Source organism: Nuphar pumila, chromosome 3 (assembly GCF_984573655.1).
Source record: "Nuphar pumila chromosome 3, dmNupPumi1.hap1.1, whole genome shotgun sequence".
NCBI lineage: Eukaryota > Viridiplantae > Streptophyta > Magnoliopsida > Nymphaeales > Nymphaeaceae > Nuphar > Nuphar pumila.
The window spans coordinates 3,226,189-3,327,935 of record NC_143251.1 but is presented as its reverse complement, the minus strand read 5'-3'; the positions used below and the strand labels follow the sequence as shown (position 1 = coordinate 3,327,935).

General features: G+C 37.8%; 2 protein-coding genes across 3 annotated transcripts; both read right to left on the bottom strand.

Annotated features, from left to right (window-relative positions):
• Positions 1–3,565: 3,565 nt before the first annotated feature.
• On the bottom strand, positions 3,566–10,690 carry LOC149841663 (heat shock 70 kDa protein, mitochondrial). Its single transcript, XM_089998630.1, has 6 exons — positions 10,536–10,690; positions 6,439–6,494; positions 6,268–6,346; positions 5,630–6,196; positions 4,927–5,547; positions 3,566–4,535 (listed from the first exon to the last, which is right to left on the bottom strand). The coding sequence occupies exons 1-6, from the start codon at positions 10,620–10,622 to the stop codon at positions 3,909–3,911; spliced, it is 2,037 nt and encodes a 678-aa protein (XP_089854756.1). The 5' UTR covers positions 10,623–10,690; the 3' UTR covers positions 3,566–3,908.
• A 4,551-nt stretch (positions 10,691–15,241) lies between these two features.
• On the bottom strand, positions 15,242–96,631 carry LOC149841662 (CBL-interacting serine/threonine-protein kinase 8-like). 2 transcript variants are annotated; one of them, XM_089998628.1, is made up of 14 exons: positions 96,359–96,631; positions 95,559–95,621; positions 95,399–95,470; positions 92,130–92,237; positions 91,974–92,048; positions 91,829–91,882; positions 59,060–59,185; positions 58,442–58,531; positions 31,856–31,978; positions 19,717–19,836; positions 17,633–17,749; positions 16,251–16,307; positions 16,102–16,176; positions 15,242–15,568 (listed from the first exon to the last, which is right to left on the bottom strand). In XM_089998628.1, exons 1-14 carry the CDS (start codon positions 96,515–96,517, stop codon positions 15,488–15,490), a joined length of 1,320 nt encoding a protein of 439 aa, XP_089854754.1. In that variant the 5' UTR covers positions 96,518–96,631; the 3' UTR covers positions 15,242–15,487. The 2 variants fall into 2 exon arrangements, with proteins under 2 accessions (XP_089854754.1, XP_089854755.1); XM_089998629.1 differs by having other exon boundaries at positions 17,633–17,713.
• Between the last annotated feature and the right edge of the window lie 5,116 nt (positions 96,632–101,747).

Here is a 101,747-nt window from a genome sequence, read left to right as displayed (position 1 = left end):
TTGCATTAAAAGTATTTCGTATGGCATTTATTCTTGGTTGAAATGCAATAGCAAAGTATTCCGTAGTTAAACCCGCCCGTAACTTATAGGTTTAAAAGAAATGCTATAGCAAAGTATTTCGAGAGACAAATACTTGACATCCTTGGTTTTAAAGAAATTAATCGCAAAGTTGCAATAATATCCATGCAAATTTCCATGCAAATCTGCCATATCCCACGTCCCTGCTATTCAGCCTTATCTCAGCTAAATACAACAAAAAGCTAATATACTTTATATCAGCAATTACCTAACCCCACGTTAAATCAGGATATATGCCGTATCTACCTGACTCACGTAAAAAAAAGTACCTCTTTTGAGAATAAATAAAACATCTGGTATAGTGAAAAGGCTATTTAACTTTGTTGGTTGTAAACACAAGCTCCCATGTCTTTTCTTGGTTGGTCTAAGTCAACTGGTGGTTTTATTCTTAAAGTTTTGAGGGCGCTGAAAATGCACTCAATAAGGAATTTAATTCTTATCGCGAGGACAAGGTTAACGCTGAAAACGCACTCATTGGTTAACCTTGCCCTCCCGATAAGAATTAAATTTCTTATTGAGTGCATTTTCAGCACCCTCAAAACTTTCAGAATAAAACCACCGGTTGACTTAGACCAATCAAGAAAAGACATGGGAGTTTGTGTTTACAACCAGCAAAGTTAAATAGCCTTTTCACTATACCAGATGTTTTATTTATCCTCAATAGAGGTACTTTTTTTTTACGTGGGTCAGGTAGATTAGCAATTTTATGGCATATATCCTGATTTAACGTGGGGTTAGGTAATTGCTGATATAAAGTATATTAGCCTTTTGTTGTATTTAGCTGGGATAAGGCTGAATAGCAGGAACGTGGGATATGGCAGATTTGCATGGATATTATTGCAACTTTGCTATTAATTTCTTTAAAACCAAGGATGTCAAGTATTTGTCTCTCGGAATACTTTGCTATAGCATTTCTTTTAAACCTATAAGTTAACGGCGGGTTTAACTACGGAATACTTTGCTACCGCATTTCAACCCAGAATAAATGCCATTTTTCCATACGGAATACTTTTAATGCAAAATTGCTGTCTTTTGCCTGAGGTAACACTATACTATATTAATATTAGTCAATATCATAATAGTATCGGACAATTTTGAAATCGATTTAGGGAATTCTGATGCTGAACCGAATTGGGTTGAATTGGTTAATTTTTAAACATCGTGTGACATGTGTTAGGAAAAAATCAAAATGATATTAAAAATGATTTTGAACGCTTTTTAAAATTCATTTAAAAATAAGCTGAAACAGCTCAATTTTCTAGATTTTCTACTGATACGAATCAACTGATTCAAGCCTATTCGCAATGATGCTTTTTTTTTATTACTTGAGGAACCAGCATCTGGGATCGAAGGCCTGACAACATTGGTTAGAAGGCATTATCATAACTTAAGGGTCTGGGGTTCTAATTTCATAGGGGTTATCCCCTCAGCTTGCCTATTAAAAAAATAAAATAAATTCTTTCTGTTCTGCGGTCGAGGGTGGATGACATATTTCTTTAAAGGGTCGGCCTGGCCTGACTTGTCCCCGATAGACCCGATCCAAATCCCAAACTGCCAAAAGTGCAGACCGCCCTTGTCAAGTGCAGACTTTGGGCGGGGACTTATCAGGCTGGGACCAGGTTCAGGCCAGGCCTTTTAAGCCCGATCAGTAAAATGGGTTTGGCCAGGTTGGGTCGAACTCCATTGCAATGATGTTTTGGCCCTTGGAATCTGGCCCATTACCAATTGTGCCACATTAGGCCCGGGATCCATCAGACTACATGGGAAGTGCAAAACCATCCCATCTCGGGTTGAGCCCATCCCTATTCTTCGGAAAAAAAAAAAATGGGTCCAAGAATGACTTGAGACGAACCTTGGTATTTTTTAATACAAATTTGATTCACCTTGATGGTAAGAAATTGACAAGACGCCCACAAGGGCTCTGCTCATCTGGTAGGGGAAACTTATGAATGTCAGTAAGTTGACCAGACGCCACAAATTTGAAAACCATGGGTGGTATCTCTTCCCACAAGGTCAAAGCTGGGTGTACTCCCCGGTGGGCAGGGGGTCATCAATGGGTTCCATTGGACTATAAAAAATAAAATGACGAGACTTGACAATGTTGATGCTGATGAGCATTAAGCAATCAAATGCACCACGGCCAAGCCTAGAGTCGAATTAGGTAGCTCGATCGTTGGTGGCACTGTATCATAACCCGGGATCTCGGGTTTGAACCCTACGGGGATTATTCCAGTTTGACCATCAGGGCATGTTTGACTGTGAAGATAAAGTTATCACCGGAAATAATTTTAACCCGTGAAAAAAGAAGTTACAGCCAGTGTCTTTCTCTTCAAAAAATTAGAAGAAAAACCTCCCATCAACGCAGAATGCATGAAGGTTTTTCTTCCCTGTTTGATAGAACGCGCGAGCCTCACAAAAACCGAAAGTTAGGGGAAACTTTGGGTGCCATCAAACGTCCCCTCGAAGAAAACAAACCGAAACCAAGCCTATTTACAAGGGTTCTGAAGCAGGTGATTCAACAGACTTGCACCCAATGCCAAATCCACCAAAATGTTTGGAATTGAACAAATGAATTGCGCTTGTTACACCTAAACATGTACCCGTCGGTATAATGGCAGGAATCCTCGTAAAATTTACCAACGGGAGCTCTGCATGTATGGTAGGAGCAGTTAGTGCACGTCACCATGTGTTGGGGACATTACAAGTTCAAACCCAATGGTACAATTGTATAACTGAGGGGATCTGACTAACCCCAGCTGGACTATCAAAAAAATCCTCGTAAAATTTGGTCATTTTTTACATGATGCCAAATTTAAACATAACCCTGACGAGAAAATTATGAGAAAACAAAACACAATAACGAAGTTATAGGGTTGGCATGATTGAATTTCCTGTGCAGAAAGTATTACACGAAACTGTACGAAAAGGAGGACGATTCACAACTCATCAGAACAGAAAGGAAGAGGGTCATTGCCCAGCCTTAGATGAGCACACCAATCTTAGAAGCTGATGATCCAAGTTTTGGATGGACACGTGCAAAACCGAAGCATGTACAAAGAAGATCAGAGATCAATACCAAACCCACCTCAACCATCAACAGTTATGTCATGGCCGTTCGCCCTATTCATCACTAAATAGTAGCAAGCCATTTCAAACTGAAATAGACCACATTCTCACCAAAACATAGCCAAAGAAAAGAAAGAAGTAATAGATAAATATCGTTCAATTTCCAGGATCAGATGGTCGACAACATAGGTTCAGTTACATTTGTAACTGGGCTGGGTACCTGAAGCACATCAGGTTAACCCAGCACTGTCTGCACCCATCTACACATGCAAAAAACACACACACAGAGGGGTGGGGCTTAATATTTAAAATGAGCAAAGCATACAGCCAACACATGAAATAATGAATGGAGGTGATCGTCGACATGAGATCCTTGGCACAAATCTTTTCCCAACTCAAAGCAGCAGTAAACACATTTGTATGAACTTTAAAACTTCAAATCAATTTGATTATTACTTTTTAAGTTCACAAGTTCCTAGAATTTCCAGCAAAGGGTATTCTCTTTGCTGAGAACCTGGTCAGCTTTCATTATTTCCATCGAGCATTAGCCTTGTCAAAAAGGATCACTATTTTTCTAATTCTCAAGAGGGTGTATGATCCCTACCAAACAGATGTTTCAGGCCTACGGCTCATAACCCGACCTTCCGTACAGAATACATACAAAATTGTACTGCAAGTCTAGAAATAAGCACATCCATTCAAACAGAAGAAACATCAACTCAGCATCATAAACTTGAAGCAATATGGACAAAAATCACATCAACTTACTTCTTAACCTCCTCATACTCGGCCTCTGGTGACTGATCTCTGCCTTGAGAGCCAGCGGCACTGCCACCAGTAGACCCTCCAGATGAGTTCATGTGCTGGCCAATCTTTGAAACTGCCTTGTTTGCAGCATCAAGCTTTGCCTTTATCTCATCAACATTCTCGCCAGCCATAGATGTCCTTAGATCAGCTACTGCAGACTCTATCTCAGATGCAACTTCTGCAGGAATCTTGTCCTTGTACTCATTCAAGCTCTTCTCCATACTGTAGATTGCAGTGTCGGCACTGTTCCTTACATCGATCAAAGTTTTCCTCTCCTGGTCCTTCTGTGCATGCAACTCTGCTTCTTTGACCATTTTCTCAATCTCGTCTTCAGAGAGACCTCCTGATGACCTGATGGTTATTTGCTGCTCCTTCGCAGTAGCCTTATCCTTTGCAGAAACAGTAACAATTCCATTGGCATCAATGTCGAACGTCACCTCAATTTGGGGCATGCCTCTGGGAGCTGGAGGAATTCCTACAAGCTCAAACTCACCCAAAAGTTTATTGTCTGCAGCCATCTCACGCTCTCCTTGCAATACCCGGACTCCTACCTGAGTCTGGTTGTCTGCTGCAGTGGAGAAGACCTTGCAACAAAAGAACACATTCATCAGAAACTGACTCTCGATGCAGACAGAGATATGTAATGCAGTTAGAAAAGTCTTTAATTCTGAACATCAAGCAGCATTTACAAATCTTAGAACTGGAGTAGGATAGATCATCAAGTCTGGCTAGGTTTAAACATCAAAGGTACAATGTAGTCGGTATTACTCAGGCAACGCGGAGAACACCTGCAACCGGTGAGCCATCACTGACTCCATTTAGCCAACTCAAGGCCTACAAATCTTCAACAGAAATTTGAGCCGAGTTGGTGGGAACCTTTAGTACACAAAATGAATGCAAAATCCATCTTGTTTCTGTTTCTACCATATAGACATGGATGTTTGAACTAAGTCTGTTAGTTTATGTACTCTATACCTGACTCTTCTTCGTTGGAATGGTGGTGTTCCTGTTGATCAACCTGGTGAAAATACCACCCAGAGTCTCAATACCAAGTGATAGAGGCGTAACATCCAAGAGAAGCAGCTCCTTCACGTCACCACGAAGAATGCCTCCCTGAATTGCAGCCCCCATTGCCACTGCCTCATCTGGATTAACTCCTTTGCTTGGGTTCTTGCCAAAGATCTCAGAAACTACTTCTTGAACTTTTGGAACTCGAGTCATTCCACCAACCAGAAGAACTTCATCAACATCTTTAATGGATATGCCAGCATCCTTCAGACAGCTCTTGCATGGGTTCCTTGTCCGCTCAATCAGGTGATTAACCAAGCTCTCAAACTTGGACCTTGTCAGCGTGATGTTCAAGTGTTTTGCACCAGAAGCATCTGCTGTAATGAATGGCAGGTTGATCTCTGTCTGGGCTGTCGATGACAGCTCTATCTTTGCTTTCTCTGCTGCCTCTCGAAGCCTTTGCAAGGCCAACCTGTCTTTTGAAAGATCTATTGCCTCGGTTCTCTTGAACTCACTCACCAGAAACTCTAGTAGAGCATTGTCAAAATCCTCCCCACCCAGAAAGGTGTCGCCATTGGTTGCTTTAACCTGCACAAAACAGATAACCATTACCAACAGCTCCAGAGAGCCCATGCTGGTTGTTATCATTAATTTTAAAAAAATAGGATACCTCAAAAACACCATTAGAAATCTCCAGAATCGAGACATCAAATGTCCCACCCCCTAGATCGAAGACAGCAATTAGGCCCTCCTTATTGTTTAACCCATAAGAAAGTGCAGCAGCTGTTGGCTCATTAATGATCCTCTGCACATCAAGTCCTGAAATCCTTCCTGCATCCTTTGTGGCCTGCCTTTGAGCATCATTGAAATAAGCTGGAACAGTAATCACAGCTTTGCTAACAGATTTCCCAAGGTATGACTCCGCAGTTTCTTTCATCTTAGTAAGAACAAAGGCACCAATTTGACTTGGAGAGTACTGCTGTCCATTAGATTCAACCCATGCATCACCATTGGGTGCCTTTACAATCTTGAAAGGAACCATCTTCATCTCTTTCTGAGTCTGTGGGTCATCAAAGCGTCTTCCTATAAGTCGCTTGGTTCCAAAAAGTGTATTTCCTGGATTAGTTACAGCCTGACGCTTGGCTGGAGTTCCCACAAGCAATTCCCCCTTTTGGTTAAGAGCAACAACCGAGGGAGTAGTCCGGGCACCTTCAGAGTTCTCTATCACTTTTGCATTCTATATGGTATATAAGAAGTTAGCAATTGCACAAATCAGATAAAATTAAGAACAGAAGAAAAAAAGACAACCTTGCCCTCCATAACTGATACACAAGAATTAGTGGTACCCAAATCAATTCCAATGACATCATTTCCAGCAGGTTTGGAGCTGCATAGGACAATGTTTCTCATAGTTAGGAGAAAGCAAAAGTTACATATGTCAAAGATGGAGAAAGGAATGTCTAGTAACCAAACCAATACCTGAAGGCTCTCATCCATCTGTGGCTCGTTCCATATGGACTGTTTGAGCTGTTAACCTAAACCCATAAGCAAGCAACAGAGAAAAGCAGGAAGTGAGCAACTTAATCCATAATAACCAATGGTTTCCACTGGACATGATCCACCAATACCTCAAATGGGACAGAAGCAAAAACTCCACAACAGTTTGATTCCAATGGAAGTCAGAGGATTCATTAGAAAGTTCACAACTTGGATGTGGAAAAGTAATAGGAAAAGTGTAGGTTGGAAAGAAAAAATTACAATTTTTCCATCCGTCTCAAAGAGAAATTTTGAAAGGAATTTTTTTATAAAAATATGATTTTTTGATAAGAAAAATTCCTCCACCTAGGGGGTGTAGGAATTTTTCATATAAAAAACTTTTGGGGTTAGAGCAAAGCCCTCAATTCTCTTCCTACTGTTTGATGCCACCCGCCACCTTCGGCTTCCACATTCATTTCCAGGTCTCTCTCCCTCGGGTGGGTCTGGTCTATCCACTATCCTTCACCTTCGTTTCCAGGTCTCTCTCTCTCTCTCTCTCTCTCTCTCTCTCTCTCTCTCTCTCTCTCTCTCTCTCTGATGGGTCTGGTTGATCCACCTCTCTTTCTTGTTTCTCTGGAAAATAGAGTGAAAAAGAGGGGGGAAATCTTTGCTGGGTATCAATATGCATCCTTGCTCTCCTCTGCTGTTGCTGTTGGGTTCTGTTCTACCTATAAACTGAGTCATATTTTGTTGGGTTTTGTTCTCATATTTTGTTCTACAATTGTTGGGTTTTGATACAGATAAAACTTGTCCAACATTAGATGGATCGGGTGTAAATAAATTTAGAGCCTTGTAAAGGTATAAATTATTTTCTGTAGATGGCCACATAGCGACTAGCATTTATCTCTGATTTTTATTATAAACAAAGAGCATGTTTGTGCAAAAGAAAGCAAACAACTAACCATATAAATGAACAGAAAAAATTAATTACTATCAGATGCAAATCATGCAATGCCATTTGCAATAATTTCCATGTATAAGCTCACAGCGTATTAAAAAAAAGATAGAACCCACTAATACAAGATAATTTGATGCATAAAATTGATGTTTGATGCATCAATTTGAACATTTTCATGTTGCTCTATTTGTAAGGGAAGTAGAGACATCCTGGAAAAAAACGAACATGCAGGTAGTTGGGAAAATTTTCCAACCTTATTTTATTATTACACACAAACAAGAGAAAAAAATTCTGATACTTTTCCGGCCCGTTTTTCTCATGCTATGCAAACAAGAGAAATTTTTTCATTTGGAAAACTTATCATATTAACAATTCTCATACGCAAAATTTTCTTTTCTTATGAGATTTTTTCTTGCTTCCAAGCGTGCCCAAAGTGACTGCTTTGTTGTCCACATCACTAAGATGCCCCACACATTAAGTTGTAAATAGTTAGCACTGCAAAGTCAAGGACAGTGTGTTCTTACGCATTAGCTAGGCTAGAAGCCAATGGCAATAATGCAGAAGACGCAAGAGAAATTCTTTTTTTATTTCAATGGGTAAGATGCAAGAGAAATTCTTAACAAAAAATTCAAAGAAACAAACATGAAAATTTATAAATAAACTCCGTGAAACGAATAAGTTCCTAGTATTCAGAAAAGGTATGAAAGGCAACAAGGTATGCATGGCACATTTAGTGAAAATACACAAAAAGCAACTAAGTGTGCAGCCTCTAAGAGGATAGATATGCTTTTTACTTCTAATGTCTTCCTTATTTCCATGTCTATGTATTGTCTTCTCAAAAAAGGATGAGATGCAGCGTCTCTTTAAGGGAACAAAAAAAGGAGGATTGAGAATTGCATGTGATATGATTGAAAAGGACAAAGGACACACATGATGATTTATATATCTGGAGTTACTGGGTAAGATGATCAAGGAACTTAGACGTGCTATGTCACAGTAAATGGTTTAATCATCAATCATCATGTGGTGCACATAAGACTGAGATAAGCACAAGAACCTTGAGGAGGTAGGAAGACAAATATTCATTGTCAAGAGGATGATGGCAGAGACAGCATCCATTTCATCCATGGCCCCAGGGATCATTCATCCTTGGAGCTGAACCTCAATTTTTAACAGAGTTTTTTTCATAATCGCCCCTCCCTTATAAGGCAACTCAAATCCATTGTTGCCAACCATGACGAAACCATCTTAGTGTGACTGGACATCACATGTGAATTTATCCCAACATTATGAAATGTAAAGAATTTTGGGAAATCAAATATGAAAAGTTCATGCAATATAGCTCATATATAACCATTTATTCTCTTATAAAGGGTTAAAATGGTTTATGGGGCTTTATGTAAAATGTCCTCAATAGAGGATAATGAAAACATAGAAGAATGTAAGTGAACTTGATGTCAGATAATCAAATATAATGCATCTAATGTCAAGCAAATGGCAATATTATTGACTGTGATACATCAAAAGAAGATGATGAAAGATCACGAAATGCTGACTAGAGGAAGATGTACTAAAAGGCCATTGAATGAAGTACACTAGCATAAAGAACAAGGTTGGTGCTGCATCAGGTTCCTTTGCAAGCCAAAGTACGTTTACAGTTTTCATGTTAGTATGGTTATGCAAATCCAGCACCAGGTAGTGAACAAGACAAGAAAACAAGTCACCACCTATGAAATCAGCATCTATTTTTAACCAATGCATCAAAGATTTGGCAGTCGTGAAACTAAAACTACAGAATGTTTATATCATCTTCTTTTTCAGCTGGCGATGGTATCATATCAACCAAGTCCAAACAGGACGTGGGAAACTTCAGAGAAATAAGAACTATAACTAGGGGCAGCTTCAAAGGCTGGAAGCTTGAAAACAAGCCAGGCACGAGCTTATTGGTAGGATTAATTAGGAAAACGAGCTGTAGCCCAGCACAGGCTCATTTATAGCTCGACAAGCCCATAAAATATATATATATATATATAGGATGCTCTCTAACAAAAATAAAATTGCTGCAGTAACAGTTGTTATACCATGTCAGGTAATGAATTCAAACTCCATCCTTATATATATATCGGCTCAGTTCATGTGCAGTCCTATCTGTTCAAGGATGTTGCATTCACCATAAAACATCTAATCCATTTAAATGGCCTTCAAAGCAATTTTGTGGCTCCAATGATGCCAAAGTAGGGGAAACCGTACGACCTTAGCCAAGCTTCACCAAGCAAATTGTGAGCCTGGTACCTAACGTACCAAACAGAGCTTGGACAGCGCAATCTTGGGCTTGGCTCAGTTCATGTGCAGCCCTATCCATAACAACAGGGATGTTGCATTCATCGTAAACATCTAATCCATTTAAATGGCCTCCGAAACAATTTTGTTGCTCCAATAATGCCAAAACTACTGTAAATCAATACCCATAACCATGTCCTTGTTCATCCAGAAAAAAGGTATCCACCATCGTCACGTTTGCACCAACGACTAAAGTGCCAGGCACCCAATACCCACTTTGGACTTCGCATATAAGCTGAGCCTTTTTCTCGCCCTTCTAGTTGCACTTCAAGGCCAATCATTGATCCAGTCGATAAAAAAGAAAAAAAAGATGCCCTTTTCAAGACGTTAAAACAATTTTGAAAGAAGCAAGAAAGTATATCCTTCTATCCTCCCCATCGATCGATCGAAAAATAGTAATTACGTAAGGCAGGGGAGATAAAATGAAACTACTTTTATAAAATAAATAAACGGAGATTGCCGCATCCAGAAATTAATATTCCAAGCTCCAAAAACGGTATTAACAGTAGGAATGCCCAAATTACGGCTTCTCGGTCATCACACTATCACAGAAAAATTAAAAAAGAGAGATGATGCAGTGAAGTTGAGATTTAGCACTAGTAAAACTCAAACTAGCAAAACCAATAATACTCTAAACCGAGCCCAAGCAAAGAGCTAACTCAATCAACGCTCGGATTAGAGAATATAGTTCCCAGAGGAGCAGAACAAGCAAAACTCTAACAGAGAAACAGGAAAAGATCCCAACGAAAGGAATGGAATAAGAGGTCATCAAAAGCGATCGGAGAAAAGAAGGAACGCTTACGGAACGATAGAGGCAGCCGAAAGAGGAAGAAGAGTGGAGTGGGGGACTCCGTCTCCTTAGGGCCCTGAGCATCACGGAGGCTGCCATCTTCTTCTGCGTCGCACACGAGAGGGTCGGGTGGGCTTCGTTTAGAGGTTTTGCCCTAGAAAATGACGTCGGTGGTTTCCTGAGCTCGCAGTGAGGGCTTTTATAGGCAGGCCCGAAGGCCGAGAGCCCGATCGGGTCCGGGTCGATTGATCAAGGCCTAGTGGGGATTCGAGGTTCAAGTGGATCGGTTCGGGTCAAGTTTCATCACGTTAGACCCAAACCCTAGACCCATATGAATCTGTCCATAGAAACAGTACCATATTATCAAGCAGACATTCACTCAAGTGTAAGCCATTCGCCCCAAGGGGACTGGCGTAGTGGGATGGGGCCTTGGGTGCTAGACGGCCTGTCAAGGTTCGACATGAGTGCCGCCTCTTTGTGCAAGTAAATGTGTAGCATAGATTCTGAGGGTGGGGGTTCAAGCCTCAGAGTTTTACACTGTGTTGGCATGACGACAGTAGGTATGGCAGGCTGAGCTAGTGCGACCGGGTCTTCATGCCGGGTGTGGTTTCTTTAGGTTATAAATTTCAAAAAAAAAAATTATAAGCCATTTTGATACTTTCACTTATCATACCATATATAAAAGCAGAAGCAGGGGAATTCGATGCCAAAGGTTTTGTTCTTCATAAATATTTTTTAAAATGGCATTCATGCCATGGTTTTTCATAATGTAATTATGAAATTTGTCAAAACATTTGTATTTTTTCAAAAAAAACAATTGTTACTTACATGATCTCTCTCTCTCTCTTAACTTGGACTTGGACGACCCAAACTGGTGTTGATCAGGTTGGCTTTTGAGTTCTGGTACATAATTTCTGTTTAGTTAGTTCACATGAAAATTTCAATGGAAAACAATTTAGAATCGTCATATCGAAATGATAACTTTGAACGGTTGTGCCATTGTTTTGAAATATAAACGGTTCAGAGAGTTTTATTTGTCAGAAGCTAATCCATTAGCTATTGGTATGTCCCATGCAATACGTACTACATTATGGAACCATAAGAAACAATGAGAATATTAATCTCTAAATATTGATAAATAGTATTTAATGCCGATTTTGTGTATTTATTTCAGTTTTCTTGTGGGGCCCGAACATATGGACTAGTTAGTAATCGTGGTTCGGTGAGTCCTTTCTTTTATGATAAACGGTTGGCACCAGTTCTACATTTTGTCTCTATAAAATAAGGAGAAAGGAGGGATCATCGGAAAGAAGATTGTAACATGAGAAATACTAGAGTCTATGGATAAAAGATCTAATTGATAGAAGAAGCAATGTAAAGATCAATTATTGAGGTTTTTGGCCATTACAATGTCATAAATGAGATAAAAGTTAGGAATCAACTTATGTAAAAGAGTTGATCCACTAAGGTATTGAGCAGATATCTCAAGGAGGGTAAGTCTTTTTAGAAAAGATCATTTCACATTTTCATTTCTTAATTTTCAATTTTTTTCCCCTTCCCACATTTTTTTTGCTTTCTGAGGCTCATCTAGATGATGTGTGCAGTACATAGTTAATGATGTATCCTCGAATCATCCTATTGGCTCCGCTCATCTCCCATACTCTAGTTACTTTTCTTTTACTCGAAAAAACCTTTCCAGGCATAGAGACCTAGCCACACTGGCTCAGCCTATTGTACTTACGGTCTCTGTCCATGTCAGCATAAAACTTTGAGGGCTTACCCCTCAACTTCAGGGAGTTGCCAAGCTTTGGCTTACGCAGGAGGGTGCTCATGGGATTTGAACCAAGGTTGCCCACCAACCAAACAGTCTAGGCCCCATCCCACTAAGCCAAATCCCTTGGTTATTATAAGAGCACTTTAGATCAACTGGTAATTTTCAAAAAAACACTTAAAAGTTTTGACAATAATAAAAAACGCATTTTAGTTTTCAATATCATTAAAAACGCACATTGTTGCTCGAGCCTCGAGGACCCAACTGTGGCTTTCAGCGTCTGTGATATGTATACGATACACAACCACATGGGAACGTGGGAAATCTTAAGAAAATGAAAAAAACTGTTTCGAGGGTTAAGGATAAGTAAAATTGACCGAAATATGTTTTTAATTAATAGAGGATAAACTTAGGTGAATTTTTAACAATACCGAAACCTTATGTGTGTTTTTAATTATTGTGAAAACTTTAGGTGTGTTTTTTTAAAATTGTCACACATTTATCTAAATCATGAAATTTTAGCATATTGTAGGATGTTGAATTTGAGGCTCTTGAACCATCTGCTCATGTGATAGAATCATATGGTCCAGGTGTGGATTCCTCCTAAATTGACCATGCCCAGCACATTTATGCTGTCAGAACTGTAAAAAAAATACCAGAAGTGCAGAAAAACCCATTTAGCATGTATCATTCAGCACCTACCCATTACTATATATATATATATATATATAAGGAAATAAAAACCTCCCCAATGGACAACCCTCTCTAATGAACATTGGATTTTTTGTTTTTTTTTTCAAAATTTTGACCATTACATATGTGATCTCTCTCTCTCTCTCTCTCTCTCTCTCTCTCTCTATATATATATATATATATATATATATATATATATATATATATATATATATATAGGGAAATGAAAACCTCCCCAATGGATAACCCTCTCAAACCTCTCCAATGGACATTTTATTGGATTTTTGGTATTTTTTTCAAAATTTTGAACATTACAAATGTGATCTATATGCATGTTCTTATAGGAGTAAATTCTTGAAGCATTTGATTCCGATGCATGGATAAGTTTTTATAAGTTTCAAAATCAATGGCGTACAATCTTCATAAAATTTTGATACTCCAAGACTGTTTTTTCTATCTAAAATTCATGATCCAAATGTTGATTTATAGTAAATCAATAATGTTGAACACATCTGTATGGTCAAAAAAAATATTGAACACATCGGTAACACACACACATAATTATCAATATTGTGTTTATTCTTTAATGATTTTCTGTTGTTCATGCCCACAAGTAGGGGTGGCAAAACCTGACATGACCCGCCAACCCGCCTCTTAGGCGGGCTCGGGTTGGGCAAAAATGAACCCGTTTAATAAACGGGTCGACCCGCCTAACCCATTTATTAAACGGGTCGGGTTCGTGTTAGGGGTATGCCAACCTGGCTGACCCGTTTAATAAACGGGTTAGGCGGGCAGGCCAACCCATCCGCCGACCCGCCAACCCGTTCGCTGACCCGACCCGATTGCCACCCCTACCCACAAGGGCTCTGCTCATCCAGTAGGCGACTTGTAAATGTTACCAGGTCGACAGAAGTCACTAGTTAGAAACACACGGGGAGCATCTCCTACCAAAAGATCAAAGCTGGGTGTAGTCCCCGGTGGGCAGACTGTCCTCAAGGGTTTTGCCAACTGGAGGGCAGCCAATGTATGGTTGGTGATGGGAGGGGTTTTCCCTTGGTGGCATCAGCAAACCTGGGTGCAAATTATGTTCAAGTTTGGGTCAGCTCTGATGCATATTACATGTACCAAACGATGAAGTATATGTACACATCAGTTTTCTCTTCTGGTAGGAGCTACTTGTGAATGTCACTGAGTTGACAGGATGCCACAAGTTCAAAACCGACAGGCAGCATCCCTTGCCCAAGGTCGAAGTTAGGTGTACTCCCCGGTGGGCATAAGGACCTCAAGGGTTTTACCAACCAAGGGGATTTCCCTCCAATTATCCAAAAAAAGAACCAACCTGTTTTTACAATGGGTCTAAGTTTTCATTTTTGTGTCGTGCATGAATCAATTAAAATCATGTAGGGTTGGGTCTAATTGCTTTGATTTTTTAGATCAAGTCAAGTGATCTGCTAAATTGATGTTTTAAGATCATCACTAGAGTTCAACAGATTCTAGTGGATCCATTGATGATGGTGATGCTACGTGAGTTGGCCCCGCTTTTTTTTTTTAATTGAGAAAAATCCGCCTTGCTAATGGAGTTCATTGGCATAAAACCCACCCAGAAAAGAGGAAGAGGAACAGTAGGTGTCATGTTCTTGGGCAATCTTGGGAAACCTCTTTTGACCATGACTGGTGGTTCTACAACTTCAGATCAAGTTGCACCATGTCCTGCTATCAGTTTTACAAAATCAAGTACAAATCTGGTTATCAGAATTTCTTCTTCTTTTCAACAAAAAAGTCCCCCTAATTTATCACAAGAAACAAAACGCCTACCAGAGAACAAAAAAGGAGAACAATAGGAAGAAAGCATGTTAGCTTGAGAGGTAATGGTAAAACAGATATGGCGTAGTTTTTACAGTGGCGTATTATCAATGTCTAACTCACATCAGCGTTACCATGCTCTCGAAAAGTTCCTCTGAGACGCAGGTTTTGAGACAGAAACCATGGTCAAACCCGCATGGTACATAGCCAGTTAGATAGATTGGCAATGGAGAGGCCGCAGAATCAGCAAAAAGGCGGCCATCAGCTAGCCTTGGTTACCTGACCTGACTTAAACCCCCCAAAAGGTTTCATTCCTCTGTTTATCAAGGCAATCAAGACATGGTTGGAAAGTCAATCTCATATTTTCCAGAGAACAGTTGACCATCCCGGAAAGGTCCAGATTGGTAAGCATATTTATGTTCGTGCAGTTGCACTGATATTTTGCCTTGAAGAAGAAATAATATAGTTTTTTTTTTGCTAATTGAATACAGAATTAATTCAAAAGAAGATTGTTTTCTGTGGAACAATAAATTTGCAATACAAAAATGTACATAGGAATTACATAATCCATGAATACCATTGAGATAGGAATTGCAATTCTATGTTACCTTTCCTAATAATTCACAAGCCGTGGCTGTCAAAGAACAGAGGCATTCTTGCTATTATTGAGGATGCATGATCTTCCACCTTGAACTCTTCACTGCCACCAAAATCCTTGATTATCCTCTGGTGGTTTCCATATAATATCTTCCAAGTTGCTACAGAAATTCTTATAGAACTGCATCCAAGTGGCAATTAAGTCACAAATATAGGTGTTTAAAGACTAGAGAAAAAAAATTCACATTTGGTCAGAACAAATTATGGCAATATTGAACAGAGTAGAGATGACAAAAGAGATGGTCCAAATCCATGTAGCATGTTTTAAATTATTTTATTTTAGAATAACACTACTGTCCCATTGTTCTCGGTTGAATGCATGGAAGTCATTGTTGAAACGACCAGCTCTGTTTCATAAATTACAGAAACAGAACTAAAATCTTTCTCAGTCGATATTTGGAAACTCAAGTCCCCATATGAGTGCTTCAAGAACATCAATGCTCACAGCAGGAAAATTTGTTCCATTTCATTGATAATGTTTAGAACTTGGATGTAGAATGCATATTATTGCTCTGAAAATGCCAAATTTCTATATAGTTGTGCTGACAATCAGAATGAAATAACCAACGCTAAAGTGATGTCTAAATGATCAACAGTCAATTAATTAAACTGAAAAGCGTGTTAAGCCAATATTGGTGAAAGAGTCAACAGAACCTTGTGGTATTCAATGGTATCTCCTGCAACTTTCTGAACGTCTACCATGAAAAATGTTGAAGCAACTTCAAATACCTGACAAATTTCAGTTGACTGAATATGGAAACTACATAGATCATTCGAAAATTCAAAAACGTGAAGTAAATTACCTCCAAAATAACAGAGAAGCATGACACCTTATTAGCAGAAAGTCCTTCAATCCTCATCTGCAAAATAAAAAATGCATAAATGGGTCATAAGGACAAAAATGTAAAAGAACAATATCAAGACAGGTAAAATGGAAAAGCTGAGCTATCCAGAATAGCAGAATTTGGAGTATCATACTCCCACATTACTAATAGTCATGTTAGCATTCTAAAATAGCACTTGTATTATTGCAAATTTAGTTGAGCAAGTCATCTCTTTCTTTGAAGGAAATCTGGATCCAACACTAAGAAATAATTAAACACACTCAAAAGTTTCGAGCAGGAAAGAAGGGTTATTTTTTTCTACTGCACATGGGTGGGGGGGATCAAGGAAAGAGTACAAAATACACACCAAAAAACAGACTACCAAAATTACAGAAAAAAAGAAGGCAATCAGCTAAAGAATTAGAAACAGTTACTTGAAGCATCAATCAAGTCTAGGGGTGGCAATTTCTGACACGACCCGCCAACCCGCCTCTTAGGCGGGTTCGGGTTGGGCTTAAGCCAACCCGTTTAATAAACGGCTCGACCCGTGTAACCCGTTTATTAAACAGGTCGGGTTCGGGTTGGGGGTATGCCAACCCGGCTGACCCGTTTAATAAACGGGTTAGGCGGGTGGGTCAACCCGCCAACCCGTCTGCCCGACCCGTCAACCCGCCAACCCGACCCGTCAACCCGACCCGCCAACCTGTCTACCTGCCAACCCGATCCGTCAACCCGCCAACCCGACCCGCCAACCTGAAAACCCGTTTACCCGACCCAACCCATTTATTAAATGGGTTGGCGGGTCGTGTCGGGTTACCCGTTTATTAAACGGGTCGGGTTCGTGTTTGCCACAGCCGACCCGTTTAATAAACGGGTCGGGTTCGGGTTGAGGTATGCTGACCCGCCAACCCGACCCGATTGCCACCCCTAATCAAGTCTATCGATCAATGTAGCAGAACATGTCATTATCTTTGAAAACATGTTCTTAACATGTTATTGGCAAGTACTGGTCATAACCTATAAATAACAAATACAATGGTTTAGCTATGACTGGGTAGCCAAGATTATGGAAAAGGTGGAAACCATAATACGTAACTCAAGTAGCCAGATTTGGTTAAGTAGAGACCATCTTGGCTTGATGTGGGTGGGATCTAGATCAGGACAACAGGCTGCTGGGATTTAACTTTAGGATCCATGGGTAAGATTAGGATACAAAATCAATTTGCACCCCAGCAGGAATGCCACAAATCCAGGTTAGGTAATTTGCAAGGAACAGGTTCAGCTCCAATCCAGACCAGTTAATGCAATAAAAGACAAGGTGTTTAAAGAAGAAAAACATCTAGCCCAAGCTCAAGATTCACCTTGAAATTACGGATATGAGTCTTGAAACCCATTGACTGTGCTACAATTTCCATACTTGAAAGAACAACTTGTGCAGGTTTCTGTGTCACAAAACGAGTTTGATGCATCACATTGTCCTTTTACAAAAGCAAGAAGAACTCATTAGCAAATGACCAACTGATTAAAATACAACCATAAGCAATCCACATGTTGAATACCATAGCGACTAGACATGCTAAGGGGGTTGGGAAGTGAACATGTCTGATTTAAAACACATCAGTACATCACTTAAAATAATGCATCCAACAGTAATACACTGGGAATAGTGCTACAGAGTTCCTCATTGAATATCACAATCACTTGTTTATTATCTTATCAGTCACTCATGAATAATTCAAGTGAACAACTAGCCTTTTCAAAAGAATATGTTGAAATATGTGATGATGTAACAGGTACATACAGCCTTGCTGCAAATGCATGAGGCTAAAGCATTACCGTCAAACCAACCCCAAGCCACATTCTACTGATTGAGTAGACTTGGAGGAAGCCAGGAAGGTACAAAACATGCACTGGAGAGACCATGTGAAATCAAGAACTTGTAGTTACTAGGAAAAAAAATACAAACACGTTGCACATTTACATTTCAGATGTGAATCACAGACTTCTCAGACCAGCGGATTAGAACAAAGCAACTACACATTGTCAGCTACATCCCTCTTGCATGTTCTCCATCCAGCTCAAGTCAGTGATGGATGGTTGGAAGGAGACGAGACAGCACCCTTGGAAGCACTATGATAAACAGGAATTCAATGCAATGAAACCAGTTCAAATAAGGCTGGCAGGGGCAGGAAATGAATCTATTGGACCGAGACAGGGCTCTCTGGAGATCTATTTTGTGAATGATGGGTTGAGAAATCAATATCAATTGCTTCCATCACATGGCTTCAGAAAGTAGCCAAAAAACTAATATGTTATGGTTAGGCTGGTTACTATGTATGTCACCTGGTGCCAGTTAATATCGTTACCGAATGAAAGTTTCAAAAGATAGAGAACATTAAAATCCTTCCTCTGCCTGTCAAATATAGTATGCTATACAGTATACTTGACTACAGGGAGACCAGTGAAACCTAGAAGCTAGAACTTTGCTTTGAATTCTTCATAGGTGACAAATTTTGGAATAAGTTTTCATCACAGATACCAATCCAAAGCTCATCATTTCATATTTGGCACATTTGCTTAATCCCCATGGGAGTCATCCTCTCAAGTTTTGGAGAGAATGATTCTAATAGAATGTTCTCCCATTATTGCAAACGTGAACAAATGATTCTCATTAGCTATATATACATTTTAGAATAGGAGTTTCATGACCTGTGAGAAAGGAAGTCACATGGTCGACCATGTTACTCCGATTCTCATGGGAATCCAACTCACAATTTCAATGTGCTTGCAAATGTGCCCATTATGAGAGAAAACATCCCAAGAAGGATGACTTCCACTAGTTATTAGGGTGAAGTCACACGCACACAAAAGCAGGCAAGCAAGCAAAATACCTCCTAATAGACGATCCAAATCAAAATAAGGTGATAATTCCACCTGACATTTTGGAAAAATAAAGTTTTACTATGTGTGTGTGTGTGAGTGCATGTGTGTGTATGTGTGTGAATTCAGCACTAGAATGAACCACGTTTCAAGAAACACCACACTTAGAAGGTTTAATTCATCTTATTCTTATCCATGCCATTTCAATCATCACTATATAAAGTGGAAGCTAACCACAAGCATTCTTCATATCCATAAGACATAACACTATCACCAAACCAATACTTTACCATCACTATGCTGCATCAGATTCCTAACAGTTAGTTTTATAGATTATAAAACCAAATCACTAATACCTTCATTTCTGACTGATCATCAATGTGTACGGTATAGCATCAAGTGAAACATTTAAAGCAGAGACAAAGAAAACAGCCTATGACATACCAAATGTAAGTAGACAATTTTACCATCCAGAGTAGCATGCTACTGTAATAAGCATATGTTAAGTGAGTTTAAAACTTTATATTTTCAAGATAAGTTCCAGTCTGTCAGGAGAAGTATGCACCTGGCTCTTATCAAATAATGCTGAAAGATTTAGCCCTTGGGAGAGAATAATCAAGTCAAATGCATTCAAAGCTAGAGGACCTGCATCTTTATTCCTCAGTTGCTCAGGAAAATCTTCAACCTGTAAATTTTAAAAGAAGTGATTAGCTTCATCAATCTAAACTCGGATGAAAATACAACTCAGAGTGGACAAAAAGCAGATATCTGAAATCTATACTCATTTGAATAAATAAACACTACAGATATTAAACTATAAGGAAATTTCCCAGAAATTTGGTTGACATAACTTATAAGCTACAATTATACTTTAATATTTACAGAAATCAAGCTTATAAGTGATGCCATGTGGATGAAAAAGACTAATATCCTGAAAAAGAATGAGACCCAAAAGCAACTTGTAACTGAAAAAAACGTTTGGAACTGCCCTCAAGTAGACAACCGAAAGTAAGGATAACTCCAAACAGAAGCGCTTTTTTCCAATTATTTACCAGAAGAAATGAACTCCACAAGCAAGGAAAACAAGGATGTGACAGAAACTCAAAGAATGTTTGCTTCATAGATTTGAAAGTCCAACTGAAGAAATCAAGTATACTTATTATGGGAATTTGACAAAATAGAGATTCCATAATCCTTGGAATTAAATTCATCTAGCATTCTTTCATTTTTGTGGAATGTAGATGCTGCCATAATCCTTGAAATTAAATTGATATAGCATTCTTGAAAAAGGTGCAAAAGGATCCAACCCGGGATCCGACCCGATCCATGTAAAAAAAATGTGTACAATATAGGTTATATTTTAATCGGGTCTGGATACACCAGACCCGGATCCATACCTCTGTAAAATTAAGTTATAAATGAATAGTTTAGGTCACGATTTCATACAAAAATCGTGACAGCCGCTCACCTCTTGCTTTCATCTCTTCGTCTCTCTCTCTCTCTCTTTCTCAACGCAGGTACGGGTGGATTTCTAACATGGTATCAGAACGAAGATCTGTCTAAGGGCAAAAAAAAAGGAAGGAGGTTTCCGGCAGGTGCGACCATCGGAGTTTTGAGTTTTTTCCCTTTTTTCTACTCTTCTTTGTTTCCTTCTTCTCTCGTTCTTTCCTCGTTCTTTTCCCTTTTCTGAAATTTTTTTCTATGTACCCACATCGCACGTGGGCTTGCTTCTCTCTTGGATCTGAGATTCACGTGAATCCTGTTCACGTGAACCCAGATCGTAAACAAAAAAAAAAAACGAGTGGCTGAAACCCAGACCTATCGAGTGCCCATTTCAGTTTTTTTTGTTGGATATTGCCTGCGTGACTTCTTTTTATTGCTATCGTTTGTCCAATCCCCTCCACGCATATATTTCTACATATTCAAATATATTTGCTGTGAAGTTCCCTTTCCTGTTTCTCTTTGGCTACTTGTTTGAAAATATATTTAACGTGGGAAAGTTTCAACATCAATTTTCTCGAGTGCAAACAAAGGGGTTCAGTCTCTCTATTCTCTGAATCTAACAGCCTCTCTCTATTCTCTGAACCTGACAGCCGTAAAAAAAAAAAAAGGAGAAAGAGGGGCTGAGCATTTCGTGAGCACTCTTGTTGAATTTCATTCTCTATGGATCCTTATTCCTCCCAATCACATATTTCTTCAAGTTTTCTCAATCAACTCGTTTCTGAAAAGTTGAATACCTCAAACTTCTTGATTTGGAAGGGGCAAATCATTTCTTTTATAAGGAGTCAAGGTCTCTTAGGTCACCTGAATGGAACCACCCCAGTCCCACCAGAATTTGCTTCGAGAGAAGAGAAAGATGATCAAGGGGCGAGTTCGATCGTGTATGTCAAAAATATAGAATTTCTCAATTGGGAAAAGAAAGATCAATTAGTTGTTGCATACATCACCTCAACCCTGTCTCAAGAGGTCCTTGCTGTCATTCCCGACAATTGTACAACACTACAACTTTGGGAACGACTGGTTCAGACGTATTCGCAGGTTTCTCAAGCAAGGGTGGTTTTTCTAAAAAGAGAATTTCAGTTGTTAAGAAAAGACTTCATGACCATCATGGAATATTTGAACAAGATAAAGATCATTACAGATCAACTTACAGTTATAGGATGTACCGTAAGTGACAATGACATGGTGCAACAAACTCTGAGTGGATTGGGATCTGACTACAATATGATAGTCACTTCACTATTGTGCCTTCCTGTTCTTCCTAACTTTAACGAGCTACGAGCCAAATTGATCCAGTATGAAATGACTCTGAAGGGATTCTCTGAAGAAACACACATTCACCCAAATTCTCAAGAAGTTTTTGCCACAGGCGTGATTTATGATAAAGGACGGGGACGAGGAGGACAAGAGCGAAGTGGATACGGAGGGCGTGGTTGTAACGAGATATTGCGTAAATATAAAGAGTGCATACAAGCACATACAACAATGAAAAAGAGACAATATCACAAGTCCACGAAGGGACAATACAAGCACAAGCCTTTAAGAAGGCAACAATATACAAAGCCTCTTATTGAAAAGAGAGAGAAGCTCTCAAGAATGAAAAATATACAAGGGGATCACCCCTATTTATACAAAAGGAAGAGGAGAGAGGAGGAGGCAAAATGCCTCAAAAGGGGAGCCAAAAAGGGGGCTCCCATGGAGTCGTTGGGAGCCCCCAACGGTCACATTTGTGACCGTTGGGGGCTCCAACGACTCTATGTTGGAGCCCCTTTTTGTTATTTAAAAAATACAAAAAATAAAAGGAAAAAATAAAAAAAGAAAAATACATTTAATGAAAACTGAAAATAGTTGTTTTCTAAAACAACTATTGTGAAATTACAAAACTACCCCTATCGGGTATTTTGTAATATACAGAATATATATATATATATTAGATACATTTTAACACCCTCCCTCAAACTTTGCGGGGAGATGACGGAAAGTTTGCCAAGAAGAAACGTGAAGCGAGGAGCCGGAAGAGCTTTAGTGAAGAAGTCCGCCAACTGATATTCTGAAGTGACATACGGAAGAGAAATAGTTCCTCGCAAGAATTCGTCACGGACATAGTGGCAATCCATTTCGATATGTTTTGTACGCTCATGAAAAGTATGATTGCTCGCAATATAGATGGCACTCTTGTTGTCGCAACAAAGCTTTGAGGCTTCGGTGATATCAACTCCCATGTCTTTAAGCAAACTGTGAAGCCATACAAGTTCCATTGTCGTGGTTGCCATAGCCCGGTACTCAGCTTCAGTGGATGATAGTGAAACTTTCTGCTGCTTCTTACATCGCCAGGCAATCAAAGAGTCTCCTAGAAAAACACAAAAACCAGTAGTTGAGACTCGATCATTGAGATTACCTCTCCAATCTGCATCAGTATAAGCAAGAAGATTCAAGGAAGAAGAGGAGGATAGAAATAACCCTTTATTGATGGTATTCCGAATGTAGCCGATGATTCAGAGAACAGCACTCATATGCACAGTCGTAGGAGCATGCTGAAATTGGCTAACAGAGTGAACCGCATGAGTGATATCTGGTCTGGTGATGGTTAAATAAGTAAGAGACCCAATGAGTTGTCTGTAAGGTGTAGGATCTTCCAGAAGAACTCCATCCTCCAACCGCAATTTGGCATTAATAACCTCGGGAGTCTCTACTTTCTTATCATCGGAAATCCCAGACTTAGAACATATATCTGCAGCAAGCTTCATCTGTGACAAAATATATCCTCTAGGAGAATATGCAACTTCAATTCCAAGAAAATATCTGAGAAAACCTAAGTCAGACATATCAAAATTATTTTTTAACATATTTTTAACATTAATAATACTATTTTGATCATTCCCAGTGATAATCATATCATCAACATAAAGCAACAAAATTACGATACTAGAACCTGCATGTTTAACAAAAAGAGTCGTGTCAGTATAACAAGAGTGAAATCCTAACTTTATCATGATATCACTGAAACGATCATACCAAGCCTTAGGAGCTTGTTTAAGGCCATATAATGTCTTTAAAAGCCGAAGAGTTTGACCTTGTTTAAGATTTATTCCGGGTGGCGGATCCATATAAACTTCTTCACTTAAACTTCCATTTAAAAAAGCATTTTTTACATCAAGTTGATAAATAGGCTATTTTTTGGTTGATGCAACAACTATTAAAGTCCTAACACTGGTCATTCGAGCTACAGGAGCGAATGTTTCTTCGTAATCAATGTCATATTCTTGGGAGTATCCCTTAGCAACTAATCTAGCTTTATATCGTTCTAAAGAGCCATCGCTTTTAGTTTTAACTTTGAAGACCCAGCGACAACCAATAGGTTTTTTGTGTGAGGGTAGATTAACTATTTCCCAAGTATTGGCCTTTTTTAGCGCATTAAGTTCAACTTGCATTGCTTCAACCCAATGAGGTATAGATTTAGCTTGATTATAGTGTGCCGGTTCAAAATAAGAGTGTAAGGTTATTAAACATGCCCGATAGTTGGGAGTTAAGAAATCATAGGATACAAACCTATTTGGAGGTATTGATATTCTAGAAGAATGCCTAACTTGTGGTTCCTCAGTGGATTCAGAAATTTGAGAGTATTTTTCGAGGGCACTAATAGGATTTTCTTGATTTCTTCTTGAGTAAACATTTATATTGGTATCGCTATCATGAACATTTATATTAGAATCACTATCATTTGAGGGTGTTATGTCAAGAGGGGATACCTCACGAGAATCATCAATGTTTTCAAGAAAATCTTCTTGTATGTCATCAATAAGATCATATAAGAATATATAGTCAATTTCATTTGTTTCTTCTAGTTTATCAAAACCGTTTTCTTCTTCTAGAAATGTTACATCTTTTGAAATATATAATTTATCATTCTTAAAATCATAACATCTATACCCTTTTTTATTTTCACCATATCCTAGAAATACACATTCAATTGCTTTTGGAGATAACTTATCCCTTTTGTGTGATAGGACAAAACATTTGCAACCAAAAATACGAAGACGATTGAAATCGGGTGAAAATTTAAAGAGTTTTTTCATATGGAGAAGCATTTTTTAACTTAGAAGAGGGCATTCTATTTATTAGATAGATTGAGGTTAAGACGGCTTCGGCCCAAAACTTCTTTGGAATATTCTTAGAAATAAGTAATGTTCTAGCGGTTTCAATAATGTGCCTATGTTTCCTTTCCGCTAGGCCATTTTGTTGGGGAGTCCTAGGACATGACTTTTGATGGTAAATGCCATTTTGGGTTAAATAGTTTTGGAATTCGTGAGATAAGTATTCGCCACCGGAATCGGATCTTAAAATAGATATGTTACTTTGAAATTGATTTTGAACCTTTTTATGAAAATCTTTAAAGAAAGTAAATACTTCCGATTTATGACTAAGGAAATAAATCCAAACATACAGAGTAAAATCATCAATAAACGTGACATAATATGAATAACCCCCTTTAGACATAACCGGAGAAGGCCCCCAAACATCCGAATGCACCAATTCAAAAGGCCTTGATGAAAGAAAAGTTCTAGTTGGAAATGGAATGGACTTCATTTTTCCAAAAATGCAATCTTTGCAATTAATTTCTTTTTCCTTACAAAATTTGTTTCCAAAAGGAAAGAGATACATTTTGGAATAACTTGGATGACCAAGTCTTTTATGCCAAGTTGCCATGTTTTTTTCTTGGACATAAGAACAAAAAAAGTTTGTAGGGAGATCAAGATGGTCCATATAATATAGGTCTCCCTTTCTATGGCCTTGCCCAATCCGCTTCCCGGACCGGAGATCCTGCACAAAGCAACCATTAGATGAGAAAGATATTTCACATCCATGGTCGGCAATTTGAGAAACCGAAAATAGGTTTAAATTTAGTTTAGGAACAACTCTTACTTTTGGAACACAAAAATTTTGTGAATCTTTAAAAGAACCAATACTTGAAATTTTTAAAAAAGTTCCATCGGCCGTAGAGACACAAGAGTCCTTTGAATTGGTGCAAACATCAACAAGTGCATTTTCATGAGGGGTCATATGAAAAGAAGCTCCGGAGTCAAGGATCCAAGAATACGTACCGGGTGAAGATGATGAAGCAATAGCCGCACCCGATGTGGAGGAAGAAACTCTTAGCATTTGTTGGAGAGCCATAGATATTTGTCCAAGAGTTTCTTTGATGTCATTGTTCTTGCCTTCATCTTCTTTGGTGGTGGTTTCCTCAAGAGAAGCTACTTTAGGCTTGAAGGTTCCAATAAGCTTAGGACAAGCGGGTCTAATGTGACCCGGCTCATTGCAATAATGACAAACAATCATTTTTCTTCCTCCATTGTAGTTTCCTTGTTTCCCAAAATGAGGAGGCTTATAGGTTCTAACATTATTACCCGGTTTGGATACGGCAAGGACTTCATCAACATGCTTACTCATGTCAAGCCTTGTCTCCTCTTGAGTGATTTCGACAATAGCATCCTCAATAGGAGGAAAAATAGATCTATGGAGAAGTGAAGATCTCACTTGCTCAAATTCGGGACGTAGCCCAAAAAGAAATTGAAACAATCGCTCTTGTTCCATTTGTTTTTGCCTTAAATCAATGTCTTCCATAGAAACCCATTTTGGCTCCAAGAGAGCCAATTCATCCCATAGTGGGTTTAAAGCACTATAATAGTCTTGAATGCTAGAATCACCTTGCTTGGTGGTTCTAATCTTTTCTTGCAAGAAGTATGCTCTTGCAAGATCCTTTTGGGTATACATACCCTTAATAAAGGACCAAGTCTCATTGGCTCTACGGAATTTAGCTATATTAGCACATACCTTAAGCTCCACATTATTCATAAACCACGCAAGGATTTTTGGGTGATTGCTTTCCCAATCTTCCACTTCCTTTTGATGACTTTCAATGGCCTTGAGGCGAGCATCTCCTTCAAGAGCCTTTTCTTGACCTTCTTCAATCTTCGTGAGCATAAGCTTAGGTTCCGGAACGGAACCCATGACAAAACCCCAAAGCTTCTTCCCTTTGAGATTATTTTCCATTGCCGATGCCCACATCATATAATTCTTTCCATTGAGCTTGAAAGAAAGGTTAATTTTTGTCTCCATGATGTTGCCAAGAAGTGAGAAGATATCTATTAGATATGAAAAAACACGAACCACGCCTTTCCTTCAAGAATCGAGTGGCTCTGATACCATGTAACGAGATATTGCGGAAATATAAAGAGTGCATACAAGCACATACAACAATGAAAAAGAGACAATATCACAAGTCCACGAAGGGACAATACAAGCACAAGCCTTTAAGAAGGCAACAATATACAAAGCCTCTTATTGAAAAGAGAGAGAAGCTCTCAAGAATGAAAAATATACAAGGGGATCACCCCTATTTATACAAAAGGAAGAGGAGAGAGGAGGAGGCAAAATGCCTCAAAAGGGGAGCCAAAAAGGGGGCTCCCATGGAGTCGTTGGGAGCCCCCAACGGTCACATTTGTGACCGTTGGGGGCTCCAACGACTCTATGTTGGAGCCCCTTTTTGTTATTTAAAAAATACAAAAAATAAAAGGAAAAAAGAAAAAAAGAAAAATACATTTAAATGAAAACTGAAAATAGTTGTTTTCTAAAACAACTATTGTGAAATTACAAAACTACCCCTATCGGGTATTTTGTAATATACATAATATATATAAGATACATTTTAACAGTGGTCTGCTTCCCACTCCAAACATGTTAGCTCATGTGCAAGGACCAAGATCCATCCTTACTTGCTTCCTTTGTAACAAAAAGGGGCATATCAAATAATCCAGAAAATAAAAGAAAGGGTCCACAGACAGAAACCAAAAGAAGATTCACAAATACCAGAGACAGTGGAGAGATTAAAGATCTGCTGATATCTGTCTTGTCAGAGTTGAAATTGAAGCAGAATGACGAAGGCACTTGGTTTGTCGACTCAAGGGCAGCGACTCATGTGACAGGCGATGCAGGTAAAATTTCTAACCCTATTCCTTATTTTGGAAAAAGTAAGATTGTCACTGGAGATGGATCCCACCATCCTGTTTCTCATGTTGGAAAAACTGCCATGCCCATGTCATATTTTACTTACTCTTTCTGACGTTCTCCATGCTCCTGACATCAAGAAAAATATTGTCTCTGTTTCCAAACTTATTGATGATAATAATGCTTCAGTTGAATTTACCCCCTCTTCTGTGCAGGTCAAAGACCTACGCACGAGGGAAACATTCGCTGAAGGAAAGAGACGAGGCAATATGTATGTATTTGAAGAAGCTCCATGTCATGTTGTCCGCCCTGTTCATCTGAATTCGAAGCCTTCATTAGAGTCATGTTCACCCTTTTATGCTAATGTTTTTAGTATTTCTGAATGTAATAAGTCATTCTTATGGCATAGTCGATTAGGACATTGTGGGGGTCATTTTATTGAAAAACTTGTCTCTAATAATCTCATTCCAAAAGAAAGTCTCAATGGGAATGAGAGCAGTCATAAGTGTTCCAGTTGTCTTTCATGCAAGAGTCATGTATTGCCTTTTCATTCAATTAATAAGAGAGCTTCAAAACCTTTTGAGATTATTTGTTCTGATGTATGGGGACTCGCCCCAATTGTCTCTGGATCTGGAAGCAGATACTACATAATCTTTGTTGCTAGTTATTCTCAATACACTTGGATATATTTCATAAAAAATAAGTCAGAAGTCTTCTCTTTGTTTCAAAATTTTCTTTCCTTGGTCAAAAATCAATTCTCTGAGTCCATTCAATTTTTTCAATGTGATGGAGGTGGGGAATTCTCATCCTGTGATTTTATTTCTTTTCTTCGAAATAACGGAATAGGAAGAAGGGTGTCTTGCCCTCACATTCCTCAACAAAATGAAATTGCTGAACGAAAACATAGACATATCGTTGAAAGTGTCATGAGTATGTTTCATGACAGTAATCTTCCTATCAACCTCTAGACAGAAGCTTTTCATTCTGCCGTGCATGTGATAAATAGACTACCCATGGTTGTTCTGGAAAATAAGCCTCCTTATCACTGTCTTTTTGGAGCTCATCCTAGTTATCATGATCTGCGTGTTTTTAGATGTGTTTGATATGTGCATATTTATCAGTCTCTGAGAAACAAGTTTCAGGACAAGGCCCAGAAGTGTAGGTTTGTGAGACATGCAGATGACTACAAAGGATATACGTGTTATGATCCCACCAACAAACGTATCAGAATCTCAAGAAATGTTGTCTTTGATGAACAAAACTTTGATGACAGAGCTGACGCAACGAACATGCCAACTGAAGTTTACTATCCTTAGCTGAGTTCAAAACTTTTTGCTGGCTCCAATGAAGCATGTTCCTCAGATTGTGTACAACAAGAAGAAGAGATGTTTGAGAACATTGGGACGTCGGGATCACAGAATGCAGAGGAAGTATCGGGCAGATACAAAGGCATTGTCTATTCTAAACAGAGACCGACAACGTCAAGTCATTTAGATCATGTCTCAGTCGCCAATCCAACTCCTTCTCATACTCTTGAGGTCAGAAAATCAAACCGCATACGACATCCCATTGACAGGTGGGTTAGCTATAACAACTTCTCCTTGGATCTTCAACTCTTTTTAACTGCACTCAATAAGGAAGATGAACCCATTATGTACTATCAAGCAGTCACTTCTACCAAATGGGTAGAAGCCATGAATGATGAAATGCAAGCCTTACATGAATGTGGAACCTAAGAATTTGTTCCCAGACCACCTGACAAAAATGTTATCGGATGTAAATGGGTCTACAAAATAAAGTACAAGCCAGATGGAACCATTGAACGATATAAGGCAAGGCTTATGGCAAAAGGATTCACTCAAGAAGCAAGGCAAGACTATGATGAGACCTTTAGTCCGGTTGTAAGAATGGGAACAATTCGAATTATTATTTCTCTGGCTGTTAAACATGGATGGAAGCTGAGTCAGCTCGATGTGAAAAATGCATTATTGCATGGAGATTTGAAGGAGGAAGTATACATAGAGCACCCCCCTGGATATCAAGAACAAAATTGTAAAACCCATGTGTGCAGGTTAAACATAGCTATCTATGGTCTGAAGCAAGCATCTCGCTCTTGGTTTGATAGCTTCTCGCTAGAAATTCAGAAACATGGATTTTCACGTTCCATGCTGGACCACTCATTATTTATTTATAAAAGTCAGACTGTAACCACTCTATTATTAATTTATGTCGATGATATTATCATCACAAGAAACTCTACTGCTCACACTCAAGAAGTAAAAGGCTTGCTAGGTCAAAGGTTCAAAATGAAAGATCTTGGAGTTCTACGTTATTTTCTTGGTGTAGAAGTTGATAACCAGACTCATGGTTTGACACTCACTCAGCATAAGTACACCGTAGACGTTCTCAACAAGGTAGGTATGAAAGACTGCAAACCTCTAGGAACTCCGAGTGTGCTTCATCAAAAACTTAGCGTTGATGATGGAAATCTGTGTGATAACCCCACCAAGTATCGAAGCATAATAGGAATGTTACAGTACCTCACATTCACTAGACCTAACATCGTTTATTCAGTCAATCAAGTGTCTCAATTTATGCATGCGCCACGTACTGGACATATGAAAGTGGTCAAGAGAATCTTTAGATATCTGAAAGGGATTATTGGGGATGGATTGATATATTCACCACAGTCATATGGCAAAGATGAGCACGAACTTACTGTATACTGTGATGCAGACTGGGCGGGAGATCCTGACGAACGAAGATCTACATCAGGATATTGTGTCTACATTGGAAGAAATTTAGTCTCTTGGAGCAGTAGAAAACAAAAGGCTATCGCTAGATCAAGCACTGAGGCTGAGTATAGATCAATGGCTGCTGCTAATGCCGAAGTCACATGGATCAGGCATCTACTAACTGAAGTAGGAAAAAAGATCTCTCACACTACCTTGCTATGTGACAACCAAAGTGCTATCAACATGTCATTCAATCCAGTACATCACAGTCGTGCTAAGCACATTGAGATTGACCAACACTTTGTGAGACAGAAGGTTGAAGAAAAAGAGATTGAACCTGAATTCATCAGTACTGAAAAACATGTTGCAGACACAAGGTTGCCAAACTAGGAAGCGAAAGCAGGAAACGATACGGGAAGCGGAAGCGAGAAGCGAGGCATTTTAAAATTTATACGAAGCGGGAAGCGAAGTTTCAATTTAAAAGCAAAATATGAATAAAAAATGAAGCAATATGGAAACAAACAAGAAACAAATAAAAACTAAAATAAAATTGACCATTCTTATATTTCACGATTTTTCTGTAAAAGAGTTAAATTTTTTGTTAAAATCTAACAATGATGGTTACCAATTTAAAGAAAGTACATGGAAAGTGAGTGAAAGCGTGAGAGAAAATACATGAAAAAGATGAAAAGAAACGTGAAAAAAGTATATAATATGCATAGACCATGTGTATGAAAAGCAAAGAAGAAGCGCGGGGGGAATCAAGCTTCCCATGAAGTTTCGAAAGCGAGGAGTATCGCGCTTCCGAAGCGAGTTTCCGGGAAGCGAGCTTCCCACCTACCTAAGAAGCTTCCGGTAACTCTGTGCAGACATATTAACAAAAGGGTTAACAAAGGATCGTTTTTGGATGCTTAAAGGCAAGTTGTTCATGGTCCAAAACCATGATCAACTTGAGGGGGGTGAAAAAGGTGCAAAAGGATCCAACCTGGGATCCGACCCGATCCATGTAAAAAAAAATATGTACAATATACGTTATATTTTAATCGGGTCTAGATACACTAAAATTAAGTTATAAATGAATAGTTTAGGTCACGATTTCAAAACAAAAATCGTAACAGCCGCTCACCTCTTGGTTTCATCTCTTCGTCTCTCTCTCTCTCTCTTTCTCAACGCAGGTACGGGTGGATTTCTAACAATTCTTTCATTTTTGTGGAATGTGGATCCAGTGGCTGAAAATAATTTTTCTATGACATGGAAATGTCTTTCAATTTCACAAGCCAAACATGCTATAATGAAGTAATGAATTATAAGAACACATCTTCAGATAACTCGTGTACCTCTTACAATTTTAAGCTCTCAGATTAAATATTTTGAAGCTCAAAGATAATATCTTGCTAGCCACCATAATTATACAAATACTGTTACCAAATTGTGAATATGAACAGCGATCAAAGGATTGCAAACCTCATCATCATTGAAGGCAGCATAAATGTCATCTAGATTAACATCCTCGCATTCAAATTTTCTAACTGGTATATAATTTCTTGCAAACCATTCATCATTTCTGATATCTTGTATCCTAATACGCTGCAAAGGTAGGAAAATCAAATTGTTCAAACACTGATCCATCAAACTGAACAGAGAAAAAGTAGCCATAAATAATAACAATAAAACTGTTAAGAATTCAGAACAAATAAGAATAATTTCTTCTAGAAAAATAGTAATTCTTGCTGCAACGCCAAACTCTGCCTTTTGTGGTCTGTTTTAGCTAATGTTACAGAAAAACAGTCTAATCAGTAGCTATGTAGTCAAAAGAGCCATCTGCGTGCCTAGGCATGACCTACCGCCTAGGCCCGGGACATAATCGGTGGGCTTCTTTTTTCCCCCCTCGTTTTTCATTTTTTCTTCTTTTTTATTTTTTTTCCTACTTAATTTTTTTCCTTCCTCTATGGTCTATGATTTATATATATTCATGTTTTATTTTATGTTTGATCTATGTCACAGAGACTCGGCAAAGTGGGTGCCGCACCCGCATCAACGCAACGCGATGCGGGTGCACGTGCGGCACCCGGTGTGGTCAACCTGACCCTGGGTGCGTTGACTGCACCCAGGGTCATTTATGTCCAACTTTTGGACTTTAAATATATATATTATTTATTTTTTTGCCTCACCCCCGCACCCGCACCCATGTGACATAGTGTTTGATCAATTTACTTTATTTTGTATGTATACTTGTTATAGGTTATGTATTTATAAAGTATGCTAATACATACATACATGCATACATACATATATATTGACATTTATATTTGATTCTTTGACTCTTTGATTTTTTTTAGTTCTCATATTCATGTTTTATTTTGTTGATTTGCTTATTATTGATTCTTTTTAAGTTATATATATCTTTGTTTTAATTTTTAGCAATTCATTGTAAATTTTGTGGTTTTTTTTTTAAATTTTGGTACCATCTAGTCCCGCCTAGTCCTTTTAGGGGTCTACGAACTAGGGGCTGACTAGCACTTTTGACTAGATAGAGATCAATAGAGACATTGGCATACCACAATTTAAGCTTGAATAAACACCAGAGTAAGTTCAACCAACAAGGCAAAAAATTGTTACAAGTTGCTATGTGCAATTGTGCATTAACAAAGAAATAAGTACAAAACGTATCATGCCTTGCATCAAATTTCCATTCTCCAAGATCATCAGAGATACCATTGTACAGAAATCTCATGACTTTAGACTCATCTCACTTGTTCTGCAATCAATCATCCAATTTGTTGAAACCCTGCTCTTTATTTTTATTTTTATTTTCATCAGAAAACAGATGAAAATAAAGGTTTTAATTCACATAGAATTGGGAACATTTCTGTGGGAACAATTAATGTCAGAGAAATCAACAGTGAGCAATGAATTCCAGCCAGTGCTGTGCAGGGTTATATCATAAATATTGGAAAAAGAAAAGCAGAGTAAATCAACATATAGCTGCTAATTCCAATCAATATTATTAGCTAATATTTAAGAGTGTGATTTTTCAAATTGTTCTTATTGCATCTGCATGTACCACATGCTTATGCCCGTTATTTGTCCAGATTCATAACACATGCATGCATGTGCCTGTAACTTGTTTACATACTCCATAGATATGGGGACTACATGCATAAAAGAGGCACATGGTCATGACCTGATTCAATAAGACTCATGCAAGTTATGATCTGTGACACCATGAAAGTTGTCGCCACATTCCCAAACTCCCATTCTCATTACAATGATATCAGGTGAAACATCAGATGTATGTCCAGTGTCTGAGAAAAAATTCACAATAGTCCTTTAAGAAAATGTATCACAAAATATACAACCATGATTTTGATAATCATCCAACAGGAGCTTGCCCAGTAAAATAGAAATAATAAGTTCTAAAGGGCATCTTTGCTTTCTCTAACACAAGGTTATGGATCACTTTCCAAGTTGACAACAATAATATACCAAATTATTGTCATTGAACATAAGAATGACAAAAAAACAACTTTTTCTAGGGCTCTTTAATGGTCTGGATCCTGGTGCCCAATGAACTATTCGGCACCTTCTACTATTTCGGATAGTATTTATGGTTCTACCTTTTCCTTAGCAGCTGGCTTTCATGGTTTTCATGTTCTTATAGGTACTCTTTTCTTGATCGTATGTGGAATTCTCTATCTTATTTTTTAGAGCTTCCGTTATTTGAAGTCTATTATCTGTTAGTATAGCGGATTTCTCTTATCCCTTGACTCTATTCCAAACAACATGGAATTCTCTCCCAGAGCTCGGGAACTCACTACTCTATTAGAAAGAAGAATGACCAACTTTTACACAAATTTTCAAGTGGATGAGATTGGTCGAGTGGTCTCCGTTGGAGATGAATTCAAGCCGGGGAAATGGTTGAATTTGCCAGCGGTGTGAAAGGGATAGTGTAACATCGTGTATTTTGGTACTTAGTCATTTTGTAATTTTATCAAAAATTTGGCTAAGCCTGAGAGAAAAATCGTTTGAGGCTCGATTTTTAGGCCGATGCCTTTGAGTCTGAGCTTAACCCAGGTCTCATCAACAAGGTCGAGGCGGGCCAATCGAAGCGTGAGAAAGAGTTTCAATTTCGACCTTTAAATTCAAGCAAAATTCGGGTGATTTTCATGTGGAATTCGGAATCTTATATGCATGTAATATATCATTGGATGCGTCTCGGAATTTGGACCGCAACGATATTTTGTTTTCCTGAATTTGAGTTCTGGTTTGTCCGAAAATCGTGTTTTTTTTTAATTGAGCAGTTTGTCGAAATAGATCCGGAGTTGGATCGAACTGGATCCAAGGCCTAGGATCCGAATTTTTATGGATTTGGGTTCTATTTAGGTCCCACTTAAATCTGGATTTGATCCAGGTCTTGTTCCAATTTTTGTTCTCGGAATTTGGAGCGCAACGGTATTTTTTTTTCCTGAATTCGAGTTCTGCTTTGTCCGAAAATCGTGTTCTTTTTAAATTAAGCAGTTTGTCGAAATAGATCCGGAGTTGGATCGGACTGGATCCAAGGCCTAGGATCCGAATTTTTATGGATTTGGGTTCTATTTAGGTCCCACTTAAATCTGGATTTGATCAAGGTCTTGCTCCAATTTTTTATTTGGGTATGGGTTTGGATCTTGGATCTAGATCCGGATCTAAATCCAAGCCTCACGTTTTTCAGCTTTAAATTGAATATAAAGCTTTATTTTAGGGTTAAATAAGGTTAGGGAGCCTTCTGGGTCAATTTGGTTATTTTGGGGTACCTTTAGATAATTTTTAATTAATTAATACTTAATTAATTAATACTTAATTAATTAATGTTAATTTCAGATTTTTATTTTAGGCCTGAGTGAGACTCCTTAAAAGAGACCTTACACTTACTTAAAGAGAGTTTTAAAAGGGTTGGGAGAGTTAAAAAAAATACAAATGTGGAAAAGTCAACATTTGGAAAAGTTTCAAAAAATTAGGAAACAAAGATGGAGAGTTTCCATCTTTTCGGAAACTCTCTTAGAGAGAGCTGGAGAAAAGGGGGGGGGGGGGGGGGCACCCCCTCTCCCATTTAATATACACAAAAGAAAAAAAAAGGAGAGAGAGAGAGAGAGAGAAAAGGAGAAAGAGAAGAAAGAGGAGAGAGAAAAGAAGGAAGAAGAACAACAAAATCTTCTTCTCCAGCCATCCAACCCTTGATCCACCATTACTTTTTTTCTTTTCCTTCGATTTACACAAAGGCACGAGTTTTCTCTTTTGATTTGAGTGAGAAAAGGAATATAGATTCGATTTTCATGCGGTATTTTAGTGTAAAACCATGTGAATCAGTAAATTTAAACGTTTACTCTAAGATCCATGGATGGAATCCATGTATTTTCATTTTCATGAAAGTTATGATGAAATAACATACTCGTAGAAGTAATGTATATGGTAAACAGAATTTTAATCCATGGAAAACATAGTGGATTTTGTGTGTGCATTCTAGTATTTCTGATTTTTATAAAAGACCCATGGTATGGGCTGTTAGTGCATGAGAAGTCTGAACTTAACCAAGTAAAAATGTGGCTTCATGTCTATGTATGATAATAAATGATGTTTATTGCATAACTAGGTGGTGTACCTTATGAATTTGAGTATAATTGATTTATGCATGTATGCCTTTTGCAAAAAGCTTCATGCACAGGTATACTGGATTTTCTTTTCATGCATTAAGCATGCCTACTGTTTTGAAGTTCCTTTTGGTTGTGTTTTTGTGGGCTTGCTGTCAACAATATCAAACAAAAAAAAATCTATGCATATGCGTTGCAGCGACAACCTGGCAGCCCAATCGAGCTGGGCTCGGTTGGGGTAGGACTCAGCCCTGCCAGGCCAGCCTGTTGGCAGGTCTGGTGCAGGCCTGGCAGACATGCTAGACCAGCCATTCGGCTGGCAGTTCTGGCAGTCACTGCCAGACCAGCCACTCAGCATGGGGCAGTCTTAAAAGAAGAAAAAAATTTATATGTATTCTTTTTTTTTGGCTGGCTGTCAGACCAGCCGAACCTAGTTCGGCTGGCATGACAGAACGAGCCTTGTGGGCAGCTGAGCCCAGTTGAGTAATCAGTTGGGCATGTTTGAAGAAGAAAAAAAGTCTAAAATTCTTGTGGTGTGTTTGGGCCCAGCTGACTGCCCTGGGGCAGTCAGCCCCAGCCGACTGAGTCGGCTGGGCTGAGTACCTGACCCAGCCGACTGGGTCGGCTGGGTGGGTCTGGCCGTGTGCTAGACCCAGGTTTGGCTGGGTCACTTGTTCTCAAAAAAAAATATGATATATATATATATATGTGTGTGTGTGTCTCAGATTTCATGTTAGGCGGGGGTGTTTAAAGACATGCTAATGAATGGAATGATATGATTAATCAAGGTAACATTGACGTGTGCATTCCAAAGTATGTGGCTTTCATATGTGACTGGACTTTCAACATATGCACAAGTGATGGTTGTGATACAACAACAACTACTACGCCTTCATCCCAAAACAATTGAGGTCGGCGATATGAACCAAAAAAGAAAATCATTCTGGGTCTTCCACATGAATCCTTCTCCTCCAATTATTTTTATTCAATGCCATGTCCTCGGTGAGGTTCAAAGCATTCATATCCTTTCCTATAACCTCCATCCATGTCTTCCTAGGCCTACCCCGACCTTTTTAACTAATATGGTTGTGATAGCATATAAAAAATTCAGTTATCCTTGTGAATTTCCAGATTTTCTTTTTATATGACATTCAGTCCAATGCATGTAAAAGAATAATAAGCTTCATTTTCTTGTGCTTACATATCATGTTTAATCAAAGCAATATTTCCAAGGTTGCATCTTATGTGTACACACACTAAATCGATGTATTTGGCATGTGCATCATTACTTGAATGCTCAATGCTCGCATGATTGATTAAAGTGTGTGTGGCACGAAAGCATTGCATGTGAAATGAATACATGAATTTGAGCATGTATTTGACAGGAACATGCGAACGAAATCAACTGTGATATTATTGTTTGTATTGCACTGTTCCATAATGCCACGGGTTGTGGTCCCGTGAAGAGCTTGGCATGTTGATTTGCAAGCTTATATTATTGATTCGGCATGCTGATTTGCAAATGTAAAAGAGATGAATTAATAACAAGATAAAAGAAAGTAAAGAACAGTGTAATTTATGTTTCCTTGATGTTCCTTCTTTAGTATGAGAATCTTGGATATTGCGGTCTTGGGAAACCATAAGGATACTAAAACTCTGTATGTGTTGTTGTTGTCCCTTAACCTGATATTGAGGTTCTTCTCCTAACCACAGTTTTAGAGAGAGTCTGCCACTTTGCCTGGGTGGTGTGTAGACACAGATGTTATTTTGGTATACCAAGAAAGTGGTGCCAGTGGATGATGATTTTTATGGTGTGTACAAAAACTACGCCTTCATCCCAAAACAATTGGGGTCGGCGATATGAACCAACAAAGAAAATCATTCTGGGTCTTCCACATGAATCCTTCTCCTCCAATCATTTCTATCCAATGCCATGTCCTCGGTGAGGTTCAAAGCATTCATATCCTTTCCTATCATCTCCATCCAAGTCTTCCTAGGCCTACCCCGACCTCTTTTAACTTATATATTTTCCCATTTCTCCATCCTTCTAACTGGAACATCATTAGACCTTCGTCGAATATGTCTAAACCACCGTAAACGATTCTCTCTCATCTTATTTTCAATGGGTGCAACGCCTACCTTCTTATGTATCTCCTCGTTCTGAATCTTATCTTTTATTGTATTTCCACACATCCATCTAAGCATACGCATCTCAGCTACACTCATTTTTTGAATATGATGTCTCTTGGCAGTCCAACATTCCGTACCATATAGTAAAGCGGTCCTAATAGTCGTCCTATAAAACTTTCCCTTCAACCGCAATGGCATTCTACGATCGCACAACACTCCAGTTGCACTTTTCCATTTCATCCGCCCAACCTTTATCCTATGATTTACGTCTTCATCATTTTCTCTGTACTTTTGAATGATAGATCCCAAATATTTGAAACAATCATCCACCGGTATTTCTTGCTCACCAAGCTTCACTACACTCTCATCACTACTTCGTTGCTTACTAAACCGACATTCCATGTATTTTGTCTTACTCTTACTCAACTTAAAACCTCTTGCTTCCAATGTTTGTCCCCATAATTCTAACTTAGCATTAACCCCAGCTCTAGACTCATCAATCAAAACAATATCATCAGCAAACAACATACACCACGGCACATTTTCTTGAATTGATCTCGTAAGCTCATCCATCACTATAGCAAATAGGAAAGGGCTTAAAGCAGATCCTTGATGTAACCCAACCGTTATAGGAAAATTGGTTGTCACCCCTCCACAAGTGCGAACATTGGTTACTACTCCTTTATACATATCTTTAATTATACTAATGTACTTGAGAGAAACACCTTTCTTCATCATTGTCCACCAGAGAACGTCCCTAGGTACTCTATCGTATGCCTTCTCCAAATCAATAAAAACCATATGCAAATCATTGTTCCTCTCTCTATTTCTCTCAATAAGTTGTCTAAGAAGATGTATAGCTTCCATAGTTGATCTTCCAGGCATAAAACCAAATTGATTCTCCAATATCATGACAACCTCCCTCAACCTAGACTCAATCACCCTCTCCCAAAGTTTCATAGTATGACTCATGAGTTTTATACCACGATAGTTTGTGCAATCTTGTATATCACCCTTATTCTTATATAGAGGCACCAAAGTACTCTTCCTCCACTCATTAGGCATCTTATTTGTCCGCCAAATCTTGTTAAAAAGATTTGTCAATCATTCTAAACCTTTCTCTCCCAAGCATTTTCAAGCCTCGATAGGTATACTATCTGGGCCAACTGCCCTTCTTGATTTCATTTTCTTCAAAGCCTCTGCAATTTCTTTCTTTTGAATCTTGCGCATGAAGTCATGATTCATCTCATGAAAAGGAATGGAGAAGTCTCCAAGATCCTGAGCATGACTTTCATTAAATAGCTTATCAAAATAATCTTTCCATCTCTTCTTAATCTCCTCATCTTTGACTAAAACCCTTTGCGTTTCATCTTTGATACATCTAACCATACCCAAATCCCTCGATTTCCTATCTATCATCTTTGCAAGCCTATAAATATTCTTATCGCCCTCTTTGGTATCCAACTTGTCATAAACCTCCTTATATACCTTATCCCTCGCGTTCCAAACTACTTTTTTAGCTTCCTTCTTTGCTATCATATACTTCTCTAAATTCTCATTATCACGACTCTTACTTAAATTTCTATAACACTCTCTTTTAACCTTAATAGCAAATTTGACATCCTCATTCCACCACGATGTATCCTTACCTAGCGGTGCACCGCCTTTAGACTCACCCAATACCTCCTTAGCCACCTTTCTCATGCCACCCGCTATCTTATTCCACATTGAATCTGAATCCTCCTCGAGACACCAATCAGCTTCCTTAACTACCTGCTCTACAAGCATTCCTTGTTTAGCTCCTTTCAGTGCCCACCACTTAATTCTAGGATTTATCCTATGTCTATCCCTTTTGCGGCATTGTCTAATTCTAAGATCTAAAATTAAGACTCTATGTTGTGTAGCTACACTTTCTCCCGGTATAACCTTACAATCGATACAACAACCCTTATCTCTCTTTCTAAGTAGGAAAAAATTTATCTGACTCGTATTAACCCCACTTTTAAATGTTACTAGGTGGGACTCCCTCTTCCTAAACCAAGTGTTTGCTAAGATCATATCATAGGACAAACCAAAATCTAAAATTCTTTCTACACTTTCATTTCTTTCTCCTATACCATAGTCTTCATGGATACTCTCAAATTCATCCTTACTAATGCCTACATGCCCATTAAGGTCACCGCCGATGAAAAGCCTTTCTCCATAAAATATCGCTTGTACTACTCCATCTAAATCTTTCCAAAAATGATGCTTAATGGAATCATCTAAACCTACTTGAGGTGCATAAACACTAATAATATTAATAATATTCATACCTAATACTAATTTAATAAGTAAAATCCTATCACCTTTCGTACGGACCTCAACTACATTATCTATAAATTCACGACTCATAACAATCCCTACTCCATTCTTATTCCTATTTATTCCTGTATACCAAATCTTATATCCCCAAGGTTCTATCACTTTTGCTTTCTCACCTACCCATTTGGTCTCTTGTATACATAAAATATCAATCTTTCTCCTACACATAACATCTACTAACTCTACCAACTTATCAGTTAAAGACCCTATGTTCCAAGTGGCTAACCTAATTTTATGGTCTTGGACTAGCTTCTTTACCCCCACCCGTCCAACAAAGTGAGGGAACCCTTGCCTATTTGACACCACACCCGGGCACCGGTGTGACGCATCGCTTCCGGACGACGACCTAGCAACCCTTGCCCATTTATCACTGCCTCCGGGCCTATAGAGTACAGCGCGTCGCTTAGTAGGGAACGCCCCAACGAAATTCTCATATTGGTTCATATTCATAGGGTATGACTAAGTTTTTATGTTGGCTGTCACAGGCCTACCGCAACCCTCCTCCTTTATCCGGGCTTGGGACCGGAAGTGTATAACTAAACAGTTATACACAGGCGGAGTTTGATTTTTTTTATGGTGTGTAACGCCCCCAAAATCCTAGACTTAACCTTTTATGAAAAAGGTTGAAAGCTTTGAAGTAGATCATTTATCAGAGTTTGAAACAAAAGTTCAGCGAAAAATCATGTTTGAAATAGCAAGTCCTTGGACCTTGGGCGCATTACAACGCAAACTTTCCTTTTAATTATTGAAATAAATATAAGAAACAGAGTTTTGGTAATATAATTTTAATAATTCGGAGTTTAATCAAAGAGAGGCTTTCAAAGAAAACTTTATACAATATTTTACCAAAATGTCCTCAGGAGCGAAACGTCAGAGAATGAGGGGTCTCATCCTGATCTCATCACGTCATCGTGTCATCGCAAGTTGTATAACCTGTACACCACCTGCCCATGAAATAGGTCAGTTTCACGAGAAACTAGTAGGGGTGCCAAAGACAAGAAAGAACAAAGACTACAATAAGCAAGATAATTGTTAAACTAAACAAGAGAAGCAAAGCTAGGAGAATTATCCATATATGTTGTCGAGTAAGCAAAACTCCAGTAAAGCAAACAGTTAAATACAAGAGCAGTAAGGACCATAGTGTTAAACAAGCAACTATAGCAATCTAGCTGATTCAACAGGTGAAGAGTAACTAACTCTATCCAACAGTCAGACAAAGCAACTGAATAAGACAAGCATTCATAACAATGCTCGCAATACATACAATTACCATTAAATAGAGTCAGTCCATCGGCAAGTAACTACATTAATCGTAAGGTACAAGTCATTGAGTCACAAGCAATTTATAAGCTACACATGATAAACAATCATACAGCAGCAGTTATATCATAATATGTAAGCAGCTTATAAGACAAACGGCTACATCAGTCCTAATTGCAACCAGTTCGTAGATTACGAGTTGTATGCAATCACATCAATCATAAGAGACGCAAACCAACAAGTGCTATATTATAATAAGCACCAAGCAGTTTCACCAAGGGGTAAAGCAAGTCACATGCTAATATGTAGCAACTAGCATAATGTTATTATTATAAGCATTTAACTAATATGAGAAGCTAGTTATTACTTAGCAAAGAACTGCGTAAGCAGTTTAACCAACTAGAGTAACGCCTCGACAGACGTGCATAACTCAACGAGTAGCATATTGAACTACCGAGTCAGCAAGCAAGCAATTCACGTCACAGCATGCATATCTCATAATCATGTTGTAGGTTATATTTTGTTCTCATTATTAGCTAGTCATTGTGGGTACGCACAAGGCACAAAACATAGAAACAGCCGAGATCGATTTGAAAGTCCATTATGCTATGTATTTTATGCTACCCCGAATGACTGATTGGGTCCGCTACTAAGGGGACGGCCAGTGACCAAGAGAGTAAGTCCCCAAAGGCATTCAAAGGCTTATGGATGCATCCGAACTCCTGCAGAAGTGGCTATCTTTGTAGCACTTCCCCTAACCTCCGATGATTGGGGAAGTCGGTTCTTTTGCCCGTGACTGTCATTAATGGCATGTCCATCGGAGTTTTGTATCATCCATCCTCTCTCTTGATGAACCATGTCGAACGGGCACGGTGGGGGTTTCTTAACCGTCGTCCCATTCTACATGCTCTGGTCTTTCGACCCACTTGGGCATCTTGCCTATGAAGGCGCATAATTATCATTATGTGAATTACATGTGCCATTGCACGTTCGAGGCAACCACACACCTCTCATCCTACTCACCGCAGTACGCAACGTACCTGTTCAAAAGTACAACCACGATGAGAGGGATAAGGATTTCTCACAGGAAATCCCCCAACACATCTGCTTTACAGAACTCCACAGTGAACTCATTCGAGTTCCAACTTATCATGCTCGGGTCCTTTAGACAGTCACGAGCATCTTGCTTATTAGGCGAATATCAACATTACAAGATTACCTTGAAGTGTCAATACATGTTTCGAGGTTACTACAAACCTCTCATCCTGCTCTTCGTAGTCCAAACACATCGTACATGACTAAGAGTACGACTACAAGGCGAGGAGCATGGATTTCTCAAAAGAAATTCATCAACAATAATCTCGTGAAAGAAGGAAGTGCGCCCACTATCTTAGTTTGACCAGAAAGCCTAGAAACTAAGTCTCACATCAGAGGTGATGTAGAGCCGATCTAGCGATGGCACAGGTTCCTCAATAGAACTCTCGCCCAACTCATGCACATGCTCCTAAACAGGGTTATCTGAGTCGTATCGAATACGCGAACTGAAGTTGTAACACACTTCTCCCAAATACATCGATTTGGGAGATTCAACCGCTACCTTGCAAAAAGGCTTTCCAAATCTGTTTTACAAGCTATACATCTTGAAAATAGGTTTATACCTAAACCACCGTTTGAAGAATCGAAGTGCAAAGTGAGCATCGTGACTTTTAAAACAAATAAGCGAAATGGTATACACTATACACTCGAAGCTACACTCAGGGAGTGCAAGCTGACAAGGGGCAAACATGTGCACATTATAGTGTAATGGCAAAACAAGGAGCAAGACTCTATGTGCAAAGCTGTGTAATGAAAAAGAGGCGGAAGCACCAATAGAGCAAAAGTCACTCTTTAAGAGTGACCACTAGAACCACGAACACAAACACCAAATGTGCACACACAAAACTCTCAAATATAGAAAATGACTTAAAGTCAATAGTTGGATATTATTGAAAAAAGGAAGAGAAGGGTGAAAAACCCATGCATACAAGAGGAGAACACCTCCTCTATTTATAGAGGAGGGAGGCTCAAAGAAGGGACCACAAGGGGGCTCCCTTGTAGTCGTTGGGAGCCCCAACGGTCAGAAATCTGACCGTTGGGGCCCCAACGACTACAAGAGTGGGGCCCCTTGTGGTCTTACAAAAAGAAAAAAAGAAAAAAGAAAAAAGGAAAAAAGGAAAAAGAAAAAACAAAAAAAGTAAAAAACAAAAAATACATTTGCAGTTTTACAAGAATACCCCTATCGAGTATTTCACTAAAAGAGAAACAGTATATATATACATATATATATATACTTATATATATATATACAGATGTATATATATATATAAGTATATGTATATATATACATATTTTAACACGCCCCCTCAAACTTTACGGGGAGAAGACCGAAAGTTTGCTAAGAAGAAACATAAATCGTGGAGTTGGGAGCGCCTTGGTGAAGAAGTCAGCTAGTTGATACTCTGAAGTAACATATGGTAATGAGATAGTCCCTCTGAGGTATTCGTCTCGAACATAATGGCAATTCATTTCGATATGCTTGGTCCGCTCATGAAATGTGTGATTGCTGGCAATGTATATCGCGCTTTTGTTATCACAACAGAGCTTGGTGGGAGTGGACATGGGGACGCCTGTAATCAAATATGCGGAAAAGAAAAGTATGTCCTACAATGGACATTCACACATAGAAATCAAAGAACAAGTCCAAAAGAGGACATACACAAAAGCCAATAATGGCTAGAAAGCATAAAATCTTATAAATGCACAAAAGGGCTTGAAGAAACCACACCTTACAAAGGGGGAGACCCCACTTATTTATAGGCAAGAGAGGAGTGAGGGAGAGTTAGAGAAAAGCAAAAGAGAGGGACCATTGGGAGTCCCAACAAGGAGTCGTTGGGCTCCCAACGGTCACAATTGTGACCGTTGGGGGCCCAACGACTCTTTGTTGGGGCCCCCAATGGCTGTGCATTAAATGCACAAAAAGGACAATAAAAAAACAGAAAAAAGAAATAAGGAAAAAAGGAAAAGAAAAAAAGGAAAAATAGAAGAAAAAGAAAAGGACTAAAATGCCCCTATTGGGCGAGTTTACAGAACTACCCCTTATCGGGTAGTGTATGATAAATATATTTATATATATATAGATATATATATATAGATATATATATATATATATAAATATATATATTACATATATTTTAACACCCTCCCTCAAACTTTACGGGGATACAACGGAAAGCTTGTTGAGAAGAAACATGAAGCGAGGAGCAGCAAGAGCTTTGGTGAAGAAATCCGCCAACTGGTACTCGGATGTGACGTAGGGTAGTGCTATGGTTCCTTTTAGGTACTCATCTCGAACATAGTGGCAATCCATCTCAATGTGTTTAGTACGCTCATGGAAGGTGTGGTTGCTTGCAATATAGATAGCACTCTTGTTATCGCAACACATCTTCGAAGGATTTGAGATGACAATGCCCATATCACAAAGGAGACTTCTAAGCCACACAAGCTCCATGGTTGTAGTGGCCATTGCACGATATTCCGCTTCAGTTGAGGATAATGATACTTTATGTTGCTTCTTGCATCTCCAAGAAATCATAGTCACCTAAGAAAACACAAAAACCAGTAGTTGAGACTCTATCATTGGGATTTCCTCCCCAATCAGCATATGTATAAGCAATTAAATCAAGGGATGATGAAGAGGAAAGAAAAACTCCCTTAGTTATGGTGTTTTTAATATATCTGACAATCCTTAAGACTGCACTCATGTGCACAGTTGTAGGTGCATGTTGAAACTGACTGACGGAGTGAACTGCATGAGCTATGTCTGGCCGAGCGAGTGATGGATAAGTATGTCAGAGACCCAACGAGTTGACGGTAGGGAGTAGGGTTCTCGAGAAGTGTCCCATCTTCCAGCCTTAGCTTTGCATTGATAACCTCAGGAGTTTCAGTCTTCTTATCATCCGAAATTCCAGACTTGGAGCAAATGTCAGCAGCAAGTTTCATCTGAGAGAGAATATATCCTCGGGGAGAATATGCAACTTCAATACCTAGAAAATATCTTAAGAAACCAAGGTCAGACATGTCAAAATTTTCTTTTAAAATTTTCTTAATATCATGAATTCCTTGCTCATCATTTCCAGTGATGATCATATCATCAACATATAGTAGTAGAATAACTACAGAAGACCCTGCACTTTTCACAAATAACGCAGTGTCAATATAACATGAACGAAAATTTAAGCTAGTCATTACATTGCTAAATCTGTCATGCCAAGCCTTTGGAGCTTGTTTTAACCCATATAGAGCCTTTTTTAGTTTAAGAATTTTGTTTTCTCCAATAGATACTCTTGGCGGAGGATCCATATAGACCTCTTCACTTAGTTCGTCATTAAGAAATACATTTTTAACATCAAATTGATAGATAGGCCATTTTTTAACAGATGCAACCGCAATAAGATAACTAACACTAGTCATTCTGGCTACGGGAGCAAAGGTTTCTTCATAGTCTATTCTGTACTCTTGAGCATATCCTTTGGCTACCAACCTGGCTTTATAACGTTCTAATGACCCATCACTTTTAGTTTTAATCTTGAAGACCCATCTACATCCAATGGACTTTTTCCCAGCGGGTAATAAAGTTATTTCCCAAGTTTTAGCCTTTTCAAGGGCACTAAGTTCTAGTTTCATGGCTTCAACCCATTGAGGAATGTTTTTGGCTTCATTATAGTGTGATGGTTCATGATAAGAGTGTAATGCAATTAGGCATGCCCTATATTTAGGTGTTAGTGACTCATAGAAAACAAACCTATTAGGAGGATTGGAGATTTGGCTAGATCTCCTTAAAGAGGTTTCTTCTATGTTGGAATTTTGAGAATATTTTTCTAAAGCGCTTATGGGAGTTTCTTGACCACGCCTAGCATAGGTTTGAATTGACCTATTTTCAAAATCATTACTTCCATTTTCAACATTACTAAGAGGAGTATCCTCTAAATCATTAGGAACATCCTCTACGTGAGGAGTCACATCTTCTTGAGAGAGAAGATCAAATAAGAAAGCATATTCGCTTTCATCAATATCTTTATTTTTCTCAAAACCATTCTCATTTTCTAAAAAGGTAACATCTTTGGATACATATAGTTTGTTGCTTTTGGGGTCGAAGCACCTAAAACCTTTTTTATTTTCTCCGTATCCTAAAAACACACATTCGATAGCTTTGGGAGACAACTTATCTCTTTTATGTGTGAGGACAAAACACTTACACCCAAAAATTCTTAATCTATTAAAATCGGGTGTTCTTTCAAAGAGTTTTTCATATGGAGATATATTTTGTAAGGATGAGGATATCATTCTATTTATCAAGTAAGTGGAAGTTAAGGCAGCTTTGGCCCAATAGCATTTTGGAATTTCTTTGGAAATGAGAAGAGTCCTAGTGGTTTCCAAGATGTGTCTATGCTTCCTTTCGGCTAGACCGTTTTGTTGGGGAGTCCTAGGACATGACCTTTAATGACAAATGCCATTGGTTTCTAAGTATTCTTGAAATTCATTTGATAGATATTCTCCACCGGAATCGGATCGAAGAATGGAAATATTAGTTGAAAATTGATTTTTGACAATCATATGAAATTTCTTAAAAAAATTAAAAACTTCGGATTTTAGGTTGAGAAAATAGATCCACACATATCGAGTGAAATCATCAATGAAAGTAACATAGTAAGAATATCCTCCTTTTGATATGACCGGAGAAGGACCCCAAACATCCGAATGAACTAATTCAAAGGGTCTTTTGGACACAAAGGTTCTCTTTGGAAAAGGGGTGGATTTCATTTTTCCAAAAATACAATTCTTGCAAACAAAATGTTTCTCATTACAAAATTTCTTTCCAAAAGGAAAGGAGTACATTTTTTAGAAGCTTGGATGTCCAAGTCTTTGATGCCAAGTTTCTATATTTTTATCTTAGACATGATTACAAAATGAGTTGATGGGAAGTTTCAAATGGTTCATGTAGTAGAGATCTCCCCTCCTATGGCCTTGCCCAATCCGCTTCCCGAACTGAAGATCCTGTATAGAGCAACCCTTGGTTGAGAAGGAGATTTCACATCCATGATCACATATTTGAGAGACGGATAAAAGATTTAAATTAAGTTGAGGTACAACTCTTGCATTTGGCACAAAAAAATCTTTTGAAAAGTCTAAGGTTCCAAAACTTTTAACTTGTAAAGAGGTACCATCGGCGGTTGAAACAAAAGAATTTTTGGAGTTGCTACATACATTGGATAGTCCATTTTCAATAGGGGTCATATGAAAAGATGCTCCAGAATCAAGAATCCAAGAGGGCGTACCTGGAGGAGAAGAAGAGGCAATGGCGGCTCCAGAAGTTGATGGCGATTTGAGTAAAATTTGAAGTGCTTCGGATAGTTGAGCAAGGGAAAAGGACTCTTTCCCTTTCATTGGCTCCTCCTTTTGTGGGATTTCTTCAATAATAGCAACTTTCCCTTTTGGAGGTTCATTTATCTTTTGACAATTAGGTCTTATATGACCCGGTTCTTGACAATGATGGCAAATGGCTTTCCTATAATTGCCATTATAGTTGTTTTGTTGCCTCCCAAAGTGTGGAGGCTTATATGCTTTCATATGATTGCCGGGTTTAGATACGGCAAGAACTTCATCTCCTCCTTTAATCATGCCAAGACGTGTTTCTTCTTGGCATATTTCGGCTATGGCATCTTCCAATGGAAGCGGTTTTGACCTATGAAGAAGGGAGGACCTAACTTGTTCATATTCGGGCCTAAGCCCATGTAAAAATTGGAAAAAGTGTTCTTTTTCCATTTGTTCCCTTCGCATCTCCACATCTTCACTAGATACCCATTTGGGTTCAAGAAGGGATAGCTCATCCCATAAAGGTCCAAGAGTGCTATAGTAATCTCTTACACTCATTTCACCTTGCTTAATGGTACGGATTTTTTCTTGGATAAAAAATTGACGAGCAAGGTCTTTTTGGGTATACATACCTTTCATAAAGAACCATGCTTCATTTGTTAGGCGGAATTTCGCAATGTTGGCGCAAATCTTTAGCTCCACGTTGTTCATGAACCATGCAAGAATTTTTGCATGCTTACTTTCCCAATCTTCTACCTTGGATTGGTGATCTTCAATAGCCTTCATGCGAGCATTTCCTTCTAGAGCTTTTTCTTAATCACCATCAAATTTTGTAAGTTGAAGTTGAGGTTCCCTAATGGTGCCCATAACATATCCCCAAAGCTTTTTACCTTTGAGGTTGTTCTCCATGGCGGCGGCCCACATCATGTAGTTAGTACCATTAAGCTTGAAGGAGAGATCAATCTTTTGTTCTCCTTCCATTATATAATCAAGAATGGAGGACAAACAAAGAGAGAGATAAAACAAGACAACTAGCTATATGAATCAAGAGCACAACCAAGGCTCTGATACCATGTAATGAAATATGCGGAAAAGAAAAGTATGTCCTACAATGGACATTCACACGTAGAAATCAAAGAACAAGTCCAAAAGAAGACATACACAAAAGCCAATAATGGCTAGAAAGCATAAAATCTTATAAATGCACAAAAGGGCTTGAAGAAGCCACACCTTACAAAGGGGGAGACCCCACTTATTTATAGGCAAGAGAGGAGTGAGGGAGAGTTAGAGAAAAGCAAGAGAGAGGGACCATTGGGAGTCCCAACAAGGAGTCGTTGGGCTCCCAACGGTCACAATTGTGACCGTTGGGGGCCCGACTCTTTGTTGGGGCCCCCAATGGCTGTGCATTAAATGCACAAAAAGGACAATAAAAAAACAGAAAAAAGAAATAAGGAAAAAAGAAAAAAAGGAAAAATAGAAGAAAAAGAAAAGGACTAAAATGCCCCTATTGGGCGAGTTTACAGAACTACCCCTTATCGGGTAGTGTATGATAAATATATTTATAGATATATATATATATAGATATATATATATATATATATAAATATATATATTACATATATTTTAACAACGCCCATGTCAGCAAGGAAACTTTTGAGCCATACGATTTCCATAGTTGTCATTGCCATGGCCCAATATTCAGCTTCAGTGGATGACAGTGAAACCTTCTGCTGCTTCTTGCATCTCCACGAAATGAGAGATTCACCTAAAAAAATACAAAGACCCGTTATTGAGATACGATCATTGGGATTTCCTCCCCAGTCAGCATCAGTAAAAGCAGTTAAGTCAAGAGATGAGGAAGAGGATAAGAAGAGTCCCTTGGATATAGTATTTTTGACGTATCGCACAATCCTCATTACGGCTGCCATATGAACCGAAGTAGGTGCATGCTGAAACTGGCTAGTTGCATGAACCGCATGAGCTATGTCTAGACGTGTGATGGATAGATAGGTGAGAGATTCGATTAATTGACGGTAGGGGGTTGGATCCTCAAGAAGAACACCATCTCCAAGTGTCAGTTTTGCATTAATAACTTCAGGAGTCTCAACCTTCTTTTCATCAGATATTCCTGATTTGGTACAAATTTCTGCATCTAATTTCATTTGAGATAGGATGTATCCTCGCGGGGAATAAGCCACTTCAATCCCTAAAAAATATCTCAAATAACCAAGGTCAGACATATCAAAAGTTTCTTTTAACATAGACTTTACATTATTTACTCCCTTTTTGTCATTCTCAGTAATAATCATATCATCAACATACAGTAGAAGCATAATAATGGAGCCACATGTCCTTTTAACAAAAAGAGCAGTGTCAGTATAGCAAGAAGAAAATCCTAAATTGATTAATACGTTATTAAACCTATCATACCAAGCTTTAGGAGCTTGCTTAAGTCCATATAAAGCCTTTTTTAGTTTCAAAATTTTTTCATTTAAGTTCATACCTGAAGGCGGTTCCATATAAACTTCTTCATTTAAATTACCATTCAAAAAGGCATTTTTGACATCAAGTTGAAAGATTGGTCATTTTTTAACTGAGGTTATAGCAATAAGAGCTCGAACACTAGTCATTCGAGCAACTGGGGCAAAAGTTTCATCATAATCTACCCCATACTCTTGGGCATATCCCTTGGCAACCAACCTAGCCTTATATTTTTTTAATGAACCATCACTCTTAGTTTTTACTTTAAAAACCCATCTACATCCAATGGGTTTCTTGCCATTGGGAGGATCAATGATTTCTCAAGTTTGTGCTTTTTTAAGAGCATTAAGTTCAAGTTCCATAGCTTCATTCCAATGAGCATATTGCTTAGTATCATTGTAATGAGATGGTTCATGAAAGGAGTGAAGAGCAAGTAGGCATGCTCGAAAGTTAGGAGAAAAGGAATCATACGAAACAAATCTATTTGGTATTTTGGAAATCCGATTTGAACTTCTTTGAGAGGTCTCTTCGATTGACTCACTTTGGGAAAATTTTTCAAGGGCACAAGGAGGATTTCTTTCATTCCTTCTAGAGTAGACTTGAATTTGTCTTGAAACATTTTCTTCTAAGTTTTGATCATCTCTTGGATGTTCAAAATGATCTTCGCTAAGGGATTCACTAGGATCACTAGGATCATCTATGATGTTTTCTTGAGGCAACAAGTCAAATAGAAAGGAATAATCAATATTTTCATTTGGTTGGTGCGAAAAACCATTTTCCTCTTCAAGGAATGTGACATCTTTAGAGATATAAAGTTTGTTCTTAAGTATGTCAAAACATCGATAACCTTTTTGTTTTTCGCCATATCCCAAAAAGATACATTCAATAGCCCTAGGAGAAAGTTTATCATTTTTGTGAGTTAGAACAAAACATTTACATCCAAAAATTCTTAGTCTTTTATAATCGGGAGACATATTGTAAAGTTTTTCAAATGGAGAAAGATTTTTCAAAGAGGATGAAGGAGTTCTATTGATAAGATATGTAGAGGGTAAAACTGCTTCGGCCCAAAAGGATTTTGGAATATTTCTTGAAATTAATAACGTTCTTGTAGTTTCTATTATGTGTCTATGCTTTCTCTCCGCAAGACCATTTTGTTGCGGAGTGTTGGGGGCAAGAACGTTGGTGACAAATTTCATTTTCTTTTAAATAGCTTTGAAAATCATTGGACATATATTCGCCTCCCGAATCGGACATAAGAATAGATAGATTTCCCAAAAATTGATTTTTGACCATTGCATGAAATTCTTTAAAGAAGGAGAAAACTTCGGATTTGCGATTTAGGAAGTAAATCCATGTAAATCGAGTGAAGTCATCTATAAAGACCACGTAATACGAAAAACCTCCTTTAGACAAAATAGGGGAAGGACCCCACACATCGGAATGAATAAGTTCAAATGGCTGAGTGGTAAAGTAACTTCTTTGAGGAAATGGAGTAGCTTTAGATTTCCCAAAAATGCAATCTTTATAAGTCATGTAATTGTCTTTATAAGTATTGTTCAAAACGGAAAAAGAGACATTTTTACAAAATTTGGATGGCCAAGTCTCTCATGCCATATTCCAATACTTTTGTCTTTTACAAGATTGCAAGATGACTTAGATGGAAGAGTCAAAAAATCCATAAAGTAGAGGTCACCCCTTCTATGGCCTTGCCCAATCAGCTTCCCTGACTGGAGATCCTGCACGGTGCAATCTTTAGGTGAGAAAGAGACTTGGCATCCATGATCGGTGATTTGAGAAACGGAAAAAAAGTTTAAATTAATTTTAGGAACGATTCTTACTTTAGGAACGAAAAAGTCTTTAAAATCAAGTGTTCCAATACTTTCAATTTTTAATGATGTACCATCGGCCGTTGAAACACAAGAGGATATGGGTTCGGAAAAAAACATTTGAAAGAGAGTTTTTATGAGATGTCATATGAAAAGAAGCACCGGAGTCTAGTATCCACATACCTGGAGGTGATGAAGAGTAGGCGATGGCAGCTCCGGATGTTGAAGGAGAAGTCTTGAGAAGATGTTGGAGAACTTCGGAGATGTGATTTAGAGTTTCTTTGATATCTCCTTCTTTGGTGCTTTCTTCCTTCTTTGGAGAATTTTCCCCAATCGCGGCTACCTTTCCTTTGAGTTTTGGACAAACCGGTCTAATGTGTCCCGGTTCATTACAATAATGGCATACTATTCTCTTTCTAGGCCCATTACTATTTTTGTTAAAATGGGGAGGTCTATATGCTTTAACATTCAATCCGGGCCTAGTAACGGCCAAAACTTCATCACTCTTAATGCTCAAGCCAAGTCGAGTTTCTTCTTGACATATCTCGGCAAGGGCATCTTCAATAGGTAGGGCTTTGCTTCTATGGAGAAGAGATGCCCTTGTTCAAATTTCGGGCGAAGACCATGAAGAAATTGGAAAAAATGTTCTTTTTCAATTTGTTCTCTTCTTAATTCAATATCTTCCGGAGCCACCCACTTAGGCTCAAGAAGAGCAAGTTCATCCCAAAGAGGAGTTAGAGAGCTAAAATAGTCCCGGACACTCATATCCATTTGTTTGGTGGAACGGATTTTTTCTTGACAAAAAAATTGTCGAGCAAGATCCTTTTGGGTATACATACCCTTAAAGAAAAACCAAGCCTCATTGGCCCTTCTAAATTTGGCAATATTAGCACAATTTTTAAGGTCTACATTATTCATAAACCATGCCAAAATTTTGGCATGGTTACTTTCCCAATCCTCAATTTTGTATTGATGATCATTAATAGCTTTGATGCGCTCATCACCATCTAAAGCTTTTTCAACTTCATTTTCGATTTTGGTGAGAACAAGAGAGGGTTCGGGAGTTGTTCCCATAACAAAACCCCAAAGTTTCTTACCTCTAAGATGATTTTCCATAGCGGAGGCCCACATGAGATAGTTGGACCCATTTAGCTTAAAAGAAAGCTCCACTTTAGAGTCACGTTCCATCAGCACCAAAAAGTCCTTCCTTTCTTCAAAAATAGAGAGGCACGCGTTCCAAAGAAAAGCCCAATCACCAACCGAGCTCTGATACCATGTAATGAAAAAGAGGCGGAAGCACCAATAGAGCAAAAGTCACTCTTTAAGAGTGACCACTAGAGCCACGAACACAAACACCAAATGTGCACACACAAAACTCTCAAATATAGAAAATGACTTAAAGTCATAAGTTGGATATTATTGAAGAAAGGAAGAGAAGGGTGAAAAACCCATGCATACAAGAGGAGAACACAATAGTGGGGCCCCTTGTGGTCTTACAAAAAGACAAAAATAAAAAAGGAAAAAGAAAAAAGTAAAAAACAAAAAATACATTTGCAGTTTTACAAAAATACCCCTATCGGGTATTTCACTAAAAGAGAAACAGTATATATATACATATATGTATATATATACTTATATATATACGGATGTATATATATATATAAGTATATGTATATATATATATACATATTTTAACAAGCTGCACCTCGAGCAAAAAACGCACAAGCCACACACGAGGTATGAAATCATACTTCAACCATCGAAACACATAAGTAGACAAATACGTAAGCAACTCACGAGGTACGGAATCATATCGTGACTAAGCAAGTGCAAAAGATGACTCGTGAGGTATGGAGTCGTACCTCGATTAAACGATGGGCATAAGCAAGTAAAATACAAGAGCATATGACAAAGAGCAGAACAACACATGCACGAGCAAAGCATATGCATGAAGTGCGGCAACAAAGTAAGGACGAAACAACACATACAAAAAGTAAGTGTGAAAGCAAGCACAACGGCAACAAAAAAGTAAAGTACGAAAAGCAAAAGCAAGAAATAAAGCCTTGGCGCATAAAGTGCAGGGCAACATAATACGAAAAGCCAGAAAAGAAACGAGCAAGAAAATAAAGAAGGACCAACATTGCGTCCTGGAGTTAAAAAGGCATACATATACAAGTAAATGTCATGGCGCAAAGCGCGGGGCAACAGAAAACAAAGAGGCAGAAAGAAAAGTGTGAAAACGTAAAGGACCAGGATTACGAAACCGCGTCCTGGAAGTAAAGCAAAAACAGAAAAGGACTGCAAGTAAAAAGCCTGGGCACATATAGCGCGGCGGCAAACAGGAAAGTAAAATGCAGGAATCAAAAAAGACCAGGTTCGCAAAACCGCATCCTGGAGTTAAAGGCATGCGTATATATATTATACGCATACATATATACTCCATTCCCATATTTTAATTATCTTTTCTTATTTTAGTGTTCATTCGTTCATTGTCCTTTCACGCAATAATCCCCTACCTTGAGGGGTGGGGTTGCGGGTCCTCGTACGCCTGCGGCGTAGGTAAGCACGAGCTCGAGCCACGGAAAAGTGAGTTGGTTCCGTCATTCAACCTGTGATGCTAAAAATGTTAGTATACCAAAATACAAACGAGAAGTGGGACTGGTAAGACCTGCAGCAGTACCGGACCCCGATACAAGAGTAGGCAGGGATCTCAGCTCCCTGCAGAAAAGCAACAGAAGCAGCAAGGCCCCTATCAGGGCCTTGCTGGAAGTAGACGGCAAATGGTGGCAGAGGCAGGGAGCCTTGCTCCCCTCATGCTGAACAGCAAAGAGGGCTAGGGGTTCGACCCTCTGCCATCTCTGCAAAAAGTGCAGCGACGACGACTCTGTCCCGTCTTGCAAGAAGAAACAGAGACAAGGGACGAGCCCCTGTCTGCCAAGCAGAAACGTAGGGAAAAGGAAGAGGGGGTCCGGCCCCTCCTCTGTAAAAACAGAACACAGGGAGGGCTCAGCCCTCCCCTACCCCGCAAGCATAGGGCGACTGGAAAGGACCCAGTCCTCCCAGTGCGCCCACCAGCCAAAGAAAAGACACAGGCATGGGGCTCTGCCCCGCCCTACCTGGCGCAAAAGAACAACGACAGGGGGCGAAGCCCCCTACCGGATGGAGAAGAACACAGGCAAGGGCTTCGCCCCCCCCTGCCTAACGAGAAGAGACAGCAGCAGGGAGGAGGCCCTGCTAGCCGAAGAAAGCAAGGGCAGGGGCTCTGCCCCAAAGCTAAAAAGAAAATGTGGCAGGGGGCGGAGCCCCCTGCTGGCCAAACGAAAACAAAGGCAGGGGTGGGTAGAGTCTGCCTGCCAACAGGAGACGACGACAGAGGGCTCCGCCCCCTGTCGGCTGAAAAAACAAAAGAGGCAGGGGGGGGGAGGGAGTCCCCCCTACCAACAAGGGATGATGACAAGGGGCTCCGCCCCCTTGTCGGTCGAACAAGACAAGAGGCAGGGGAGGGAGTCCCCCTGCCAACAAGAGACGACGACAGGGGGCTCCGCCCCCCTGTCGACGAAACAATGAGAAAAAGAAGGGAGAGAGAGGTTACCTGAGGAGGAGGCAGTCGATGGTAGTGGAGATGAAGGAGAAGGTGGTGCTCGCAGGGATGGCCGCCGGCTTCGGTCGTCGGCGACTTCTCGAAGAATATGAGCGACGGGAGACGGTGAGGAAGGAGAAAGAGAGGCAAGATCAAAGACTCTGACATCGAGGGTGCAAGGAGGTCGTTGAAACTCAGAGGCCGCCGGCGGCTTCGGTCGCCGGCATCCTGCAGCACACGGGACGGAGATGGGAGAGGCGGAGAGGAGAGAGAGTGGCAAGGGGTTTTTGCCCCTTGCCGCTCTCAGCCTGTCTTTTTAAAGACACAGGTTCTCTCGAACCATCGAGAATCCGGGTCGGGCCTGGATCCGATCCGAGTCCGGCACGACAGACCGGCCTTGAACGCGTGCATGACACGTGTCCGACACGATTTTTTTTTTAGGGTTTCACATGGTGTCCCCGACATTGGATGTTGATTTCTAATGTTCCGATGGATGGTGTTGTTTTCTGATATTGGTCGAGGGCTAGGTTTAGATACCAGAAATAAAATATGCATTGCATTGAAATCATGCATATTTACTTGTTCCCTTAACTGTAATATATTGGTGAATGCCTAATGTTGTTCTTTAATGCATGTTAAATGTCTTTAATGCTTAAACTGTAATCTATGTTGTTATTTAATTGTTCCCTTATGCTTAATAAATGTTCTCTATTGCGTGAATGGTTATTTGAATTATGAATGTGATATATTTATGTCCCTCTAAAATATTGCATGAATCTTATTTATATTCTTTTTACTTATTTGATTCATTAGAAGGACCTGTACGCAGGATTCTTTCGATTCTGACACCCTACTTTTTGTGTTTTTCGCAGTCTCAGATGCCTAGTGGGGTGACCTGCTTCTGAGAAGAGTCACGAGAGGACTACACGACTACAAGGCAAATTTTTTGGACGGCGTGGCTCTTTGCCTTTGTCTTTCCTTTTGCGTTTTTTTACTTTTAATTAATTATGTTTCAGACTCTTTGCATTTGAATAAATGAAGTTTGGTTTGATCATGGTTTGGTATGAAAGATGAGTATAAGATCCCTTGTGGTGGTGGTTGTGTAAAGGCCCCGGGTCTCTGGGATTGTTTCTGCACTTGCTTTAAAAAAAATCGCACTTTTTAAGAGGTATGAGTTGGAGTCGTTACAAATAGCGTTGAATCTTGAGAATGAGAATGTAGGTATTGTTGTCTTTGGTAGTGATACCGCTATTAAAGAAGGAGATCTTGTCAAGCGCATTGGCTCTATTGTGGATGTTCCTGCGGGAAAGGCCATGTTAGGCCGTGTAGTTGACGCATTGGGAGTACCTATTGATGGAAGAGGGGCTCTAAGCGATCACGAACAAAGACGTGTCGAAGTGAAAGCCCATGGGATTATTGAACGTAAATCTGTGCACGAACCTATGCAAACAGGGTTAAAAGCAGTGGATAGCTTGGCTCCTATAGGATGTGGTCAACGAGAACTTATAATCGGGGACTGACAAACTGGAAAAACAGCTATTGCTATCGATACCATATTGAACCAAAAGCAAATTAACTCCAATGGCATCTCCAAAAGTGAGACATTGTATTGTGTCTATGTGGCGATTGGACAGAAACGCTCAACTGTGGCACAATTAGTTCAAATTCTTCCAGAAGTGAATGCTTTGGAATATTCCATTCTTGTAGCAGCCACCGCTTTGGATCCTGCTCCGCAATTTCTGGCCACATATTCAGGGTGTGCCATGGAAGAATATTTCCGCGATAATGGAATGCACGCATTAATAATCTATACAGCTTTATGACACAAACCAAATGAAGATGCCTAAATAGGGAGGGTGTGAGGGGCCATCTCTCAATTATGAATATTGTTGAGGAATCTTCCCATTAATGACAATTCCTCAATAAATACAAATTTCCTCTCTGTGTTTCTCCAATGAAAACTGCCATGAAAAGTTTCATCAGGAATACAAAAGGAAGAAAGAAAAAATAAGCACTTAAATTATTGACAATTCAAGATATAAAATCAGATTTTGCTCTGTCTAGACTCCATGCACTATGATGATTTCATTGAAATTGTTCTATTGGAAATTTCCCGAAAAGCTAATCATAGGTTCTTCTCTCCATAGGAATAATAGGGTGGTTATGCTCATTACTAAACTTGTGGAAGAGATGAAATTGTTACTATGACAGTCATTATTTCCTGAACAAATAGCAGATGCATTGGCAGCCATTGCAGCAAAAATCCAGTCATAGTAATAGGAAAAGATCAAGTTGCCCCATTTCAAGCTAGGTTTCTACAGTCAATAGAATGAGGTGATTCAAGAAGAGCAAGAAGCGAGTCCATACATACAGTAATAGGATTTGGGTCCAATATTTTGCATATTAAAGATTTTGCTCCAACAGGAAACCAGGATGGACAAGAAAAATCTGCCTTCTCAATCTGTATAGGAGCCAAATATGGGATATCAGATCATAGTCAACAGCCAAACATGTCAAAAGCATTTTATAATTTATACCATATTTCAACAATTAAACCAATTCTGAGAATAAAGATTTCCAGGTCACCAAAAATAATTAATAAAGAAAACTAAATATCATATAAAGCAATCATCAATAAATAATCTCCAATCAAAGATCCCAAGCACGTAGCTCAACCTAACCAGACAAATACTAGATACCAAAAAAATTCAGGGCTCTGAGTATGCCAAGTCCTTCTTCACAACCTCACCCGCAAAACTAATGCAATCACATTATATTTGTTTGACTAGAATCATGACAGAACTAGCATTATTTTGTTCACATTTAGGATTTAATAAAAAATGCAACATGGAAGTCCCTATTGTCCGCTTCTAGAACTGACATCAGTAATTTGGTTTGTATAGAGCAAGGATTTCAATGTTGCAACCTAAAAATACTAAAAATCACATAACTATATATAACAAAACCAATAGCATGGAAATCAGCATACTTTACTATATAGTGTGGAAAGATCAATCTCATCAAATGGATGATAACCAGCCAATAAAACATAAAGGATAACTCCACAGGACCAGACATCTGCCACAGAACCATGATAACCTTTGTGGCTGAGTACCTGCAGAAGTGTATTGATTAGAGATAATATCAGGAGCTTGATTTAAATGTCAAACAGTATATGTCATCATGGATGCAAAAACTAAAATGGCGCAAATTAGAAAATGAAAGGTAACTGTCACAATCCAGATATTGTACCAGAGATGTAGAATTTTTACAAGCAAGCTTCTCCATAATACACCACCAGAACACCCATCATGGTAACTTTCAGGTTTGTAATCCAGAAACTGATATCATTGCAAGTATTGTTTTTCTATTGCACCCATATTCCAACTGCCAAAGAGATTTCAAAATCTTGCTCTAAAATAATATCAACAAATTGAACCTTGCCATGCTGTTTTAGCGATTTGTAAAATAAATCACTACTATGTCAATGTCTGAAGTTGGATCTGCTAAACCTTCTTGTTGTACTAGTAAATAACTGCACTGATATGGAGTTATGGAATAGGATGGCTCAGACCTATTTTCAAATCTCAGAAGCCAGGGTGATATATTTGAAGAGGGAATTTCAGCTCATCAAGAAGGAACAGTCTATGTCCATTTTAGACTACTTCAACAAGATCAAGAGCATCATTAATCAACTGGCCTTAGTTAGACATGAAGTTCAGGATCAAGATAAAATTCAACAAGCATTGTGTGGTTTAGGCCCGGAGTACCATGTTCTCGCTACCACATTACAATATTCGTCCAACCTATCAATGTTTGATGATTTAAAAGCCAAGTTATTGAATTATGGGAACATTTGGAAGCAAGAAAAACTCTCATAGGAAAAAAAATTTGTCTATGAGAAGTTTTTGATATGATAATTTTTCTAAATGAAACATTTTCACTTGTTTGGGTAGCATGAAAAAAATAAAATGGAAAATCTTAAAAAAAATGAGAGAGGAGCGAGGGTTGGTGGTGGAGCTTTTTCGACATGGTTTTCAGGGAGGTGATGATCATGGGTGGTGGTGGTGGTGGTGGTGAGATGGATGTTGCTGATGGGTGGTAGGTGGATCTTCTCCGACACGGTTTTTCGAGAGGTGGGTGATGGCGTTGGTGGAGCTTCTTCGACGCGATTTTCCAGGAGGTGGGTGATGGGGTTGGTGGAGCTTCTTCGATGCGGTTTTCCAGGAGGTGGGTGATGGTGAGTGGTAGTAGTGGTGGTGAGATGGATGGTGAAAAGTCATCGTGGGGGAGTGTAAAACCCGAAATTTTTATTATAAAATATTTCAAATTTTTCAAATTGGGCCTAGATCCAGATTTCGGATCTAGGACCCATAAAGGGGTATTTACGCTTAAATGTTTGCGTTATACTAAAATAATATTAATATTAGTAATAAATTAGAAATATACATATATATATGTATATATATATATTAAGCAAATTCGAGGATCCACAGTTGGATCCACTTGGATCCAACTTGCGGATGCATATTTTGGGGGTTAAAATTTTATGTTCAATGTGAGTTTCAAAATAAATAAAATTTTTAAGTTTTTAAAATTTATCCGTGGATCCACTTATGGATCCATATTGTTTAGGGGCCGGGTTACGGGTCCCAGGTTCGGACCCGAGCCCCACCCCATATAACAGCCCTTTTAAAACATAAAGGGCAACCCGATAAGGGTTGCCCGATATGTTTTAAACAGAAGCAGAAAGGGGCAAAAAGGGGGGGGTTACGCAGGGCGTAACCGACCTCCACCCATCTCGGCGTGAAGGGGGGAGGGGTCTTGCCCGATAAGAGGGAGTGGAGAGGGGACTCTCTTCACTCGCCTCTCTCTCTCCCTCGTCTCTCCCGTCTCTGTCTGCGTGCGCGCACCGGAGGAAGAAGAGGTCGTTGGCGGGCTGCGGCAACTAGCAGCCATCACCGACCTCCGGCGAGACTCCTGTCACGGCAGCAGCAAGGAGCAACCCCAGCCGACCCCTCTCTTGCAGTCACGACAGCCTCCGATCGCCGAAAATCTTCAATAAGGTACGGTGCTCCTTGGAATCGGGGTGAGGAATCGAACATAGGTTCGATTCCATGTGGGGTTTGAGGGTAGGATTTGGGGTTTATATCAACCCTAAACCTAAAACCCCAACTATGTGGTTTGGGGGTTTCTTGATAAACCCTAAATACCCAAATCAAATTGATTTGGGGGTTTTCTTAATATGCCCTACATCTTTTGGACCGGGCCATAGCAGGCCCAGCCGACCCAGTCGGCTGGGTGCTGGCCTGTGACTCGTATGAAAACAAAAAAAAAAGGGAAAATTTTGCTCGGCATGCATAGGTAATCCAACTTGGTAGGATTTAATGTGATTTTCGGGTGTATTGTGTTGCAAAGTTGCATTATGCTGTGTTCCACCCCAAAGTAAGTAGTTCGAAATTTGAAGGGTTTTCATATAAATACAAGGTGCTTTCGAGTAAAGCTAATCGGCAATATCCTTTGGTATAAAGAACTGAATTGACTACATGTTGTTTAGTTAGTGTTTTTCACAGTTTAGCGTGAGTTCTAAACAGTTTAGTGTGAAATATATTTGTTTCAAGTACTTGCATATGAATGATCGATGCATGTTAATATTAAGTGGGCAACACAGGTATGACATATTGTTTCTAACATGTTCTAAAAGTTGCTATGTTCCCTGCTTGTGAATAATAACTTCAATACCTAGGTTAATACAATGTTAATAAGTATATGATGATAGCTTTATTTGCTAATTAATCGTGTTCTGAATATTTGGGTACACATGCCAGCATGCTTGTATTCTTTATATCTTCCTAAATACTTAGACTCGCGCTGAAATTGGTTATGAAATATTGACCATACCTAAAATATTTTAGCTGCTAAACTGCATATGTGTGGGCTGTTTCAGCATTGAACAGAAAATGATATTCTTGTCATGAAATTTCATATATTGTGGGTTTCTTCGATGCCAAAAAGAAAGTAAACTTCTGTTATGAAACTATGGAGGTGCGTTGGTTGGAGCGATGCTATAACAGGCATAGCAGCAGCACAATGCGTGTTGGAACACGCTCAATATCATACCTATGTTCGTCAGGGTTAATGTTGCTTATAATACAGTTTATTCTATGATAGGTTAATATATGTGCTCATAAGTTCCGCCAGTGATATGTATATGTGATTGACTTTATTAAGCAGTAGTTACATGAGTGTGAGCATGATTCAATTATTAGTAAGTCTTTTTGAACATGTATGCTTGATTTATATGTGAATGGTACATGTACACTCATACACTTAAAGAAACCATGGATTGGTTAATACCCATATGCGATGTAGGTAACACACACATATTGAAAATGCATATGAATGAATTATGACATGCATATGTTTGGGTTTATATTTGCATGAATATATATATATGCTTTTGGCATTTTGGCCTAGTGTTATAAATGAAACACTAATTTGGTTTTATTATGTGATGCACCGATGGCCAAATTAGACCATCATCGGCCTGGAGAGCCGTGGGTTTGGTATTCTTTTATTTATGTTTTTAAAAGCATCACTTAAACCACATAAGGTGGTTTGGCACTTTACTACATTGTTCTATGTGTTTACACGGGCTGGAGTCCCGAATGGGTCCCCGCAAGGGAGGATGCAGGTTTTCACTTTACTTTTGCATATGGTGTTGCAAACTTAAAGAATGAACTTTAAATAAAAATATAATGAATAAGAACAGTGTAATATACATTCTGGGATATCTCATCTGGAGTATGAGAATCTTGGATATCCGGTCTTGGGGAGACTGTGAGGATACAAAAACTCCGTGTGCGTTGTTGCCCCTGAACCCGATATTGAGGTTCTTCTCCTGGCCACGGTTTTAGGGAGAGCCCGCCACTTTACCCGGGAGTGGTGTGTTAGTCACAGCTGTGAGTTTATGGTACCAAGGAAGTGGCACTTGTGGGCGTTGGGTGTCCCTTGTGTCCCCGACATTAGATGTGGAGGTCTAATGTTCCGATGGATGGTGTTGTTTCCTGATATCGGTCGAGGGCTAAGTTGGAACCCAGTAATAAAATACAAATTGTTTGTTAAGCTACCCTGGGAACCTACTTGACCTCGGGGTTTGTACCGGTTTGGTGTATCCGCGGGCCACGGTAATTAAAAAGAGGAACTTAAGGATGTGTGCATTTAATAGGGCATGCACATGGAAAGATGAAACTTAAATGAAAGATACCAGAAGAAATCATGCATTGCACATAATCATGCATTTTTCTGTTATGCATTAGATCATGCATGTTTGAATCATTCTTGATATCATGACATAATTTGATGGTAGCATATGACTTACTTTGTAAAATCATGCTGAAAGGTTTGAATATTTAGTTATTGATATATGACATTGTTTACTGTTCTTGACTGGTGAGTATATGCAATTATTGGTAGTTATGGATATTTAAATGTTGCAAATTTTATATTTGCACTCACTCGAATCACTGCATGAAATCTTATCCATGTTCTTTCTCTCACCTGGTTTCTTTAGAAGTAGTTGTGCTCAGAATTTCGGTTCTGACACCCTACTTTGTTGGTTTTTCACAGGAAATGGTGAATAGTGAAGTTGGACATGCATCTGGGGATGAATGAGTTATACTTGGGCTTGTCAGCTTCAGTAGAGGACATAATGGATCTTTCTTGTCTTTTAGTTCTTTAAATTTCTGTAATTGTTACTTTACTTTCAGTTGAAGAAAACCTTGTCTTTGAAATTTTCTTATTCATTAATAAAAGAGTTTTAGTTGGTTGATATGGATGATAATTGCAACTTCGTTTGTGGTGGATGGGCTATCCAATGGAAAGTGGAACTGTGAGGACCCCAGATCTCTGGGAAGGTTTCCGCAACTCTTAGAAAAAAAAAATCCGCATTTTTAAAGGGTATGAATTGGGGTCGTTACAGGGAGGGCGGTTTTCCAGGAGGTGGGTGGTGGTGGTGGGAAGTGTAAATCACAATTTTCTTTTGGTAGGAAACATTCCTCCACCTCCCCCCTAGAGGAATGTTTCCTATCAAAAAGTGTATTTTTAGGAAACTCTCTCAGAGAAAAGTCTCTTGTTTGGAAGGGTTGGAAAACCGTAAGGTTTTCCCACCTCAAATCACTTTCCCTACATCTTTCTCACTTCCAAATGTGCCCTATGAGATGTCTCTCAAAGAAATGTCTAATGAGGTTGACAAGGGGAATGCATATGCACATGAAGTCTTGGTTACCAGTACTTTTGCAGGTCGTGGACAAAGCGGAGCCCGAGGAGGACATGGTTGTGGTCGTGGCAATAATCAGGGTGGATGTGGATTGCTTCCCACGCCTAACATGACTTTTGCAAATTACAATTCTTGAAGAAATATCCTTACATGTTACATGTGAAAGAAGTGAGGACATGTGAAGGAAAATGGTTGGTTTAAAGATGATCTCATATACAATCCAGAGGCACGAAACAAAGGACAACCGACAACACAATAATTTGGGTCAGAACAAAGGTCAAAGCATCAGTTCAAATAGTGGGCTCAATAAAGAGCTTTTATTGGCGTTATTGGCATTATTGGCTAGGCTTTAAACAAAATGAGCAAGGGGTATGATAAATTGAGTCGGGTGCAATAAGCCATGTCATTGGTGATGCGGATAAGTTCTCTAAATTGGTTCCATATTTTGGAAGAAACAATATTATTAATGGAGATGATACTTGTCACCCCATAACTCACTCTAAAAATGTGTTCAATCCTCTATCGAAATGTAATTCCATTTAGTTGACTGATGTTTTTTGTGCACCCAACATCAAAAAGAATATTACGTTTGTATCTAAACTTGTTGATGATACTAATTCTTACATTGAATTTACTCATTCTATGTATGTCATAGTTTATGCATGAGCCCAAAACCATGCATATGGAAGTCGTAAAAAGGATTTTGAGATATTTAAAGGGGACTATAGGAGATGGTTTGCTTTACAAAAAAAAGAACAAGTGGAGAAGATGTTTTGACTATCCTGACTTATTGAGCAAGATATCCAGATGAGAGCAAGAGATCTAGTCAATATCAAGGTATTGTGTTTTTATTGGTGGAAACTTGGTTTCTTACGGTAGCAAGAAACAGAAGGCAAGGCAGTAGCCAGATGTTGTAACAACTAAAATAACATAGATTAGACATCTTCTGAATAACTTAGGTGAGCCCTAAATTTGTATAGCTTTGTAACAATCAGGGGGTGATCAAGATATCGCTCTTATACATCATGGGAAGACCAAACACATAGAGATAGATCAACATTTGATTAGAAGGAAAATTGAAGTCCAAGAATTGGAAACAAAAATTGTTAGGACAGAAAATAAGATTGTTGATCTGTTCACAAAAATTTAAAATAATAATTGATATTTTTTTATATATAAATGATTTAATCAATGTCATATTACATCTAAGTATGAAAGTTTATCATAAAAATATCAAATTCTATTAAATCATAATACCTTAAAATGCAAGAAAATAAATCATAAATAAATAAAAGAAATTATAAACTATAAGAAAAATAAACCATAAAATTAAATAAAAAAGCCCTAATTCAAACCTTAATCAAAGAAAATAAAAAAATAGCCCTAATCAAATTAATTATAAAAAGCATTAATTAAAAAAAATTGATTCAAAGCCTTAATCATAGAAACTAAAAATAAAAACTCTAATCAAATCAAAGAAAACCTTAATCAAATTAACTATAAAAAGCCCTAATTTAAAATTTTTGATTCAAAGCCTTAATCAAAGAAAAGCAAAGAAAAAAACCTTAATCAAATTTACTATAAAAAGCCCTAATTTAAGAAATTTGATTCAAATGCCTAATCAATAAAAATCGAAATAAAAAACCCTACTCAATGGGAAAAAAAACTAATCAATGGAAATCAAAGAAAAAAAACCTTTATTTATAGGTGAAAAAACCTAAAAATGGGGGAAGAACGAAGAAAAAGAAGGGGGAGAACGACGAAAAAGGGGGAAGAACAAAGATGTAAAAAAACGGTCTTCCAAAAAAGCACGAAAAACCTTCAAAAGAGTGTCTATTGGAGATACCTAAAGCACAACCCATAAAAGGGTAAACATGGAAGAACATAACTAAAATAATAAATATTCATTTCTTCACAAGAGATGCTTAAAAAGCATTTTAATACAAAGGAGGGGTCACCCATATATATACAAGAGGAGAGTGAGGTGGGAAGAGCTCTTCCTAAAAGTCGTTGGACCTAGTCCAACGACTCTATTTGTAGTCGTTGGACTAGGTACAACGACTATAAAAATTGTCAATATCTAACTAGATCTTGACCAACTAGTTCAAAATAAATTAGAAAATAAAAAGAAAGAAGGAAAAATAAAAGAAATAAAAATTATATTTATATTATTATTTTATTATTTTATTATTTTATTAATATATATTATATATGTATTACATGTTACATTTTAACACTTCCCTTCAAACTTACGGTAGCGAAAGTTTGTTTAAGAGGAAGTGAAATCTAAGAGCAGCAAGAGGTTTGGTGAAAAAGTATGTTAATTAATACTCTGATGTATATTTTGGCAGATCAATGGTCTAATGTAGATATTCCTCTCTGACATAGTGAGAGCCTATCTCAATATATTTGGTGCATTCATAAAATGTTTTGTTGCTTAAAATATAGATCGCACTCTTGTTGTCACAGCACATTTGTGAAGCTTGTGTTGCTTAAGCTCCCATGTCAATAAGCAGACGACTGAGCCAAACTACTTTTATGGTTGTGGTTGTCATGGCTCGATATTTAGCTTCAGTGGATGAGAAAGAGACCTGTTGCTTTTTGCACCGCTACGAAATTAAAGATTCACCTAAGAAAACACAAAAACCAGTGGTTGAGTATCGATTATTGGGATCACATCTCCGGTCAGCATCAGTATAGGCAATTAAATTTAATGAAGATGAAGCAGACAAGAAGAGGCCTCATGAAATAGAGGACTTTATATATCTAATAATACGTAAAACGGCTCCTCTGTGAAGAGAGGTGGGAGCAAGCTGAAAGTGACTAGCTGTGTGTACAGCGTGTACTATGTTTGATCTAGTAATAGAAAGATAGGAAAGTCCTCTGATAAGTTGTCTGTAAGGAGTGGGATAATCAATAGGTTCTCCATCATCAATTCGCATTTTAACATTGACAACTTCTGCAATGTTCCCTTTCTTATCATTTCTAGTCCAAACTTAGAAACAACATCAAAAGCAAATTTAGATTGAGATATCAAATACCCCAGAGGGAAATAAGCAACTTTAATTCCTAAGAAATATCTCAATAAACCTAAATAAGTCATTTCAAAATGAGTTTTAAAAAGATTTTTAATGTTTTCAACTCTTTTATTATCACCTCTGGTGATAATTATGTCATCCACATAGAGAAGAAGAAGAAGAATCCCTGCATCAAAATTCTTGATAAACAAAGCAGTGTCAATCAAACAAGATCGAAAACATATCAAGCATAACATGACTAAATCTATTATACCAGGCTTTTGGTGTTTGTTTAAGACCAGAAAAAGCTTTTTCTAAATGAAGAGTTTTACCCTCTGGGATACTAATACCAGGTGGGGCTTTCATGTACACTTCTTTAACTAGATTTTCATTGAGAAAAACATTTTTGACATCCATTTAAAATATGAACCATTTTCTAATGGAGGCCAAAGCTATTAATGTTCTTACAGTGGTTATACGAGCAACTAGGGCAAAACTTTTTTCATAATCGATGTCATATTCTTAGGCATATCCTTTGACGACTAATTGGGCTTTATATCTTTCAAGAGTTTCATCGCGCTTGGTTTTGACTTTGTAGACTCATCGACAGCCTATAGGTTCCTTAACTGGAGGAATATCTTGAATGGTCCAAGTGTTAGCCTTTACTAATATGTTCAATTCTATTTTCATGGCTTCTACCCATTCTATGTGGTTTTTGGCTTGAGAATAGGATGATGGTTCTACATATGATTGTATTAATGCAATAATTTCCCTATATTTAGGTGAAAAGGATTCGTATGACACAAATTTTCTAGGAGTTCTAGAAATTTTGGATGACCTTCCGGTTGGTACTTCGGAATATTTTTCTAATGCACATGAAAGATTTGACCCTCTACGTCTTGAATATTGTAGACTAACGTCCCTATGGGTTTGCTCTTCAGCATCATCATTGTGTTCAACAACAATAGGACTTTAATCATTGTTAAAGTCACATTCAAGATTACATTCATTGGATTTTGAAGTCAAATATATTAAAAAAGAATATTCAATGACTTCCTTGGGTTTTTCGAATTCAAAAAAACTTTCTTTCACTAGGAAAGATACATTTCTTGATACATATAACTTTTCATTTTGAAAATCAAAACACCTATAGCCTTTTTTATTATCAGCATATCCTAAGAAGGCACAAGGAATCGCACGGGGAGAGAGTTTGTCATTCTTGTTGGTGAAAACAAAACACTTACATCCAAAGACTCTTAATCTAGAATAATCAGGAGATAAGTTGACAAGTTTTTCAATTGGAGTCATGTTTTTCAAAGAAGAAGATGGCATTCAATTAATAAGATAGGTAGCAGTTAGGGCACTTTCTGCCCAAAACTCTTTTGGAACTTGATTTGCTATTAGTAAGGTCCTAGTAGTTTTCATGATGTGTCGATGTTTACGTACGGATAGGTCATTTTATTGTGGTGTATGTAGACAAGACCTTTGGTGTGTAATGTCATGTAAGTTGAGATAGTTTTTGAATTCTTTGGACATAAATTCTCCTCCTGAATCAGTGCGAAAATGAAAATATCATTTTAAAATTTATTTTTAACCATTTTATGAAATATTTGAAAATGTGAAAAAACCTCAAATTTGTACTTAAGAAACTAAAACCAAGTATGCCTAAAATAGTCATCGATAAAAATAACATAATATGCATATCCACCTTTTAAAATAACTGGTGCAGGACCCCAAACATCTGAACGTATTAATTCAAGTGGTCTAGAGGAAACAAAAGTTCTATCATGAAATCGTAATCTTTTTATTTTGACAAGGATACAGACTTTACAAGTAAAACTTTCATAATTACAAAATTTTTCTAAACTTAGAAAATGTTTGATTTCAAATATATGAGCATGACAAAGTCTTTTGTGCTATAAGTTCAACACTATTTTCTGAACATTATAACAAAAAGCATTCTTAGGCAATTCCAAAAAATCCATGTAATAGATTACTCCTTCTCTATGGCCTTCCCCAATCAGCTTCCTTGACTGGCGCTCCTGTACCGAACAGCCATGAGAAGAGAGATATATTACACTAATAATCAAATATTTATGAAACAGATAAGAGATTTAAACTCAGTTTAGGGACATATCTAACTTTTGGGATAAAAAATTTCTTTGTTTTAAGAAGTTTTTCAAAATTTCATACTCCTATTGCAAGAGAGGTCCCACCTGTAATATCGTGTATTTTCGTACTTATACATTTCATGAGATTTTCAAAAATGTGGCCAAGTCTGGAAGAAAAATCATTTGAGGCTCGATTTTTAGACTGATGTCTTTGAGTCTGGGCTTGACCTAGGTTCCATCGACAAGGTCGTAACGAGCCAATCGAAGCGAGATAAAGAATTTTATTTTTTACTTTTAAAATCAAGCAAAATTCGGGTTATTTTTGGGCAAAATTCAAAGTTTTTAAACTTCATAATGTTGGCGTTGATTCTAGTCTCAACGAAGGAAAAGATTCATAACAAGATCTTAAAGTTCTTCATTTCTCACTCCTCATGTTTTCTACTATACTCCTCAAGTGCCTTAATTCTTTCATCTCCCTCAAGAATTTTCATTTTCCCTTCTTTAATCAAAGTAATTTTAGGCTCCGGTTACGGAATCGAGCCTTGAACGTAACCCCAAAGCCCTTTTTCTTTAATGTGAGCTTCCATATTTCTGACCCACGCGTGATAATTTGAGTCATTCAGCTTGAAACCAAGAGAAAAATGGGAGTCTTTTTCACCCATTAGAGAGATAAGATGAGAGAAAAGAGTATGTACCACAATAAGATTTTAAGTCTTGTTGTAGTAATCTTCTAAAATATTGGATGAAGAAGAGTCTTCACGCCAATTACCAAAATGTTGAAGGCACGCTTTTCGAGCCACTCAATATTATGAAGAACCGCACCAATTTCTTTCTCCAAGCGACCTTGCTCTGATACCATGTGAAAATCTCTATAAAAAGAGGTTTTGTGTATAAACACAATACTAGAAACACAAAATGTGCATAAAAGCTTAAAAGGAGAACTCTCACAAGTGCATAAAGGCACGGATACAAATGCACACAAGTAAAAAATATCAACTTTAATATCTTGGGTCCCAAAAGAGGGCTTTACAAAAGTATATTGAACCTAAACGGGGTCACGGAGACATGGGGCGGGGGGGGGGGGGGGGCTCCAATGCATACGTTGGAGCCCCTCTAACGGTTAGAAATGTAACCGTTGGAGGGTGCTCCAACCTATGCATTGAGGGGCCCATGTTATATTAATATTAAATAAAAAGAAAAAAAAAGAAATAACAACAACAACAACTACTACGCCTTCATCCCAAAACAATTGGGGTCAGCGATATGAACCAAAAAAGAAATTCATTTTGGGTCTTCCACATGAATCCTTTTCCTCCAATCATTTCTATCCAACGCCATGTCCTCGGTGAGGTTCAAAGCATTCATATCCTTTCCTATCATCTCCATCCAAGTCTTCCTAGGCCTACCCCGACCTCTTTTAACTAATATATTTTCCCATTTCTCCAACCTTCTAACTGGAGCATCATTAGGCCTTCGCCGAATATGTCCAAACCACCGTAAACGATTCTCTCGCATCTTATTTTCAATGGGTGCAACACCTACCTTCTTACGTATCTCTTCGTTCCGAATCTTATCTTTTATTGTATTTCCACACATCCATCTAAGCATCCGCATCTCAGCTACACTCATTTTTTGAATATGATGTCTCTTGGCAGCCCAACATTCCGTACCATATAGTAAAGCGGGTCTAATAGTCGTCCTATAAAACTTTCCCTTCAACCGCAATGGCATTCTACGATCGCACAGCACTCCAGTAGCACTTTTCCATTTCATCCACCCAACCTTTATCCTATGATTTACATCTCCATCAATTTCTCCATACTTTTGAATGATGGATCCCAAATATTTGAAATAATCATTCACCGGTATATCTTGCTCACCAAGCTTCACTACACTCCCATCACTACTTCGTTGCTTACTAAACCGACATTCCATATATTCAGTCTTACTCTTACTCAACTTAAAACCTCTAGCTTCCAATGTCTGTCTCCATAATTCTAACTTAGCATTAACCCCAGCTCTAGACTCATCAATCAAAACAATATCATCAGCAAACAACATACACCATGGTACATTTTCTTGAATTGATCTCGTAAGCTCATCCATCACTATCGCAAATAGGAAAGGGCTTAAAGCAGATCCTTGATGTAACCCAACCGTTATCGGAAAATTGGTTGTCACCCCTCCACAAGTGCGGACATTGGTTACTACTCCTTCATACATATCTTTAATTATACTAATGTACTTGAGAGAAACACCTTTCTTCATCATTGTCCACCAAAAAAAAGAAATACAAAAAGAAAAATATGAAAACAAAGTACAATATATTCTCAAATGAGAATATGCGTAAAAATATGTGAATTTACATAAATACCCTTATCAGGTTTGATATATATATATATAAGATACACTACATTTTAACACCCCCCTCAAACTTAGGGTGACAACCGAAAGTTTGCTAAGAAGGAAGTTAAATCTTGGAAAGCACAATGCCTTGGTAAAGAAGTATGTCAGCTGATGTAACATAAGGAAGGTCAATGGTTCTTAAATATTCTTCACGAAGATAATGGCAGTCTATCTCGATATGCTTTGTGCACTCATGAAATGTGTGATTTTTGGCAATGTAGATTGCACTTTTATTATCACAACATGATTTTGTGGGCCCTTGAACTTGAATATCCATATCTTTCAACAAGCTGTGAATCCAAACTATTTCCATGGTGGTAGATGTCATGGCTCTATACTCAACTTTGATGGATAAAAGCGATATTTTTTGTTGCTTCTTGCATCTCCAAGAAATTAATGATTCACCTAAAAAAATACAAAAATCAGTGGTGGAGTGACAGTTATTTGGGTCACCTCCCCAATCAGAGTAAGTATAAGCAATTAAGCTTAATTCAGAAGAAGATAGAAATACTCTCTTGTTTACTGTACAATTTATGCATCTAATGATGCGAAGGATGGCGCTCATATGTGTTAGAAAGTGACTTTGAATACATTGGGTTCAATAATGAACCCATACACATGCACACGAAGTGCGAATATACCCACTCAATGGAACAACACAAGCACATCATGTGCTAATACATAAACCCATAAAAGGGGTAAATATGACTTAAAGTCATAAGTTGAATATTATTGAGGAAAAAGGAAGAAAAGGGTAAAAACCCTATACAATGGAGCATAAGCTCCTACAAGGAGTGAAGGAATTACAAGAGGGAGACCCCTATTTATAACACAAGAGAGGAGCCACCTAGGGGGCTCCCAAAAAAGTCGTTGGGAGCCCCCAACGGTCACATTTGTGACTGTTGGGGGCTCCCCAATGACTCTTTGGGGAGCCTCCCTAGGTGGCGCAAACCACAAAAAAAGAGAAAAAGAAAAAAGAAAAATAAAAGTAAAATTACAAACATATTCCAAATGGAATATGCGTAAAACTGTGAAATGACTAAACTACCCCTATGCCTATAACTAGAGAAATATATATTTTATATATATAATTAGGATAATACATATGCATATATACCATATATGAATATGTATTATCCTTTATATATATAAAATATATATAATATTACAAATGTTGAATGATACATTTTAACACCCCCCCTTAAGCTTTGCGTGGGAGAACGAAAAGATTGAAGAAAGCAAGAGGAAGAATCTCAAGGCTTCAAGAGCCTTCAGAACGAATGCCATTGCAAATGTCTTCCTCCAACGTCTTTAACGATGAGCACCTTCCATGATCTATCCAAGGTACTTCTTTTCCTCTTATCTTCAAGATCCTGAGGAACAAACAACAAAGAACAAGTAAAAAATATCTTTGCACTTTACTCAAAATGGAACATTCCTAACAGGGTGCAAAATTTATGCATAATAGGATAATTACTTTAACATGAAAAGAAAATTTAGAAGACCAAAGTTTCAAAAATCAAATATCATGTTAAAGAATGAGCGGAAGCAAATTATGCGGAAATGAATTGCAAGAATGCATAATGCATTCATAAGGTCCAACATTGGACAAACATAACCCCATAATGGGGAATAACACAATGGTCCCCTAAGGGACACCACAGTAAGCCTACGAAGAGGCATAAGTTACATATGCTTTATTGAATGAGATCCTAAAAGGCCATAAAGAGCATATGCATATATTATCATGAAATAAATTAATACTTAAAGAAATCATTAATGAACATGCTTCAAACATGTAATGAAGTGCCAAACAAGAGAAACGAAGTCTCCAAGCATACTTTAGACAAAATAAACACAAAAGTTCACAAGGTTTTAAATCCATTTACGAGGCAAAACGAAGAGTGTTATATGAGTAGAGAATCTTATCCATTTAGGAAAATCTCACTCAATTGACAAAAAACACATTTTGCATACAAAAGTGGCCAAACAACCATAAGCACTTAATATATAGATTAAATGCCAAAAAATCAACTTGATTTTAAAATATGCATATCAAAAATATGATTCACTTGAATATCTTAAAACACAAGTCATGAATGAAATTTTGCAAATTTCAACAATAGTTCATCCATTACAAACAACTACCTCATTAGTCCTCCAAAACCCATAAATCAAGTGTATAAGCTACTAGATCAAGAATATAAATATAATGCCATTAAAGGCCAAAGACACACACAAAGGTGTGCAAAAGAACCTCTTGTCTACATATAATAACACTTGAAATGAGTGCATCTACGACAAGAACAAGAGAATACACGCCAACATGGACCAAAAGCATCTCTTGTCTACGTAAAAATACACTCAAAACCAAGTATGTTCAGCTACTAGAACAAGAGTAACAAGCCAACCATGGGCTAAAACACAATACATCTCTTGTCTACATAAGAAGGCACTTGAAATGAGCGAAATAAGCCAACCATGGGCATACATCTCAGCGACTAGAACAAGGACACAAATGCCAACATAGGCTAAAATCACACATCATGGTGTAAATCAACGTGCCTTGTCTACATATAATAACACTCAAGACAAGTGTGTTCAGCTACTAGACCAAGAGAGCAAAAGCCAACAAAGGGCAACCAACACACGAAAGTGTAATAAAATTCTTGTCTACATATGATGACACTTAGATAAGGGGCATAAAAGTAAAAGACTTTTGAGGCAATAAAACTTGTAATGACAAACATATAAATAGAACCTTGAAACAATATTCTTCAAAAAGAATACCCATAACAATATCATTTTGGAATAAATGTGTGAATATACACACACCAAGATCACTTGTGCACAAAAGCACAAAACATAAATGTGCAAAGGCACTCATATGATTCATAAACAATAAAAGGTTGGGCAATAATCCCCAAAACCTTGATTTTAATATACCTTAAAACATTTAAGGTTTTAAACACCATATATCCATCACTTTTACATATAAATGAGAGCATCCATTAGATCAATGGCCAAAAGAAAAAAAATGAGTGACACACTCATAATTAGAGATCATATAACAAATCATTTTAGAGTCCCAAGGTGCCCATAACTCACCTCAACAACCATCTATAATATGGCAAGTGGACAATCTAGAATGATATAACACGAGGTGCCCATAACTCACCTCAACAAACATCTCTAATAAAACAATAATAAGGCCAAACAAATGATGCATTAAATAACATGTGATGGACAAATATAAATGCCACAAAAAGGCAATAAACACTTTATGAATCATTTTTCAAAGAAAAGAGGACCCGATTTAAAAATTGAATCAAAGGTCCAATATAATCAATCACAATAATATGCTTTATAACAATAATTTTGCATAAATCCGAATTATGCTTAATCTTCAAAAGAAGTCATTTATACAAAAAAGACTTATTATGCAACTAACACAATTTATGAAATATTAAGCAACATCATGCGTAAGAACCGATTTGGAATAATCAAAAAGTCAAAAAAAACAAGCCTCAACTATAATAGATATAAAGTGCAATTAAATGCACACCAAATAATAATAGATACACTTTTATGCAATGCAAGATTTTTAAATGACAATAATCTTGAATGAGCAAATAACAAACTTAGGCCAATATAGGCATTCATAAAGATGGTGAAGTTTGAAAATCTTATGAAATCCACTATTGTAACTTAAAAAATGATGCTCACAACAACCATGAAATCTTCATAAAAGAGTATATACTCACAAGAAGATTATAAGGACCGAAAGGCTCCTTAAAGAGAGCTCAAAAAACACACAAAATTCCCAAAGAAGGGAGAAACTCCACTAAAGTGGGAGAAATCCCAACAAAGAAGAATAATAGATTTATTAAAAACCGTATGATAAAGTAAGATTGTACTATGGCATAAATCTATAAAATTAAACATTTATCGAGGAAAAATTCAAAACTCTTAAGTTTTATCAAAAAAACATGACTTAATAGATTATCACCAACTTGTAATGCAATAAGTACGCAACAAACATTAGTGAAGACCATAAATTTTATAATGAGACAAGCTCTTTAAATCAAATTGAAAAATCTTTTAAGAGTATAAAGATGCAAAGAAAATCACCATATTCCATAAGACCATTTTAAAACTTAATTCAACCGGAAAAAAAAACTTTCTTAATTAAATGTTGCTCATATAAAAATGACATATTAGAAAAGTGAATCAAAACTTATTAAGGAATTTTTCATATATGTCAAGCATTTTTCAAAAAAACTACACCTCACAAACATTTTAATCTTAACATACCTTTCTTTAAAGACTTACCATTCATATAAAAGGTATTCTTATAAACAAAGTTAGGTTTAAAAAATAAATTCAAAGCTCCAATGGTCATAAATTTTTATCGACTCATTAAAGCAAGTTTTGAGCAATCATATATCTAATTTTTCACCAAACAAGTTATCATTTAAAAATTTTCAAAGAAAAACATACGAAAAAGTATGTATACGAAAAAGATTCAATAGAGTATCAAGTAACTCAAATTTTTATAAAAAGACATAATGACAAAGAGTACACATAAAAAAAACATATTAAATTCTTCATACAATACTTAAAGAGATAGAATGCATACCGAATAACTTTAAGAAAGAAAAGAGAGAGAAATGAATACTTCACCATTTTTCTTTAAAAATTTCTTGAATACCACGCTTCCCGATGCACCAAAGAGCAACTCGATCTCAACCGGACTCTGATACCATGTTAGAAAGTGACTTTGAATACATTGGGTTCAATAATGAACTCATACACATGCACACGAAGTGCGAATATACCCACTCAATGGAACAACACAAGCACATCATGTGTTAATACATAAACCCATAAAAGGGGTAAATATGACTTAAAGTCATAAGTTGAATATTATTGAGGAAAAAGGAAGAAAAGGGTAAAAACCCTATACAATGGAGCATAAGCTCCTACAAGGAGTGAAGGAATTACAAGAGGGAGACCCCTATTTATAACACAAGAGAGGAGCCACCTAGGGGGCTCCCAAAAAAGTCGTTGGGAGCCCCCAACGGTCACATTTGTGACTGTTGGGGGCTCCCCAATGACTCTTTGGGGAGCCTCCCTAGGTGGCGCAAACCACAAAAAAAGAGAAAAATAAAAAGAAAAATAAAAGTAAAATTACAAACATATTCCAAATGGAATATGCGTAAAACTGTGAAATGACTAAACTACCCCTATGCCTATAAATAGAGAAATATATATTTTATATATATAATTAGGATAATACATATGCATATATACCATATATGAATATCTATTATCCTTTATATATATATATATATATAATATATAATATTACAAATATTGAATGATACATTTTAACAATATGGACTGTAGTAGGTGCATATTGTAATTGACTGGCAACATGTACTGCATGAGAAATATCAGGCCTAGTAATGCTAAGATACGCTAGGTATCCAACCAATTGTTTGTAAGGTGTGGGATCTTTTAGAAGAATGCAATCATCAATCTTCATCTTCGAACCCACGATTTCAGGAGTTTCACAGACCTTGTCATCTGTGATTCCTGATCTGTCAAGAATCTCACAAGCGAGTTTGGTTTGAAACAGAAAGTAACCTCTGTGAGAAAAAACAACCTCAATTCCCAAAGAATAAGTCAAGAAACCTAAGTCTGACATCTCAAATTTTCAGGTCAAGATAGATTTAATACTTTTGATTCCTTTAGTATCATCTCCTGTTATCAACATGTCATCAACATATAACAATAATATAACAATTCATGCATCAGATTTCTTAACAATGCAGTACCAGTAATAACATGAAGAAAAACCATTTTCAGTCATTACATTGTTAAATTTATCGTGTCAAGCTTTGGGAGCTTATTTAAAGCCATAAAGAGCTTTACAAAGACGAAGAACTTTATTTTTAGGAATTTTCATACTAGGTGGAGCATCCATGTAGACTTCTTCGTTAAGATCACCATTTAGAAAGGCATTTTTGACATCCATTTAATAAATATTCTATTTTCTTATAGAAGCAATGGTAATGAGACATCTAACAGTAACCATACGAGCTACTGGAGCAAATGTCTCTTCATAGTCATCTCGTATTCTTGATTATACCCTTTAACTACTAGACGAGTTTTATACCTCTTAAGAGATCCATCACTCTTGATTTTGACTTTGAACACCCATCGGTGTCCTATAGTTTTCTTTCCATTGAGAAGCGTTTGAAATTCTCAAGTGTTAGCTTTCCTAAGCGCTTTGAGTTCACTTTCCATGGCTTCTCTCCATTCAATACATCATTTGGCATATTCAAAAAAATTTGGTTCAAAATATGAGTGAATGGCACTTAAGCAAGCCCGATATTTAGGAGAGAAAGAATCAAAAGATATGAATCTAGAGGTAATTCTTCTAGTTCTTTCGGTTCTTCTAGGGTTTGAATCATGTGTGGAGATAGATTCGCTAGGTTTACTATATTGCTCAATAGCACTTCTAAAGGTGCATTTATCTCTATGAGTATAGGTGATAGGGTCTCTAGTTATATTTTCTTCTTTAGAGGTAGTAGGATTAGAGTTATTGTTGATTTCAACCACTTCATTGTCACTGTTATATGTTGATTCATTATCATTAGAGATATCATCATCTTTAGATAATAGATCAAAAAGAAAGAAATAGTCAGCATTTTCTAAATGAGATTCATTCTTTTCAAAACCACTATCATTTTCCAAAAATGTTACATTCCTTGAGACATAATTTATCATTCTTAGTATCATAACATCGAAACCCTTTTGGGGTTTCGGAATAGCCAAGAAAAGCACAAGGAATGACTTTTGGTGAGAGTTTATCATTTTTATCTGTAAGGACAAAATACTTACAACCAAAAACTCACAATCTATTATAATCGGGTTCTTTTCCATATAGAGTTTCAAAAGGAGAGATTTTATCTAAATTATTAGATGGAAGACGATTAATAAGATAAACGGAAGCAAGAGCCGCTTCGGCCCAAAAAAATTTGGAATACTTTGAGAAATAAGAAGGGTTCTAGTGGTTTCAATGATATGCCTATGCTTTCTTTCGGCTAACCCATTTTGTTGTGGGGTCTTAGGACACGATCTTTGATGGACAATGTCATAATCTTTAAGACATTTCTTAAACTCATTAGAGAGATATTCACCTCCGGAATCGGTCATAAATGTAAAACCTGTAATTTTTAAGGATTATTAATAAATAAAGAACTCATTTTTTTATCTCCAAATTAGAAATGTGTTTCTAGCTTTTGAATTTTATTTATTTATTTATTACATATTCATTTGTTCATTCAAGCCAATCAGGGTATAATTTGCATTTATAGAACTATTTTAGGCTATAAATCACTATTTATATATATATATATATATTATATTTAAATATATTTTTGATAGAGTTTATAAATTATTGGAGTGTATGTGTGTTATTTGGCTCTTGGTAATGATTTATAGAATAATTTGTTATTTTTGGCTAATCTTGTTATAATTGGCATTTTTTGAGTTTTTGGCATTTGCGATCGCACACGAAGGGTTCGTTGTATTGCTTGGGTAGCAATCTTTGCATACTTCGAAACTCTTCAGTCTTTTGAGTTTCGATTCATTGTTCTTCACATTATTAAGGTAAGATACCTTAACTGAACTTGTAGAGCATGTTTAGGCACTAATTGTGTAAGCATGATGTCGTTGCACTGAATATTTAAATGAATTGCAAATATAAGTTATGCCCTGAATATTTAAATGAATTGCAAATATAAGTTATGCCCACACACTTTACTTAGCTATGAATATCTAGGACTCTTGTGATTGTAATTCGAAGATCATGCTTGTCATGATTGTAGTTAGCGGAATATGAAGTGTATTTGCTGCAGGTACACCTATGTGTGGGTTTGAATGCCCATGCACTTATGAATGTATAATATATACGCAATGTGTGCCATCGTACTTTGGTTTGCGCATACTATATTGCTTTGTATGTTTATAAGAATTCGATACATGGTGCACATATAACTACTATGGATATGTATAAGTCGTGTTTGATGCATAATGTGAATATGATATATATTGTCTTGTCATATGATGGACTCATTTATTTTTGTATGGAAGAATGCATGAAAATGTTATAAATTGTTTTGAACTTGTATGTCTTGTTTGCTTGAGAAATATATGTGTATGATGTACGGTAGGATGGTCAATGAGATTTTGACCAACCCTTACACAATTATATCTAAGGTGATATATCGATTCATGTGGTAAAAAATGCATGACCTTTATCGTGTGTGCAAATCTCGAACTACGTAGGAGTTATGTATGTTAAGGTTTAGTTGCTTCGTATTATGAAATGTGCATGTTCACGTATGCATGCATAGAACTCATGTTTTGTTTACGCATGCTTCGAGGTTCAATTTACGAAGTGCAATGTTCTTTGTGGCGATGATATGATGCGTAGGATAATATACTTATGTATGATATGATTTAAACGCCACGTGAAATGAAATTATGAATGCATGCGATAAATGTTTAAGTTCAATAGTGAACTTTGGTTCATGAAGCCTTATTGGTTAAAGGTGTTATTTTATAATTTTAATGTCATATGAAGTGATGTATAATGTGATGCTTTGATTGTATACATGCTTATGCCCGTATTGATGGCTATCGACCCTGAGAGTGGTCAATTGTATTGATGCATGTATCACAATAGTTTTTACTGGATAAATTACCTGCTGAGGAACTGTTACCAAAGGATTCTCTGTGAGGGTGTGCATGACCAGATCAGGTAATCCGACTAGAGCGGTAAGTCTCTGTGAGGAAGTGCATTGTCCAAGATCGGGTAGCCCGCGAAGACAGTATATTCCTGTGAGAAAGTGCATTGTCCAAGACCAGGCAGACCATCCGTCTAGGGCAGTAACTTCTTATGAGGTTGTACATTTCCCAGACCAGGTGATCCGGTGTAGATTTTGTAAATCTTTATTATGAATAAATGAAATATTATGATGAATTGTGATGATCTTCTGAGTTGATTGAGATAGCCAGTTATGAATCTATAGATTTGGCTTTTCTATTATAGCATGATTATCTATTGAACTCAGATATGATAATCAGATCATTATTGATTTTAGATCTTGATATGAGGTTACGATTGTGACGCTTATATTAGCGCATAGGTGAATGACACATTATGCCTACAAATGACTAGTTTTGACTTATTAGGTGAATGATACATCACGCCTATATAGTTTCATTGCAAATGATTGCATTATGATTGTTTGAGTAAATATATCACACCTATGTATCATGATTGATGTGTATCATGAATATTTAATCAAATTACTTATAAAGTATGTGTGTATGTTTCACATTGGAATGGTCAAATGTGATTTGACTTATTGTTTATAAGAATTATGAATGCATATGAAAATGATGCATTGATCTGAATGTCTTATATATATATATATATATTTATGCGATGACTTGTATGACTTAAATGCATATAGATATTGTTTTATTACGTGAGTTAAGGTTGAATAGAATATTAAGTGATGAAGTGCTTTTAAATGTTTTATGTTCGAATGTTTGAAATGAATGACTCATAGGACGTTGTTCCCTTGTCTATCACTTAACGATGGATGAATAATATATCTTTACCTTTAAATGCTTGATATGTTTTCTTTAAGTTTGAGTTTGGGTTATTTTACCAGACTTTAGTGAGTCTGGCCCCGTTTTATGGGAGACAGGTAATGCAGGTAAAGTATGATGAGTACTTGATCATGTAGAGACTGAAGTATTTTTTCATACTCTGATTTGAAATGAAATTAAAATTCTTCATATTTCAGTCTTATATTGTATGTGGTTTGAAATGTGTATATCCCATACATTTTGATTTGATTGTTATCTTTAGTGTAACCGCACCCAAAGTCTTAACCGTTTTTAAAAATCGTTTCCGCATTATAAGATCTGATTTACTTATACTTATCAAAAAAAATTGGTCTCGAAATTTCAATATTTGAACTATAACTAAGGTTAAAAAATTTGGGTCGTTACACTAAATATCTCTAAATTACTATTAAACTGATTTTTTATCATCATATGATATGATTTAAAACATGAAAACACTTCATGCTTACGTTTGAGAAAATATATCCAACAATATCGTGAAAAATCATTCACAAAAATCACATAATAGGCGAAACCTCTCTTGGATATGACGGGTGTCGGTCCCCAAACATCCGAATGAATAATTTCAAAGGGTTTAGTGGTAAACATAGATCTTTGTTCAAAAGGCATACTTCTCATTTTTTTAAGAATACAATCATTACAAGAGAAAGTACTTTTACAAAGATTTTTAATAAAATGCAAATAGGATAACTTGGTGATGTTGGGATGACCAAGTCTTTTGTGTCAAACATTTATGTCTTTATATTGGGCCACGTTACAAAAAGGAGTTGTAGGGATTTGAAGAGAATCCACATAGTACAAGTCTCCTTTCCTAGAGTCTTCCCCAATCAGCTTTCCGGACCGGTGATCCTGTATTAAACACTTATTAGATGAGAATTGAATATTACATCCAAGGTCCTAGAGTTGAGAGATGGAAAGTAAGTTCAAATTCAATTTAGGTATAAATCTAATTTTAGGAATAAAGAAATTTTGGGTTTCAAAGTTTCTAATCCCCTTAATTTCAAGAGAAGTGACATCCGTGGTTGAAACAAAAGATGGTGACAAAGTTTTAGAATATTCGGAAAGAGAAGAAATGTTTGGAGACATATGAAAAGAAGCACCCGAGTCTCAAAGCCAAGAAGTTTTACCTAGAGGGGAAGGAGTAGATACGGCGGCACCGGAAATGGCTCCCTTAAGAAGAGATTGAAGAGCTTCCATAATTTGATAGATGTACCTTCTTCTTTTTATGGTTGGGATGTGGTTGTCATAGCCAATAATTTATTCCATTTGGGACAAACTGGTTTGATGTGTCTCGGTTCCTTGCAAAAGTGACACACAATTTTGCTATAGTCTCTTCTTCCGCCTTGTCCCCCATTGGATCCTTGAATTTTAAAATGAGAGGTTTATATGTCTTCAAGTTGTTCCCGGGCCTAGAAACGGCATTCACCCCATCACCCTCTTCTTGATTTATGGGCATTGCAAGAACACTTGGACTTTGCTTGCTAATGCTCATACTAGTTTCCTCTCCACTTAATTTTGTAATGACGTCCTCTGGAGAGGGAGAGGTGAATGAGGATATAAGAGAAGATCTAATTTGCTCAAACTCAGGACTTAGCCCATTCAAAAAATTAAAAAATTGATATTCTTCTAATTGTTTATGACGAAGCTCTATGGCCTCTCCACTCCACTTTGGTTCGAACATAGCAAGCTGGCAAAATACTCCCTTATAGTCACTTCTCCTTGAAGAAGAGTTAATGCCCTTTTTTTGAGATAATAAGTATGGGACAAGTCCCTAGAAGTGTACATCTTTTCAAGGTACTCCCATACTTGAGATGCCTTTTTAAACTTTATAATATTGGCACTAATTCTTGTCTCAACGGAGGACAAGATCCATGACAAGATTTTGAAGTTCTTCATTTTCCCAGTCCTCATGTTTTTTGTTATATTCTTCAAGAGCCTTGGTTTGTTCATCTCCCTCAAGAATTTTTATTTCTCCTCTTTCAACCAAAGTGATTTTAGGCTCCGGTTACGAAATTGAGCCTTGAACGTAACCCCAAAGCCCTTTTCCTTTAATATAGGCTTCCATATTTTCAGCCCATACATTTTAATTTGAGTCATTAAGCTTAAACCCAAGAGAGAAATGGGAGTCTTTTTCACCCATAAGAGAGGAAAGATGCGAAAAAAGAATACGTATCACAATAAGATTTTAAATCTTACTTGTAGTAATCTTCTAAAATATTAGACGGAGGAGAGTCTTCACGCCAATCACAAAAAAGTTAAAGGCATGCTTTTCGAGGCACTTGATATTGTGAATGGCACAAATTTCTTTCTCCAATCAACCTTGCGCTGATACCATCTGAAAACCTCTATAAAAAGAGATATTGTGTATAAACACAAGGCTAGAAACACGAAGTGTACACAAAGGCACAAAGGAGAACTCCCACAAGTGCACAAAGGCACGGATACGCATGCAGAAGGGCATAAAAAATATCAACTTCAATATATTGGGTCCCAAATGGGGCTTTACAAAAGCATGGAAAAAACTAAAGGGGATCATCCCTATTTATAATACCTTGGAGACATGGGGGGGAGGTGCTCATTAACACACGTTGGAGGCGGCTCCAACATGTGCATTGTGGGGCCCCTCATGTTAGATCAAATCAAAAGTAAAAAAGTAAAAAAGAAAATACAATAAAAGAAAAAGAAAAAAAGGTACAATCATATTCTCAAGTGAGAATATGCGTAAAATACGTGAATTTACATAAATACCCTTATCAGGTTTGAGATATATATATATATATAAGAGAGACTACATTTTAACACTGGGTGGGCCCCAAGCTCTGGGTTGCTCCTTCTTTAACTATTCTATGTGTTTCCACGGCGGGAGTCCCGTGATGGTTCTCGCAAGGTAGATGTGAGTTTTTGCCTTTGTTTGCATGCTGAATTGCAAATTAAAGAAATGAGATAAAAATAATCTAATAAAAATAAAATAACAGTGTCATGTACTTTCTAAGATGTCTCGTCGGGAGTACGAGACTCTTGGAGTTTCGGTTTTGGGGAACTACGAGGATAAAAAACTCTGTGTGCACTATTGTTACCTTGAACCCGATATTGAGGTTCTTTCTCTTGGCCACGATTTTAGAGAGAGTCCATCACTTTGCCTGGGGGTGGTGTGTAGACACAGTTGCTGTTTTCGTATACCAAGAAAAGTGGCACTTGTGGATGGGTGGTCCCTGGTGTCCCCTATATTAGATGGGTTGTCTAATGTTTTGAAGGTTGTTTCGGTCGAGAGCTAAGATTGAAACTCAATAATAAAATACAAATTGTATGCTAAGCTATCCTGAGAACCTAACTTACCTCGGGGATTTTACAGATTTGGTGTATCCGCGGGCAACGGTAATTAAAAAGAGGAACTTAAATTGTGTACATTTAAGAGGGACATGCATATGAAAAGAAAATTCTAATAATAGGTAATAATTTACTCATGCATTGCACTGAAGTCATGCATATTCCTGATATACATTAGATCATGCATGTTTACATGTTCTCTTAATTGTTAAATATTGGTGAATGCATAATGTTGATCCCTACTACATATTAAATGATTTTATTGTTTAATTTGTGATCCCTGTTATTTATTAAATGTTCTCTCATGCTTAATAATTGTCTCTATTGCATGAATGCTTAATCGAATTATGAATTTGTCATAATTGCTTACCTCTAAGTTATTGCATGAATTCTTATTTATATTCATTATGTTCATTTATTTTATTAGAGGGATTCGTACACAGAATTCCTCGGATTTCTGACACCCCTACTTTTGTGGTTTTTGCAGCCGTAGGAGATCAGTGAAGCGACTTGCTTCTAAGAGAGCTATGAATGCTACACGTTTGTTAGACAGCTTCACAGATGGACAGTGTGGCTCTGCATTTCCTTACTTTTAATTTGCATTTAATTATTCATGCACTCTGAATTTCTTTATGCAAATTGTCTCGAGACTATCATTAATTATTCAATAAAAGTTTGTTTGGTTTTGTATGAATGATAAATATATGGTCTCTTGTGGCTGGTTGTTTCATCCAATTGGGAGTGGAACTGTAAAGGCCCCGAGTTTCTGGGAATATTTCCGCAATGGTTTTAAAAAAATCTGCATTTTCAAGGAGTATGAGTTGGGGTCGTTACACCACCAACTGTGAAAACTTTTGACACACTTGAGTTACTTTTAAAACATTCGGATAAGTTATTGACATTTGGGGTCATATGAAAAAAAGCACCAGAATCAAGGAGTCAAGGAAAGTTACCGGGATCGGAGAATGATGAAACAACTGCTCCAGTTAAGGCTTCAATTGAGGAGGATGCCCTCTTGAGAAGAGGTTAAATCATTTTTATCAATTGAGCCATAGAAACCGGTGCATCTTGATCATTTGATTCTGATTCGACCGATGCAACATTCTTTTTGTCTCTTCTCTTGAGCTTAGGACATTGAGGCCTATAATACCCCAGTTCATGACAATGACGACAAATGACTTTTCTTTCGTCAAAATCACCACCTTGTCTACCAAAGTGAGGAGACCTATAAGTGCACACATAGTTACCCGATCTAAACATAGCTAGAACGGAGTCATCTTCAATTTTTTGAATATTCTTCCTAAGTTTGTTATTCTCCATAGTTAGTTCCTCTATAGTTTCAATGATAGAGGGAACTTTTTCACGATGTAGAAGAGCTGATTTGGTCGACTCAAATTTCGATCTTAAACTTTTTATAAATTGATAAAAATGTTTTATATCGAGTTGCTTTTGACGAAACTCGATATCTTCGGAACAATGTCATTTTGGCTAAAGAAGAGTTAATTCCTCCCAAAGTTCGGATAATTCATTGTAATACTCTCAAATAGTTTTGTCATTTTGAGTCATCGTCCGGACTTTGTCTTGTAAATTGCACACGTGCAATATCTTTGAGGGAATACATATTTTTAAGATATTCCCAAGCTTTATCAACATGCTCAAATTTAGCAAAACTAGAGCATTTTTTTATGTTAAAGTTATTAATTAGCCATGACATAATTTTGGCGTGCCCTATTCTCCATTCTTTCCACTTTTTCTCATAGGTTGCCAACACCTGGTTCTTATCTCCTTCCGTGAGAAATACTTTTGTCATTCTCTACTTTTATGAGAATTAGTTTTGGTTACCCAGAACCATTTTCCCCAAATGTGGTGCTTCACGATTGAAGCCCACATTATATAGTTGGTGTCATTTAATTTCATGGGTATGATGGTGATCTTTGTTAAATTATGTACCTAATCACTTAATGTAATATATATATTTTATATATATAAAGTAATACATATACATATATTAATATATATGTATATGTATGTACTTATTATATATATAAAATATATATTTCTATTTGTTTAGCCATAGGGGTAGTTTAGTCTTTTCCTCTATTTTTACGCACATTCACTTTATGAATGTGTTTGTAATTTATTTTAGTTTTCTTTTTTCTTTTATTTTTATTTCTTTTATTTTTGTACCTAAAGGTACCTTGGGGGGCCCACTCAAATAGACGTTGGGCCCCTCCAACGGTCACATTTGTGACCGTTGGAGGGGCTCCAACGTCTATGAGTGGAGCCCCTCCAAGGCTCCTTTTGTGTGGTTATAAATAGGGGCTCTCCCCTTTGTATTCTCTCATGGCTTTGAGTCAAAGCCCAAGTGCTCAATAAATTGATTCCATTATTTTTATGCCTTTGCGCATTTGTGGGTTATTTGTGAGTTGTGCTTTTGTGCACAAGTGTTCTAAAGTGTTCTTATTGTGCATTCGTGGCGGGTTTATTATCAAGAATATTAAGGTCTTGATCTTAGTATCTTATTGAAGATACTTTTACAATCTTATCATTGTCATCCATCTTTTACAATGGTGTGAAAAAGAAGAGAGAAAAAGATAAGAGAGGAGAAGAATGAGCATAATCATAAAATTTCGTAGCCATGCTTCCTCCAAAGTCCTTTCTTTCTCTAAAACGATCCCTTGAGTCACGAACAAGAGGATAAAATACTCTTTGCAAGGGAAGCACGGAAAACAAGGCAAGGATCTTCAAGATCGAAAGTTCTTCAAAGCTTTGATACCATATAAAGAAATGGTGGACTTCCACAAAAGCACAAGAAACCTTCAAAAGAGTGTCTATTGGAGACACCTTAAGCACAACTCATAAAAGGGTAAAATGAAAGAACACACTAAAATAATAAAATATTTATTTCTTCACAAGAGATGCTTAAAAAGCATTTTAATACAAAGGAGGGGGTCACCCATATATATACAAGAGTGTGGTGGGAAGAGCTCTTCCTAAGAGTAGTTGGACCCAGTCCAACGCTAAGTCACACGGACTCGGCTTGAAGGTCGACGCGGTGCGTCGACACGCCCTGACATAGGTGCGAACATGGGTGCGGCTTCGGACATGTGGCAGACACGATCAACGAAGAGTCGAACTCAGTCAACGCACTGGGCCGAGTTCGTCCATGTTTTAGACTCAGTCAACATTGACCGAGTCTACATTCATCCATTTTTAAAAAATAATTTGAACTCGGGTCGGGTCCGGACCCGACCCGGATCTCAAATAGTCGAGTGGTCGGGCCCGAATTCTTTTTACAAAATTATAGGGTTAGGTCCTCTCTCATCCGAGCTTCGGCAGGCCACCGGCGACCACCGTCGTCGGCGACCATTTGACACCGACCCTCCAGTCTCCCTTTTCCCTCCCGTTTCCTGGCCACCCGGTGTCGACAGCCCATGACGCTCGACTCTCCCTCTCGCTCGTCGTATTCCGACAGCCGACACCAACACCCCCCGTGCCATCTCCCAATGCCGGTGACTCCCCTTTTTCCGGCCACCTCTCAGGTAATATCTCTCTCTCCCTCTCGTTGTCTTCTTTTCCCTGTTTGCGCAAAGAAGGGGTTGAGCCCCTCCCTGCCATCCCGTTTTCACAGGGGAGAGGCCGAGCCCCTCTTCGGTGCCCCATTTTCGCAGGGAGGGGCTAAGCCCCTCCCTGCTACCCCGTTTCCATAGGGGAGGGGTCGATCCCCTCCCTGCCTCCCCCGTTTTCGCAGATGAGTATAGGTACTTTTTTTCGTTTGTATTCAAAGTTCGTATTTAAATATTTGTATTCAAAGTTTGAAGTTAGATACTAAGTTAGTCATTTTTTTATGCAATTGTGGACCATCCAAGCATTGGGATGTAAATCTAGAAGATTTTGACTTGGAGGGAGAACATGATTTGCATACTCTCAACATGGACTACCTCGATCTTGTTCTTCCCTCTAATTCAGACGATGAGGCAGATTTATGATAAGTTTTGTTGTTTATCACACTCACAAACTTCTTTATGTGTTATTGTGTTATATTTTGATAAGTTTGTGTTGTTAATAATTACTTTTTGTTTTTGTTTTAAAATTTACAATCTTATTATTAATTTATTGTTATATATATAATTATATATATTTAAAATATATATATATATAGTCGAGTCCCTGTGCCCAAAATTTTTGAAATTGCGCCGCACTCGTACTCGTACCCGCATCCATCTGACATAGGTCCAACGGCTCTATTTATAGCCATTGGACTGGGTCTAACAACCTATAAAAATGGTCAAGATCTAACTAGATCTTGACCAAGTAGTTCAAAATGAAATAGAAAAATAAAAAGAAAGAATAAAAGAAAAGAAGCAAAAACTAAAAGAAATAAAATATATATAGATATATATATTATTTTATTAATATATATATTATATATGTATTACATGTTACATTTTAACAGAAGAAGAAGGGGGAAGAAAAGGAGGACACCGCCAGTCTTGCCGACAGCATCACCACCGATGTTGGTGACCCCAGACGCCGCCTCGTCCCTCACCGCCAGCCACACCCCTGCAGTTGGGAGAGAGAGAAAGATTTTCTTGTGAGAGAGGAGAGGAGAATGAGAGTCGAGGGACCCCTTCCCCCCGATTTTTTTTCAAACACAATGTACCCCGTATCCACGTTGTAAATGTAACAGTGGGTGTTACGAAAATTACATCAAATATGGATGCGTCGAACGCGTTCAGCGAGTCCACAACATCCAATGATTGATTCAACCCTTTTCCCAATGAGATTTTAGTATCAAATCCAGCAGGGATAGGGGATCAAACAAGCCCTGAAGGATCATAGCAGCGGTAGCCTTCATAATCATCCGCATATCCAACAAATTTACACACGTGAGTTCTTTGGTCAAATTTGGTTCTCAACGATTTATCTAAATGAACATAACATGTGCAGCCCCATCCATTCAAGTCTTCGTAATTTGGATGTTTCCCATACAACATAAAAAATGGTGACCTGTTTTGCAGATCTTTCATCGGTAACCTTTTTATTACAAACATTGCAGAATGAAAAGCTTTTGTCCACAAGAATAAAGGCATGTCACTCGCATGAATCATAGCTAAACCACTCTCTACAATATGGTGATACTTTCTTTCTACAAAAAGCAAGAGATCTACAACCAAATGTTTATTATGTTGTTAGGCAATGACATCACCATATATACATTGCCAAGTCAGTAGATACTCAAAAAATGACATATGGAGATAATGAAGAAAATATCTAAATATGATAGCAGAGGAGCAATCAGTCCCCCAATGTTCCCAAACCCCAGCCATGGTACCATGGGGGGAAAAATAGTTTTGGTAATACAACCGATCTTGTTTCCTTAAGTATGAAAGGAGAGTAAGGCACTTATATAGAACAAGTAAAATCACTAAATTACCCTCAAGAAACATACAAATACAACAAAAGGAAAAAGATAGAAATACCCCAAATAATGATACAAAACAAGCATAAACCATATACTTTTGTGTAAGCTCATCTATATATATATATACAGCTGTGTAATGTGAAATTCATCGTAACTAAATGAAGGTGAAACATAGTGAAAAATAATACTCAAGATAAAATTAATAGAAGCAACAAAAGAAGCAAACCATAAGCCTACGCAAGATTAACAATTAGTAATAATGAAAATGGTTGCATGGCCACAGTACTGGTCTCACAACGTTCTGCTGCCACATGCAGAGGTATAGCAGATTATTTTCAGGAATTCCTTCATCCTTTATGCTAGTTCCATGATGCCCTTGACATTGCACATGGCAGCAGAAGTGTGTCTACTTTTAGACTCTATATATGCAGTCACCATGTCACTGTTAAAACTAGGGGTGGCAATCAGGTCGGGTTGGCGGGTCGTGTCGGTGGGTTGGCGGGTCAGCATACCTCAACATGAACCCGACCCGTTTATTAAACGGGTCGGCTGTGGCAAACACGAACCCGACCCATTTATTAAACAGGTAACCCAACACAACACGGTTAACCCGTTTAATAAACGGGTCAGGTCGGGTAAACGGGTAAAAAACCTGCGTGAGCTTCGCATTGAGGAGGCCCTCGCTCGCTATAGGCGCCCTCGGCTGGCGACCGGTTCTCAATCGCAAAGATCTCGTCCTTGTACCACAAGAACAAGATTGTCTCCCCGTTCTGGATGATGACCCTCCTCTCCCCCTTGGGCAGCGCAACAAGCAGAACCACCAGAATCCACTTCCGGCCGTCACCGGCGACAGACGACGGCTCGTCGCCCTGCTGCTCCGAGACGGATACATCCATTGCACAGGCGGGGTCGATCCCGCGCCCGTGCCATCCGGCGGAGGCCCGGCGAGGGCCTAAGGCCCCGAGGCACTTCCCGACCGGGAGCGATGCGGAGCGCGACCTGGGCGACGACGACTTAGGGTTTTTGGAGACGGAGGCGAGGAGGGAGGAGAGATCAAGAGAGGACGAGGCGGAGGCCATCGATGGACGGACGAGATGAAGAGGGAGGGAGAGGGAAGCGAATACATAATATACGGGTTGGCGGGTTGGCATACCCCTAACACGAACCCGACCCGTTTAATAAACGGGTTAGGCGGGTCGACCCGTTTACGACATGAACCCGTTTAAGCCAAACCCGAACCCGGCTAAGAAGCGGGTTGGCGGGTCGGGTTGGTGGGTCGTGTCAGAAATTGCCACCCCTAGTTAAAACCACAGTAGGACAATGTACATCATAGGTGTGCATCTAGCATAGTTCAAAGAAATATGAATAGCCATCACATGTTCTCCTATGCAAACCTACTCAAATGCTTGCAAACCATGATACCAACATGATGAGATGGGTTACTAAATTCAAAATCAAGTACCTCAGGGGATACATAGTTTGGAGTCCCGCAAGTAGTATGAAGGAGGTCAACACCCTAGAGATGAAGAGCATGCAAACTATCATTCTCGGTCAAAATTGTCATTATTAGATGAAAATTATTAGAGAAAGAGGCATAGAGAACATACATGTGGTGGCAATGCACTGAGGCCAAAATCGGAAATTTTTAGATTCCCTTCAGAATCAAGAAGAAGGTTTTCAGGCTGCACATGGAAATCAGAGATTGTTACAACTTTTACAACATAACACTCAATATCTATAAAAAAATACTGGCCTTATAACACCTTCAAATCTCTGTGGTAGACTCCCTTGCTATGGCAATAATCCACCCCATCAATAAGCTGTTGAAAATATCTCCTTGACTCATTTTCACTAAGTCGCCCTTGACGAACCTGAGTCAAACAAAGCCTATATCAACAATTACCAATAAAGACATAATGTCATGGAATGTGTCACAACAATAACCAAATAGAGCTAAGAAATAAACAATCTGAAGTTCTTCCAGCACCATGATTTGAATAAAATCACCGGTTTGTACTTTCCATATAAATTTAATAATATTGTATGGATCACTTTTATACAGGTATATCACTGCAAAGACGAGAAAAACAAGGAACCAATCACCACAGAAAAATATGCCAAACACATAAAACAGGAGAATTTCACAAATGCAACCACCACAATCAGGGCCTCATTTAGTGCTCCAGTGTCCAACTGTAATTTTTTTTGGGGCCTATTTGAAGTTATACTGCAGGAAATTTCTCTCCTACTATCCCAGGATCTTGAGTATGGTGCTAAAGTTTCAAGGGAAAACATAAACATTAACAAAGTTGTGGCTCTTGGCATACACTAAAGACGATATCTTTGTGTGTGTGTGTATTCATTTACACTTAGAGCAAAGCATCCTTTTAAGAGATAGATGAAGACAACAATCAAATAGAAATAGTAACATTTCAACATTGTGCTAAAGACGTCTGAGACTGTAAACTAGATTCTTCTGATATTCCACCTTCTCATTTGAGAGATATTAGATATTTCTCAAAGTGTTGCAATACTGTTTCCATGTGGTTTCTTCTGATTTTCAGGTGAAACTTGAAAGTGGTTGCCTTTGCATAAAGTATGATTAAGAGTAGGACATCCTGTTATGACAACCATAATACGAAAAGACATTTATGAGAATTCCTCAAGCAAGTTAGCTAAAACTGCAGAATGTATGTGGATGATACATCATTAAGAAACAGTTAGTAGCAGAGGTTCCTAATTCTGGATCATACACTTTCTTGATAGAGTTATACAACAAGTATTACTGAACCTAAATTAAAGATTGTAAAGAAACTGCTCGAGATGGTCATGAAGGGCCTACATGGGATGAGGAATCAGTGTACATAAACAATAAAAATAAGAAACACAGAAACATTTTGGCCAAACTGCGATATGTGTGTGTATTTATTTATTTATTTATTTATTTATTTATTTATTTGTAGGATAGGCAAGGATAACCCCTGTGGGATTTGAAACTGAGACCAATCACTAATGATAGTGTGGCTTAACCATCCAACTATCTCATTTGATGACCAAACTATACTTTCGTCAAAACCTATGTCACATGGACACTTCACGTGTGCCCCTTGTCAACATGACAAGACACTAAACACATGATGACACTTCGTGGACAATCAAACTTGTGTAAGACATGGTCAACAGTATCCTTAACTAGCCTATTTCTTGTGACGGCCTTAATTGCTTATTCTGTATTTACTTGGGTGCTTTTGTTAAATTATGTATAATCAACCATGTAATCTAATATATATATTTTATATATAAGGTAATACATATACATATACTATATATATATATATATGTATACGTATCTACTCATTATATATATAAAATATATATATTTTATTATTGTTAGCCGTAGGGGTAGTTTAGTCTTTTTACACATATTCTTTTTCGTGAATATGCTTGTAATTCTTTTTGTATTTTCTTTTCCTTTCTTAAATTCTTTTTTATTTTTGTATTTAATGATGTACTTACCTTGGGAGGGGCCAACACACTAGTCGTTGGAGCCCCTCCAACGGTCACAAAGCCCTATAAATATGGGCATTCTCTCATGTTCCCATGGCTTTTGGGGACTAAGCCCAAGCTAGTTTTTATATTTATGATTCATTTGTATGCCTTTGTGCATTTGTGAGTTTTTGTACTGTGCTTTTGTGCACAAGTGTTTCAAGTGTTCTTGTTTGTGCGTATCTGCATGTGTTCATTATCAAGAATATTGTAATCTTGATCTTAGTATCTTGTTGAAGATACTTTCACAGCTCTTTCTTTTGAAATTTTACATCGATTACATTACATTGCAATTCTCAGCTTATATTTAATATTCAATTTTTTTTAATGGAAAAACGTTGGGGGATTATTTATTTATTTTAGAATTGTTATTCAAGCTCAAGATGATATCCATGGTTTATTGATTAACTTAAGAATTTTCACTGTACATAATCATACAAAACATATATATATATATATATATATATATATCAAAGTCACTGATACTGCCTATATTTGAAAATATTGCAACATTATTGGTCGATATTTTCATGAGATTTTCAAAGTATCACCAGAATAAAAAAATATTGTGGTATTATCACGACATTTTTCCGAGATTTTCAAAAAGCATTTTTTCATATATTTTAAGTATATTTTTTGTTTTTTTAGATTTTAAAAGTTTTCTAACAATTTCTTTATATTTTTGTAAGAAAAACACTAGAAAACCTATTATTTCTTGTTTTTTAGTATTTACTATATTTTTCCATTTTTAAACCTTCCAAGATTTTCTCGAGAAAACTCACTTTTTGAAAATATCTCCGAGAAAAACCCTCACCGAGAAATTACCTTGAACGATAAAGGTGACTATATATATATATATATATATATATATTATGGTTGTGTCCTCTTGTCCTAGTTTTACATACCTCCCATGCCATGTCAAGTGTATCCATGCCGTCTTCCATATCCGCATCCATGTTTATGTGACATAGGGCAAAGCCCTTTTGAATGAAAGACGGAGTCCACATTATCTAGCGTACAGGACACATCACAAAGTATGATTCACTTCCCAAACTTAATTCTGGGACCGACTCATTCAGACTTTCATCAATATAGTGTTGAATCATATCACTGGTCGGATAAAGATCAACTTTTACAACACTTCCTAAAGAAGAAAATGCACACGGTATCATAAAAATACCTCAGATTCAAAACTAGCAAGGCTGGTAAAGTGGTAATAAAAGCTTGCATTTTTGTATTGAGTAAATATAGAGCTACGAAATCTGATGCCTAAAATGGTTTGGCTGATATTATCAGAAACACAGTAAGAGTAATAAATATCTTTTGCCATATAAATAACAGTGAAAAAGAAAAGGTATTTAATTCTTCTTCTATAGTGGTATAAGCTACACCCATTTAGCAGCAGACAAGCAGAGAACATAAAAACTCATGGGAGAAATACTCTTTCGGCAAACACAATGGCCTTGGAGAGCTGACAAATCCTTACTATTTTATCAAATAATTCACCACCCGTGATGTATTCCAAAATTATGTAAATTTTGGTGCGACTAGCCAGAACCTACAAAACAGAAACTTTCAGATTAGTGAAAGAACTAATAGTATAGGATCTAATAAACAAGGTTGAAAGGATGAGAATAGTTCCATGCCTCGTGCAGACGTACAACATAAGGATGCCTGACAAGCTTCATAATAGAAATCTCCCTCTTAATCTAGCAAAGAAAACATGGAATTAAGAACTTATAAAGGCTAATCGGTGAAATTTATGCATCACGCGTAAGCCCAACCCTTTCAAGCACAGATATTGTTAGAAAACTAAAGCAATTGTATGATAATTACTTTGTTCGGTGAGTTTTAAACCCAAGACCCTTGTGTGTCAAGACAGTACCACTCTGATTAATTCCAGCTATGTTATTCGTCCCAATTTACTTCAATTTACAAGAAATACAAAAAACACATTTAGCCACAAGAAATTTCTTAGGCGAGAAACCAACCGACGATGAAGATGCCCAAGCGGAGCATAAAGAACAAACACAAGATGAATCGAGATTGCTAAATTCGGTACTGAAACAGAACGTCATGTTATTCATAAACCGTGGATCGAGATCGCACATGCGCGAGTGCCGTTGCTTGTGAAACCTTTCACCGTAAATAAAACCAAAAGCAGGAAACCAAAACGAATGCGCACTCGAGATTGAATCCGAACTCAGCGAAGCCTAATCAACAAGATCGAAACTGCTGCACGTGTTTACGCGAAAACAGTGAAACCCAAAGGAATCTACCGCTAGAAACACCAGAGAACCACCGAAAAACTACGGGCCGGCTCCCTGACAACGGTAATTCCGCTGAATTCTCCCCGATCTCCGGCGATTCCCGTTACGTACCGGGACTAACGCCGGAAAATCGACGGAAAGAAAGAGGATGGGGACGGGAAGAAAAAGGAGAACACCTGATCGACCATCTTGTGCTTGAGGATAGTGGCCCGATCGAGGATCTTCATTGCGACGCTCTCGCCCGTCTCGGTGTTCTGGGCGAACTTGACCTTGGCGAAGGTGCCCTCGCCGATGGTCCGCCCGATCTCGTAGCGCCCGACCTTCCGCACCACCATCTCTCCCGACACCTGCCCGTCCGTACGCCGGCCGCCGCTAGTTCTTTGACGCTGCGTCTCTCGAACGCGACGCGCTCGTCTAAAAGGCGCGAATAAACTCTGCGGGAGTCGGTTCGGAGCAGATAAAAAACAGAGGGGAAATGGCGGGTTTTCTTCAAAAAAAGTTTTTCTAAACTTTTGCTTTTCGGTGCTTGTTTCAATGGTACCCCGTCCTGTCTCAGTAATTACGAAATGGCCATCCCATCTCGCGTGTGCAAATGGGTCGGATTGATCTGGTATTGGATCCAAACCCGACGCTTTTTGTTTTCTTTTCGTTTCTGGGATCAGTTTGTATTTGGAGATCTTATTTGGGTTTGGTTAGTCAGAACGTCAGGTAATTTTTAGATTCATAAATCAGTACTTTTATGTTGGATCCAATTGATTTGTACATTTTTGCACGCAAAAGGCTTGAAGTTTTGCATCTTATACTGGATCTAGTATTGCCGAATTTGTCTGAATGTGAGGTCAACTCTATTTTAGTGGAATCAGTACGGACCCAGACTCAGTTTGAGATTTATTTCAAATTTTTGGATTTGGGTTTAAATCAAATATGTCCTGTAACACAATATGGTTGGATGATAATGGGTCAGATATGTCAGGACATCCAGGATCATATTGGGGGCTAAGTTACAAGCTTTGTCTCAGTCTGGTCTGCTTGGTTTAAATTGATTGAAACCATGACCATCAATATCGCTGATATTTTCAATATTTCGTGACATTTTGAGAGGCATGTAATTCTCCAAAAGATGTGATATTTATTGACGTGATAAAGACACTTTCTCTCGGATTTTTTATTATTTTTCACATGTATGTAGGGTAAATATTGGCTACTAATGAAGATAAGGAACTAATTAGCTAGAAATCATAGGTGCAAGTTGTATCGACTGAATCTATCCACATAGATGTGTTAAACATGGTTTGTTGGCTAATGATCAAACCTTGGATCATTCTTTTCAAAAATGTGATATTTTTAATTATAAAATTTTGTCATATTGGGGACTGTTGATTTTTGGACCCCTTTAAAAATCTAATTACTTGTCATAATCACATGATTCAAAACAAGTTTCTTAGTAAACAAACTATGTAGATCACATTCCTACCATTTGAACTACACACAAATTTGAAATTTTTGAAGAAAAAAAGTGATTTCTACTAGTTAGTTAGTTCCTTACCTTCTTTAGTAGCCAATATTTATCTATATATATGATCGTTTTATAATTATATATACTAATGTTTTCCCAATAATGAAACTTGCTTTTAAGTAAGAGACCAATTTTGTTTTGTCATGGAAAGGTGCTTTTGCACGGTACGGTAAAACCAAGAATTTTTCTCATACTATTATTAAAGAGATAAAGTGGTGGTGTAGAGTGAAATCCAATCAGGATTAGATGCAGGTCTGTTGGAAGCAAACCTTTCACTTTGTGGTATGGCACATATGGAAGTTGAGGAACAGGGTTATCCATGATGCTGCGAAAGTTTCAGTGACCGATGAAGTTAACTTTGTTTGGCATAATTGTAACGAACAAAGATCCTAAATTGACTGCTGGATCAGATTCAACCTAATTCATCAGTGATGGATCACCCCCCATCAAAGTTGTTGATATTCAGGTGACTACTCTTGCAGTTGGCAACAACTTCGATATGATTGACTCTTCACGGGCACCACATGGCGATTGGGGTTGCTCAACGGCTGGAGGATCGAGTCTTTTTAAAGATTCAAATCCTTGAGGAACTGCTTGAGTTAATTTGGAGGACAGAAGCCAATATATGGGTTCATTCAAACAACAAAGGATGGGTGAGTTGGGTGAAGGCAGTGCAGTGGGCAGATTGAACAAGGTGAGACTTGGGCGACCTTGCCTTTTATCTTGTGTTTATCAATGCAGGGGACCTGAACCGAATCTCATGATTTTAGTTTCAAAAGTATTGTGAAAAGATAAACCACCTGTCTCGGAATGTTAACTTGCTGTAACCACCATAGGTCATGTTTAATGTAAGTAGGGATGGCAGTGGATCGGGGGAAAGTGGGGGCCCGCCTCGCCCCGTTGGGATGAAGGGTGTGGAACGGGGATGGAGGCGGTGACGAAGGTTAAAATCCATCCCCATTCGGGGATGGACTTACACTTTTCCCCGCCCCGCCCCACCTCCGCCACGATCCCTGCCCCGCCCCCATCCCCAATCCTTCTAAAGGATGGCAATAGACTACAGAGAAATGGGGCCCCGCCCCGCCTCATCCCCGTTTGAACCGGGGATGGAGGACATGAAACGGGGGTGGAGGTTAAAATCCATCCCCGTGCGGGGATGGAGGGGGGAATAGAGGTTCTAATCTTGAGACGGGGCGGGGGTGGAGACCCTGTCCCCCGCCCCGGTCCATTGCCATCCCTAAATGTAAGTAAAGGTGGAAAGCCTTAATCTCCCAGCTTGATAATAAAAAAAACAGTTAGTGACCAATTTGGGGTTGAATCCTTTCTGGATCCAGTTCAGGCATTCATTGTACGGTGAGTCTGGGCCATATGGATCCAAGCCTTTAGTGAAACAGAAAACGCCCATATTCTTTGGTTCATACATCCAAAATATGGATATGTATTTGGGTCGGATCCGATTGGACCTCTGTCGTACTTCAAACACTTTAATCCATCTGCACATTGTTAAGCGGCTTGACTGACCACATATTCTGTTCTGTTTCTGGATCCAAACTCATATCCAATTTGAATGTATCCAATTACGTATGAACCCACGATGAGGGGATCACGCCCCAAACACACAGGCAATGATCCATAAAGCATGTGTGCTGGTAAAGCGAGGTGCAATTTTGTAATTATCTTCAAGACAATGGGTGGTTCCACCAAAAGGGTGCGTTATGGGGCCTGTCGGGAAGATTGTTTCTTGGGGCTACATCCGACAAAAACTTGACGTAGTTTTGTCGAACCGGATAAAGCTTAATGACGTGAATAGTGAAACGTTGATGTGGACAGCTGACCGCTAAGAAAGGCAAAGTAAGGGCGACAGACTAGAAGCCTTACCGCTAGCGGTACTTTAAACCAATGTTGTCAGTATCGGTATCTACCCTGAATTGTTTGGCCAAAAATTCAGCTGTATCGGCCAATATCTATACTCAAGTGAATCATCCTGTATCGGCTAAAATTAATAAAAAAAAATAACGTATCAATCAGAACGTGATACATATTAAAACCATTAAAATAATATTTAAAAATATTAAAAACAATGTTTTTACATTTATTAAAAAATAACTGATTCAAGGGTGTTGCATGTGGATTTTCTGCCGATAAGATACGTATCGTCCGATACAGATCGATAAGCCGATACTGACTTTAAACAGTTAAAATCAATGTTGTCAGTATCGGTATCGGCCATGAATCGTTTGGGCACCCATTTAGTTGTATCGGCTGATACCGATACTCAATCGAATCGTTTTGTATCGGCCCAAACATAATAAAAATTTATTACGTATCACTCATAACATGACACGTGTTAGAACAAAAAAAAATTAAAAATAATATTTAAATATGTTTTTTGTATTCTTTATATTTATTAAAAAATAGTGGATTCAATCATGCAGCATATCAGTTTTTGCCGATACTATGTGTATGGCCGAGACAGGCCGGTACGCACCGATACTGATAACATTGGTTAAAATTCTTCGAACTTTGAATACATGATTTTGGAAGTTTACTTTCAAGGACAGGAAGAAGAAAACGGCATTCCAAGTATGATTTTTAAAAAAAAACAAGAAAATGGCATTCAAAATGTACACGTGCTTAATTCAGTTTCAATTCCATAAAGCAGGATTAAAAAAATATATGAAGATTTTACATTCAAATTCAAGCAGTAAGTCCAAAATCCAAATCTAAATATGAGAATTCAATAGATCCGGTCCAGCAGATCTATGGTAACTCAGCAATCAGTATTGAAAAACATGTACTCCACGTGGTATGAGTTTGGAATGGATTGGCTTTACTCGGAACCAAACAGAGATCCATCAAAAAATATTAAAGAGAATCCAAGTTTGAATCTAAAAATGTGGAACCATAAAAAATGAATATGATATGAAAATACATGTGCAAAATTTTATTTTAAAAACATTATTTAAAAATAAATACGCTTACAAGGACTTCGCAGTTTGCACGCCTAGATGGATTGGCTTAATGCGTTCAAGTTAAAAGAATACTTTGAGTTTGACACTTCAGGTGATCAACCCCTTTTGCGAGTCAAAGCAATATGTTTCCTAATAGGTGATGTGAGTGTGGTGACTCTCTAGGGCAGAGTCCAAATCGGGTTCAATCACGTGGCACAATTTTTTTGCATTGAGCACCGGATCGCCCTCTAATGTAACACCCAATCTACGGCCTCTCAAGTTCGGGTTCATAGGTATTAATTCTCAAAGGAAAGAATACAAAGCGAGCACAGTAGAACCATGGCATCAATTTTTTTCTTAAAATACCATAGTTTCATAATAAAAAAGCCCTACATCATTTGTACATATTAATAGTTCAATAAAATAAAAACATAAAAGAAAATCGTATCTCCATCTAGCCGCCAATGTTTCCTAATAGGTGATGTGAGTGTGGCGACTCTCTAAGGCAGAGTCCATGTCCGGTTCAATCACATGGCACCAATTTTTTGCATTGAGCACCAAATCACCCTCTAATGTAACACCCGATATGGAACCTCTCTGAGTTGGGATACAAAGCGAGCATAGTAGAACCATGGCATCATTTTTTTCCCTTAAAATATCATAGTTTCATAATAAAAAAAGTCCTACATCATTCGTACATATTAATAGTTCAATAAAAAGAATATAAAAGAAAATTGTATCTTCATATAGCCGCCTATGAACACCTACTAAAACCAACAACTACTTTAATCAGTCTTTTGTCGATCACTTGTAACTTAAAGTTGTAATTATTAAAAAGAGGTAAGTCTATAACTCAATAAGAAAACATTTATAAGCAATTGAGAACTTTTACTTCTAAGTGTAGTGGGCTCTAAACCCTAATCTTAGTTTAGTTTTACATCACATAGCACACATGTTTGTTTCTTTAAAATCCTTTATTAACCTTTTCAAAACTCATAAGTTAACATACACTCAATGCTAACTATGGTACTAAATTGGTTATACCGGTAATAGCCTACTATGAGCGTAGCAACCTATATTGAATACCCCAAATCTTTG

Coding starts and splice junctions, on each gene's coding strand:
- LOC149841663 (XM_089998630.1), bottom strand. CDS start 10,622: ATGGCAGCCTCCGTGATGCTCAGGGCCCTAAGGAGACGGAGTCCCCCA. Junction 6,347..6,438: donor AGATGGATGAGAGCCTTCAG/GTATTGGTTTGG, acceptor TGTCCTATGCAG/CTCCAAACCTGCTGGAAATG. Junction 5,548..5,629: donor TTTCTAATGGTGTTTTTGAG/GTATCCTATTTT, acceptor TGTTTTGTGCAG/GTTAAAGCAACCAATGGCGA.
- LOC149841662 (XM_089998628.1), bottom strand. CDS start 96,517: ATGGTGGTGCGGAAGGTCGGGCGCTACGAGATCGGGCGGACCATCGGC. Junction 31,979..58,441: donor TGGACCCAAATCCTATTACT/GTATGTATGGAC, acceptor CTACCTTTGCAG/CGTATTAGGATACAAGATAT. Junction 15,569..16,101: donor ATACCATTGAATACCACAAG/GTTCTGTTGACT, acceptor ACTTGGATGCAG/TTCTATAAGAATTTCTGTAG.